The following is a 115,734-nucleotide window of genomic DNA, read 5'->3' on the forward strand; positions in this document are numbered from 1 at the left end:
CTTTTTAAACATATTTAAATTTCAAACTTTATTTGATCATTTTTTTTTTTTTTTTTTAATAGTTTTTTTGTTAGTGTTTGATAATTATCTTCCGTAAAATATCAATTTAGTTGTTTTATTTTTGGTTAAATATAATTCATTACTCGGTGAGAAGATACCCAGTTATTAGATTTTACGTATTGATTAAACACTAAATTAAAAAAAAATGGAATTCCAATGGTTAAAATACTTAGTAAGCTAACCCTCTGGAGCAAAAACAGTTTTGATGGATGCAACAAATTTCCTGACTCTTTATTACGAACTTTTTACTTTGTTGGTGGATGTGACCAATTCCCTGACTCTCTTGAATACAACCTGGTTAGTGGATGTGACAAATTTTCAGATTCTTGAACACAAGCATATTAGTAGATGTGCCAAATTTCCTCCAGAAAAAGCAAAACATCACAAAAATAACTTCAAATGAATACCTATATGAGTATTGTACAGTGTACATACATAGATTGAAACAAATTTGTCAGAATTTTATCTAGATATCGGAGCATTTCGTTGAATGAATTCTAATTGTTTCTCTCTGGCTTCCCATTTACAAGAACTTAGGGGAACCCGTAAAAGAACACCAAGTCTGCTTAGGTTAAATCTCGAGATTCTTAAAGACTCCACAAGAGACTTAAACACCTAAGTAACCAGCACTAACACTACTCGAATTGAATGTATGTACAAAGTGCTTGTAAAACATAAGCTCGTATGTATACAGCAAAGTTTCCTATAATCATTATTGAGCTTGAGGATGTAATTAAGGAAGTATGTAAATTGAAGGCACGAGGTAGTGAGATGAGTATTTATTTAAAATTAACGTGTTTAATTGGTGAGATCCTTCTTCATATAATTTTTATATGTGATAATTATATGAAATGTACTTAGTTTGATAGGGTGAATGTACCAGTAGTCGACTTTACACCAGTAGTCGATCACTCGGTCATGTTTAGTTAATTTTAAGCTATAAACGTATAAAATCCCCGATTGGCCAAAGGAAGTTTCTTCTCCGCTACAACTATACACGGTCTACTCCGGTCTCGGTGATTCAACAGAATGCACCTCCATGGCGGTCCTCCACATGGGTCTCGCCTTAATTACTTGCATAAATGTTTGCTGAGAAATAATATGACTTAATGCTTATTAATAATATCCCCGATTGGCCAAAGGAAGTTTCTTCTCCGCTACAACCATACACGGTCTACTCCGGTCTCGGTGATTCAACTCCATGGCGGTCCTCCACATGGGTCTCGCCTTAATTACTTGCATAAATGTTTGCTGAGAAATAATATGACTTAATGCTTATTAATAAACTTTATGCTAATGCCCGGTGCAACTTTGGGTTCTGTACGGTACAAACGTCGAGCTAATTATTATCATCTAGTTGCACAGATCTTGAGACTGCCAGTCGCGTACGGTTTCAAATGAGGACAGTGCCGGATATGGGGGCGGTCACATTGTTTGTTACTTTGGATTTTAGGTGGTATTTTTTGCCACAAGCCCTTATGCTCGCTAAAGACAATTGTATCAAAAGAACTTATGAAATCATACACCTTGTTGGAAGCGCCTTCTTTGAGTAGATGTCCACTCCACACTGAGAAGATCTACTTTTATTATTGGGGTTCTTTAGGTATAGGTATGCATTTGTTAAATAGTGGATGTGACCAATTTCCTGTCTCTTGATTAGAAGCATACCTATTAGTGGATGTAACAAATTTCCTCAATCTGAATTCAAGCATGTCGGTGGATGTGACAAATTCCTTGAATCTTGAATAAAAGTATCTACGTCAGTGGATATAGCAAATTTAATAAACAAAGAAAAGAAAGAATATTGTCCAATTTAGATATCCCTGACCAAGTCATGGAAGCCCGGAAATGGCAGTCAAGATACAATACCCAGTAATACCCACCCAAACTTGAATCTTCCACTGTAAAAACCCAGAAGAATGAACTGTATGCGAAGTTCCTCGAGATACCCATCAAATCTATCTGGTCGATCTTGAAAACTTATTATTAATGAGTTCGAAGCTTATTAATTGAGATCTGTTTTGAACCAAGCCATAGACCAGCGCACATGGGCGGTCACATTGTTTGTTACTTTGTATTTTAGGTGGTATTTTTTGCCACAAGCCCTTATGCTCGGTAAAGACAAGTGTATCAAAAGAACTTATGAAATCATACACATTGTTGGAAGCGAGTAGATGTCCACTCCACACTGAGAAGATATACTTTTATTTTTGGGGTTCTTTAGGTATAGGTATGCATTTTGTTAAATAGTGGATGTGACCAATTTCCTGTCTCTTGATTAGAAGCATACCTATTAGTGGATGTAACAAATTTCCTCAATCTGAATTCAAGCATGTCGGTGGATGTGACAAATTTCTTGAATCTTGAATAAAAGTATCTACGTTAGTGGATATAGCAAATTTAATAAACAAAGAAAAGAAAGAATATTTTCCAATTTAGATATCCCTGACCAAGTCATGGAAGCCCGGAAATGGCTGCCAAGATACAATACCCAGTGATACCCACCCAAACTTGAATCTTCCACTGTAAAAACCCAGAAGAATGAACTGTATGCGAAGTTCCTCGAGATACCCATCAAATCTATCCCACCAAAAACATAAATGTAAAAAATAAGGCCAAGTTCCTTTCCAAAAATTTCGGCCCTCAATCGTTCTGAGATCTTTACTTTTTTTTATTCAAATATTATGTAGGTAGGTACCTAGTGTCTTTTACTCTTTATCACATTATTTCTCATTTCCTTTACTGTGAGTTTTGTTGGAAATGGGAAGTAGAACTTTTACAGGTTGATAAGAAGCCGGAGGGAGTCAAGCATAATGCATAAAGCATATACACATGCTCAAGTGGTCAACCAAAATAAGGGAAAATGGGACACCAAGATCCTAATATTATCAAGAAACGATCAAGATCCAAAACCCGATCGAAGATACCAGAATACAATTGGATATGATCATTTTTTTTTTTTTTTTTTTTTTTTTTTTTTTTTTTTTTTTTTACTTGTAAAAAATCCGTTTTTTTTTTTTTTTTTTTTTTTTTTTTTTTTTTTTTTAATCTAACTAGTAAAGAATCGGGAAAATGATTTAGTTATGGACTGTACGAGTATGGATACAACGCCGCAGTTACCATTTCATTAGCTAATCATAATAATTATCATTTTTACTTTTTTACCTACAACATAATAAATAAATAAAGTAATAAATAGTCCAAAGATAAGCTGTAGATATTCCTACTTTACTCGCCAAAAAAGGCCACAGTAAATAAAGTTGGTGCTGAAACCTTCTCCACATCAAATAAGACAAATAATATTCTTTCATATTAGGATCGACAGTAACTCAGGTGTTATCAGGCCGTATTATCGGCTGATCTAGTTAATGATGTTTCAAATTATGCAGCAATTACTATGCATGGAAATGACCTTGAAACGAACGCATTGTGTTGAGATGCAAAGATAGTTATGATTATTAATGCACCGCATCTTGAGACTTGAAAATCGTTGCTAAGGTTTAAGATAAACCGGTCTACGCGATTGTTTAGCACGAGTTGATACTGTTGAGGTTGAGTGAGTCAGTGATTCATAGGTGTAGGTGGATAGAATACGTCAGTACGTAGCGTCAATACTGACACACTTGAAATGTTTTGTGTCAATAAGTAGTACCATATTAATTACACATTTCTCCATTGACGCTCCCTAAGAAAAACAAATGAAAAAGAGCATGACAAAAACTAAGCACAAGAGATAACACAAACTGGAGAAGAAGAAGTTGAAAGAGAGAGAAAATTATGTATATAAAAAAGAATGCCTGAAAAGCGATTTGAAATAGAAAGTAAATACGATTCGACCATCGTCAGATTTGGCGTATAGGGTCCTGAGTTATTTTGACGCTAGTCTTTCCAATGTTATATTTAATTAGTAATTAGGTATATCATTTTTTAAAAGGCTCCTATTGAAATTCACCCAATGAGAACCCTGTTAAACTATTATTCTACAGTCATAGATTATGTAGGGTAGAAGCACAATAGACCATCTTTTAGTCACATCCATACGCAACCGTTTCTCTACCCAACTCACAAATGATTAGCTTGTTAATCAACCAAACTGAATGTCAGGTGGCTATCAGGGATTTAAATGACCAAGGAGCAAGGACCAGGACAGGTACCAGAGTATCCTCTCAGTATGGATGAGGTCTAGGGAGTTCTCGTGAAGGATCATGTAGATGGCATCTTCAGGCACTAATGTCTTCACCAAACGCTTGGCTTGTCAACAAGAGATGTTTCAAGTGTTTTCCAATAATAAGTCTTTTTAATTTCAGATAAAAATCTTCTTCTTTTCCATAAAAAAAGTTCTACCCATAAAGTACTCACAAATGATTGGTTTGTTAATCAACCAAACTGAATGTCAGGTGGCTATCAGGGATCTAAATGACTAAGGACCAGCACAGGTACCAGAGTATCCTCTCAGTATGGATGAGGAATAGGGAGTCCTTGTGAAGGATCATGTAGATGGCATCTTCAGGCACTAATGTCTTCACCAAACGCTCAGCTTGTCAACAAGAGATGTTTCAAGTGTTTTCCAATAATAAGTCTTTTTAATTTCAGATAAAAATCTTCTTCTTTTCCATAAAAAAAGTGCTGCATGTTGAAATGGTTGGGTGGGCGGCTCAAGACAATGTTCGGGTTTCAAGTCTAAAGATGGTGACACTTTATCAAAATTAACCTTCGGTGATAGCACGTTCAATGTACCCATGAATCACTGAAGTTAAGCAACGATGAGTGACCATTTACGGATGGGTGACAGTTTTCACAATCAGGTGCTGCAGCTGTTGCTGGTTTTTCCTGGTTCCGGCTGGGTGAGGTTAATCTGTGTGTATGAGAGTAGACGGGCAGTGAGTCTTCGAATGGAGGTGAAAACCCCCGTCATCTTGGCAGCTATACAGTGACTGAAAAAAAAAAAAAAAAAAAAAAAAATTGTTCCCGGCTTACTTAAATAGAGTGGGACCTATGAATTCCCTATGAATCACTGCAGTTAAGCAACGATGAGTGACCATTTACAGATGGGTGACAGTTTTCGCAATCAGGTGCTGCAGCTGTTGCTGGTTTTCCCTCTGGTTCCGGCTGGGTGAGGTTAATCTGTGTGTATGAGAGTAGACGGGCAGCGAGTCTTCGAATGGAGGTGAAAACCCCCGTTATCTTGTTATACAGTGACTGAAAAAAAAAAACACTAAAAAAACTGATCTCCAGACTAGTTAGCTTGGAGGGTAGTACGTCTGCCTTGTGAGCGCTAAGTGCCGGGTTCGATTCCCACCCGGACCAGCTTTCTCCTATCCCGCCCGCCTTCTCTCTTCAACTTCGAGACGATGAGACCTCAGGAGCTACAGTTCCCTCGATCAACGCTGTTCAAAAAAATCCCATCTCACGAGCCGCTTCTTTCTCAAAGTGTTAACCAATCTGAGAAAATAAAATAATAAAGACATTACTGAAATGGTAAATAAAATTGTTAAATGTTCTCTTCGGACCATATGCCATCGAGATTGTAGTATCTGAGTCTGGAGAGCTGTAGATCCTAAAGATAGATAAACCACAAGACAAACCCCAGTCTGCACCTACAAGTTGATCCCTGATTGAGGTGACATTCTGTGATTTGTTGTACAGATAAGAACAGGGAAACGAAGGTGATTTCTAATTAATATTTTCAGGTGTCTAATGCCTTGAAGTTGTTTCTGAAGGTCCGGATATTGGATCTCGTGGGAGTACAAGACAACCAGTGTTTGAATTGAGACCGGTGTTTGTAATGGAAATGACTGCGGGTAAAATGGTCGATCTTGAAAACTTATTATTAATGAGTTCGAAGCTTATTAATTGAGATCTGTTTTGAACCAAGCCATAGACCAGCGCACAATGGTGAACCCACATGCTACCAGACGAGATTAAACATGAATATGCACAAGATATAATGAGGTAGCGAGCAAAACAAACTGATAGTACTGATATGGAAAGCTAACGTAAGTTGAGAAATGGGTTTTCGTAGCGAATAGCTTCCTTGTGAACCAAAAGACCCAAAAAAACACAACCCCGACCCTAAGTTGTGACTTTGCAGAGAAATGTTCATCCCAAAAGGGGATTTAGCTAAAAAATCTTTGGTTTCGGAGGAATGGATGGAATGACTGTTCAAGACTTCGAAGAATTTAAATAGTCGTCTGTAAAAATGTGAGACTGGGTAATTTGGTAAACACCTACTCGTAGCTCTTGGGGCGTCATTTCTGATCCCTTAAAACATACTACTTTTACGTTGCGTCATCAGCAGGAAACTGTCCATGTTCTTCCATTCCCATAGTCAGGCCTCGTTTCATTAAGGACCGCAAAGTAAAGTATGGTGGGTCTTTTTGTATACCCATTAGTTATGTGTAAGTGTAAGAGTGTTGTTTGAGCGTTTACCTACATTATAATGAAAGTACTCGTAGCTTTCATACGAACCGAGTTTTATGAGATGGTAACAATACATAATACAGGATATTATAACAAAAGTACACACCTTCAGCTCCTACTTCTAGACTTTGATTATGCTGTGATGGTACATCAGGATAATTATGACGGGTGACAGAACTTTTAATGTGCCTACCCACGTAAAAGGTAGTAACTTGAAGGGGGTCAAAAATATCTGCACCTGAAGATTCACTGAAACAGAAACACTCTCCAACTTCCAACGTACAACTTTCAGAAATGGACAATATCTATTTGACAAAATCTTTTGCCATAAATAAAAACGCACTTGAAGCACACACACACAAAAAATGAATACAAATAAAATGCAAGTACACATTATATTATGAGCATGACAAAAACTAAGCACAAGAGATAACACAAACTGGGGAGAAGAAGAAGTTGAAAGAGAGAGAAAATTATGTATATATAAAAATTGGATATAATAAAACAAAATACATACACAAAAAACATGGGAAGATGGAAGCGATAAGAGAGGATAAGATTTAGACAGGCTGGTGGTACAAATAGGGAACAATGGTACAAGAATTTCTTTTTCAACCAATGTTTCTGTCATTGTTTCCTTTTTCCTTGGGTGATGAATTTTATATTGAACATGGTGATGTGGGTACCGTCTTTCAACCTGTTGCTCGCTGTTAGGTACTCGGCTGCTTATCTGTTCGGTTTACATGTGTTTGAATGTTTGGGTACCCACTTTGATCCACTGGTTTGTTGAATGCTCAAAACGTTTTGTTTGAACTTTACACTAATCGACTCTTCACCCTTCTTTTTATCAAATATTATGTAGGTAGGTACCTAGTGTCTTTTATCTTTTTTTATTCAAATATTGAATGATTTCAGTGATGGACCTTTTTTATTCAAATATTATGTAGTGTCTTTTACTCGTTATCACATTATTTCTCATTTCCTTTACTGTAGATTTTGTTGAAAATGGGAAGTGGAACTTTTACAGTTGATATGAAGCTGGAGATCGAGCATACACATGCTCAAGTTGTCAAACAAAATAAGTGGACATGAGACACCAAATTCCTAACATTATCAAGAAGCGATCATTATCACTTTTTTTTATCTAACCAGAGCAGAGAAGAATCAGGAAAATGATTTAGTTATGGACTGTAAGGATATAACGCAGTTACCCGTTTGATTAGCTAATCATTCAATCATAATAATTATTATTTTTACTTCTTTACCTACAACATAATAAATATGTAAAATAATCCAAAGATAAGCTATAGATATTCCTACTTTACTCGCCAAAAAAGGCCACAGTAGATAAAGTTGGTGCTGAAACCTTCTCCACATCAGATAAGACAAATAATATTGTTTCATATTAGGATCGACAATAACTCAGGTGTTATCAGGCCGTATTATCGGCTGATCTAGTTAATGATGTTTCAAATTATGCAGCAATTACTATGCATGGAAATGACCTTGAAAAGAGCGCATTGTGTTGAGATGCAAAGATAGTTATGGTTATTAATGCACCGCATCTTGAGACTTGAAAATCGTTGCTAAGGTTTAAGATAAACCGGTCTACGCGATTGTTTAGCACGAGTTGATACTGTTGAGTGAGTCAGTGAGTCATAGGTGTAGGTGGTTAAAATACTTCAGTAAGTACCTAACGTCAATACTGGCACACTTGAAATGTTTTGTGTCAATAAGTAGTACCATATTAATTACACATTTCTCCATTGACGCTCCCTAAGAAAAACAAATGAAAAAATATACACATCTGTTGCTCCTGCTCAAATTGAGAAAATAAATGCTCGAGAAGATAGTTGTAATTTTATAAAAGTCCAAAATCACATAAATTCAGAACATGTGGTTAAATTTGCCCCTGCGCATCAAGCCCTCAGTTGATTAAGTACCTGATGATACTATATTCAACCAGTGCCACTAGAGCAATTTCCACTAAGATCTCAGTTGGTTGCATTATTCCGAAAGTCAACTAGAGCAGTCTCCTTAGGTCTCAGTTGGTTACATTTCCCCAGTGTCCACTAAGGTCTCAGTTGGTTGCATTGTACCAATATCCAGTATCCACTCGACCACTGTCCACTAAGTTACATTGTACGAAGAGTCCATAAATTGAGAAAATAAATGCTCGAGAAGATAGTTGTAATTTTATGAAAGTCCAAAATCACATAAATTCAGAACATGTGGTTAAATTTGCCCCTGCGCATCAAGCCCTCAATTGATTAAGTACCTGATGATACTATATTCAACCAGTGCCACTAGAGCAATTTCCACTAAGGTCTCAGTTGGTTGCATTGTACCAATATCCAGTATCCACTCGACCACTGTCCACTAAGTTACATTGTACGAAGAGTCCACAACCAACACATCAGATAAGGTTCTCCATCTTCCCACAAAGTTCCAGACGTATTCAATATCAGCGAAATCAATCATAGAAAATAAATTTGCAAGGAATCAACTGTGCAAATCATGCCTAAACACCAAACGACATTCCTATATTACTGCGTACACTGATTGTTTTTCTCTAGGTGAACATTGAATGGAAAGAGTAAACCGTTTGTTGACTTTATAGCAACATTAAGAGGAACTTGGTGAATGAAAAACGTAGCAAGACAAAAGACTAATGACATCTCGTCAGAAGATTTCTAGCTGTTTTGCCATTGAAACCTATTACCAAAGTGAATTCAGAACGTATCAAATTTATTTTGAGTCATCGAGATAAAGAATAAATAGAGGTTCATGTTAACTTTGAGTTTTTGTGCCAGGACCAATACAAAAGAAGATCGTCCAAAATGTCCCAAAATATGGTCAACATGAGACTGCAGGCCTGGCATTTGGTTAACAACTTAACAAGTACCTAGCTAGATCTTTTGGATATTCTATCATCCATATTTAACCATTAAAAGTCAGATTCAGAGTTGCAAGCTTTTTCAGGAATGTTCATTATTAGGTACATTATTTACTTTTTGCAACTCATTTTCCTATTCCTTTTTTCCCCTTCTTTTTATAGAATTAATATTTACTCCGTTGTTTATCTCTACAGAGATGCTGGGCAAGATTTTTTCATGTTAATATTGTGTAATGCAAAGTGCAGATATGTAACATTGTGTAATTAATACTAATCAAGATACTATCTGAAATTAATTTATCATTTAGAGAAAAAAATATGCTAAAAAAAGATGGAAAAGAAACATGAGATAAAGATTACGTTTTTTATTTAAAAGAAGTAATTTCGCATTTTGTTTAACGTTTTCTATTTTATCACTATAAAAGAGGTACTTAAATGAAAGGGGTACTTATAGAGGTACTTATACCATATTGAACGGGGATTATTATTGAGCTTGTATCTTAGTATATCTTTAGGACAAAAAGAAGACTAGCTACTTACAGGAAAGGGTTAGTCATACATGATATTTACCATAGAAGTGCAACGTTTTGTGTCATTTTATTGAACATTAAATCGCCGATTTGGTCAAAAAGATTCTTGCCGACACGGACTCAAATAAAATCTTTCAGACTACAACTCTCATAAATGGCTAAACACATGACTAATGGTATCATTATTCTTAATAGGTACCTACAAATGTTGCTGTTTTCTACGCACATTTCTATGCAACTTGTCACCAAACCATCAGATATGAAAAAAGCCTTTGATTCCATAGAAAACCGTTGACCACTTTGAAATGTACGTAACTTCAGACGGCTGTATCCATTGATCCTTTCAACACAATCATTCAAAATAGACCTATAATGTCCAACTCAACAGATAGAGTATAAATAATCGAGATGTTGCTGTTTTCTATGCAGTTAGTTATCATTTCTATGCAACTTGTCACCAAACCATCAGATATGAAAAAAGCCTTTGATTCTATAGAAAACCGTTGACCACTTTGAAATGTCCGTAACTCCGGACGGCTGTATCCATTGATCCTTTCAACACAATCATTCAAAATAGACCTATAATGTCCAACTCAACAGATAGAGTATAAATAATCGAGATACCTTTGAAATCTTTCAATAGGTAGGCGCGTTTAGTGCGATTTAATTTCCTCAGCCGTGTGTCCATAGTTGAAGAAAACAATTTGCAATTGTAAAAATGTTCTGGTGCATGGGTAGAGGACCAGTTCCACATCTGAGCTATCAGTTAGCATCTGGTTCGGACCAATACGTAAGCTCTACATGTTGTATATGCAAAACATGTTACAGGTCGTTGGAAAAGTTGTGCGCTGTACACAGTTGAATTTAATCGAATTTAATTCTATCTTGTTACGGTGAAGACTTGTAAATTTACTCCAAAAATGTGACATAGGCACTAAAAACTATAAGAACCCACGATTGGTCATATTCATCATCTAGGTAAATCTACTTTTTTTTTTCTTTCAAACTTCCCACATTATAAATTTAAGGAATAAGAACCTATCCAATGAAAATAGGGAATTGGCCATATCCACTAGATTAGAGTGTGGCGCTCACAACAACACTCAACACAAATAAAATCTTACATAGAAAACGCAGGTTCTCGTTTCTCCACAATTTCCATCTCTGAAGTATAAATATCACTTCCAAATTCTTGGCCAGCACCTGAGAGCTATGTCTAACTGATGAGTTCAAATAAGAACGAAACGCGTCTTAGGCTGCTCCCAGGTGTTGGCCAAATTGGTGACCCCGACGTGATCTGAACACGCAACTGACGTGATGGAAATTAGGAAACTTGAGAGCCCTCATCTGGACTTGACCGCGTCCTGGCTGCGCACTCTACGCAACCCAGCACGTTAATACACCTCTGCTCGCGGGTTCAGAGCACTTGCACAGGACTCGGCACTCCAAGTCCAGATGAGATCACGCCACACAACACTCCCTTCCCGCCCTGCCTCGCTGCACGCTGCTTAATTAGTGACTAACGCTGTCACTTGGGGGGGAGTACTGTGGCGCTCACAACAACACTCAACACAAATATAATCTTACATAGAAAACGCAGGTTCTCGTTTCTCCACAATTTCCATCTCTGAAGTATAAATAACACTTCCAAATTCTTGGCCAGCACCTGAGAGCTATGTCTAACTGATGAGTTCAAATAAGAACGAAACGCGTCTTAGGCTGCTCCCGGGTGTTGGCTAAAAGAGAATTAGTCACATCCACTAAATTAAGTAACACGAAAAGCTCATTTTGTCATCAAAGAGTACAATGAAGTATTTTAGTGGAAATTTGTCGATATAACTCGTTAAGATCCAAAAGTTACCGACGCAATCCCAGCAGATAGACCCAATACTTTTGACACATAGGTCAACTTGTATTCTAAAGTAGGAACATTTTATACTGGCAGTGTGTGTGCATAGATAGGAACATGCTACGAGAATGCAGCTGGTAGATAATATGTTCTAAGTAGGCGTATAGCATATGCATACATATTATTGGCACTTCATAAAATGCTACCGACAAACAGAAAATTCAAAACTATATCTGCCTCGATATACTGGGTAGACGAAATCTGCCGACGTTCTACCAACAACTGGGCGTGGCTTTAGAAGATCTCTAAATATTCAGGAGCCATCAGGAAGAAGATGATCCGACCCTGAATAGCCATCATATTTTAATAAATAAATTATCATATTAATTATCATCTTGTATATTCCTCAGACTTCCAGATCTTTGGCAGATCACACTTATTCCGGATTATCGTCCATTGGTCATGTTATCTTTCATAACATTCTTCGACTTTGCCAATAATTCTAGAATATTTCACAAGGAACGTTTTGGCGTCCACGAAGCTTGCAGATAAGAGTAAAGATCTTAATTATTAATCAGCTTGCAGACTTGCAATTCAAGATCTGCCACGTTAACATTTAGAAACGCTGGATGGCAGAGAATGTCTAAGGCAATCGCCAGGAGGACGTTGGTACTTTTAATCGTTGATTGAACTTTGGCCTTTGAGGAGAAAATATGATATTGCAAATGTATCTTCAGTTCAGGATATTCTTTGTTCTGGTCGAGCAGTTTCAGTTTTGACCAAACATCATCAGGAATTGCAAAAATAATGAGATTAATGTGAATACTTATCGTTTCTAGAGGAATCCTTTCCTTTGAAGATGGATTGCTTAAGTACTAAGTGATGACGTGAAATTATACACTGTACACAGATATTTCATGATTGGCTATATCATTAAAGGTTTTTATTAGGTACGTAAAGTCTTCATTTGCTTTTACTGTGGCCTTTAAAAATGTTTTTGTCAAAAATATCGTCACTCTCAAAATTATGTGGGAAGGTACCTGTTCTATTCAGATTTGAAATGCAAACACCTTAGGTAGTAAAGATTACAGTTTGGGGAGAATTTAGCCTAGCACATGCGTCTTCTAAACCCAACCTGAAAAACAAGCTCTTGATTGACATTTAAGTCCTAGCCCCTCCCGTAATCAATTCCAGATTATGATTAAACTTGACCACTAAAAACTTACCAGTTATACAGTGAGGTTAAACCTCTTGGAGTCATAAATAATATTGAATGACAAGAAACACCCGGTATGGTGTAGGGAATGAAAAGATAGGCAAAAGTCCAACACCTCAACATTGTACATATGCCAGACTAGGCGTCTTATTAGGAGATGTGTGGATCAGACCATTGTTCCTATCAAACCTCTGTAGGAATCATATCAACCTCTATGGGAATCAGAGAGTCAGTGAGGAAATAAAAGATTCAGGTTGAAACTTTTGATAGCGTAGGCAGTATTGATAGTTACAGTATTTCATAAATAGCTGATATTGTAATACGTAAAGGAGGCATACCTACTCAACTACACATGTGTAAGTACCTAAACTTATACTTATTGTTCAAAGAGTTTTTGAGAGTCAGAAGGCCCAGGAGTAACATGAAAATTTCACCATTAAAAATAATAATAATAATAATAATAATAATAATAAACCTTCTCACTAAAAAAGCTATTCTATCACTGAGGAATACTACCTTTTCTCTTTCTGAGACCAACCTTTTAGTAGTCAATCGGTTGGCTGGAAGAGTTGCCATTAAGGCTTACAAGTAAAAATAAATAAATCCTGTGGAAACCCTATGAAAATGACCACAATAAGGTTCGAATAACCTCAGAGAAAGAACATAGAAAAACTCAAGAAATGTAGATCTTTCACCGGTGAATATAGTTAAGACATCAATATTTATGAGACTGATTTCAGATCAGACCAAAATCGAATGATTTTTTTAGAATTCATGTCAAAAAATCAATATTTATCTACAATACATTTTGACCATTTTTAAAGAAAATTAAAAACCGTCCATACCATACGCCATACCAAATCCTCATTCTCTTCCGCGAGGGACCCTGAAAATCACTTGTTACCTTTTGAAAAAAAAAAAAAAAAAAAAAAATCAAAGCCTCTGGTTTATCTGAAATTTGAAATCAGCTAGAAAGGGAAACAAAAAAAAAAAATCTAAGCTCTGGTTTATCTGAATATTGAAATCAGCTAGCAAGTGAAACACAGCGAGATAGTGAAGACTATTACATATTAAAAAAAACTTCGTTCTCAGATTCACGAGTTTGATGAATATTTTTTCAAACTTTTGATTCACGAATTGATTAGGTCACGGGACGATGGGAAATACAAGGTGTATGCTTAGACTTGACAGATATATCAGACTTGAAACCTGGAGGAATCGGACTTTTGGAAACTCCCCTGGAACCGACATGACCAGGGCCGTATTCTTGTATATCCTTGGTGGCATAGAGTGGTTACTTACTTACTTTACATTACGTGTCCAGGGTCACCAAAATAAATGCCGTCATATTGAGTCCTTTGTATCTCCAATTGTATCTCTTGCGCATGTGCGGAGTTTCTCCAGGCTGGTGCTGCATACTCCCCTGCGGATGTACACAGAGCCAAGGCTGACGTTCTCAGAACATTCGGATCTGCTCCCCATTTTGTTCCTGTGAGTTTCCTGATTATGTTGTTCCTGCTCTCCAGGCTGGTGCTGCATACTCCCCTGCGGATGTACACAGAGCCAAGGCTGCCGTTCTCAGAACATTCGGATCTGCTCCCCATTTTGTTCCTGTGAGTTTCCTGATTATGTTGTTCCTGGCTGTGACCTTCTTGTTAGTAACTAAACTTTTTAAATTAAATGCTTATCGTAAAAAAAAGAACCGAAAACTTTTTTTTCTAATGATAAAAATGTGTTTTTTTTTATTATTATTTCGCCCCCAAAAACGCCTAAGTACAGATGTCCCCATTCGTGGACATTGGGGTTTTTCGCCCATGAAATTATAAATCTTACTAAAAAATCCATGTACCTAGGTACCTAATAGATTGTTTATTTTATTACTTTATGTTGTCAAATTGGGAAACATGAAACTTTATATGGTTTGTTGAACTTTTTTTTATTATTAAAAGGATATTATGGGGCGATAATTAGAAAATTACTAACAAATTAATTTCAGATAAATTCATCAATAAAATTTCCCTTAAAAAGGACGCTGAGGAATTATAAAATCTTGTTTTGGGCCTTAATTTGTCAAATTATTGATAAAGGATCAGTCATTCAAGACAGGAATCAAAATGAGATAATAAATCTGTTTGTACCAGTTGCTAGTTGGTTTAGTCAGTCTTCTAGGACGAAACCCAGAAAACTAGTCTGGGATGGAAGAGGATAATATCTCATTCCAGTGTAATAATAATTACTTAGCCGTTAAAAAATATGATAATAATATAATTTTCTTTATTTCACAAAAAAATTCGCCTAAAAGCTAAATGTTCTGGGGTGAAGACTTTTGGACTTTTTTCCCTCATAATAATGTTTTTATTTTGTTGTTTATCTTTCAAATCATTAACATGAGGACTACGAGGAGGGTTGGTTTCTTCTTTACGATTTTAAGCCCGGAAGGTTTAGATTTTTTTTAACATAACCCTCTTGGGCAAAAGTTAAAGAGAAATTTAGCTAAAAATAAATACTGGGTTGTGGAAATGTGGACTGCGCTGTTACACGTTCTGACATAAACAGCTAGGTATGTATTTTTCTTCTTCATCATCATCTTCTTTATGGTTGCCCTTGCATTTAATAGGTTTTGTTAGTACTAGGTACCCATAATCTTAACCTATAACCAATAACTACTTTGAAAAGCGTGGGCAAAACACCTTTTCACAAGCCTCTATCAAATATCCATTAAACTAACCGTAAATAGGAACTTATAGGAAGCTTTGAGTTCTTATTAACCAAAATTCCCAGATCGAATCATAAAATTTGTTTCAACGTCCTTGAAAGAGATATGAATCTACCGATTAGGTAGGTATTTTCGTTAGCAGTTGAAGATATATCAAACTTGAAACAAACTATTTCTCGTTGATTTTTTTTTTTTTTTTTTTTTTTACCTTCCTGGATATAAAAAATTGATATAAATAAAAACAATACATACACAAAACAAATGGGAGATGGAAGCGATAAGAGAGGATAGATTAGACAGGCTGGTGGTACAAATAGGGAACAATGGTACAGTAATTCTTTTCAACCAATGTTTCTGTCATTGTTTCCTTTTTCCTTGGGTGATGAATTTATATTGAACATGGTGATGTGGGTACCGTCTTTCACCTGTGCTCGCTGTTAGGTACTGGCTGCTTATCTGTTTCGTTTACATGTTGTTTGAATGTTTGGGTACCCACTTGATCCACTGTTTGTTGATGCTAAACGTTTTGTTTGAACTTTACACTAATCGACTCTTCCCCCCTTTTTTATTCAAATATTATGTAGTGTCTTTTACTCGTTATCACATTATTTCTCATTTCCTTTACTGTAGATTTTGTTGAAAATGGGAAGTGGAACTTTTACAGTTGATATGAAGCTGGAGATCGAGCATACACATGCTCAAGTTGTCAAACAAAATAAGTGGACATGAGACACCAAATTCCTAACATTATCAAGAAGCGATCATTATCACTTTTTTTTATCTAACCAGAGCAGAGAAGAATCAGGAAAATGATTTAGTTATGGACTGTAAGGATATAACGCAGTTACCCGTTTGATTAGCTAATCATTCAATCATAATAATTATTATTTTTACTTCTTTACCTACAACATAATAAATATGTAAAATAATCCAAAGATAAGCTATAGATATTCCTACTTTACTCGCCAAAAAAGGCCACAGTAGATAAAGTTGGTGCTGAAACCTTCTCCACATCAGATAAGACAAATAATATTGTTTCATATTAGGATCGACAATAACTCAGGTGTTATCAGGCCGTATTATCGGCTGATCTAGTTAATGATGTTTCAAATTATGCAGCAATTACTATGCATGGAAATGACCTTGAAAAGAGCGCATTGTGTTGAGATGCAAAGATAGTTATGGTTATTAATGCACCGCATCTTGAGACTTGAAAATCGTTGCTAAGGTTTAAGATAAACCGGTCTACGCGATTGTTTAGCACGAGTTGATAAAGTTACAGTATTTCATAAATAGCTGATATTGTAATACGTAAAGTAGGTATACAAAGAGTTTTTGAGAGTCAGAAGGCCCAGGAGTAACATGAAAATTTCACCATTAAAATAATACCTAATAATAATAATAATAAAAACCTTCTCACTAAAGCTATTCTATCAATGAGGAACACTACCGAAGTTGCTGCTGTTGTTCTGGCTGTGGGATTTCTCTGATATGCATGAGACCTTTCAACATAATCATGACCATACCTGCAATCAAAAAGAACAAAACAATAAATCAGTTAATATCCAGAATATGGCACCAAAAGTAAAATAGCACTTATAACTGTGTACAATGATAATATTGAAGAACAATGGTGACAAATCACTTATATCAATATGGGAAAAAACATAAAGACATGAATAATTAGAAACATTGTGCACAAATGTAAACACCTCAAAGATCACTGAAGATATCATGAGATACCTGTAATTAAAGGTGTTGTTACTTGACAGATCGGTATAATAGTGCCAATTTTCACACAATGCTTTTAAAAGGTGTCTTCATCAGTTCCATCATCATTGTTAAGAACTCTTTATAAATGTTTTTATTGATTACATATAAGATTAATTTTTTATATCTAGATTTGAAGGAATTGTATTTACACATGAATTTGAAGAAAAAAGTTGAATAATTGCCTGAAACTAACTTTTTTTTTAACATCGTAATTTTTCATACAACCTGGAGGTGGTAGATAATATCATCTGATACGATCGATTTGATATTGATTTATGTTAATTCTATTAATCATGCAGAGTGTTTGAGCAATATTAAGAGTGTTTCTTCAAATACCCTTCCAAAGATCAAGGAAAATTTATTGAAATTAATGTTATGTGTTATAGAGAAAGAGTAAAAGGATTAGACTTAAGAAGGAATATTAATTCTTACCTACGTCTGAAGTAAATCATAATCTTAGATGATTCAAAGATAAACCACATTAACGAGAAGTAAATTCATTTAGAGTTGGCACTTCTTGTAAAAATAAAAACATTTGAAGCGAACTACTAAGTCCACAAGCCTCTGGATCAGGTTTGGATATGTACCTGTTGCCAAGGGCACAACTCTGACGAAAGCATCAGGTTTAGGTGCAATTAAACCTTTGGCGGAATTTTCCGCCAATGAAAAAAAAGGGGGTAGCATCACGGAAGTTCCGCCTACGAAACGTGAGGAGTTAATTTGTTTCAATCTTACAAATGGCCTTCTTATGTTTCAATTTTCTATGTGACTTCTGGGATTCAAACCGTAGATCAAAAATTCATTTGTGAAAGTCCTTTTTGTAGGTACATAAATAGTCCAACCCTATCCGCCTTGAATTTTTACTAAAAAAAAAAAAAAAAAATGAAAAGGTCTTTAAGATTGTAGTTTTGACATCTCCACTAATATTATACCCGTTTGTAAATGTAACATCTCTACCAACAGAATTAAATTGTAGTAGAGGCACATCCACTAATAACACGAATAGGCGCAGCCACTTGGTCAGTCAAATATAATCAATTTTACCTAATTTGCAAAGACTGTATCTAGTGGTATCGAACACATGATACGTAATGTACAACATGTATTAAGGCTTCTTCAAGAACACAAACTGTCAGAAACCATTTCTTGGTTCTTACAAATCTCTTGATTTTAAGATTGATTCATCTCGTATTTGATTATTTTTTCATCTCGTATTTGATTGTTGTTTTAGTACATAGGTACCTACATAAATGTGAAAATGCAAAGTGCAAATTGCACAGTGTCAAACAGGTTCCTGAAATGACCCCCTCCAATCCTTTCACCACACAGTAACTTTTCCAGCATATATTTTGAGAAATATTGAGAATAAGAACTGTATAGAGAATAAAATTCTAGATATCAAGTAAATATTTTATATAGATATCTAGGTATATATTTTTCTTTAAAATTTTCTCATCTTCATTCCGTCTTTGTTTTGCTCACTGCTAGTGTCAATATCATCTTCGTCATCAACTCTCTCTCTCTCTCTCTCTCTCTCTCTCTCTCTCTCTCTCTCTCTCTGTTAACGAACACATCATGATACGTAATGTACAACATGTAAGGCTTCTTCAAGAACACAAACTGTCAGAAACCATTTCTTGGTTCTTACAAATCTCTTGATTTTAAGATTGATTCATCTCGTATTTGATTGTTTTTTTTTACCAATCAAATACATAGGTACATAAATGTGAAAATGCAAAGTGCAAATTGCACAGTGTCAAACAGGTTCCTGAAATGACCCCCTCCAATCCTGTCACCACACAGTAACTTTTCCAGCATATATTTTGAAAAATATTGAGAATAAGAACTGTATAGAGAATAAAATTCTAGATATCAAGTATAAATATTTTATATAGATCTATATATTTTTTCTTTAAATTTTTCTCATCTTCATTCTGTCTTTGTTTTGCTCACTGCTAGTGTCAATATCATCTTCGTCATCAACTCTCTCTCTCTCCCTCTCTCTCTTTCTCTCTCTCTCCCTCCTTTCCTTTCTTCTTTTCGAGATTATTTTTCGAAGTTTTTTCCGGAGAGTTTGTGACAATTGTGAGTGTTTTCTTCATCTTTTCTTTTGTATTTAACCATCGAAAACGTCACATAAACGGAGTGTTTTGTCTGGGTTCGGATTCACAATGAGTGATGCTCGCAATCTTTCATGATAGCAAGGAAGAAATCTTTTTGGAAGGTCTTCTTTCTCAAAACTTGCTGGTCACAATGTCTGAGAATATGTTGAATTATGTACTAAAAGCTTGTACTCAAAATATAACGGAGTGTTTTGTCTGGGTTCGGATTCACAATGAGTGATGCTTGCAATCTTTCATGATAGGAAGTAATCTTTTGGAAGGTCTTCTTTCTCAAAACTTGCTGGTCACAATGTCTGAGAATATGTTGAATTATGTACTAAAAGCTTGTACTCAAAATATTAGTAGAATCATGTGTATTACATGAGTGCTAACCCAAGTGATAGGTGTAACGCCAGTGGTACCCAAACCGAGAAGATGGGAGAACAATGGAAAAGTGTTCAAAGGATAATCAGGAAATAAAAACTGAGAACCTTTTCTCTCTCTCTCTCTCTCTCTCTCTCTCTCTCTCTCTCTCTCTTCTTAGAAGAAAAAAAACAGGAACTTGTTCTCGAGTAGGTACATCAAGGTTCTAAAACAATAATTCCTTAAAATAAAGAGTTGAAAGCCTATTTAGGACTCAATGAACCTAACAAAAAGTCCCACATGAAAATTATCCGAAAATTGTCCCCGTTCTGTAAATATCCCGTTCGAGATGGAAAAAATCCCATGTATGAGGAAATGAGAAAGTCGTTGGCAAACTTTATACATCAACTAGAAGAGCAACAAAGATGGGATTACATAATATAAAAAAAGGAAAGACGGAGAGAGAAAAGGGAGGGAGAGAGAGAGAAGGGACAGAGAGAGGGAGAAAAGGGAAAGGTTTTAGGTTTTCTGACCGAAATATTTGCAGATAAGACAAGAAAACACTCCTGAAAGGTAGTAGATAAGGAATTCTCGTCCCCCTTCAAGCCTCGACTTCCCCAAAGCGTACTTCTTATCCCATTGGGAAGCTGTGTGCATCTTTTAGATAACAATTTTCAATGTACAAGTTATACGTACCGTGTGTACAGGGTTTGGCAAAGGTCGCGCGTCAGGGGAGACGGTTTCTAGTCGAGAAAATAGGGGCTGGATTCCCAATTGTTTTCAAACGTAGGTAATATTTACCTACATAATAAAATAAAAGTAATTAAGATAGTTAAATGAAGTTTGAACAAAGGTAGGTTTGGTGTGATTAATATCTGTGTCCCTATACATAGTATGTATTTTACTGAATGATTTTACCCAGAAATAGTGGAGATGTCAACAAAACAGTTGAAAAGAAATTGCTCTGTCGGCTATAAGGAAGTATTATTATTTACCTACCTATGTACATAACTGTATTGTATTTGTAGTTTGTTAGTTATTATTAGTATGATTGTCTTTTCTCTTACATCCATTCTCCCAAAGCTTAAAACTTACCTAAGTCTTTGGTCTTAGGATAGTTTTGTTTAATACTTACTTGTCATCTTTCAAAGGTGAACTCTTTGAAGAGCTTGGGTGCTTAGTTCATATTCTTACCCTTTGCTTAAAGCTTTCCAAATCCCAAGTTATACCTTCGTTTGGTGTCAAATTTTAGGTCAAAATGGATGTGTGTTCGAAAGCAACTTTCAACTCAGGTGTTTGACTTTTCGAAATCCCTGAACATCGGGTGTGTTTCCCTTTTTGCATATAAATTACATTGTATTTATTAACTTTCATATACATTTCAAACATTTTTTGCCCCTCAACTTTAGTATTTTTTTGTTACTTAATACAGAATTTATTTCACTTTTTTCCTCAAAAACTGTTTATCTGCTCTATTTATTCTGTGAGCTTTGTATTTCATCTCTGATTTTATAGAGAGCTGAGGTGAACTATGGTGAGACTTTTGGATTTCTGTTTGTCAGGGGCTGACAAGGACGTGATTTTTAACTGAAGAAAAACTGAGGCCTAGGTATATGTAACTTGATGATTTTCCTTCCAGTCTGCATGATGATTGTTATCTTGAATATATTTATTTGTTACCACCTATGTATGTAGGTAATTCTCGAATGGTCAGTCCGATTTTGACCGAATCAGGTCCATTTCCTTGAATTTCACGTTGATAGTAGAAAAAGGACAAAAATTTATAAGAGAGAAGGAAGCCATGATAGGAGAAAGACAGCCGTTCCAAGTACGAACCTTGTGTTTTTAGGATGAAATGCCCTCCGGACGGAAATCGAACAGACGTACTAGCGCTTGCAAATTGTTAGAAGTGAATTTCACAAAAAATCTAGCTAGGAAATTGATAGGAACAAGTAAAACCTATAGACTTTTCAAACAAGAAACTCAGGAAGAATAAACATCACACATCAAAGACAGTACCAGCAAAGAAACTAAGAAATCCCAGCCGCATTCAACAGTCAAAACTGCACCCACACAGGGTCGCCCAAAATCCCTTCCAAATCACCCATAAAGGACAATCGGAGGGAACTTTTTGCCCAACCCTATCGATAATGTAAGAAGAAAAAATACCCGCAGATAAAAGATATCAGATACAGAAAGAGAAACAGAGAAGAAGAGAGAGAGAGAGAGAGAGAGAGAGAGAGAGAGAGAGAGAGAGAGAGGGAGAGAGAGAGAGACTCAATTCCTCAAGTAAGAAATGGAAAGAAAGAAAATTGAAGACGTATTTTCTCAGATAAGTTCAAGATTATGAAAGCGACCAAATCTCCTCTCGCCCGCTCCTCTCGAACTTCCTATTGTGTCTGTCTGAACTTCATATTATATATTTATTTAAATAATAATAAAAAAACTTAAAATATTCTAAAATGGTTGAAAATGAAGATAAAAATGTGAAATAAAATGAGAGCGAAAAAAAGGAAGAAAAATGAATGAAAAAAACGAGAGAAGATGATAGCAGAAGAGGTGGAAAAGGTTGTGATGATGAAAAATTGCTCAGCCATGTGTAAAGAGTGGAGTGCAAAAGATAGCGTCCTACATACAAAGAAAGAATTGTCACCCAGAGTCCTGATAAAGGGAATACAGGGTGGACAATCGAGTGGAACAAATGACATCTCCACTAATATTATGCCCGTTTGTAAATGTAACATCTCTACTAACAGAATTAAATTGTAGTAGAGGCACATCCACTAATAACACGAATAGGCGCAGCCACTTGGTCAGTCAAATATAATCAATTTTACCTAATTTGCAAAGACTGTATCTAGTGTTAACGAACACATCATGATACGTAATGTACAACATGTAAGGCTTCTTCAAGAACACAAACTGTCAGAAACCATTTCTTGGTTCTTACAAATCTCTTGATTTTAAGATTGATTCATCTCGTATTTGATTATTTTTTCATCTCGTATTTGATTGTTGTTTTAGTACATAGGTACCTACATAAATGTGAAAATGCAAAGTGCAAATTGCACAGTGTCAAACAGGTTCCTGAAATGACCCCCTCCAATCCTTTCACCACACAGTAACTTTTCCAGCATATATTTTGAGAAATATTGAGAATAAGAACTGTATAGAGAATAAAATTCTAGATATCAAGTAAATATTTTATATAGATATCTAGGTATATATTTTTCTTTAAAATTTTCTCATCTTCATTCCGTCTTTGTTTTGCTCACTGCTAGTGTCAATATCATCTTCGTCATCAACTCTCTCTCTCTCCCTCTCTCTCTTTCTCTCTCTCTCCCTCCTTTCCTTTCTTCTTTTCGAGATTATTTTTCGAAGTTTTTTCCGGAGAGTTTGTGACAATTGTGAGTGTTTTCTTCATCTTTTCTTTTGTATTTAACCATCGAAAACGTCACAAACGGAGTGTTTTGTCTGGGTTCGGATTCACAATGAGTGATGCTTGCAATCTTTCATGATAGGAAGTAATCTTTTGGAAGGTCTTCTTTCTCAAAACTTGCTGGTCACAATGTCTGAGAATATGTTGAATTATGTACTAAAAGCTTGTACTCAAAATATAAATGGATATTAATAATTTAAATGTAAGCTGCCTAATATGAGCTATAGTGGATAATGCCATTCTCACAGATTTTATTTTCAGAAATCGAATGCATGTAGTTACATATTATTTACTCTTTTATTTTGTTTACAATTTTAATTATTATTTTATTGTATTTTCGTTATACATTATTTTAGTTTAACATCAGTCCTTTCCAACTCCCTCCATCTTTCAATATCCCTTCTCACCTTCTTTCTTTCTCTCTCTCTCTTCTTTCTCGTATGTCTCTTTTACTTTCACCTATCTTTCTTCTCCTTTTAAAAATAATATTTTTCTTTTTTCATTGTTTAATCTTGTCATACCTATACTTTTTTCTAACTTCAGTCAGTTTACCTCCACTTTTCTTCTCTCCTGCTTCTACATCCACCTTTTCCTCTTCTACCTATTTATCCTCTCCATCTCTTCCTCCTCCTTCTTCTTCTGCTTCTTCTTCTTCATCATCTTCTCATCCTCCTTTCCTTCCTCTTTCCGCTTCCATCTACAGTTTTCTTTGCCTCTATCTTACTTTATCAATGATTTATTATATTTTTTTATCTGTCACTTTTTTTTCTTCCCGAAAATATATAAAAAAGATAGAGAAAGATTATTGAATGAAAAGAAGGTACGCAGAGCGAGGGAAAGCGGAGGGTTTAAAAGTAATGGAGATTACCTTTTTTTATAAAAAAGAAAGCATAATGATCTGCCATTAGAAAGAAAAGAATTGACTTTTATCTCTCCTTTTTTTTCCTTTTTACCTTCACTGTTATCTTTGCTTTTCTCCTTCCTCTCTTCTTTCCTGCGCTCTGCACGTATATAAACCACATAAAACTGAAATTATGACTAATTCAGCATTTGCTTTGACAAGATTTATATCCCCTACCTGTTTACTACTGATGTTAACATTACGAGCGTGTGTGACTGATTTTCAAGCAACATTTTTGATGGATGGAGACAGTATTTTTGTGATTTTGTTTCTTTATTTTGTCCTCTTGTTCTAATACTGATGGAGGTCTTTATGAACAAAATGTAATTTCAACAGGATACCTTAGATCCGGAGTAAAACTGTGCTCTTTTAATTTATTTTGTAGGCATTTATCTCATTTTAAGGGGTTTCAAAATAGGAGCATTCTTTGAAAGTTCTCACATATACGAGGTAAAATGCCATAAACGAGCTGCAACATATTGGGATACCTATGTATAGGATACCCATACCTATCCATTATACCTACCAACCTATGTATAGTTTTTTTTTAACAAAATGTTTAGCTAATTTGAAAGATAATTACAAAACTTTCAAATTTGGGAAATTTGTCACATCCACCAATTTCAGCCTCCGTTTTACTGACTTGTGTTTGCTTTATTTTGGTCTATTTTTACACGCTTTTTTAATTCGTATGGTCTCATGCAGGAATCAAATGAATTTCAACAGGATACCTTAGACCCGGAGTAAAACTGTGCTCTTTTAATTTATTTTGTAGGCATTTTTCTCATTTTAAGGGGTTTCAAAATAGGAGCATTCTTTGAAAGTTCTCACATATACGAGGGAAAATGCCATAAACGAGCTGCAACATATTGGGATACCTATGTATGTAGGTACACGTACCTATCCATTATACCTACCAACCTATATCTTAGGTTTTTTTTAACTTAATATAAATTTCCTGTTTAATTTTCACCTCATCTTGTCGCAAAGTTACATATTTTTTGTTAATGGCAGTGTGTTTTTCATCGCTGTTTGGTGGGGGATGATTTATGCAAAGTCTATTTATCATCCCGAGGGGAAAATGCGATATATGAGGGAACATTTCTGCTTGAAAAGGGGGAAATTTCACATGAGCAAATGGTGCTAGTTATCTTACTCCTAGCAGTGTGTGTGGTACCACGTAGGGGAGGTGCTAACGAGTCTTTTCGATTTTATTTAATTTTTCTCATAGATATATAATTACATACATACTAGCTATGATTTATTTATACATGAGAAAATGGTGCTAGTTATCTTACTCCTGTAGCAGTGTGTGTGGTACCATGTAGGGGAGGTGCTAACGAGTCTTTTCGATTTTATTTAATTTTTCTCATAGATATATAATTACATACATACTAGCTATGATTTATTTATATTTAGGTATTAAGTAGGTAACTCACCACGTGTACGTATGCCATAGTTCCCTTGATGTAGAAAAAAAGTTTTCTTTATAAATAGTCTCGTTTTCGTCTTCTCCATTTAAATTGTAAACTTATGGGATGACCTAACATTTGTTGGGTTGGTAATTTTTCTTCTTCTTCTTCTTCTTCTTCTTCTTCTTCTTCTTCTTCTTCTTCTTCTTCCTCTTCTTTTCTGTTTTCTCCTCCTTTTCTTTACATGAAGTAAAATACAAATCTATGATTTAACAGCCAAACTTTATGACAAGCAAAAGATGCCAACCTGAGACTGAAGATAAGGACCATGCAGACTGCAGACAGGAACATCAAAAGTGCACCCTAATAGAGCACTGGGGAGTAATTACATCTATTTATTTATTCAAGCAATAATAATTTTGATATACAGTATGATCAGCAAATTATTAAAATTATCAATGATTCTAAGGACAAAAGTGAAAATGTTCACACAAAAGATTTTAAATTTCGAAGCTTTAAACGAAAAGGAAGACCAAAAATTGAAAAACTATGGAAGTCCATAAGAGAATTTTTCGCCCAGAAGTCCAAATATTTAAATTTACAAGTTAAAACTACCTTAATTATTTCATAAAATGTAGATAAGTACCTAAAAACTATGTACATTATTCAGTCTAAATCAATGTAATACTGTCGCAAAATTGTGCTTTTTTTGCTCCATCCTGTAATTTCTTCTTTCTTTAAAGGCAAAGATAAGTTTAGTTTATTCGCCATCTGAAGATAATAAGTTTCTATTTTATGAGGTTCACATTGAGCAGATAGAGTCTTCGCTCTTCAGGTATTATACCAGTGATATGAAGTATGAAGCCTAGCTAGGAGTAAAAAATCTCACAAATCTAATAAAATAGTATACAATGTATAATATTAAATAAAATGTATTTTAAAGTTTATAATTAATTTTAGGGAAATGGAGGGAGAAAATACCTTAGGTAGCTATTTTTTGCGTTAAACCTAACCTATCAAGTCACAAGTCTTCGGTTTAGACGAAGCGAGTCTACTCGCGCATTTACCTCGCTTCCGCTCCCTCGCGTCGTGTAGATGGGTAAAATCCCCCGAGTTTCCTCTTAAGTAGGTAACTCACTACGTGTACGTATGCCATAGTTCCCTTGATGTAGAAAAAAAAAGTTTTCTTTATAAATAGTCTCGTTTTCGTCTTCTCCATTTAAATTTTAAATTGTAAACTTATGGGATGAACTAACATTTGTTGGGTTGGTAATTTTTCTTTTTCTTCTTCTTCTTCTTCCTCTTCTTTTCTGTTTTCTCCTCCCTTTCTTTACATGAAGTAAAATACAAATCTTATGATTTAACAGCCAAACTTTATGACAAGCAAAAGATGCCAACCTGAGACTGAAGATAAGGACCATACAGACTGCAGACAGGAACATCAAAAGTGCACCCTAATAGAGCACTGGGGAGTAATTACATCTATTTATTTATTCAACCAATAATAATTTTGATATACATTATGATCAGCAAATTCATAAAATTATCAATGATTCTAAGGACAAAAGTGCAAATGTTCACACAAAAGATTTTAAATTTCGAAACTTTAAACGAAAAGGAAGACCAAAAATTGGAAAACTATGGAAGTCCCTAAGAGAATTCTTCTCCCAAAAGTTCAAATATTTAAATTTACAAGTTAAAACCACCTTAATTATTTCATAAAATGTACCTAAAAACTATGTACATTATTCAGTCTAAATCAATGTAATACTGTCGCAAAATTGTACTTTTTTTTGCGCCATCCTGTAATTTCTTCTTTCTTTAAAGGCAAAGATAAGATTAGTTTATTAGTTTCTATTTTATGAGGTTCACATTGAGTAGACAGAGTCTTCGCTCTTCAGGTATTATACCAGTGATATGAAGTATGAAGCCTAGCTAGGAGTAAAAAATCTCACAAATCTAATAAAATAGTATACAATGTATAATATTAAATGAAATGTATTTTAAAGTTTATAATTAATTTTAGGGGAATGGAGGGAGAAAATACCTTGGGTAGCTATTTTTTGCGTTAAACCTAACCTATCAAGTCACAAGTCTTCGTTATATAATTCAATTCGAAAGTGCATATAGTTCATTCTGGTTTCCTTCGTTATTTCATAATACCTACCTATTTGTGACCTTACAACATTTTTCTTACCTCTACAACTCAACAGTAAGTAGGTAATACCTACTTTTTTCCTGTACCTCCTAGGTATAGAAAGAGAGAGAGAGAAACAAGGAAGAACGAATGTTAACCAACCCTTTTTTATTACTTTTTCCCTTATCAGCAAGAACACTAGGTACCTATACCTCTTTAAGATTGTAAAATACTGATAAAGAATGTTTTCCCTATCAGACCATTTGATCTTTAACTGATTTCAATCTCTTTCATGTTGTGCAAAAAAAAAAAAAGCTTTTTTATAAAAATTCTTGGAAAAAACCTCCTCTTTCTGGGTGTGCTGCTTTACTGTACCTACTTAGTTCAAAACTTTGATACTTAATAAAACGTTAGATGTATTGAAAGTTGGAACTTTGGAACTTTCGTTAAAGACATTTTGAAGTTGGATAATATATGTAATAATAAATATCAAATAATATTAGGGATTCCTTCTGCCTTCTGGCACCAGGAGCATCAAATTAGAGGAAAACTGGCAAATATTTTGGACTTACAATATCCCACAATGGCTCAGGGGCTCTATACCTACAGGCTACAAAAAAGAAATTAGGTACCAAAAAAGAAAAAAATATTATAATAAGTTTTTAGGTTGAAAAAAAAGAACAAAAAAATATTCTTGTTTAATAAATCAGGGGGAAATATTGCAAAGAACTTTTTTTCGGCTGATTTTATGATTAGTCTAACGGAGTACGTACCTATTAAGATGTTCGTAGGTATGAAGATAGGGAGTTAATTTTAAATAACATAGTAAAATGAAAAGGGGGTGTATAATTTTTAACTATCACGAAATTATAAAATAAAAATTAGCTCTTTTTTTCAGATTAAGAAATTTTAAAACAAGGGGAAGAGGCGAAATCTCAACCTAATTATAAAAAATAAAAAAAAGCCCCTTTATAAGGAAAATGTAAACATTAGGATAATAATAATAATGATGATGTTTATTTTGGTTGCTAGCTTTCGCCTCAAATATCCTTTGGGGTGTTAAAGAGACAGAGGGGCAAAAATGGACTTGTTTAAATTTCAGTTTTAAGTTTTGTAACGAAATTTTTAAAAAGACTTTTGTAAAAATTATTGTCAATAAAGCAATATCATCAAGCTATACTAAACAGTTTGATCTATCCCAAATAATAATTAATAAGTTCTCCATTGTTCCAGGCAACATCGCCTATCATTCTTTCTCCCTTTCCCCTTTTTTCGCTGCAGTCAGCTTAACAAGAACTGTCCTTAGAAGGCTAGAAAAGCCTATCCCTCATTTACCAGCAGCAGGTGATATCCTCTGCGGAAGGATCTCTGCCTAATATATTTTATCATGACCGCCACTGGTACAGGTAGAAAATAGAGGGAAAGTCCTGATGCAGGTTTCTCTAAATACGAGGTCATATTTCGTCCAAAGACCTGCCGCAGTGACCAGAATTATCTTTTTAGTAAAAGTTAGGGTGTGAGTTGAGGGTGAAAGGGATGATTTAGACTTGTGTCACTTTTCCATAAGCACTGCGATGCTAGGAGTACAAAATGAAAATACCTACATAATTAAATAGGTAATCAGTACATTTTCCAAAGGATTTCTTCAAATCTTCTCTGAAAATACTTAGCTCTCCAGGTGCTAAAAATGCTTAGTTCCTTAGCCTAGATAGCTAGATACCTCCTAGATCCTTAATACCTCCTTCATATTTTCCTAATACTTAGATAGGTTCTCCTAATACAGTACTTAGATACCTTAATTAAAGGTACACCCAGCTCCTTAATAATACGAAATCTACCACACCCGGGTATATAATTCAATTCGAAAGTGCATATACCTAGTTCATTCTGGTTTCCTTTATTATTTCATAATATCTACCTATTTGTGACCTTACAACATGTTTCTTACCTATACACCTCATCAACAGTAAGTAGGTAATACCTACTTTTCCCCTGTACCTCCTAGGTATAGAAAGAGAGAGAGAGAGAAACAACGAATGAACGAAAGTTATCCAACCCTTTTTTATTACTTTTTCCCTTATCAGCAAGTACACTAGGTACCTATAGCTCTTTAAGATTGTAAAATACTGATAAAGAATGTTTTCCCTATCAGACCATTAGATCTTTAACTGATTTCAATCTCTTTCATGTTGTGCAAAAAAAAAGCTTTTTTATAAAAATTCTTGGAAAAAACCTCCTCTTTCTGGGTGTACTGCTTTACTGTACCTACTTAGTTCAAAACTTTGATACTTAATAAAACGTTAGATGTATTGAAAGTTGGAACTTTGGAACTTTCGTTAAAGACATTTTGAAGTTGGATAAATAATATGTGTAATAATAAATATCAAATAATATTAGGGATTCCTTCTGGCACCAGGAGCATCAAATTGGGGGAAAACTGGCAAATATTTTGGACTTACAATATCCCATAATGGCTCAGGGGCTCTACACCTACAGGCTACAAAAAAGAAAAAAAATATTAGAATAAGTTTTTTGGTTGAAAAAAAAAAAACAAAAAAACAAAACAAAAAAAAAATATTCTTGTTTAATAAATCAGGGGGAAATATTGCAAAGAACTTTTTTTGGGCTGATTTCATGATTAGTCTAATGGAGTACATAACTATTAAGATGTTCGTAGGTATGAAGATAGGGAGTTAATTTTAAATAACATAGTAGAATGAAAAGGGGGTGTATAATTTTTAACTACCACGAAATTATAAAATAAAAATTAGCTCTTTTTTTTTTCAGATTAAATTTTAAAACAAGGGGAAGAGGCGAAATCTCAACCTAATTATAAAAAATAAAAAAAAGCCCCTTTATAAGGAGAATGGGGGGAGGGGCGAAATCTCAACCTAATTATAAAAAATAAAAAAAAAGCCCCTTTATAAGGAAAATGTAAACATTAGGATGATAATAATATGATGATGTTTATTTTGGTTGCTAGCTTTTGCCTCAAATATCCTTTGGGGTGTTAAAGAGACAGAGGGGCAAAAATGGACTTGTTTAAATTTCAATTTTAAGTTTTGTAACGAAATTTTTAAAAAGACTTTTGTCCAAATTATTGTCAATAAAGCAATATCATCAAGCCATACTGATCTATCCCAAATAATAATAAATAATTAATAATAATAATAATTGAGAATAATCATCGTCATATTCTTCTTTTGCAACTTTTCTCAATTTTATTTTGGTGTCGGCGTTACCTTCGTTTATCTTACCCCTCCATATCCTTCCATCTAATGCCTCCTCTTTTCTCCATATCTCGCCACCTCTATTTTCGCCTGCTCCTTTTTTCCCTGTATGACTAGTTTCTCTACTTTTCTGCCTGGGTAACTCTTGTCTCTCCTCTCTACAAGCCTCTCTATGAGTACAAACAAATAATTAACTATTATTATGATGATAATTATGATCTGCATACCTACATTAAACACTAATTCCACAATGGCCCAAATCCCCTTCCTCCCCCCTTATCACGGAATGGACTAGAGAAGAGTGAAGGGGAGGGAGGGGAGAGCGATACATCTCCTATCTTCACACATGGCGTCCGCCTAGCCTTATCACTCTGATTGTCTGGCCCAGATAAAGCTAAAAGCATTTTCTTAGATGTAAGCTGCCTAATATGAGCTTTAGTGGATAATGCCATTCTCACAGATTTTATTTTCAGAAATCGAATGTATGTAGTTACATATTATTTACCTACTCTTTTATTTTGTTTACAATTTTAATTATTATTTTATTGTATTTTCGTAATACATTATTTTAGTTTAACATCAGTCCTTTCCAACTCCCTCCATCTTTCAATACCCCTTCTTTTTTTCTCTCTTCTTTCTCGTATGTCTCTTTTACTTTCACCTATATCTTTCTTCTTCTTTTAAAAATAATATTTTTCTTTTTTCATTGTTTAATCTTGTCATACCTATACTTTTTTCTAACTTCAGTCAGTTTACCTCCACTTTCTTCTGCCCTTATCAGTTAGTTTCTTCGTTCCTTTATCAGTTCGTGTCTTCCATGGCGTCTTCGGTGCTTTTCGAAGAGCGAGAAGGTGGGAGGAAGAAGGTTGTGTTTTCCAAGACACTTTTGGAAAAAAAGGGGCTCTTAACGTATTAATTCTTAGGTAAAGATCAAGATTCTACGGCTTTAGGCAGATATGTTAATGAGTAGCTTTTTTCCAAGACTTTTGAAAGAAGGAACTGTAACTACGGAGGTCTTATCGTCCAGCAAATAGAAGAGAGAAGGAGGATGGGATAGGAGGGAGCCAGCCGTTCCGAGAACGAGCCTTATCTGAGTTATCGCCTCAGGCGAACTTTATGATAAAATTTGCCCTGGGTGGGAATCAAACCCACAATATTGTCCTTGATGACTGAAGAGGACAATGGTGATGTATCTTAATCTTATTTACCTCCCGTAGTATTTACCTTTGTAGTATCCCGAGGCATGGCCAAACTTGTGGAAAAGGCATGGCCGAACTTGTAGTTATCAAACTAAAAATATAAACGAAACTCAAATATTAGGGCTAGCTCTCCAGATGCTAAAAATGCTTAGTTCCTTAGCCTATATACATACCTCCTAGGGTCTTGACACCTCTTTCATATTTTCCTAACACTTTAGATAGGTTCTCCTAATACAGTACTTAGATACCTTAATTAAAGGTACACCCAGCTCCTTAATAATACGAAATCTACCACACCCGGGAATTTCAAGATAAGGGCCCCTCCAGCCACCTCCCGCCTCGTCAGGGCAAAATTCACCGATTGTGCGGCTCTAGGGGGGCGGGGTAGGAATTATCTGTGGAGTTAGGGAATGGAGGGGGATAAGGGTTTGGAGGGGAGGGTTTTCAACTTTCTTATAATCTCTCACCCAGGTGCTGGGGACATAGATAAGAGTCTTATCAGGACCCATCCAGGGAATTATCTGTGGAGTTATACGATAGGGAATGGAGGGGAATTGGGGTTTGGAGGGGAGGGTTTTCAACTTTCTTATAATCTCTCACCCAGGTGCTGGGGACATAGATAAGAGTCTTATCAGGACCCATCCATTCTGTACCCACCCCCCTCCAGTAATCCAACCTTGCCGTCTGACGTGTTTCCAAAAGTCTCCACAATTGTCTTGTTTTCCGTTCTCTCTATTTTGTGTTTTTCGGCTCTGTTCGATTTTCTCACAGTTCCTTCAGTGTTTTCTCGTGATATTTTTTGACCTTTCTGCATGGACCCTTATTGGTCGGCGTTACCTTCGTTTATCTTACCCCTCCATATCTTTCCATCTAATGCCTCCTCTTTCCTCCATATCTCGCCACCTCTATTTTCGCCTACTCCTTTTTTCCCTGTATGGCTAGTATCTCTACTTTTCTGCCTGTGTAACTCTTGTCTCTCCTCTCTACAAGCCTCTCTATGAGTACAAAAATAATAACAATTATTATGACAATAATTAATATCTACATACATTAAGCACTAATTCCACGATGGCCCAAATCCCCCCCTCCTCCCCCCTTATCACCGAATGGACTAGAGAAGAGGGGAGGGGAGGGGGGGAGCGATACATCTCCTATCTTCACACATGGCGTCCGCCTAGCCTTATCACTCTGATTGTCTGGCCCAGATAAAGCTAAAAGCATTTTCAGTTCGAATAAATCTTCTTTGGAGAAGATTAGGTTTCTTTTTTCTGCCCTTATCAGTTAGGTTCTTCGTTCCTTTATCAGTTCGTGTCTTCCATGGCGTCTTCGGTGCTTTTAGAGCGAGAAGGTGGGAGGAAGAAGGTTGTGTTTTCCAAGACACATTTCGAAAATGTGGCATACCTGAACACTAAAATTGAACTCTACATCAGGAAGATCGACACTTTACTATTGCACTTCAACAACCCAAATAATGGGAAGTAAGTGAAGTAACACAATATTAGAGTTCTTCCACCCTAAATTTCATAAAATTGTGGCATCCTATCACTATTAGATATTTACGATTCTTTTTTTTAGGGCTTTATTTTAAGTGGCAGGGTTCCGCGGTCTTAAGGTAGATAAGTTAATGAGTACCTTTTTTCCAAAACGTTTGATAGGGGGAACTATAACTATTGAGGTCAGAAGGAGGACAGGATAGCCAGCGGTTCTGAGAACGAACCTTTTCTGTTTAGGATAAAGTATGCCCTGGGCGGGAATCGAACCCACAGCATTGCCCTAGGTGACTGAAGAGGACAATGGTGATGTATCTTAATCTTATTTTTGTATTTTTGGATCATTTTTTTTTTTTTTTTTTTTTAGTTGCTATGGATCTACGTCATTCCATACATACATTTACCTATGTACTTAGATAAATAATATTCGATTATTCTAAACCTACGAAATTGGATATTCAAATACCTACTAAATTCAAAAGGCAAAATTAACTAAAATGTACCTATAGCTAGATAGGTAGATATTATTAATTATGAATGACTTTTAATTGCATTTCGACCACAGGCGAGTTTCACTCAACCTAAACTATACATGAACAAATTATAAATTAATATTTAATTAATTATTTAGATGGGAATAATAATAATTATGAAGAACTTTTGACTTATGAGGAATATTTGGCTTCACTGCTAAAATATGGACGGCTAAATTATTGCAAAATCCAACTTCTGGGTCAATACCTACATATATGCTGCTATTTTGGAGATCACCCAGCCGAAAAGGCCAGGTATCTGATATAACCTAAGGCAATCCACTCACTATCAGGTAGACCTGACAGCTGTAGCTATCAGTTCTACCGGATAGTGAGTTCCTGGCCTTAGCATCTAGAGTTCGAGAGGTGAAAGGGCTGCCTCGCACATGCCAAAAAAGAGTGGATCTTTTTTTTAGATAACCGATACCTACCATTCGTTCACCACCACTCTTCTGACTTCTACACTTCGCCATCTCTTATTCGACATATTTATACAAAAAACCAGCGTACCTACTAATAAATAATTAATATTTTATCAAACATATAAATGGTAAGCAAGAGTGAGTTTTCTCTCCCAGGGAAAATATTAAAAAAGTGAGTGCGAGAGCACCGGCCTCTACTCATGTGGAAAAACGATAGAGAAAAGAGAAAGCCGAGAGAGAGAGAGAGAGAGAGAGAGAGAGAGAGAGAGAGAGAGGAGAAGAATGTGTGTAAACAGTGGTGTGGGTGAGGACATTTTGAATTCTTGAGAAGGATTGGGCAATTTGAGTAAGGCGAACCAGGAGACTAAAACATACGAAAAGGGGCAAGGTCACCAAAAATTACTCTTGACTCTGGAGAACAAAGAAATTTCTTTTTGGGACCTAAAACGAACAAATAGGATGTGAAAAGTACCTAGGTATTTGGGTAAATGAGGCAAATTTGACCGAAAATTTTTGTTTGTTTCTTTGATAAGTCTTCAACGTTTAGTCCAGTTTTAATAAAATTTAGAAACCATACCTCCTACTACTACCTCGGAAGAATTGTCCAAGATATCAAAATAGCCAATATTGAATCAATGCAGGTCCATTGGATGGAAATTTAATTGAATTATAGCAGAATTAACGTCAAAATATTCAAAACGGTTGCTTAGAGGACATGATTAGAGGTTTTCGTAACAAGAGGTTTCACTACAATTCAACGGTCACTGCACTACACCACTGCATACATATGTGTAATGTACGAGGTGTAAATACGAGAGAGAGAGAGAGAGAGAGAGAGAGAGAGAGAGAGAGAGAGAGAGAGAGAGAGAGAGAGAGAGAGAGAGAGAGAGAGAGAAAGAGGGGAGAAGAATGTGTGTAAACAGTGGTGTGGGTGAGGACATTTTGAATTCTTGAGAAGGATTGGGGAATTTGAGTAAGGCAAACCAGGAGACTAAAACATACGAAAAGGGGCAAGGTCACCAAAAATTACTCTTGACTCTGGAGGACAAAAAACATTTCTTTTTGGGACCTACAACGAACAAATAGGACGTGAAAAGTACCTATGTATCTGGGTAAATCAGGCAAATTTGACCGAAAATTTTTGTTTGTTTCTTTGATAACTCATCAACGTTTAGTCCAATTTTAATAAAATTTAGAAACCATACCACCTACTACGTCGGAAGAATTGTCCAAGATATCAAAATAGCTACTATTGAATCAATGCAGGTCCATTGAATGGAAATTTAATTGAATTATAGCAGAATTAACGTCAAAATATTCAAAATGGTTGCTTAGAGGACATGATTAGAGGTTTTTGTAACAAGAGGTTTCACTACAATTCAACGGTCATTGCACTACACCACTGCATATGTGTAATGTACGAGGTGTAAATACGAGAGAGAGGCGAGAGGTAAGAGTATGTGTGTGTTAGAAAAGATAACATGTTGGAAAAGGGAAAGAGGGAGAGGGAGGGAATAAAGGGCGAGAATTCTTATAAACAATGACAGAGCTTCGGGCATCCATCACGTATTACGGGCAAAAGTCCTGTCTGAAGTCCTGGAATCTCTTCGAGATTTTGACTTAATGTATCTCCTATCTAATGTTTAGGAGGTATTTGAGGATTTTTCCATTATTTATTCAATCCGTCAACGGGTTGTATCGGCTGGACCTGACGGAATATGATAGGGGAAAAAAGGGAAAATATTGAAAAGGAAGAAGAAGGTAAAAAAGGGTTTGGGATCCAATGCACCATTTACGTCAAAACTTATCATCTAAAACCTTTAGAAAGAGCTTCATTAATTTAACCAATCTACATAATAAAAACAAAAGTGACATATCTCTATTTGCTTTCCATACAATCCAGTATGGGTTCGAACAAGACAGCTTAAAACTTAAAACAAATAAAGAGGCCTTCAACTGTTGGTGTAGAATTGAGGGTCTTTATTTTAACATTTTCGGTACATACCTACTCGGTGAACTGACTGACTTGCCAACTATCCTCACGAGGTTAGCCACGTAAATGTGATCTCCCAAACAACCACCCTTCCACATATCAACCACAGTGTTGCAACTTTTCCCTGCTGCATTCAGTCACTATAGCCTCTGGATGTGCGAGCTACAAACCCCCGATCCTCTAAACAGAAGTCAGGATACCACAATGACGGTAATGAGTCATGCAAGAAAAAAGGGGTTATTCTAATCTTTGACCAACCAACACCTTGGACCTTAGTCACCTGGGTGGTAATATTTAACTCTCTCATGTCCACTTATTTTTCCCTCGGTCACCTCCACTTATTTTTCCCTCTGTCACGTCCACTTCTATCCGTCATGTCCACTTACCTTTCCACTTATATGTCATGTCCACTTATCTCTGTCCACTGTTCACATTAGAGGATCTGCCATTCTTTTTGAATATCGATGGAGGGAGGAAATAGGAGGGAGGAAGGAAGGGGAGATCAGGAGAAGAGTGAGATGAAGGAAGAGAGGGGGGAAGATTAAACGAGGAGTAGGTGAGAAAGAGGAGTAGAGGAAATAGGAAATGAGCAGAGAGAGGGGGAAGAGAAAGCAAAGGGGGGGGGAGAAAATGAATGGACGGAGGAGAAGCAAAAAAATGGGATGGGAGAGAAGAAGGAGGAGAAGAAGAGGGGAGAAATAGGGAAAGGAGGAGTAAAAGGAGAAGCTAAAAAGGGAAATGGAAAGAAGAAGAACGGTGATCAGGAGAAATTAGAGAAGGGGTAGGAAAAAGAGGAGGATGAGGTTAAAAATAATGCGAAGGAGAAGGAGAGAAAGGCAAGGAGGGGGACGAGGGGAAGGAGAAGGAAGTGGGGAGAGGAGAGGATAATAAAAGAGGTAGGTATTTAGAGGAGATAAAGAGAGGGAGAATGATATTCACAGACAGTTGGAAAAATGTCCACCATATAAATATTGTGTACACACACGTCAGAAATATGAGGGATCAGTAATATTAAAATGACAAAGTAGATGTCAGATGTGCCCCTTCCAGTGGAGGATTCCAAAGGGTATAGGATCTTTTGTAGGTAGTTTTAATTTTACTTTTTACTTCTTTATTTTTTTATTAGTACTTTTGATATTTTTTTTCTATTTTTTTATTTAGTAGGTAACTAAAAAGGGCATTGGTGTTGTCATCTGCAATATCTTGTAAATGGTGTTATGCTCATTGTAAAAAAAAAAAAAAAAAAAAAAAAAAATTGATCCTTATCTTTTCAACAGAAAAAGTAAAAAAGGGTTTGGGATCCAATGCACCATTTACGTCAAAACTTATCATCTAAAACCTTTAGAAAGAGCTTTATTAATTTAACCAATCTACATAATAAAAACAAAAGTGACGTATCTCTATTTGCTTTCCATACAATCCAGTATGGGTTCGAACAAGACAGCTTAAAACTTCAAACAAATAAAGAGGCCTTCAACTGTTGGTGTAGAATTGAGGGTCTTTATTTTAACATTTTCGGTACATACTCAGTGAACTGACTGACTTGCCAACTATCCTCACGAGGTTAGCCACGTAAATCTGATCTCCCAAACAACCACCCTTCCACATATCAACCACAGTGTTGCAACTTTTCCCTGCTGCATTCAGTCGCTAAAGCCTCTGGATGTGCGAGCTACAAACAGAAGTCCTCTAAACAGAAGTCAGGATATTGCAGTGACGGTAATGAGTCATGCAAGAAAAAAGGGGTTATTCTAATCTTTGACCAACACCTTAGTCACCTGGGTGGTAATATTTCCCTCTCTCATGTCCACTTTTATTTTTCCCTCGGTCACCTCCACTTATTTTTCCCTCTGTCACGTCCACTTCTATCCGTCAAGTCCACTTACCTCTCTCCACTTATATGTCATGTCCACTTATCTCTGTCCACTGTTCACATTAGAGGATCTGCCATTCTTTTTGAATATCGATGGAGGGAGGAAATAGGAGGGAGGAAGGAAGGGGAGATCAAGAGAAGAGTGAGATGAAGGAAGGGAGGGGGAGAAGATTAAACGAGGAGTAGGTGAGAAAGAGGGGTAGAGGAAATAGGAAATGAGCAGAGAGAGGGGGAAGAGAAAGCAAAGGGGGGGAGAAAATGAATGGACGGAGGAGAAGCAAAAAAATGGGATGGGAAAGAAGAAGAACGGTGATGAGGAGAAATTAGAGAAGGGGTAGGAAAAAGAGGAGGATGAGATTAAAAATAATGCGAAGGAGAAGGAGAGGCAAGGAGGGGGACGAGGGGAAGGAGAAGGAAGTGAGGAGGGGAGAGGATAATAAAAGAGGTATTTAGAGGAGATAAAGAGAGGGAGAATGATATTCACAGACAGTTGGAAAAATGTCCACCATATAAATATTGTGTACACACACGCAAATACATTTATGTAGGTAGGTATGTACCTATACAAATAATATTTGATTATTCTGCACACCTAGTTACCTACCTAACTTATTTATAGGTAGGTACTTGTACTGAATTGGATTTTCAATTACCTACTAAATCCGAAAAGGATAGTTTTTGGAAATCCCAAAGCTCTGTTTCCAGTAAAATGACAAATTTACCTAAATTTTAATGTATCATTTTAATTGCATTTCAACCACAGACGAGTTGCACTCAACCTAAACGACATGAACGAATTATTAATATTTAATTAATTATTAAAATGGAAATAATAATTATCAAGAGCAGATGCGAAAATTTTGGGAATGTTTGCGATGGCTTTCACCGTTGGCCTCACTGCTAAAGTATGGACAGCTAAATTACTGCAAAACCCAACTTCTGGGCCCACACGTACTGCTATTTCGGGGACAACTCAGCCGAAAAGGCTAGGTATAAAAGTCCGATATGCCCTTAGCAGTTAGAGGGCTACCTCGCAAATGCCAAAAAAAGGCCTTGTTTGTTTGTTCTTTTCTTTTTTTTTTTTTTTTTTTTTTTTTTTTAGCCTTAAAAGACCCATCCATTCTGTACCCACCCCCCTCCAGTAATCCAACCTTGCCGTCTGACGTGTTTCCAAAAGTCTCCACAATTGTCTTGTTTTCCGTTCTCTCTGTTTTCTTGTGTTTTTCGGCTCTGTTCGATTTTCTCACAGTTCCTTCAGTGTTTTCTCGTGATATTTTTTGACCTTTCTGCATGGACCCTTATTTTGTCCAGCCCATCAGATTTCCACCGATCGATTAGATTAGATTCGAATAAAAATGTGTTAATTTGAATCTTCAAAACGGTTGCTAAATAAATACAGTTGCTCCGTAAAAGAAAAGAAAAACTTCTTCGAATTGGACTGCTTTTTTTTTCTACCGATGCGATGTACCTTTGTACCTACTTATACCTAAAAGTATTAATGATTGAAAGGAATCTTTGTGAAGCCCTAAAGACTAAAGAGTAAAAACACAATGGTAAGTACATATGAGAAACATATAGCATCACTAGATTCCTCTGTCCCGATTACACCATCACTTCCTGCGAATAAAACGGATGACACCTGCTAAAATTGTAGAAGAGCACTCGACGGAGGAGATCCAAGCCTCACATCTGTAACTGAGGAGAGAGTAAAAAAGTGACGGGAGAAGAGATAAGGAACTCCTCGGTGTGAAGAAAAGAGGAGCTGCACAATGTTCTCTCGAAATGATGGAATTGGAAAATGATCACCCATTAGATTTCACTATTTTTTATTATAATTTCATAGGGTGCATTCTTAACTGGTAGGAAAACCCTTTATCTTATCCCCAAAACTAAAATTTAATTCGGAGACCCTACAAATTTTTATACAATACCAACAATTCCCACTTTCCCATTATAAAAATATGGCGTTTTTGACAAACTATTTAATATAAAATAAAAGAGATTGATTTTAAGTTTTTTTACATTAAAATCATAAAAATAAAATACAACACAACTTGACAGATGATCCTTAAAGATACATATTTATGTACGTATCTTCTATCAGAAAATGCATAGACCCACAAAAATCACCAACTCTGGCTATCTTTGCTTCAAGTTCCAACGAAAGTGGAGAGCACAAGCAATGTTATAACGAAGGAAATGGTAATACAATACGAGGTACAATAAAAAAGTTAAAGTAGGTATAGAAAGCATAGAATGTATTGAATGGGGAAAAAATGGGCCCCGATAGGAATCAAGTGAAAAGGAAAGAATTACCAATTGAAATAAGAAACAATGGAATGAAATTCAATACAAGACAGTAACTTTCCATGGTGTAACTTTGTAAAGTACAATGTTGTATACCCATAATAATAAGAGCGTACATTTTGTACTAGAAATACATACGAGTAGGTAAGTACTTTACACTAAATGTAGAGATTCGCCGTTCAGATTGGTAGGTGTCAACCACGGTGACCCGTCCACACCCGACGTTGCTTAACTTCAGCGTTATCTCGGAAACTGGTGAATTCAACGAGGACTAACATGACCATCAAATAGCACCATTAAATTGTCTACCAAAATCCATGGCCTACCTATGATATCTTCAAATTAAATTAATCCCAAGGGTAAGGAAAACCTTGACAAATGGAGTATGCCTGAACCTGAAGGCAAGTGATGTGTTCCAAGAGTACGAAGACTTGGTGTACTAGAACCATAGGTCTATTCCCGCCACCAGGTAGGTATCCCATTTAGAGTTGGTCAAGTCCTTTTCTCGGCCTAGGTGTGACAAGCCCCGCCCATATCCATTTTAACCGCATCATCTGCATTACACTATATTTATAACATTATTAGGTATATTCACAAGTAACATTATTATAATCACCTAAATATTATAATATTTGTCTTCTATTCTCTCGAGAGTCCCTCACGAGTGATATCATATCATCCGCCCCTCAGTTGAACTGAAGCGTTATCAGTTCATTATCTTGTCAGCAGATAACGTAGTGATCACGTTTCGTCGGGACGCGCTGATGGTAATCGTTCGACAAGTTGTTCCTTATGCAGTCAGTCACATTACATTTCGAAATGTCCCGCATTTCTACGCATGAACACGGAGCAACGCATCGAAACCATCAAGTCTCACCGTCGATGTTGCAGATAACGGCCGGGAAGTGCGGGCTTTGCTGAACTCTGGTTGTCTTTCACAGAGAATGTGCTGACGAGTTGAATGGATGAGTTTTGACTTGGCCATGGGGACATATCACCCGCATGTGAGGGAAAAACTGTTCCGTGTTTGTTGAATTTTTGTAGTGGTTCGATCGATTAGATTAGATTCGAATAAAAATGTGTTAATTTGAATCTTCAAAACGGTTGCTAAATAAATACAGTTGCTCCGTAAAAGAAAAGAAAAACTTCTTCGAATTGGACTGCTTTTTTTTTCTACCGATGCGATGTACCTTTGTACCTACTTATACCTAAAAGTATTAATGATTGAAAGGAATCTTTGTGAAGCCCTAAAGACTAAAGAGTAAAAACACAATGGTAAGTACGTATGAGAAACATATAGCATCACTAGATTCCTCTGTCCCGATTACACCATCACTTCCTGCGAATAAAACGGATGACACCTGCTAAAACTGTAGAAGAGCACTCGACGGAGGAGATCCAAGCCTCACATCTGTAACTGAGGAGAGAGTAAGAAAGTGACGGGAGAAGAGATAAGGAACTCCTCGGTGTGAAGAAAAGAGGCATTGCACAATGTTCTCTCGAAATGATAAAATTGGAAAACGATCATCAATTATTTATTAATAGATTAATCATCACGGTCATCAATTTACCACTACTTGAATTCTGTTGAAATTTGTCATGGGGTGTAGATGAGCTTATAATAAAACCTATAACCCCACACCACCTAAAATTAATTCGGCCCCCTGAGTCCCAATAGGTATTTAACTAAAATTTCCACTTTTGCATTATTATTGTAAACACCTCTAGAATTACTATAACCAACCTGGAGTAGTGTTTATCGTGGTGGACTTCGAATCTGCAGGTTGGTAGTTTGAGTCCAAGTCAAGTCGAAAATTCAATGGTGTGTATTAACCAGGGGACGCGTTTCTAAACAAAGCATTCATGATTAACACGCAAAACCTTCCACCGTTCGGCCAACTTCGCTTCAAGTTTCAACGAAAGTGGAGAGCACAAGCAATGTTATAACGAAGGAAATGGTAATACAATACGAGGTACAATAAAAAGTTAAAGTAGGTATAGAAAGCATAGAATGTATTGAATGGGGAAAAATGGGCCCCGATAGGAATCAAGTGAAAAGGAAAGAATTACCAATTGAAATAAGAAACAATGGAATGAAATTCAATACAAGACAGAAGAATGGGTGGAAGGGGAAGAGAGAATAGAGAGAGGAAAATGGAAAAGTTTTATAGGAAAGCATGTATCAGTATAGGAAATTAGTTCTTAATTATTAAAATGGAAAAAAGATCAGACATTTTTAAAAACCTCATAAGGGGAAACTTTGAGAGCAGCATATTTGACAAGATAAGTAAAAAAAAGTACCCATGTACGAGTACGTAAATCTCGAACTTTTATTACTTCACATTATCTTTTCTTTCTGGGCGTCCAAGGAGTTTAAAATTTCCTTGCCTATTTCAGGGATACGGAAAGCAAAACAAGCAACAAAAATGATAAATGGACAAAAAATCTCAAAAAACGACAGTTTTTTATTCCCAGACATTAAAATTAATTTGCAGCAAAAAAATCTGGTTCTTAAAACTGTCCAACACGCCACAAATCCTCAAATCGGCTATATTTGTTAACCCAACACTCGTACAAGCCATCAAATCGGACACAAACGGTCTCCAAATGTCATAACTGTCATAAGCAACCGCATAACGATCCCGTTTATGACCCTGACAGTAGCGATTCTTATGACCCCATGCTGAGAGTCTTATGACAGTTCCAATGATAGTCGTAATAACAGTCAACACACTTCTGGTACAGGATGATTGTGGAGTTGTCACTTGTTTTCAAATTTCACAGAAAAGAGAGATGAGTTTCAGTGATTTTGGAATCGCCTGTTTTCACAGATGAGAAGAATTTCAGTGATTTTTGAATCGCCGCGCCGTGCGGAAGTTTATCTCTTTTTTTTTCAATAAGGCGCTTTAACATGTTAATGAATGTCGTTCGCGCCGGATCACGGTTATTTTATATCATGTGATATATGTAGGTCTAAGCGTTGGAGGTACAGGAATAAGGATTCTATGCCGGCGGCATCGTCCTCCAGTGAGGGTGGAGTGTCCGAAGTTTATCTTAATTTGTTGAGCGTAAAACTTTTTTTGGACAACTTTTCCAACTATCTACTTAAGGTCATTTACCTAAGACTCGTTTGGCAGCTTGCCTCTTTCTATATCCTAAAAGAGGAAAAGTGCACCCCGAAAGAGCCAACGAAATCAGCAAAATATTTATTTTTACTAGTTTTTTTGTATGTTATTTATTTAGCTCACCTTAGATGAGGCTGTATCCAATGTCCAGATAGCTTTGTTTCCTTTTCCACCATATTTTCATGCATAGAAATAAAGGAATATAAGAATTACAGGATAAGACTGATAAGGAGTCCACTCCTTCTTATTCACACTTCTTCTTCCTTTCACCCTTTTTCCTATGTCCTTCATCTTATCAAGGCGGAATGTCCAACAGAAATTATCGGGCAAAGAAAAAGGACGTTAAAAAAGGCAACTAAATTCCAAGGGAGACTATTCAGGAAGTGAAAAAGAAAAGAAGAGGAGGAGGAGAAGAAGGAGGGGGAGAAGGAAGGGGAGAAGGAGGAGGAGGTGGAAAAAAGTAGAAACTTGACACTTCTTGCATATTTTCTCAACTTGCTCACCCCCTTTCTTCTTTCACCCCCACATCTGCCTCCTCTTTCTCAAGAAGGTGTTGTTGGATAAGAGTATAAAATTTTATATCACCTAGTCAACACACTTCTGGTACAGGGTGATTGTGGAGTTGTCACTTGTTTTCAAATTTCACAGAAAAGAGAGTTGAGTTTCAGTGATTTTGGAATCGCGTGTTTTCACAGATGAGAAGAATTTCAGAGATTTTTGGATCGCCGCGCCGTGAGGAAATTTATCTTTTTTTTTTTTTTCTTTTTTTTCTAATAAGGCGCTTTAACATGTTAATGAATGTCGTTCGCGCCGGGTCACGGTTATTTTATATCATGTGGTATAGGTCTAAGCGTTGGAGGTACCTACAGGAATAAGGATTCTATGCCGGCGGCATTGTCCTCCAGTGAGGGTGGCGTGTCGGAAGTTTATCTTAATTTGTTGAGCGTATAACTTTTTTCCGACAACTTTGCCAACTATCTACTTAAGGTCATTTACCTAAGACTCGTTCGGCAGCTTGTCTTTTTCTATATCCTAAAAGAGGAAGAGTGCACCTCGAAAGAGCCAACGAAATCAGCAAAATATTTATTTTTACTAGTTTTTTTGTATGTTATTTATTTAGCTCACCTTAGATGAGGCTGTATCCAATGTCCAGATAACTTTGATTCCTTTTCAACCATATTCTTCATGCATAGAAATAAAGGAATATAAGAATTACAGGATAAGACTGACAAGGAGTCCACTTCTTCTTATTCACACTCCATTCTTTTCCTTTCACCCTTTTTCCTATGTCCTTCATCTTATCAAGGCGGAGTGTCCAACAGAAATTATCGGGCAAAGAAAAAGGACGTTAAAAAAGGCAACTAAATTCCAAGGGAGACTATTCAGGAAGTGAAAAAGAAAAGAAGAGGAGGAGGAGAAGAAGGAGGGGGAGAAGGAAGGGGAGAAGAAGGAGGAGGAGGAGGAGGAGGTGGAAAAAAGTAGAAACTTGACTCTTCTTGCATATTTTCTCAACTTTCTCACCCCCTTTCTTCTTTCACCCCCACATCTGCCTCCTCTTTCTCAAGAAGGTGTTGTTGGATAAGAGTATAAAATTTTATATCACCAATGTTATAAGTTCGACTACAGTTAGATGTTCCCGCTTTCGACCTACTTGACTCTTCCAAAGAAGCTGCTCAAAACTTGCTCTTTTTTCAATATTTCCACAGGATAAACAGCAACATTTATTTTTGGTTCAAAATATAGCCCAAGTGACCTAAGTCCTAAAAGTAAGAATGTTTCAAGTCCATATTAGACCCTATAGATAAACCCCCGGGTCACTCTTAAGGTACACACTACTATCACGTCACGTGAGCTCATGTGACGTGATAGTAGTGTGTTTCTACCTTATTGGCTTCATGTTAGCCAAATCTGGAGCGTCTTTTCAAGTACCCAAACACTTGCACAGTGGAAAACTCGAAACTGGGTTTCTTTGGGGATTTTTTAAAAGGATTTTCAGCCATTGGATCGAAAGATTTGATAATTTTGAAACAAATTCTTTTCTAAAAACTTTAACCGGAAAACGAAAGATTTGATAATTTTGCAACAAATTCTTTTCCAAAAACTTTAACCGGAAAAAGGCTGATGAACAAAACTTTAGACGTTCATATCAAAAAGAAGTCAACTTAGCCAACGTTACTGAAATTCAGCAAAATCAAAGCTCCCTTTTCCGAGAGTTCTCTCGACTTCCTCACATTTTCTACAAAAGTTTTATCTGCAAGTTTTTCAATAATAAAAAGAAAATATTCAAAATCATACTTACCTGGATATCAGAGAATTTTCTAAGTCACCTTTCGTTTTCCCTGTGACTCCAAATAGTTCTCCATGGTTCCAGGCAACATCGCCTATCATTCTTTCTCCCTTTCCCCTTTTTTCGCTGCAGTCAGCTTAACAAGAATTGTCCTTAGAAGGCTAGATAAGCCTATCCCTCATTTACCAGCAGCAGGTGATATCCTCTGCGGAAGGATCTCTGCCTAATATATTTTATCATGACCGCCACTGGTACTTGTTTGCTTTCTTTTTCTTATGTGCAATTTTTTAACAGTTTACACTGATGATGCCAGTAATGGCGAAACATGTCTGTTTGAATAAACAATAAAAAACCCCTCCCCCAACTGTGAAGAGTAAAAGTTATTTGTGTTCTTCTTTACGAGTAGGTACGTAAATCTCGAACTTTTATTACTTCATAATACCTTTTATTTCTGGGCGTCCAAGGAGATTAAAATTTCCTTGCCTATTTCAGGGATACAGAAAACGAAGCAAGCAACAAATGATAAATAGACAAAAAATCTCAAAAAACGACAGTTTTTTATTCCCAGACACTAAAATTAATTTGCAGCAAAAAAAATCTGGTTCTTAAATTGTCCAACACGCCACAAGTCCTCAATTCGGCTATATTTGTTAACCCAACACTCGTACAGGCCATCAAATCGGACACAAACGGTCTCCAAATGTCATAACTGTCATAAGCAACCGCATAACGATCCCGTTTATGACCCTGACAGTAGCGATTCTTATGACCCCATGCTGAGAGTCTTATGACAGTTCCAATGATAGTCGTAATAACAGTCAACACACTTCTGGTACAGGATGATTGTGGAGTTGTCACTTGTTTTCAAATTTCACAGAAAAGAGAGATGAGTTTCAGTGATTTTGGAATCGCCTGTTTTCACAGATGAGAAGAATTTCAGTGATTTTTGAATCGCCGCGCCGTGCGGAAGTTTATCTCTTTTTTTTTCAATAAGGCGCTTTAACATGTTAATGAATGTCGTTCGCGCCGGATCACGGTTATTTTATATCATGTGATATATGTAGGTCTAAGCGTTGGAGGTACAGGAATAAGGATTCTATGCCGGCGGCATCGTCCTCCAGTGAGGGTGGAGTGTCCGAAGTTTATCTTAATTTGTTGAGCGTAAAACTTTTTTTGGACAACTTTTCCAACTATCTACTTAAGGTCATTTACCTAAGACTCGTTTGGCAGCTTGCCTCTTTCTATATCCTAAAAGAGGAAAAGTGCACCCCGAAAGAGCCAACGAAATCAGCAAAATATTTATTTTTACTAGTTTTTTTGTATGTTATTTATTTAGCTCACCTTAGATGAGGCTGTATCCAATGTCCAGATAGCTTTGTTTCCTTTTCCACCATATTTTCATGCATAGAAATAAAGGAATATAAGAATTACAGGATAAGACTGACAAGGAGTCCACTTCTTCTTATTCACACTCCATTCTTTTCCTTTCACCCTTTTTCCTATGTCCTTCATCTTATCAAGGCGGAATGTCCAACAGAAATTATCGGGCAAAGAAAAAGGACGTTAAAAAAGGCAACTAAATTCCAAGGGAGACTATTCAGGAAGTGAAAAAGAAAAGAAGAGGAGGAGGAGAAGAAGGAGGGGGAGAAGGAAGGGGAGAAGAAGGAGGAGGAGGAGGAGGAGGTGGAAAAAAGTAGAAACTTGACTCTTCTTGCATATTTTCTCAACTTTCTCACCCCCTTTCTTCTTTCACCCCCACATCTGCCTCCTCTTTCTCAAGAAGGTGTTGTTGGATAAGAGTATAAAATTTTATATCACCAATGTTATAAGTTCGACTACAGTTAGATGTTCCCGCTTTCGACCTACTTGACTCTTCCAAAGAAGCTGCTCACGACTTGCTCTTTTTTCAATATTTCCACAGGATAAACAGCAACATTTTATTTTTGGTTCAAAATATAGCCCGAGTGACCTAAGTCCTAAAAGTAAGAATGTTTCAAGTCCATATTAGACCCTATAGATAAACCCCTGGGTCACTCTTAAGGTACACACTACTATCACGTCACGTGAGCTCATGTGACGTGATAGTATTGTGTTTCTGCCTTATTGGCTTCATGTTGGCCAAATCTGGAGCGTCTTTTCAAGTACCCAAACACTTGCACAGTGGAAAACTCGAAACTGGGTTTCTATGGGGATTTTTTAAAAGGATTTTCAGCCATTGGATCGAAAGATTTGATAATTTTGAAACAAATTCTTTTCTAAAAACTTTAACCGGAAAAAGGCTGATGAACAAAACTTTAGACGTTCATATCAAAGAAGTCAACTTAGCCAACGTTACTGAAATTCAGCAAAATCAAAGCTCCCTTCTCCGAGAGTTCTCTCGACTTCCTCACATTTTCTACAAAAGTTTTATCTGCAAGTTTTTCAATAATAAAAAGAAAATATTCAAAATCATCAGAGCGAAATAAAAATCAATCATTATCAATTTTCCAGGCATACTGGGTGAATGAAGATTGTTAGAAACAAATTTAGCTTCAGCAACTATGAATTTTTTTTTACAAAAAGATCGTCCCCTAAAATATTCTTAATTTACCCATCTCTTAGTCAAAAAGCTTACCCTGCCTTTCTCTCTCTCATTATTTTTGCCCTCATCCTTCTCTTCTTTTTCCTACCCCTCCTCTAATTCCTCCTCATAAAAGAGTACCCTGAAATGGTCATTAGATGGTCTCCTGTCCAAATACCAATCACGCATAACATTACTTAACTTCAAAGGCTCTTGGGGAACAGATCTTCTTTGACAACTAGGTATTCAAATCTATTCTAGGCATTTACTTCTGCTTTGGTAATGTCTCCTAAATGACCATTCAAATCCAATGACTGAGGAAAGATGAAGTGTCCAGCAAATATTCCAACAAGCTGGACACCCTGTATATTTTATCAGAGTTCTTTCTCATATGATTCTGCAACTTTTCCTTCACACCTTCCGGTTTCCTGCCGGTGAATCGTACACCCTGTATATTTTATCAGAGTTCTTTCTCATATGATTCTGCAACTTTTCCTTCACACCTTCCGGTTTCCTGCCGGTGAATCGTAAAATCGATTAGATTGGATTCGAATAAAAATATGTTAATTTGAATCTTCAAAACGGAACGAAAAATAAATACTGTTGCTCCGTAAAAGAAAAAAAAAAACATCTTCGAATTGGACTGTTTTTTTTTCTACCGATGCGATGTACCTTTGTACCTACTTATACCTAAAAGTATTAATGATTGAAAGGAATCTTTGTGAAGCTCTAAAAACTTTCCATGGTGTAACTTTGTAAAGTACAATGTTGTATACCCATAACCATAATAATAAGAGCGTACATTTTGTACTAGAAATACATACGAGTAGGTAGGTACTTTACACTAAATGTAGAGATTCGCCGTTCAGATTGGTAGGTATCAACCACGGTGACACGTCCACACCCGACGTTGCTTAACTTCAGCGTGATCTCGGGAACTGGTGAATTCAAAGAGGACTAACATGACCATCAAATAGCACCATTAAATTGTCTACCAAAATCAATGGCCTACCTATGATATCTTCAAATGAAATTAATCCCAAGGGTAAGGAAAACCTTGATAAATGGAGTGTGCCTGAACCTGAAGGCAAGTGATGTGTTCCGAGAGTACGAAGACTTGGAGTACTAGAACCATAGGTCTATTCCCACCACCAGGTAGGTATCCCATTTAGAGTTGGTCAAGTCCTTTTCTCATCCTAGATGTGACAAGCCCCGCCCATATCCATTTTAACCGCATCATCTGCATTACACTATATTTATAACATTATTAGGTATATTCACAAGTAACATTATTATAATCACCTAAATATTATAATATTTGTCTTCTATTCTCTCGAGAGTCCCTCACGAGTGATATCATATCATCCGCCCCTCAGTTGAACTGAAGCGTTATCAGTTCATTATCTTGTCAGCAGATAACGGCCGGGAAGTGCGGGCTTTGCTGAACTCTGGTTGTCTTTCACAGAGAATGTGCTGACGAGTTGGATGGATGAGTTTTGACTTGGCCATGGGGACATATCACCCGCATGTGAGGGAAAAACTGTTCCGTGTTTGTTGAATTTTTGTAGTGGTTGTTCAAAAAAGTTTGAAAATAATAATAAGGTTTGATAGAGCTGTAACTACTAAAAGGTCTTATCATCCCGAAAGCTACAAGAGAGAAGGAAGACAGGATAGGAGAAAGCCAGCCGTTCGGAGAACGAACCTTGTCTGTTTAGGGTGAAATCCGCCCCGGGTGGAATCCTGCAACCTAGCGCTTACAAGGCAGAGACACTACCTTTTAAGCTAAATAGAGTAACATTTTTGAGTAGTTACGCCCCAAAAGTGAAGAGAGAGGGAAGACAGGATAGGAGAAAGCCAGCCGTTCCGAGAACGAACCATGTCTGTTTAGGGTGAAATCCGCCCCGGGTGGAAATGAATCCTGCAACCTAGCGCTTACAAGGCAGAGACACTACCTTTTAAGCTAAATAGAGTAACATTTTTGAGTAGTTACGCCCCAAAAGTTGTACCCATATTAGTTTAGGAGAATCATTTGTGTTAATTATAAGTTATAAGTAAAAATTCCAAGTTTTATCAAATGGTGTTAGAGACATCTCCACCATTATTAGTGGATGTGCCACAATCACCTCTCTGTCTTGTACTCAGTAGTTGTGGGATTCCTAAAAGGGATTATAAATAAATAATTAATAAAATTGTTCTCTTTGATCCAATAAAATTAATAAGACCTTGTTTAGTAGACTGCTGGGACAAGGGACGTTTTAGTTCTTGTTTGGACTGTGGGAATATACGGACCTGTTAGTAGTATTCGAGCAGAATAAACAAGGTATATTCTATCCTGAACGAAACCATTTTTTACTCCCCGTCCCAAAACGGGGATAATCCTCACGCACTTATCTGATGAAATTTAATTTGAACTTTACGTGTGAGATTTGCACGGTGTGTCTGTAGCCTGATAGCGACAGCAGACAATAGATAGCATGCAGGGCCGTACAAAGGGGGTCCGTCCGGTCCCATTTGCCCTGGAGGGCTCCTCAAGGGCCCCGGAACCAGCAGTTGTTCCCAGAAGAAATATGAAATATGGATACCTTAGTACCTAAAACAAGCTGCGTTGGATTTCACCAATATTTTTTGAGTCCCTAGAAAGCTTGTTGACCTAACAGACTGTTAAGTTCCATTTGATTTGTATATGCTTCACTGGCTGTTAAATTAGGTTAGGTTAGGTTAGGTTAGGTTAGGTTAGGTTAGGTTAGGTTAGGTTAGGTTAGGTTAGGTTAGGTTAGGAACAAGCTGCATTGGATTTCACCATTATTTTTTCAGTCCGTAGAAAGCTTGTTAAGCTAACGGAAGTAACACCACCCGGCCTCTTTTTCCCTCGGGAGCTCATCGAAGGGCCAGCAGTTCTTCCCAAAAGAAAAATGAAATATCGGTACCTTACCTAAAACAAGCTGCGTTGGATTTCACCAATATTTTTTGAGTCCCTAGAAAGCTTGTTGTTGCGTATACGCGCCTGATTCGAACATATTACTAACAAGTAAGAAAACTATCCCAACGCGTTGTCTATCTATGCCTACCTAAATATCTAAAAAGAAATGTGATTGAATCCACCCCTAGTGTTTTTCTTTGTGAAATATTGGTTAAAGAAGGGCCCTATTGTTGAAGTTCGCCCCCGGGTCCCGGTTGAGCGGTGACGTCCCTGATAGCATACACCTCATCTACTCAAAAACGTTCATAGCAACAGTCTCCCCCCGACTCAATTTCGGGGTCTTGTGTTTGGGTTTCATATTTTTATCTAGCGCTTCACCTAATATTATATTTAGCACAACCAAAACTTTTTAACAATTTCAATTTCCCTAATTTTAAAACGCTCCATCTCCGCTATAAATTTTAAGTAATTAATACCTTTGCATACTATAATTTCATTCAAATAATTTTGCAACAATATTTTATTTTAATTATTTAAATAATAAATTAATTCCTAAAATTATTTTCATTCAAAATCATTGAGTAAACTATAACCCTCTTTTATTGTCTTGTATTTTCAAAGTTATGTGCCTTTTCCTTTTTGAGCTTGTGATAATATTTTGTAAAATCTGAGTAGCATTAATTTATTTTTTGCAGTGCTTTTGCTATTTAAAATTTTTTGAGCCTTTATTCAACTAAATTAAGCTTTAACCTTTGTCTTGCTTAACCTTTGCTTTTTTTATTTGAAAAATAAAATTTTTATTAAAAAAAAAAAAATATGTCTAATGGTAGCATTAATTTATTTTTGCAGTGCTTTGCTATTTAAATTTTCTTTGAGCCTTTATTCAACTAAATTAAGCTTTAACCTTTGTCTTGCTTAACCTTCGCTTTTTTTTATTTGAAAAATAAAATTTTTATTAAAAAAATATGTCTAATTTTATTTGAAAGCTTTGCTTTTTTCTAATAAAACCCGCGTTTCACCTATTATAAAAGTTAAATATTTCAATTTATGCTATTCAAATTTCAATTAATTAATTATTAATTAACTAATTCTTAAATCATTTGTTACACATCTTTCCTTTTATTAATTCTTTATTCTTCATTGTTTTCCATTTATTTTCGGCCTAGTTCGCCACCCCATTAAAGTTTAGTATTTTGTCTGGTTTTGGCATTTAGTTGTCGCGTCGTCGAGATCAACAAGTTAGCTGATGGCTGCAAGTGGTATCACGTTCCTACTTCGGAAAATCCTTGTGATTGTGCTTCGCGTGGACTACTTCCCCAGCAACTTGTTTCTCATCCGCTATGGTGGCATGGTCCTCAGTTTCTCTCCTCTCCTGATCATCAGTGGCCATCTGGTCAAGGTCAGAATGTCAATAAAGTACCTGAATTGAAAAAGAGTGTCAAGACTTTGGTTGTCACTGACTACGCTACCCATGAATCTTCTAATGATCTTCATGATTCATTTCAGAAGTACTCCAAGCTCTCCAAAGTTCAACGTGTTTTTGCTTACGTTCTGCGCTTCATTCACAATGTTCGCAATCGTCATGCCAAGTTGCAAGGACCTCTTCAAGTTGACGAGTTGAACTCAAGTTTGGATCTTCTCACCAAGTTGGAACAAGCATTCCATTTCAAGCAAGTCCTCACTTCTTTCAAGAATGATTCGCCGCTTAAGGACGCATCGTTACGTAAGCTTACACCTTTCATCGATGATGCGGGCCTTATCAGGGTGGGCGGTAGGCTTCATAATGCCGACTTACCCTATCACAGGAAGCATCCTCTACTTCTACCCAAAGTCAGTCATCTTGCTAACCTGTTGTGTGATCACTACCATATTCAAGCTCTTCATGCTGGTCCACGCACTACGCAAGCTCTCATTCAACAGAAGTTCTGGATAGTTTCTCTCAGAAATCTTCTTCGCCAAAGAATCTTCAAATGCTTGAAATGCTATAGATATGCATCCAAACCGCTACAGCCAATTATGGCTGATTTGCCTACCGCTCGTGTGGCAAAGGAGCGTCCTTTCCTCAATGTTGGAGTGGATTTCGGCGGTCCGTTTCTCATCAAGGAAAGCTCCCGCCGCAACGCACGCTCACAAAAGGCATACTTATGCCTGTTTATCTGCTTCACCACAAAAGCCATTCATTTGGAGCTAGTTTCGGATCTATCCTCTGCCGCATTCCTCGCCGCACTCGACCGTTTCATTGGACGTCGTGGTCTACCTCGTTGCATCTACAGCGACAACGGCACGAATTTCACCGCTAGTGCTCGAGAATTATCTGAAGTTTATACTTTACTTCAAGAGAACTGCACAGAGATATCTGATACCTTAGCTCAACGTCAAGTCAAATGGATCTTCAATCCCCCTGCAGCGTCCAACTTTGGAGGCCTCTGGGAATCAGGCATTAAGTCTGCAAAACATCACCTACGACGTGTGATTGGTGCTCAACTTCTTACGTTTGAAGAATTTACAACTCTTTTGTGTAAAATTGAAGCCATACTTAATTCTAGGCCACTCATTGACTTATCCCCAGATCCTTCCGATAACGTAGACTATTTGAGTCCAGGGCATTTCCTTATAGGAACTTCCCTCCTCTCCGCTCCTGAGGAAGATATTTCTGAGACTCCTCTCAATAGGCTTTCTCGTTGGCGTCTTCTTCAACGCGCTGCTCAATGTTTTTGGAAACTCTGGTCCACCAGTTATCTGCAATCCTTGACTCCTCGTAACAAATGGTTTAATAACTCCTCCACTCTTAAAGTTGGAGATCTTGTTTTGCTTCCGCATCTTCACCGCTTGCCTCTGCATTGGCCAATCGGCAAAATTGAATCAGTTCATCCTGGAAAGGACAATGTTGTTCGAGTTGTTTCAGTAAAAACTGGCAACTCTTTGATCGCTCGACCTATTAACAAGGTCATTCCTCTCTTGCAGTAATTTGACTATTACTCAAGTTCCATTTTGTAAATAGTTTTGAAGTTTAATATTTTATTTCCATTTTGCATTTATTCATGCTACTCAGATTCAAGTTCTCTTTTATTTTCGTATGTATTCTTACATTTTTTTTAATTTATTGCCTTTTTTACAATGTTTGCTCAATGATAATTGCTTTATATTGCTTGTTGCAAATCCTCGCGAATTTGGGTGGGCGGAATGTTGCGTATACGCGCCTGATTTGAACATATTACTAACAAGTAAGAAATCTATCCCAACGCGTTGTCTATCTATGCCTACCTAAATATTTTTGATAGGCCTCTCTCCTCTTGGTAATAGTTAGTTGTCACAAAAGTTCGTTCCAATCACCACACTTGAAGTACCTAATTTTTCTTACGTTTATAAACCTATCTTTTCATAAAATAATTGATTTAAATAACCCCTTTTCTAAACCAATCTAACCCCTACAATTACCTATCTTAAGATGTAAAATAAGTGCCAGTGCAGGATTATTCTTCTACTTCCTCATCATACAGTCCACAACTTCTTCAAGGGCCGGCCCAGGATTCCCAAGGACTTTCATCACGGTAAGCTCTTCAGGAAATCTGTGTTCCTTTTCGTTGATTAACCCGCTGCCCTGAGCCAGCCCCACCACTTGTTAACCTAACAGACTGTTAAGTTCCATTTGATTTGTATATGCTTCACTGGCTGTTAAATTATAGGTTAGGTTAGGTTAGGTTAGGTTCACCCTGAAGTTAATGTTAATTCAAATTCCGGGGTGAAAGGCTCTCATAGAAGATGTTAATAATAAAAAAAAAGGTTAGGTTAGGTTAGGAGCTAAAAAGAAATTTGATTGAATCCACCCCTAGTGTTTTTCTTTGTGAAATATTGTTTAAAGGAGGGCCCTATTGTTGGAGTTCGCCCCCGGGTCCCGGTTAAGCTGTGACATCCCTGATAGCATACACCTCATCTACTCAGAAACGTTCATAGCAACAGTCTCCCCCCGACTCAATTTCGGGGTCTTGTGTTTGTATTTCAAATTTTTATCTAGCGCTTCACCTAATATTATATTTAGCACAACCAAAACTTTTTAACAATTTCAATTTCCCTAATTTTAAAACGCTCCACAATGTTAGGGTTGTAAAAGTTACAGGGTGCCACAGATGAAAATTTGTTGACTTTTGCAAATATGAAGATGAACAGTTGAACACTAGCAAGATTGCCCATGCTTCGCCACGGAAAATTAACTCGAGATTGCTTTAGATTAGTTTAGATTTTGGGAAATCCTTTCTTATTGTAGTACGTGTACTAAATTTTAGAATGTAGAACATACCTATTAAGAATATTCCTACCAAATTTCGGCTTTCTACGTGTTGGGATTATTGTAACATTGTACCTACTGTTAAAAAATTATGAATAAATAATAGTACCTACGTATCTAAATTGTAGAACATACCTGTTAAGAATATTCCTACCAAATTTCGGCTTTCTACGTGTTGGGATTATTGTAACATTGTACCTACTGTTAAAAAATTATGAATAAATAAAGCACTATTAATACTAATACTAATAATGAAGGTTTGGAGCACAGTAAATATCGAATCGACAGCACGTTTATAGTTCTTGCAACAGGAACTCTAAAACTTAAAACAGGAACCCCAAACCTTGAAAATCCCTCGGTCTCACCCTGTCAATTCTCCTTAATATTAACACAGATAACATCAAATGATAAGGAAGACTATAAAATTCCGCCTCACATGTACCCACCTTTACGTAGAGATATCACATATACCTATGTAGAAACACGTTTATAGTTCTTGCAACAGGAACTCCAAAACTTAAAACAGGAACCCCAAAACTTGAAAATCCCTCGGTCTCACCCTGTCAATTCTCCTTAATATAAAACAGATAACATCAAATGATAAGGAAGACTATAAAATTCCGCCTCACATGTACCCACCTTTACGTAGAGATATCACATATACCTATGTAAATAAATAAATATAATAGCTATGTAAATATATACCTGTGTAAATATATAGGTCTTTGCCAACTCATGCAGTATGTAGTCCCCTCCACCAACCTCCCCTTGCCCACACTCCCATATTATCCCCCCTCCGCCTTTATCCTTCCGAAAGCTCGGCATGCATTTTAATATTAGATTTCCACTTATTAACTGCCTCTCTCGACTTGGAACTTTGTAACCCTTTCACCGTGTATCGTGACTTTGTACGAATAGTTGTATGCGCGGATATTCGCCAAATGTACCGGCAGATTCTTGTGCGACCGGAAGACAGAAAATATCAGCACATATTTTGGCGTAGAGATGGCGATGCGAGTGTCAACGAGTATGAACTTGCTACCGTCACGTATGGTGTCACTCCTTCGGCATTCCTACAAACAAATTTTGTGAACACGAAATACACGTATAGTGTTCTAAAGGGAAAATTTTCAAGGGATAGACTTGACGAAACTCTGCCGCGGAAGCGAAATTTCGCCACAGTGCTGCCGCAGATAATTTGTCTCTTGGGAATTTTGGCCACATTTAATTTCGTGTTCCTGTCTGTATCGTGACTTTGTACGAAACAAATTTTGTGAACACGAAATACACGTATAGTGTTCTAGAGGGAAAATTTTCAAGGGATAGATTTGACGAAACTCTGCCGCGGAAGCGAAATTTCGCCACAGTGCTGCCGCAGACAATTTGTCTCTTGGGAATTTTGGCCACATTTAATTTCGTTTTCTTTACACATTTCCTATGACTGTCCAATGGAGGAGTTGCAAATGGGTAAAAGTTATAAATAAATGGTCGATTTCTATGTAAAAAGTTGGGAAAAATCCAAATCTGAGGTCAAAACTACGAAAAAACAACTGTAAAAGGTCGGAGGAGTTGCAAATGGGTAAAAATTATAAATAAATGGTCGATTTCTATGTAAAAAGTTGGGAAAAATCCAAATCTGAGGTCAAAACTACGAAAAAACAACTGTAAAAGGTCGAAAATTCAATTTTTATAATGAAAAAGTTCAAAGATTTGTGACGTCAGACTTAACTCAGTTGCTAATTTTGTCCGCTAGGTAGCGCCACTATGCCAGCACGCTAGCGGCGGAGCAGAAAGAACTGCGCAGAAACGTATGCGCACAAACACATTGGATTTCATTGTGCTTGGGAAAAACGGTTTTCAGACTTTGAATTTGACTACCTCAGTTGGAGGTGCACAATGTGATGTGAATAAACGTGATTTCTTTTAGACCGAGGACGAAGAAGAACATCGGAGAAGTTAAGGAAGAACGAGGAAGAGGAGAAGAAGAAGAAGGGGGAGTGGACTGGAGGAGGGTCAAAGAGTCCATTTTAAAGATAAACACTCTACGGTAATTAAATAGAGACTGTGCATCAATTTTTCATAGGTAAGAAAAAAGAAGTCTTTCACTCCCACCAATAATCCAAAATACAACATTAGAGGTAGCTCTAAAGCTCGAGACCTCGCTACTCTCAGGTACCTACGTACGAGTAGGTAACTTACTTTATCTACTCTTAATTCGCCCAAAACAAAGAACATCCATCACCATTACTATCGCACCTCCGTCCCACCTTGCTTCTAATCTGACAGATAATGTTTCAACCTGAAATACCTAGGTAGGGAGATTGGTAGGTAATGTGGTAATATACCCAAGATAATCATTTTCCTAGCCAAGCCATGAACTTTATCTTCACAGCGTCCTGAAAACCTCATTGTTAATTCAACAAAATGACACGGTCTAATGGTGAAATTATTTTCAGCTTTATCTGTGTGAGGTTCTTTTTTTAAGTTAAATGTTATGTTATAGTCATCTTATTTAAAATACTTCGCAGTATACAGGTTACAGGATGTTCCTAAAGAAGACTACCATCTCGTACTAGCCTAATTAAGAACGTAAGGGATAAGGAACATTATTAGGAATCAGGGTATTATACGAGTTCTAGAAAAGAGAGGTAATCTATTATTGTAGAACACAACCTGGAGTGGTCAAATACTCATGATCAAGGGTCAAAAAATCAAAACAACCTTTTCTCTGAGAACTTTAGAGTACCTACTTATATCTTGTTTACTTGGACTTTGAAATATGTACTCCTAAATATTAGGACATTAAAGGACATCCAAAAGAGCAGTTGACGATTTCTCTTATAGTCAACTCACTAGATAATTATTTATTAACTTATCCAAATTCAGGGACATATTTCTTTTGTGAGCACCCTGTTCATAATACGACCCAACGAGGTTCATATACCTACACCCATATAAAAAACTTTATGGTCTACAAAAGGGTTATATCGAGAGAGTATTTAGAGTTTTCAGCAGCCTGATAAGCTTTTTGCTCCAATGTATTTCAGCTGATTTTAATCTGCAAATAAGTTTTCGTTTTATGTATTTATGGAAGTGTAGTTTACGATACCTCACATGTACCTTGACTGCATGCTAAGCACAGACTCGGGAGCATTTGCATGTAACGGGCGGATTTTATGGGTCCGTCGTTCGTTCTGGATTTCATTGTGCTTGGGAAAAACGGTTTTCAGACTTTGAATTTGACTACCTGAGTTGGAGGTGCACAATGTGATGTGAATAATCGTGATTTCTTTTAGACCGAGGACGAAGAAGAACATCGGAGAAGTTAAGGAAGAACGAGGAAGAGGAGAAGAAGAAGATGAAGAAGAAGGGGGAGCCGACTGGAGGAGGGTCAAAGAGTCCATTTTGAAGATAAACACTCTATGGTAATTAAATAGAGACTGAGCATAAATTTTTCATAGGTAAGAAAAAAGAAGTCCTTCAATTCCACCAATTAATAATCCAAAATGCAACTTTAGGTAGCTCTAAAACTCGAGACCTCGCTACTATCAGGTACCTACGTACGAGTGGGTAACTTACATTATCTTAATTCGCCCAAAACAAAGAACATTCATCACCATTACTATCGCACCTCCGTTCCACCTTGCTTCTAATCTGACAGATAATGTTTCAACCTGAAAGATAGGTACCTAATGTGGTAATGTAGGTAGACCCAAGATAATCATTTTCCTAGCCAAGCCATGAACTTTATCTTCACAGTGTCCTGAAAACCTCATTGTTAATTCAACAAAATGACACGGTCTAATGGTGAAATTATTTTCAGCTTTATCTGTGTGAGGTTCTTTTTTCCATAAATTTGCAGATAAGGAGTGTAATTTTTCATATCTATGCAAATGCACTTCAAACACTTCACTGTAGAAATGAACACTAGGTGATATAACGTATAGTTCTATTGGTAAGGTCCTTTTTGTCAGGTCGACGGAGCCCCAAAGCCCGTATAAAAGTGGTCAAAATAGTAATGGCTAAACTGTCAGTAAGTTAGTTGGCCCATGGGACGCCATCAAAATGAGAGTTGGAAATTTTGGAATCGGCCTCCCCCACTTTTTTTATGTTCAAGTTATAAGGCTGAAATCCCTTGCAATGCGATTCCCCTTCGCGTTCCATAACGTAGAACGTTACCAATAAGCTCCTGTGTAAACAAGCAGGCTCTTTGCCTGTCGACTTTGACTTCGAAAAAAAGCCACCCTAAGCGTTTTCATATCGGGAAACGTCCTATTACACCTGATAGAGTTCAGGACTGTTTGTTCGTTTGACCTTGCAGCCGGCGTCCTACATTTCTTTTTAATTAGGTTTTAATTAGAGAAATGTAATTCCTATTGGCTGGTAAGTCTTATCGCTTTTTTTTTACTGTTAGGTAAGGTACCTTTACATTTTTCTGATACCGATCTCTTATCAGGAACTTTTTATTTTCAATTCACATTCAAAGTTCACTGGTGATAACATCTCAATTCATATCAGAATCACGCACTCACCAAGTGGTCGAAACTGTTTCCCTTCTGATTTCTGATTGCCCAGATCTGAATCAGCGTTTCTCAATATGTGGCGATCAGCTCGACCACTACACCACCAAGATATTGTATAGGTACGTTCCAGCTATAGTTACAACAGTAAACGACGTCAACACCCTGGATGCCAAAGCATTCTATGGTGTTTACCCACAGTCTCCCATGTATGAAAAGTGAAAACATCTCCCTTAAATGAGAGACAGTCTTTAATTCTTGGAATTTTTACACCAAATAAATACCAAAATTTCACTCAGAGGCCTCTTTTTCAAATAACCTTTGAAAATTCATAAGCGCCCCTTGGCAGAAGTGTGGTCGCGCTATTACGCAAGGGAACTTGGAAAGGTTCCGGAAAGGAAAATACACCTTAGGTTGAAGCCCGCTCAAGTAATTGTTGCTTATCTCAGACAGGAGAAAACATTTCTCCCGTTATTATCAACTCTGACACCGAATCAACTATATAGGTAACATTAGGTAGTACTGGTTGTAGGTAGTAGGGTACCTATTGGGCAACAAATCAACTCGTTTTATTGAATTATCCCTCCCGATAGAGACTTCGAGAGATTTTCATGGGATCTAAAGCTGTTTTTTTTTTTTACACATTGTCGACGCCTTCGATCAACGTACTATACTAATGTTTTGTGTGGAAAATACCCTAAAGGTTTCTTTTGACAATTCAACCACTAATCACAATAATCCTTTCACTAGAGGCAAAATGCTCGTGAATTCCTCATGAACTTCATTTGACGTCTCTGAAACACTCAGCCTTGAGGTTTTGAAACAAAGTTTCCTAGAAGGACCATCCACTCGTAAATTTGTCTGAGAGAGCGAGGGAAAATAAATTCCAAGTTTTCTTCATGAAACGGACACCTCTGACAAATGACTCATTTGCAGCAAAAGTCTCTGGTCAGCCATTTTCACAGAACCTGATGAAATTCTCAATGGCTTCATGATTTTGACTATGATGAGGCAACAATCACTACTAATGTTTTGTGTGGAAAATACCCTAAAGGTTTCTTTTGACAATTCAACTACTAATCACAATAATACTTTCACTAGAGGCAAAATGTTCTGTGAATTCCTCATGAACTTCATTTGACGTCTCTGAAACACCCAGCCTTGAGGTTTTGAAACAAAGTTTCCTAGAAGGACCATCCATCCACTCGAAGCACACATAAATTTGTCTGAGAGAGCGAGGGAAAATAAATTCCAAGTTTTCTTCGTGAAACGGACACCTCTGACAAATGACTCATTCGCAGCAAAAGTCTCTGGTCAGCCATTTTCACAGAACCTGATGAAATTCTCAATGGCTTCATGATTTTGACTATGATGAGGCAACAATCATGCTCCATGTCCCGATAATTCTAACTGGTACAATGAACCAAACTGTCCTCTTCATACCTGAGGAATTCTTTGGTGAGACCTTTTGAAAACGGGTTATTCCTCTGAAAAGTTGGAGACGAGGGTTGTCCTTCTTATGCCAACTTGAATTTAAGAGTGAAAATTTACAAATTCGATGAGCAAGGTACTCATGGAAATTTTGAAAATTAGATTGGAGGGAAATTTAAGCAAATTTACACATCAAGAAAGTGGATTCAACGTTACTCTCCATGAAAGCTCAAGTGTCAATCAAACCAAACAGATTGAATTGTAAGTTTTACCTATAACTGTAGATAAAGGTCTTGTCCTGAAGAGGGTGCAACGGCCAATCGGGGTAGAGCAGAAAAAACAATAAAACCTGTGACTTATTACCGAGTGAAACCGATTACTAAACCAACACAAGAGCTGAAATCGTTCAGCAAACACAACTGCAAGATCTAAAACCAAAGTCTCGAGTTGTTTATTAGGCAACGATTAGTTTTTATTGAGATTTCATTGCAGATTGTAGATAATTCTAACTGGTACAATGAACCAAACTGCCCTCTTCATACCTGAGGAGTTCTTTGGTGAGACCTTTTGAAAACGGGTTATTCCTCTGAAAAGTTGGAGACGAGGGTTGTCCCTCTTATGCCAACTTGAAGTTAAGAGTGAAAATTTACAAATTCGATGAGCAAGGTACTCATGGAAATTTTGAAAATTAGATTGGAGGGAAATTTAAGCAAATTTACACATCAAGAAAGTGGATTCAACGTTACTTTCCGAATTTCTCCATGGAAGCTCAAGTGTCAATCAAACCAAACATATAAAATTGTAGGTTTTATAACTCTAGATAAAGGTCTTGTCCTGAAGAGGGTGCAACGGCCAATCGGGGTAGAGCAGAAAAAAAAAAAACAATAAAACCTGTGACTTATTACCGAGTGAAACCGATTACTAAACCAACACAAGAGCTGAAATCGTTCTGCAAACACAACTGCAAGATCTAAAACCAAAGTCTCGAGTTGTTTATTAGGCAACGATTAGTTTTTATTGAGATTTCATTGCAGATTGTCGGGAGAGATTGGTCCGTTGGTCACAAATAATAGAGAGCCAAGGCAAGGCGTGTTCACACGTTCGATCCTCGTGATCGGCATGTGTCGTAAATCTATCAGACTATCTGGCTGCACTGTGGTTACAAAAGAAAACAAAATAAACACTGAAATATTTGCTGACGAAATACCTGGATGAAAAGATGGTTGTGTCCGAGATTGACTCATGGAATATGATCGATGGCTGTTATAATTTCGATTCGTGACTGAAATAGTTGCTGACGAAATACCTGGATGAAAAGATGGTTGTGTCCGAGATTGACTCATGGAATATGATCGATGGCTGGTTATAATTTCGATTCGTGGAGGTTTAAGCCACGTTGCCATTCCACTGAAATCCAAACGAGCTCATTCCCAGAAGCTAGAAGCCTGTTAGCTAGCTTCAGGTACCGTTCTTTCGATAGCAAATGGAAAACAAGAGACAATGGACAAAATATCTAAACAAGATTGTCTACTTGTCACGTTGGTTAAAGTCAAAATTTTCTTTTCTTTTATTTTTTTAAAGTTCTGGAATGAAAAATCTCGAAGAGACATTAGTGTCAGGACGTTACGTTTACATCTTTACTTTTCTCATTTACATTATCTAATCAAAAGTTCTGGAATGAAAAATCTCGAAGAGACATTAGTGTCAGGACGTTACGTTTACATCTTTACTTTTCTCATTTACATTATCTAATCTCTTCTCTTGTTCCTCCTCATCCTCTCCCTCTTCCTTTTTATTTGGGAAAGAATATTCTCACTTTTTTCCATTCCTTTCAATTCATTAATTCGCTCATTCTTGTGCTCATTTGGAATTTCAATGTTCTTCATAATATCCTTGTTTCTGTTATGATGCTCTTCACTGTTTCTTCTTACATCATTAAATTGAATATGATTGTCATTATTGTATATTGTCATGTTGGAAATGATTTTTCTCGATATCTTTTAGTTCTCACTTTAAAGTGAATAGTATCTGCGGGAGTTGCCAACATAATGTTATTTGTTGTAACTAAACTAAGTGTAGTACTCAAGACTTGTAATGTACTAAAAGTAATTTTGACATTATACAGTACAATGTACCTGCCTCGGTGGTGTAGTGGTCTAGGCGCTCGACTGGTAAACAGGAGGGCGTGGGTTCAATCCCAGCCGAGGTATGGAATTTCAGTACAATAATATTATGAATATGTACTGACGTATCTAACAGAGCAACAAGTTCTTAGTCTTAGGTAAACAGAAAAAACTAGATACCTATCGAATTCTCCACATTTTACACTCCAACAAATCGAAAGAAATTTCACAAAATCTACATAATCCTCTGGTATCTCACAGAATACTCGTATGAGATTGTCGAATCGACAAAATAAAATCGAAGTTTACGTCCCAAAACTAACTAGGTCTGTGTCATTAACATGATTATCAAACCATTCCGCCTACAGCCATTCGGTGAACATTCTTGACGAAATATTTGGAACTTGTAATGTCACATCAAGATTCTAGAAGAGATTAAAGACAAGATAAAAGACACCGTCTCGTTTGTACTTAGGGCAGAACAAGGCCAGAGGGTCTTGAAATGTTCGAACATGACACTTCCAATGGACAAGTGGGTATCGTCAAAGACATTCCAGAAGATGGGCCCAGGCTAAAAAGTTTTGGAGTCAATGTACATGATATTTATCATTCATAGAGTATTTGATAGTAGATATTTTGTGGATATAACATAATTATAATTAATGTAATAGAAAGTCGTGTGATGTTCACACCAGATTTTTTTAAGTTACTTTGTTAGTTAGTTAAGTTAAATGTTATGTTATAGTCATCTTATTTAAGGTACAAATCTAATCAATAAAATACTAACAGTGTCTGCAATCTATAAATTCATCCTCGCCATTGCATTCCACAATGGTGTGATACTTTTTAAAATACTTCGCAGTATACAGGATGTTCCTAAAGAAGACCACCATCTCGTACTAGCCTAATTAAGGGGGTAAGGGATAAGGAACATTATTAGGAATTAGGGTATTATACGAGTTCTAGAACAGAGAGGTAATCTATTATTGTAGAACACAACTTCTTCTTCTTCCTCTTCCTCTTCTCAAACACCTTCCTCTTTTTTTTTTTTTTCTTTTTTTTTTAAGACCTTTAAAACTTAACCTCATTATTGTAACTATGTGGCACATTGTTTGTTTTAGGGTTGAATGGTAGAGATTGCCTTAGGCAATAATTTCGCCTCTTGCTTGTAATTTTTGTGCATTTTGTGTACATGTAATCATAAACAATAAAGAGTAAATAATAATAATAACAATAATAATAACACAACCTGGAGTGGTCAAATACTCATGATCAAGGGTCAAAAAATCAAAATAACCTTTTCTCTGAGAACTTTAGAGTACCTACTTACATCTTGTTTACTTGGACTTTGAAATAGGTACTCCTAAATATTAGGACATTAAAGGACATCCAAAAGGTACTCCTAAATATTAGGACATTAAAGGACATCCAAAAGAGCAGTTGACGATTTCTCTTATAGTCAACTGACTAGATAATTATTTATTAACTTATCCAAATTTAGGGACATATTTCTTTTGTGAGCACCCTGTTCATAATACGACCCAACGAGGTTCATATACCTACACCCATATAAAAAAAGTTTATAGTCTACAAAAGGGTTATATCGAGAGAGTATTTAGAGTTTTCAGCAGCCTGATAAGCTTTTTGCTCCAATGTATTTCAGCTGATTTTAATCTGCAAATAAGTTTTCGTTTTATGTATTTATGGAAGTGTAGTTTACGATACCTCACATGTACCTTGACTGCATGCTAAGCACATACTCGGGAGCATTTGCATGTAACGGGCGGATTTTATGGGTCCGTCGTTCGTTCTGGATTTCATTGTGCTTGGGAAAAACGGTTTTCAGACTTTGAATTTGACTACCTGAGTTGGAGGTGCACAATGTGATGTGAATAATCGTGATTTCTTTTAGACCGAGGACGAAGAAGAACATCGGAGAAGTTAAGGAAGAACGAGGAAGAGGAGAAGAAGAAGATGAAGAAGAAGGGGGAGCCGACTGGAGGAGGGTCAAAGAGTCCATTTTGAAGATAAACACTCTATGGTAATTAAATAGAGACTGAGCATAAATTTTTCATAGGTAAGAAAAAAGAAGTCCTTCAATTCCACCAATTAATAATCCAAAATGCAACTTTAGGTAGCTCTAAAACTCGAGACCTCGCTACTATCAGGTACCTACGTACGAGTGGGTAACTTACATTATCTTAATTCGCCCAAAACAAAGAACATTCATCACCATTACTATCGCACCTCCGTTCCACCTTGCTTCTAATCTGACAGATAATGTTTCAACCTGAAAGATAGGTACCTAATGTGGTAATGTAGGTAGACCCAAGATAATCATTTTCCTAGCCAAGCCATGAACTTTATCTTCACAGTGTCCTGAAAACCTCATTGTTAATTCAACAAAATGACACGGTCTAATGGTGAAATTATTTTCAGCTTTATCTGTGTGAGGTTCTTTTTTCCATAAATTTGCAGATAAGGAGTGTAATTTTTCATATCTATGCAAATGCACTTCGAACACTTTACTGTAGAAATGAACACTACATGAAATGCCTAGGTGTAAGATGAATGAAATTTCAAAAGCTGCTAGGCAATGATATGTTCATAATCTACCTCATATCAGCACACATGAAATGCCTAGGTGTAAGATGAATGAAATTTCAAAAGCTGCTAGGCAATGATATGTTCATAATCTACCTCATATCAGCACAATTTTCAACAAGGAATACAGCTAATGGAAGATCAACAAATATTTGGATCTTTTATTCTCCTTTATCGAAGGAACCTGCTACTGAGCTGTTGCTTCCTTATTTTTCCTCTGTTCTAAGGAAGTGGGATAGTACTTTGAGCGTGCAGAGGTTGCCCATAAATTTGGTTGGTTTTATGTTTAAAGTGTTTTTAATAGATAGTATATCTACTAGCAGGCTCAAGCTCGAGGCTAGCATAGGTAAATTTTAATGATAAAGATATAATATGGGTTCTTTATCTTGGATCTTTCTTAATGCACTCTTATCTCTTCACTACTCTTTTTATACAGGATCTGCCCGGGTGACAACTCGGATTGTCTTGAATTATTGTTCAGACGGTGAGATGTTAATCGAGATGCAAACATATGAAAAGCACTTTACAAGTCTGGGAAGATGGGTCTCGTGATTATTTTGTGCAAAATGTCCACCAATATCTTGAAGACATATGCTCAGAATGTGATGGTAAAGCACAGAACATTATAGTTTGGATTGAGTTCTGTTTGAAGAAGCATAATATTCTTTTCTCGAAATGTTTTCAAAATTCTGCATACTAATCAGAGGCAGGTTCCTGCTTTCCTAAAAATCTTTATACAATTATGTGACAATGCCTTTGAGAATCAAGGCTTCCTTCATTGATATCCCGTATATCACTTTTTACACAGAAAACTTATCGAAAATAAAACTCCCACTTTAAAATATAAACCTGATGAAATGAAAATGTGGAGGAAAAAATAACACCTGAACAGCCTGAACTAAAGCAGCTCAGTAACTTTTTATGAGAGGCGTTATTTCAAAATTGATCTACTTAACAGCAGCAAACAACCAACAATAAAAGATTATGGAGTAAGAGAAGAGAAACTTTGTGGCAGATAGGATCACAGGAAGGTACAATCTCTCTTTTGATCTTTCAGTTATTTTGGTGACCTTTCCTAGCGATAAACTCAATCTTGGTGAACAACGTTCTTCGCCAAGGCTGAACTAACCATCAACAGACAGATAATGTAGAAATATAATTACCTATGTATGCAAAAAATCAACTTCGGGTTTTTTATTTATATGACAAGCGACAACCTCGATATTTTGGGGAATTCTATAGTTCGTTTATCTAGGATCGAAACATTCGAAACCCCTTTCAGCAGAGGATCTGATCTGATTCTCAAAATGTTGGAGATAACTTTCCTATTTAGGTACGATTTTCCTCCCTTACACCATATTTATTCAATAATGAAATCCAGAACAGCTATCATATTCCCTCCTATCCTGGAGGTGGAGGACACATGCAGCTACAAACTAGAATACCATCGGGGCACGACATTCTTAATATATATCATCCATTCAATTTCATTCCCTCTCCAGTTGGATTCCCTGGACACAGGATGTTTCATTAAATATAAAACTTCGTATTTCATCTCGTGAAATACCCCCGGACGTGGTGCTTTTGGACGCTCGAAATGACCCTTTTTGCTCCTTTTTACACATCAGCACCTCGCACCTCCTCGACCTTCTCGGGGTTGACATTTTAATTATCTCGTGATTATTTTGTGCAAAATGTCCACCAATATCTTGAAGACATATACTCAGAATGTGATGGTAAAGCACAGAACATTATAGTTTGGATTGAGTTCTGTTTGAAGAAGCATAATATCTTGAGCTTTTCTTTTTTAAGCGAAATGTTTTCAAAATTCTGCATATTCATCAGAGGCAGGTTCCTGGTTTCCTAGATATAAGTGACAAAGCTTCGGAGAATCAAGGCTTCCTTCATTGATATCCCGTATATCACTTTTTACACAGAAAACTTATCGAAAATAAAACTCCCACTTTAAAATATATTTTTCGAAGTTTTATTTTTATCTCCGGCTGATTATCTATCAAAATTTATTTCAAGCTAAGCTTTAATCTGAATTGTTTATCAGTATGCTCTTTATTTAAAGATAGATGTTGGTTATTGTAGAAAATGGAATATTTATGTTTCGTTCTTTCTTTGATCCAAACTTGTTCTTTCATCCGACTTAATTGATGTTAAGACCCAATCAACCGGCAATCAACAAGCTGATGGTCAGTTTGGGTGGTTCTTGTATTTTTACAACAGTAACCTGAATATTTTTTATTTTTTCCTCTCGAAGTTTATGGATTGCTATCATGTGGCTAGTCTGGCTAGATACTTATAATGACAATATTCATCTTAGCAATGTTTGGAATGACGATCTTGATAGCTCTGGACATACCTAAGATAGGATCACCAGGAAGGTACAATCTCTCTTTTGATCTTTCAGTTATTTTGGTGACCTTTCCTAACGATAAACTCAATCTTGGTGAACAACATTCTTCGCCAAGGCTGAACTAACCATCAACAGACAGATAATGTGGAAATATAATTACCTATGTATGCAAAAAATCAACTTCGGGTTTTTTATTTATATGACAAGCGACAACCTCGATATTTTGGGGAATTCTATAGTTCGTTTATCTAGGATGGAAACATTCGAAACCCCTTTCTGCAGAGGATCTGATCTGATTCTCAAAATGTTGGAGATAACTTTCCTATTTAGGTACGATTTTCCTCCCTTACACCATATTTATTCAATCGAAACATTCGAAACCCCTTTCAGCAGAGGATCTGATCTGATTCTCAAAATGTTGGAGATAACTTTCCTATTTAGGTACGATTTTCCTCCCTTACACCATATTTATTCAATAATGAAATCCAGAACAGCTATCATATTCCCTCCTATCCTGGAGCTGGAGGACACATTCAGCTACAAACTAGATACCATCGGGGCACGACATTCTTAATATATCATCCATTCAATTTCATTCCCTCTCCAGTTGGATTCCCTGGACACAGGATGTTTCATTAAATATAAAACTTCGTATTTCATCTCGTGAAATACCCCCGGACGTGGTGCTTTTGGACGCTCGAAATGACCCTTTTTGCTCCTTTTTACACATCAGCACCTCGCACCTCCTCGACCTTCTCGGGGTTGACATTTTAATTTAAAATTTCTGAACCATTTATTTACTCCTTGTCAGATTTGATACGATCTCGGAGCATTGGCAGTCTACGGGATGGCCTGGGCTGTCAACTGTGCTACTGGTAACGGCTCATCCTAATCCTTCGATGTGAATCCTTAAGGTGTGTCCATACATAGTCGACCGCCCGTCGCGTCGTGCCAATCGACATTGATTGATGTTGACTGAACAGTCCACACTGCCTCGACAACATAGATTCACCTCGTCGATTGACGGCCAGTGGACTATGTTTTGACACACATTTAGGAAGCAATGTAAATAACAAGTTGAAACATTTTTTCACATAATTTGGATAAATATGAAATATGAGGCAATTGTTTCATCAACACCAAGGGGCTGAGGACATATTTCCATCTTTCCCCCATTTTGTATACTTTTTGAGAAAGATGGTTTGTTGAAGAATGAGGGCGTTCGCAGTCGAAGTAAGGGAAAGATTGAAAATCCTTGAAAATTTGAACTCGGACGTAAAACCATATATCCAAAAAAGAAACTTGAAAATGTCAACCAAAGGCTAAAGCCCAATGAGCTTGAACTTTGCCCATACCGTCTAGAAGTCTAGATGGGTATACTCATCCTAATCCTGCGATGTGAATCCTTAAGGTGTGTCCATACATAGTCGACCGCCTGTCGCGTCGTGCCAATCGACATTGATCGATGTTGACTCAACAGTCCACACTGCCTCGACAACATAGATTCACCTCATTCACCTCGTCGATTGACGGCCAGTGGACTATGTTTTGACACACCTTTAGGAAGCAATGTAAATAACAAGTTGAAACATTTTTTCACATAATTTGGATAAATATGAGGCAATTGTTTCATCAACACCAAGGGGCTGAGGACATATTTCCATCTTTCCCCCCATTTTATATACTTTTTGAGAAAGATGGTTTGTTGAAGAATGAGGGCGTTCGCAGTCGAAGTAAGGGAAAAATTGAAAATCCTTGAAAATTTGAACTCGAACGTAAAACCATATCCAAAAAAAGAAACTTGAAAATGTCAACCAAAGGCTAAAGCCCAATGAGCTTGAACTTTGCCCATACCGTCTAGAAGTCTAGATGCGTATATTTACCAACTGAAAAAGCTCAGAGCCCAGGGTGAGTTCCTTTTATGATTAATTCTTTAAATCCATCAGTTTTCATTTGGCTCATTTACCTGTAACAGAAGAAAAAATTGAAAATTTCAGTCAACATTTCCCGCCTTGGTTCAGATCCAAATGGTTCGAAAAGAGAAGAACCAAATTTAATTAAAATTCTCTGCACATCCCCATTTTTCACTGTGTACTTTATTTTTCTGTATTTTAAAAATAAATTATGCATATTTTTTCTGTAAGGTAACAAGTACATTAGCAGGGGAAAAATACACATTTGAACTTTCTACAAGCTGAAAAAAATACAATTTCCTTTTGTTTTTTATTTTAAACACCTATATTATTTACCATTAGTGGTACCAATACCTATAGGTACATAAATAAATCGCTGTTTTTTTTTTTTTTTTTTTTTTTTTTTTTCAAGTCGTGTTCTTTAGTTATCCTGTTCCCTGACAGTCATAAGAATTATCTACGAGGAGACAATTCGGGCCAGGCACAGGATTTCACCCTATCTCAAGATAAGATCGAAAACAACAAGGAAAAAATACGCCAAACTTGAATCGTGAGCTCCTATCAACCCTTGTTCAAATGAAAATATAACATAGAAAACGTAGATTCATATTTATAATTTGAGAAACAGGCACAATTAAAACATAGGGTACTGAGGGTAACATAGGGTCAAATACCGAAACAATTACCTTATTTACCTATTCATATTTACAACCGAGGCACATGGAAGAGATTGATTCAAAATGTCGACCTCACTTGAGTTGGAAAAGATCAAAAGACATAGTAAAATATGAAGAAGATAGCTACAATCTACAGTTGAGATCAAGATTATGGAGATTACAATCAATCGGAAAAACACAATAGGTATTGGGTTGTGATTTGCAGGACCATAATAATTTGTCAGCAAAAATACTGAAACCATCATTCCAGTTAGTGTAGATTGCCGAGACATCGAGTAGTCTATTGGACAATCAGTCTTGAAGAAGTGCCAAATTTTTGCGAAATTGATTTGAAAGCCGAATTTTGTAAATTCAATTATTGAGGCAATTTCTTTTTAGATCACACAATACTACATGTAAAAGTCTTTTCATTCCAGTTAAGAAAGGAAAGAAGCCTTTTCAACCCGGAACTCCTAAAAGCAACCCTGAAACGCTTGAACGGGGGAGGTTGGAACTTTTTAATTTATTGATAAGTGACTTTCATAATACGAAACTTATAATAAGATTCGGTGACACTGTGTTGCCTTTCCACAGAATTATTATGCTTAAGTTTTATTTGAAAGTAATCTTCAAACATCACGCAATATTCATTCTCGTACCCAACAGCTAGCAATGTTCACCAATCCCTTCTTCACCTCTTTCAATGTTTGCGCTCAAGTCATGCTTATTCAGAAATTAGTTTTGAGTTCCTCCTCAGGAGTGGAGAGCGAGGATGAAGAGAGAAGAACATGCCAACTATAGCGTGTTTGTGAATTAAAATGATTGCAGGATTATGATGAACTTGGACTAAAACTGCTGCAAATGTTGTGCATCAAAGGATTGACTAGTTACGCGATAAGTACGCAGAAAAGGAGTCAATGAAATAGAAGCAAAAATGGACATATTAAAAGGATAGGAATCCCACGTAATTGGCGGCAATGCAACGGAAGAAGATTATGTAGAAAAGAAGATAGTGATGGTGTAGAGCTAATAGAAACCGCAAACGCCCTTCAGTGAAGATACATGATGAAATTACCATTGCAAAACAAACTTGAGCACAAATCGACAGAGAATCGGGATTGGATAAAGAGACAAAGAGGAAATGGTGTTCTTGGCCGCATAAGAGGACATGAAAGGAGAAATAGACATGAAAGAAAACCTGATAAGAGCATTAGAAGAGGAAAAACGTAAGAATCAAAAATCCGAAGTGTTGACCAAACAGAAAACGTACTTATTAGAGAAATACCAACATCATGTTTATCTTGATTATGTAGAGTGGCGGCAATGGGCGCCAAAGTAATCACTCACAATTTACACTTTGTTTGCTTTAATGTTGGAAATAAATAAAAAATAAAATAAAAACATATTATTATAGCCTGCTTCGACGTTTGGTTCTAGCCCAATTTGAATGGAAAGGCCATGGGTGACCAACTTGAAAGAGACCTAAAGGCAGGTCTGTGATGTTTCATACTGGATTTATAAAACATGAAATGCATGTAAGGTAACATCTTTATCCATTTAATTTGCAACAAAAAATAAAAATATATACAGAGTGAATCAGAACTCAAAGACCTAGAAATCATTTATAATAAGCATTTAAATAACTAGACCAGAAACTTAAAGTTACCTACTGTATGTTTTTTTTTACAAATAAAAATGACCTTACCTACCCATTTTAGAACGGGGGTAATCATTATAATAATGAGATGGTGGTATAATTTCCCTTATTTTTTAAAACGACTCACAGAAGAAAGGTAGGTAAGTAGGTATAATGAGCATTATTTCAAGTATTTGTTAAGTAGGTAGGTACTTCCTTGGAGTAATTAAAATTTTGTAATGACAAATAAAACATTAAATAACAACCACAGGGACAAGGTAAATAAAGAGAGACTGGGATCTGGAGTATGTATAAGAGTTGTACAGAGACTAGAGAGTCCCATTTTTAATTAACAGTCCCATTTTCAGACCTAGTAAAACGTATCCATAAATTAAGAGAATTAAATCGAACTTATCAAACATACCTATATGAACATTAAAATATTAAAAACGCCAGTCTTGGAATGTTGCAATAGGAACAGAGTTCCACTCAATACACAATAACTCAAAAAATTGTTTGTTTTAAATACGTACCTATCCTATAAGAGACAGATATTCAAACGCTATGGACACAGATCCACTTTACCGATAACAAAAACCGGTAAGCCAACCAGTTGTGTGAAGGACAGACTACTAGTAGGTACACAGGCTGACTAGGGGCCTGTTCCTTTTTTTTTTCTACAGGTTTCATAGAGGGAACTACAGCTGCCAAGGTCTTATCGTCCCGAAATCGAAGAGAGAAGAAAGACAGGATACGAGAAAGTCAGCCTTTCCGAGAATAAACCGTTCAGGATAAAATCCGCCCTGGGCGGGAATCGAGCCCGCGGCCTAGCGCTTACGAGGCAGACGCTCTACCGACCAAGCTAACTAGGCTGACCACTCTGACCAGGGCTGCAGGGACCCGTTCCTGGAATGAATTCAACGGAGGTTTTGCTCCTGCATGATATCTGGATGGGTGACCATCTGGGCACTCACGTGCTGCAGGCTTTTCCCAGTCCCACTCAGACTGGGTGAGGTTAATGTAAGGAGGTAAGTAGTCGCCGAATGGAGTGTAAAACCCCATCAGTAAAAACCTTAGCAGTTATACAGTGACGTTTAAAGGAAAGAAAACAGAATGAGTTTTCATTGCGAATTACTTTCCAGTGACTAGTGACCCCAAAAACACAACCCCGACCCCAAGTTGTGACTTTCGTGAAAAATGAATAGCTCACTCCTAAAGGGGATTTAGCTAAAATGTTCCCTCACCTTTGTCAACTTTCTCACAATCATTTTTACCAATCAGCAATTAGGAGTTGCTAACAGATTTGATAGACGGGTCAAATTGACATCCGAACTTATTGACCCAAGTGTTCACAAGAACCTATTGGGTGACATAAGGTTATTCAAATAGAGACAGCAGGTCTATAAAACGAAATGGTCGCTTGATTAGAAAATGGTTTAACGGAGCTAACAGCTGCAGCTGCACGCTGCACCTCGGTGTGACAGTTTTAGTTGTGACAGACAGATATCTAATCAGGTAGGTAGGTAGGTAGGTACTAGGTAGGTAGCCATATGTATAGGTAGGTAGACTGGGTACTAGATATATCATGTTATGTAGTTAGAGATCTACCTGTATTGCTATATTTAATGGTGGATTCACCATTTCACGATAGAACTTTAATGTTAAGTTTTAAGTTACGCCAAATGCGATTATTATTGAGAGAGATGAAAAAAAAAAAAGGATGAAGTAAAAAAGAAAAGGTAGGTACAATGTACAACATCCATTCTTGGTTTTGACCAAAACATTTTTTCCAAAAGTTAATCTCCTTCTCGGATCATAAAGTTGGCCATTTCGGGCCTCAAAGATCCCATTTCGAAACATCCGGTCCCCCCCCCACACCATTGAACTCTGGTCAGGGCATAGAATAATATAAGTGGTAAGAAACGAGATAAATTTTCGGGGTGAATTTCCGACTAGATACGAGTGTACTCACAAGTGGGCCGAAGGCGGTGTGTCTGATCCGTTCAGATGTAAACACGGATCTATTGAACCATGTACCACTCCCCATAGCCAGTACTCCAATAGTTCATACGTATGTGATCTGGTTTTTGAGAGCCTCGATGAAAACCAATACAACTCCAATTCCATTAACCTTACCGTCTATAGGGACTATACCAATAGGAATACGAGTAAAACAAATAAATTTCGCCGGGGAAACAACTAATCTCGATATCGGACCATGTTATTTCTGAGGGTTTTTATTCGCGCGTAGCCAAACGCCTTCCTTGTTGATTAAGTTATAAATAATGGAACAGAAATGTTTATAAAGATCTCATAAATTAATAAATAATACCAAAGCACCGTAAGGTCTTGGAAATCGTTCACTAGAGAAAGCTTTACGAAATCATGATACATAAAAATGAATTTTTATGCTTTTTTTTCTTCTCGCCAATTGGATAACAAGGTGCAAAAATCACGACCGTTGATTGGAGTGGGTGAGTGTTGGAATCTGGAAGTCCTGGGTTTGATCCCCTCCGGTTAACGATTTCTGCAGTCCAGTTTTGATTTTTCTTTTCTGTTATTCTTCTAAAATGCCTACCTATTTTAAAACTTTTTTCCATAGTTTTGATTGATTGGAAATCAAAAGTTGCCTATAAGATGTGTCATTCTGACTTGAACGAAAGCTCATTGTTTCACGGAAAATTCTTTTAAACTTTTCTTCTATGGAATGATTTAGGACACTTGGATTATTCACAGTCTTTAGTTATTATTGATTTTTAGCCCCCATTGCTTTCATTTCTAGTTTTTCCTCGGGTAGACCCGCTTGAGAATACCAATAAACTCAAACCTTTATTTACCTCTTTAGATGGCATGATTTTCTAGCCTTTCCATTGGGTGCGATGGAAATAATTATAAAAATTCACAATTTTTGATTTGAAGAAAGTTCTATCCAATACTTACCTGAGGATGATGGTAATTCCCTTCTTCCTCTCTCTCTCTCTCTCTCCCACACAGGAACAACATATGAGCACAGGGATCCCCATCTCTCTCACACCCAGAGATAGGGTATGTGCCAAATTATAGCGTCCTCCCTCTCTCTCCACTGCGCCTTTGTGTGCTGTAAATTTACATAAACTTATCTCTCTCTCACCTTCTTTTTCTTCCTTCCTTTATTTCGCGTCTCAGCCATTCTTTCTTTCTCGCCTAAATTATTGCCTTATATTTATTCCTGTTGATATCCCGGTGTCTTATCTCAAATTTTGTTCATCCGTTTTTGTCTCCTCCTCCTCCTCCTCCTCTAGTGTTGAAATCAAACAAACCAAACTGGCTTTGTTTGTTTTTATGCGAAAATCACGGAAAAAGTGCAGATTTATTTGCAATATTGCAAGGTTAGGGTTAACGATTTCTGAAGTCTAGTTTTGAGTTTTCTTTTCTGTTATTCTTCTAAAATACCTACCTATTTTAAAACTTTTTCCATAGTTTTGATTGATTGGAAATCAAAAGTTGCCTAAGATGTGTCATTCTGACTTGAACGAAAGCTCATTGTTTCACGGAAAATTCTTTTAAACTTTTCTTCTGTGGAATGATTTAGGATTTTAGGACACTTGGGTTATTCACAGTCTTTAGTTATTATTGATTTTTAGCTTCCATTGCTTTCATTTCTAGTTTTTCCTCGGGTAGACCCGCTTGAGAATACCAATAAACTCAAACCTTTATTTACCTCTTTAGATGGCATCACGAGGAGGTTGGTGAGAAAATATGACAGTAAAATCAACAGAGTAATGTTCTATTGAAATGAATCTAAACTTGGACCTGAAGGTCTTATGTGTCTACATGTCCACACAGTCGACAGGCCTTCGATCGATGAACCGTCCACACTGCCTCGACAACATGGATTGACCTCGTCCATGTCGATCGACGGCCGGTGAACTATATTTAAATACACCTTAATAATTATAAACGGATAGGCCTGAAAATTTACAGTAGAAATGTTTACAGTCACGTGGTACTTTAGAGAAGAAGCTACAAAAGAAAGGCCCGATTTCATTTCAGCAAAGTTCTGCCTATGAGTAGAGGAAACCTATGTCTCTCTAATCCAGGGGTTCTTAACCTTTTAGAATTGGCGGACCACTATTGATAAACCAAAAATCTCGCGGACCACTTGAGATTATGTTATGTATATGCAATCAATTGTACATTGTACACGCTTTGTGACAATGGGTATGTATTAGAGGACCTATATCTACCTGTAGGAAAAGAGATAGAAAATGAGAAAAATTAACACCTCTCATGCCTCAGTTCTTCAGTATATATATTATATACCCACTTATTTGTTCCAACACCATATGGATATAGGCTACTACTTTTTAATTATACATATTGAAAGGTTGAACAGCGGGGTAATCAATTCGGACTTACTAATAGCAGAAGACTTTCTTGTTAAAGAAAGTAAAACCAACTCAATATACGCCGATACGTAAAAGCTAAAAAGCGTATCAAGTTGAACCCAAGTCGTGTTCTTTAGTTATCCTGTTCCCTGACAGTCATAAGAATTATCTACGAGGAGACAATTCGGGCCAGGCACAGGATTTCACCCTATCTCAAGATAAGATCGAAAACAACAATAAAACGACTCACAGAAGAAAGGTAGGTAAGTAGGTATATAATGAGCATTATTTCAAGTATTTGTTAAGTAGGTAGGTATACTTCCTTGAAGTAATTAAAATTTTGTAATGACAAATAAAACATAAAATAACAACCACAGGGACAAGGTAAATAAAGAGAGACTGGGATCTAAAGTACCTATGTATAAGAGTTGTACAGAGACTAGAGAGTCCCATTTTTAATTAACAGTCCCATTTTGAGACTTAGTAAAAACCTATCCACAAATTCAGGGACAACTAAATCGAACTTATCAAACATATGAACATTAAAATATTAAAAACGCCAGTCTTGGAATATTGCAATAGGAACAGAGTTCCACTCAATACACAATAACTCAAAAAAATCGTTTGTTTTAAATACGTATAAGAGACAGATATCCAAACGCTATGGACACAGATCCACTTTACCGATAACAAAAACCAGTAAGCCAACCAGTTGTGTGAAGGACAGACTACTAGTACTCTGGCTGACCAGGGGCCTGTTCCTTTTTTTTTCCAAGAGGTTTCATAGAGGGCACTACAACTGCCAAGGTCTTATCGTCCCGAAATCGAAGAGAGAAGAAAGACAGGATAGGAGAAAGCCAGCCTTTCCGAGAACGAACATAATCCGTTCTGGATAAAATCCGCCCTGGGCGGGAATCGAGCCCTCGGCCTAGCGCTTACGAGGCAGACGCGCTACCGACCAAGCTAACTAGGCTGACCACTCTGACCAGGGCTGCAGGGGCCTGTTCCTGGAATGAATTCAACGGAGGTTTTGCTCCTGCATGATATCTGGATGGGTGACCATCTGGGCACTCACGTGCTGCAGGCTTTTCGATACATTCTGCTACTCTATCAAGTGCTAAGAGCGAGGGTTTTACAACAGATATTCCAGAAACACAGAAAAGTATGCAAGTTTCTGGTAATTATAGGTTCTAGGACTTTCATTTGAATGATTGCAACTTACCTAAGATGAACACTTTTTAGATGGATATGTTGGGCCCCTGTACAACCCTTGTTTGAAATCCATTTCACAGGGAGGGTATTGTAAACGAAATACTTGGGATCACTCAGTACATTGCCCAATGCAATGGAAATTTCCACTATTAGAATCTAATGGAGATATGGTACCTACAATCAAACAGAAGATAAGGCGGTTTTCTTATCACCAGTTTTATCAAACGTTGGGGTTTTATTTTTTTTATTATTCACACGTGAAAACTGATAGACAATAAAAAACTAAATGTAGAAAAGTTGGTAGTGTCGTTTTAAATCCTGGGCCTGGTGTTCAATAAGATTGTCGCTGTAAAAGTTCCTAATCCCAATGGTCAAAAGATAGTTCTGTAGGAAATGGAAAATGAGAATATTGGGTAGATCCCTATAAAATCTATAAATGGTGCTTTATTTAGAGTATACCTTCGTCTCAGCTTGAGCAAAAGAGTCTGAGTGGGGTCTAAAGTTCACAGAACTACTATAGTGTAATTTTGAGGCATTTTGTCCTATATATAACATGGATTCCATAGTGTATATTGAACGAAATGACAAGCTTCTCACAAAAAGAAATTCCTGCTCACCAATGTTCGCTCACATGGCTTCAGATAGATACGAGTGTACTCACAAGTGGGCCGAAGGCGGTGTGTCTGATCCGTTCAGATGTAAACACGGATCTATTGAACCATGTACCACTCCCCATAGCCAGTACTCCAATAGTTCATACGTATGTGATCTGGTTTTTGAGAGCCTCGATGAAAACCAATACAACTCCAATTCCATTAACCTTACCGTCTATAGGGACTATACCAATAGGAATACGAGTAAAACAAATAAATTTCGCCGGGGAAACAACTAATCTCGATATCGGACCATGTTATTTCTGAGGGTTTTTATTCGCGCGTAGCCAAACGCCTTCCTTGTTGATTAAGTTATAAATAATGGAACAGAAATGTTTATAAAGATCTCATAAATTAATAAATAATACCAAAGCACCGTAAGGTCTTGGAAATCGTTCACTAGAGAAAGCTTTACGAAATCATGATACATAAAAATGAATTTTTATGCTTTTTTTTCTTCTCGCCAATTGGATAACAAGGTGCAAAAATCACGACCGTTGATTGGAGTGGGTGAGTGTTGGAATCTGGAAGTCCTGGGTTTGATCCCCTCCGGTTAACGATTTCTGCAGTCCAGTTTTGATTTTTCTTTTCTGTTATTCTTCTAAAATGCCTACCTATTTTAAAACTTTTTTCCATAGTTTTGATTGATTGGAAATCAAAAGTTGCCTATAAGATGTGTCATTCTGACTTGAACGAAAGCTCATTGTTTCACGGAAAATTCTTTTAAACTTTTCTTCTATGGAATGATTTAGGACACTTGGATTATTCACAGTCTTTAGTTATTATTGATTTTTAGCCCCCATTGCTTTCATTTCTAGTTTTTCCTCGGGTAGACCCGCTTGAGAATACCAATAAACTCAAACCTTTATTTACCTCTTTAGATGGCACATTTTTTCCCTTCTCCCAGAATTATAAAGAACCGTTGACAAGTAGTGTTGAAATCAAACAAACTTCCTCCTCCTCCTCATCCTCCTCTTCCTCCTCCTCCTCCTTCTCCTCTTCCTCCTCCTCCTCTTCCTCCTCCTCCTCTTCCTCCTTCTCTTCCATTCATCCCTATCCCCTCCATATTTGATCCTCCCGTCCACTCCTTGCCACTTCTCCTCCTTCTCCTCCTCCTTCTCTTCCTTTCCATTTCACCTATCTCCCCTTTTAATCCTTTATACTTACAGTGACCATAGTCTCTATACCTTAATACCTTTTCCCAACACCCGTGCTTTTGGTCATGCTTAACTTTGCCGTTTTCCTTTTTTCTAGCTCGTTTTTTTTTCAGTATCCGTACTTTGGCTAGAATTTTAGTTAAATTCCTAAGCTATACCTAAATTTAGCTAAATTTTAGCCAAAGGCTCTCTACATATTTCTTGAGAGACACACATTCGGGCTGACTGGAGCGATTCCCAGCCTCAACGAAAGTTTGTCACTGTCACTTTAACAGAAAAATCTTAATATTTTCAGACCCATGAGAAAGTTCTCCACCAAAGTTGGTTGAGGTCTGTTTTTTAATTTTTCACTTCCGAAGAGCAAATTCCATTTGAAATAACTTGACTATGAAGGTTGAAAATAGGTATCACATACAGCATTCTATTAGATGGCACATTTTTTCCCTTCTCCCAGAATTATAAAGAACCGTTGACAAGTGTTGAAATCAAACAAACCAAACTGGCTTTGTTTGTTTTTATGCGAAAATCACGGAAAAAGTGCAGATTTATTTGCAATATTGCAAATTTCCGACTGACTAAGTTAAACAGAGTGATGATGGATGATCATCCCTCTTCCACCCTTCTCGACTGGAGGTGAGATTACACTCCCCCTCATCCAACGGACCGTCCACTGTCCAGGGTTTTCGCTTCAATTCACATCCATGGACATGGACGGTCATTTTCATTTCCTTCGAAAACGATAACAAATCTCCGAGAAACACCTCCATGAATTTCTAAACTCAATTCCTCTCCTCCTCTTCCTCCTCCAATATTGCAATCAGAGTGATAGCTATTTGTTTCCCACTTAGCAGTCGAGATCGGTGCAAGATCTGCATTCTGCAAGGACTGCACTACACTTACTCAAAGACCACAAGGTTCTGTTATTCTTGTGTTGGTCCTGATTGTACGAATTCCTGGCTAAGTGAAATGAGTAGAATGACGTGAAAAGTAATAGTAAAATTATTACTAAATTATAGGAGGATAAGGATAACAACACCAGAAGCATTCCCTTGCAGCCTTTACCAATGCTTTAGTATTATACTTGGCGATTGTTCAAGACTTTTCTTGAGAGCCGAGTCGAAACCCATACCGGAGTTCCCAGGTTCGATTTCCGACAGAATCGAATTTTTTTCCGTTCTGATGTGCTTGGAATACAGAGTAAACTAAACTTCATGAGGACAACTGAGTAGCTTCTTTAAATGAGCACTGAATATAGCGACATTACCAGAGGAAAAGGAAAATTCACAGAGTTTTGATAGAGCTGGTAAAGGAGGCTGTTATATCCACAGGAATTGTAAGGAGGCTTTCAGATTTACTAGATATAATTCATGATTCAGTTGGGCAGTGAATTATTTAGAGCCAGCTATTATTTAGATCCAGCTCACCGTGCTTTCTTGGTCGGTGCAAGAAGGGGAAGCACACCAACTTAATAATAACTCTCAAATGGTGTGAAATACTCAATAATAATAATCATAACAGCTAATAAAAAGTTTTATAATCGGCAATCAGGAGTTACGAACAGATTTGATAGACGGGTCAAATTGACGTCCGAACTTATTGACCCAAGTGTTCACAAGAACTTATTGGGTGACGTAAGGTTATTCAAATAGAGACAGCAGGTCTATAAAACGAAATGGTCGCTTGATTAGAAAATGGTTTTACGGAGCTAACAGCTGCACCTCGGTGTGACAGTTTTAGTTGTGACTGACAGATATCTAATCAGGTAGGTAGGTAGGTAGCCATATGTATAGGTAGGTAGGTAGGTAGTTATATGTATAGGTAGGTTGTCATATGTATAGGTAGGTAGCCATATGTATAGGTAGGTAGCCATATGTATTGGTAGGTTAGCCATATGTATAGGTAGGTAGCCATATGTATCGGTAGGTAGCCATATGTATAGGTAGGTAGCCATATGTATCGGTAGGTTGTCATATGTATAGGTAGGTAGCCATATGTATAGGTATAGGTAGCCATATGTATAGGTAGGTAGCCATATGTATAGGTAGGTAGACTGGGTACTAGATATATATTATCATGTTATGTAGTTAGAGATCTACCTGTATTGCTATATTTAATGGTGGATTCACCATTTCACGATAGAACTTTAATGTTAAGTTACGCCAAATGCGATTATTATTGAGAGAGATGAAAAAAAAAAGGATGAAGTAAAAAAGAAAAGGTAGGTACAATGTACAACATCCATTCTTGGTTTTGACCAAAACATTTTTTTCAAAAGTTAATCTCCTTTTCGGATCATAAAGTTGGCCATTTCGGGGCCTCAAAGATCCCATTTCGAAACATCCGGTCCCCCCCCACACCATTGAACTCTGGTCAGGGCATAGAATAATATAAGTGGTAAGAAACGAGATAAATTTTCGGGGTGAATTTCCGACTGACTAAGTTAAACAGAGTGATGATGGATGATCATCCCTCTTCCACCCTTCTCGACTGGAGGTGAGATTACACTCCCCCTCATCCAACGGACCGTCCACTGTCCAGGGTTTTCGCTTCAATTCACATCCATGGACATGGACGGTCATTTTCATTTCCTTCGAAAACGATAACAAATCTCCGAGAAACACCTCCATGAATTTCTAAACTCAATTCCTCTCCTCCTCCTCCTCCTCCTCCTCCCCCTGCTCCTCCTCTTCTTCCATTCATTCCTATCCCCTCCATATTTTGATCCTCTTGTCCACTCCTTCCCCTCCTTCTCTTCCTTTCCATCTCACCTATCTCCCCTTTTAATCCTAACTTACAGTGACCATAGTCTCTATACCTTAATACCTTTTCCCAACCCCCGTGCTTTTGGTCATGCTTAACTTTGCAGTACTGCTTTTTTCTAGCTCGTTTTTTTTTCAGTATCCGTACTTTGGCTAGAATTTTAGTTAAATTCCTAAGCTATACCTAAATTTAGCTAAATTTGAGCCAAAGGCTCTCTACATATTTCTTGAGAAACACACATTCGGGCTGACTGGAGCGATTCCCAGCCTCAACGAAAGTTTGTCACTGTCATTTAATACTTAACAGAAAAATCTTAATATTTTCAGACCCATGAGAAAGTTCTCCACCAAAGTTGGTTGAGGTCTGGTTTTTAATTTTTCACTTCCGAAGAGCAAATTCCATTTGAAATAACTTGACTATGAAGGTTGAAAATAGGTATCACATACAGCATTCTACGCTTTCATTTGAACCTCCTTTCCCCCCCAAAAAGCAAACGCTCTTTTAAAGTGCCAAAAGAGAAATTTAATTATGAACGTGAATGAATGCCTATAACTTTTGAGGATACCTGCTAATTTTCTTCCATGTAATTATTATCATTTGCCAGTATTAAATGCTTAATTACACATACCTACCTATAATCTGCTTTGTGATTAATGATCAAAAACCCCTCTCATTATCAAAACTTATTGCTGAAACACGCTCCAATAAATATCCGAATTGGCTTTTCTTTCCGCGAAACTTATAATTGACTTATTTGCGTGCTTCTAGAGTAATCTAGAGTTTCATATGGGATGTTTGAGCTCGTATCTTATAACTCCCACTAGCACTCACATGATTTACTGGGAATACGTGATGGGAAGAGTCGAAGAGAGTTATTTCAGTGATACATAATATTCAGATAAATGGAAAGTATGGAAAACCTACAAGTCAAGTATTACGAGTATGGATCGAAGAATCGGTGAGTAATTGAGTCAGGCAATTATTATCATTTGCCAGTATTAAATGCTTAATTACACATACCTACCTGTAATCTGCTTTGTGATTAATGATCAAAAACCCCTCTCATTATCAAAACTTATTGCTGAAACACGCTCCAATAAATATCCGAATTGGCTTTTCTTTCCGCGAAACTTATAATTGACTTATATGCGTGCTTCTAGAGTTTCATATGGGATGTTTGAGCTCGTATCTTATAACTCCCACTTGCACTCACATGATTTACTGGGAATACGTGATGGGAAGAGTCGAAGAGAGTTATTTCAGTGATACATAGGTAATATTCAGATAAATGGAAAGTATGGAAAACCTACAAGTCAAGTATTACGAGTATGGATCGAAGAATCGGTGAGTAATTGAGTCAGGCTGAAGCCAGGAGATATCGAAAAGACACGAGGAGGTTGGTGAGAAAATATGACAGTAAAATCAACAGAGTAATGTTCTATTAAGATGAATCTAAACTTGGACCTGAAGGTCTTATGTGTCTACCTGTCCACACAGTCGACAGCCCTTCGATCGATGAACCGTCCAAACTGCCTCGACAACATGGATTGACCTCGTTGATATCGATCAACGGCCGGTTAACTATATTATTTAAATACACCTTAATAATATAAACAGATAGACCTGAAAATTTACAGTAGAAATGTTTACAGTCACGTGGTACTTTAGAGAAGAAGTTGCAAAAGAAAGGCCCGATTTCATTTCAGCAAAGTTCTGCCTATGAGTAGAGGAAACCTATGTCTCTCTAATCTCTCAAAATCCATCTATTTTGTCTTAGAAAAAAATGCGAAGGAGTTGAAATAACAAACGTTCGAGCGATCTGGTTTGAAATCTCTCAAAATCCATCTATTTTGTCTTAGAAAAAAATGCGAAGGAGTTGAAATAACAAACGTTCGAGCGATCTGGTTTGAAAATGAATGAAAACCAATCTAGATTAAGTGTTCAGAAATATAAGAACCCAAGATGTGTCTTTGACACTAACTTGGCTTTGTTCTCTCAGAACAATATCAATGAAACAAAAGTTGGAGACTGGAAGATGACTACTTCTGATGGAAGAGTTGAAGGACACTTTGATGAAATTTGAAAACGAGAAAATTGCAACAAATAAGACTAAAATTTACCTATTATGTATAAGAATGGTTATTAGTTTTCAAACGTGTAGGTACATTGAACAGAGTGTACTTTTCACACGAGCAAGGGAAACCTGATGACTGGAGACTGGAAGATGACTACTTCTGATGGAAGAGTTGAAGGACACTTTGATGGAATTTGAAAACGAGAAAATTGCAACAAATAAGACTAAAATTTATCTATGTATAAAAACAATTATGTATAAGAATGGTTATTAGTTTTCAAACGTGTAGGTACATTGAACAGAGTGTACTTTTCACACGAGCAAGGGAAACCTGATGAAATGAAAATGTGGAGGAAAAAATAACACCTGAACAGCCTGAACCAAAGCAGCCCAGTAACTTTTTATAAGAGGCGTTATTTCAAAATTGATCTACTTAACAGCAGCAAACAACCAACAATAAAAGATTATGGAGTAAGAGAAGAGAAACTTTGTGGGGTGAGAAAGGTTTATGTTTAGAGGGGGTTTTCAAGATGACTTCTAACAGTTCTAATACCTATGTCCCAAATGGCCTTTGAATAGAAAAGGTTGGGGGTTTGGGCTGGAAACTAGAAAGTTTAATAATTCTTTTTTCCTTTTCTAAAGAGGTTTGATAGAGGGAGCTGTAACTGCTAAGGTCTTATCGTCCCGAAAGCGAAGAAAAAAGAAAGACAGGATAAGGAGAAAGCCAGCCCTTCCGAGAAAGTTGCATTCAAAAATCTGGGTGAGATTAATGTGAGGAGGCAGGTAGCTTGTCGCCGAATTTAGTTTAAAACCGCCATCATTAAAGACCTTGGGAGTTATACAACCTTTTATCTCTACCTTCCAACCATCTAGCTACCATAGGTACTACTGAACAGGTTAAGTACCTCTGACATCTCCGTGTTACAGGTCTCCTGTACCCAAGATCTACCAAACTTCGATACCCCAGCAAAAAGGTGATCTATGACGCGAACGATGGTGAAAAAGACCCCTCAAGTCATTCTGATTTGTATGTGGAAGAAAATGGGGAAGAAAGAAGATTGATCAATTTCCAATCCTGCCAAAATTTGAAAAACTATATTTAAAATGAACGTGGGAAATGCCAGATTTGGGCCTTACCTATTCCAAGAAAAAACTGGGCCTAATTGGTTCTTAGTCATGTCCACCAATGGCCTGCGTCGCCTCTTAACCCCAAAAAAGGCGATTGCCATTTCTAGAAATTACCAAAGAATGTTTTGTTCAGAGATTTTCGATCTTGTATTAACTTCTTAATGCTTTGAACTAAAAACTGAAAAAGACCAAAGGAAACGAAGAGGAAGTTCTCCCATTTATAATTTCTCTGATGAAATAAGGTAATAATTATTAAGAGAAATATTAATGTTGTTTTAAAAAGGTGTACGGTTATGTGCTGAGAGTGACTAGGTGATGAGTTTACAAATATTTTAATTGATAATTTTGTGGACACAGGAACACTGTTGTGAAGAAAATAAAAAGTAGCAAATAAACAACACAGCCAACAACAAGAAAAACACAACAGAAGAAACGAAAAAAAACTTGTGACATGTTGGAAACGAGAAGAGATCTGCTAACAAGCTACAAGAAGAAACAAATGAAGACAAAATCAGACAAAAAGTCTACACTAGGGGACAACTAGGAGATGTTTTCGCTGCCCACTTGGTTGGCTAACTCCACATTACAAGAAGAATGAATAATTGTTACGCCCGTTGATTTATTGGAGAACTGTTCGAACAAGATTGAAGAAAAAATAAAAAGAACAAAAATATAATAAGGAGAAGATACGACGATCAAGATAGAATGATTTTAATGAATATCACATGGGAAGGAACAAATGCAGACAAATAAAAGAAATGTTAATGCACTACACGAAGCTTGTATTGGAGAACTGTCCATTGGTGATATGGAGAGGACTGTCAATTGTATGTGGAAGAAAATAGGGAAGAAAGAAGATTGATCAATTTCCAATCCTGCCAAAATTTGAAAAACTATATTTAGAATGAACGTGGGAAATGCCAGATTCGGGCCTTACCTATTCCAAGAAAAAACTGGGCCTAATTGGTTCTTAGTCATGTCCACCAATGGCCTGCGTCGCTTCTTAACCCCAGAAAAGGCGACTGCCATTTCTAGAAATTACCAAAGAATGTTTTGTTCAGAGATTTTCGATCTTGTATTAACTTCTTAATGATTTGAACTAAAAACTGAAAAAAACCAAAGGAAACGAAGAGGAAGTTCTCCCATTTATTATTTCTCTGATGAAATAAGGTAACAATTAATAAGAGAAATATTAATGTTGTTTTAAAAAGGTGTACGGTTATGTGCTGAGAGTGACTAGGTGATGAGTTTACAAATATTTTAATTGATAAAGAGCTATAGGTACCTAACATACTCCATGGGCACCTCTTATCTTATATGAATGAGAAAGGTTTATGTTTAGAGGGGGTTTTCAAGATGACTTCTAACAGTACTAATACCTATGTCCCAAATGGCCTTTGAATAGAAAAGGTTGGGGGTTTGGGCTGGAAACTAGAAAGTTTAATCATTCTTTTTTCCTTTTCTAAAGAGGTTTGATAGAGGGAGCTGTAACTGCTAAGGTCTTATCGTCCCGAAAGCGAAGAACAAAGAAAGACAGGATAAGGAGAAAGCCAGCCCTTCCGAGAAAGTTGCATTGAAAAATCTGGGTGAGTTTAATGTGAGGAGGCAGGTAGCTTGTCGCCGAATTTAGTTTAAAACCGCCATCATTATATAAAGACCTTGGGAGTTATACAACCTTTTATCTCTACCTTCCTACCATCTAGCTACCATAGGTACTACTGAACAGGTTAAGTACCTCTGACATCTCCGTGTTACAGGTCTCCTGTACCCAAGATCTACCAAGTACCCAAGATCTTTATCTCGGACGTAATCTTGTGGCTTCAATTTGTTCTGCCTGCTCAGATCCCCACGACCTCATAGTAAGATACAGGACCTCGCGAAGCCAGATACGGGTAATATCTACATTATAGCTCGCTAGATTAAATCCCAGTGTGAGAAATCCGGATTTGACCCCTATAATGGTGAGGATTTGACCCATCTAAGAACCAATATTGACTGACGACGAACGAGAGATTCAAAGGGTATTCGGTTATTCCTATTGGTATTAGAGATGACAACAAAAAGTCATCGGTTTTGGCAAATTTCATCATGGATACCAACTGTGCTCGACATTGCTTAAACCTAAGTAAAAGATCCACTCAACTGCAAAACATTATCTCAGAGAACTGCGAGATTCAAGCTGAAATTGTTTGATAGCTTTTTCGTACAAAAAAAAAAAAAATGTTTCAAAAGTTGCTGTAAAAGTCGGAGTTAAAATATTAAATGAAACTTTTTAATAAGCTGATGAGGACATGTTGCATTCAGAGCACGGACTCAACATCACATAAACAAGAAAAATGGAAACATGGAGGTGTCAATGCGACGCTGGAGGTGAAGTTAAAGTTGTGATTGAATCATTGTTCTTTAGGGTAACCATCAAAAGTCCTGTCCACAATAACTTGGAAATTTCTTCGAATTTTTTGGACAGCGTACATTAATTCAAATACTACTGATCAATAAAATGTCCTTTGTGTTTCGGACTAGCCAAAATCATCCACAGAAAGGGGCCCAGATAATATAATTATTGTTTTCAGGTGTCCAAGAGATTTGTAAACACAACACTTCTTAAAATACCTCCACCGTGAGACCAAGAATCTCCAAGACATGGAAATTGAAATGACTAACAGAAAAACTGGGACAAAATCTTCTAGTTCAAACTTAGTTAGACCTCTTTTCGTTCCCTCAAGGCTCTCGTGTCAAATTTTCGTGATGTTTCCCTTATGACAAGTTATGTTCAGCTTTCAACACTTCCGGCTTGAAGGGAAATGAAATCCAAGGAGGTTCTGCAAGTTATTCTTAACCGGGAAATTATCAACATTTATTTTATATGTGCATGCCAGATTTTTTCTCGCCCCCTCCTTAAAACCCCGAAGAAGTTTTTGTGATTGCTTTTGTTTTCCAGAGTCTGTTTTTTAGTTGACTTTTGTCGTTCCTTTGTGTGACTTTGAAAAAGATTACTAATAAACCTGAGATTGTGTTGGGTTTTTTTCTTTTACTAGCTTACAAGGTATCCAAGGATTTGTGAACAAAGTGAACATACCCAATTACCCATTTAGTACATGGCTTTTTTGATTTTCTAGCCTTTCCATTGGGTGCGATGGAAATAATTACAAAAATTCACAATTTTTGATTTGAAGAAAGTTCTATCCAATACTTACCTGAGGATGATGGTAATTCCCTTCTCCCCCCCCTCTCTCTCTCTCTCTCTCTCTCTCTCCCACACAGGAACAACATATGAACACAGGGATCCCCATCTCTCTCACACCCAGAGATAGGGTATGTGCCAAATTATCGCGTCCTCCCTCTCTCTCCACTGCGCCTTTGTGTGCTGTAAATTTACATAAACTTATCTCTCTCTCACCTTCTTTTTCTTCCTTCCTTTATTTCGCGTCTCAGCCATTCTTTCTTTCTCGCCTAAATTATTGCCTTATATTTATTCCTGTTGATATCCCGGTGTCTTATCTCAAATTTTGTTCATCCGTTTTTGTCTCCTCCTCCTCCTCCTCCTCTTCCTCCTTCTTCTTCTCCTTCTCCTCTTCCTCCTCCTTCTTCTCCTCCTCCTTCTCTTCCGCCTTTCTTCCTCTTCCATTTTCTTCCCCGCGGTGCTTTCTTTCTTACTTTTTTCCCCTTTTTTATCTTTCGTCTTCTTTTGTCGTCGTCCCCATCATTTTTTTCCAATTTGCGATAAAAAAATTTATTGAGAAATATTCATACATGGGTATCGTAGGTATTTATTCCACCTAATTTTATGTAGATGAGCTATTCATCTTCTTTTTAGCCCTCTAATACCTACCGAATGTACCTGACTACGTACAATGGCGCAGGAATTTTGATTTTGATGTAACAATAAAAACAAAAATACCTACCTACGCTCTTTTTTTTTACTTTAAAATTAATTCCTCAAGAACTTTGGCAAATAATTATCTCGGCATAAAACAGTATCGAACCCGCGAACCCCCTACTTTCCAGACCAATGTGATGATAACTAGGCTAAGGACTATCTGGTCTGCTATGATATTACATCAGGAAAATGAAAACTGCACCTTAACTTTTTCAGTGTATTAAAATTCATACAAGGTGGAACTCATATGAAGATTCTTACGAATACGAGCTAAATCCCTTTAGAGATGGTCTATTAAAATTGTGCCAAAGTCAGAAGGTTGATGGGAGTTTGGGTAGAGGTGGTGTTTTGTGGGTCCTTGGGCTCACTAGTTTTTCCTACCCCGAATAGTCCGGTCATAACAAACCTTGGCCAAAGGCACCTAAATACTCGTATGCAAAACTTACCCCCAATTTTGAGGAAGAAAGACAGTCAAAATGTGGCCAATGGATCTTACCTGAAAAATAGAAAAGAAACCAAAATTGGTGAACTATTGGAAAAAGAAAAAGACTATAAGCTTTGATAGGTAATCTAGAAATTTCTTTCATTAGGTTTACACTCTACAGTAAAACTTTGAAATTTAAGGATGCACACAATTATTATGTGAAGACTTTTTCCCAAGGCACCCTTATTTTTTAAAAAACAAATAAAATCGCACAGAAAACCAAAAGTAATAACATAATACTGTATTAAATCTAGTTCCCGAGTACGTTTAGCAGGAACATTACATACTAGAAATCCTAGAGAAATATTACATACCATTCATTTTATTATTCAAAGCATTAAATTTCATTTTATTTATTATTTTTTTACATTTCCAAAACTATAAAAAGAAATTCCTTCTCCTCTCTTCTTGTCGACGACATCTTAAATTTAAATCTTTCCTGGTTTGTCTTCGTTTTTTATATGTCTTTTTTTCCTTTTTACATGCTTTTCTTATCTTGTTTCTTTTCTTATCTTGTTTCGTACTTTGTATTATACATCTTTCCGTATTTATCTGGTGCATGGAGTGGAGACACGATTTTAATTTCTTCGTCTTGATAAACAAGAGATTTGTTGTGTGTTGTCTAGGATTTTCCTTCGGGAAAAGGTAACTGTAGACCTCTGAAGTTGTCAAGTCCAACTGCAGATACCTACTACTGTTGTGGGACTGTCTGGTTAGGGTTCGAACAGAGAGAAGACTAGCGTCTGGCTGTGGGACTATAAACAGGGAGGAGAACAGCTAACCCTAACCAGCCTAGCAAGCTGGCAGTTTTCCTTTTTACATGCTTTTCTTATCTTGTTTCGTACTTTGTATTATACATCTTTCCGTATTTATCTAGTGCATGGAGTGGAGACACGATTTTAATTTCTTCGTCTTGATAAACAAGAGATTTGTTGTGTTTGTCTAGGATTTTCCTTCGGGAAAAGGTAACTGTAGACCTCTGAAGTTGTCAAGTACAACTGCAGATACCTACTACTGTTGTGGGAAGACTGCCCGAAGACATCCTACACCGGAGCAACCGCCCTTGAAGTAGTATCTACCCACTTAGCTCATAAGTCCCAATGGAAGAGTTGCAATTGGGAAAATATTATTAATAAAAGGTCGATTCCTACGTAAAAAGTTGTGAAAAATCCAAATCTGAGGAACATTTTTGATGTGACGTCATCGTGTACGGGAGCGTATGCCGTGACGTCAAAGTTCACGATTTACCGGTATTTTTTAAATCGATTTATCTCGGACAAGTCCTCACGATGGTTGACTGCGGTTCAGGACGAGCGAGCCAATTTAACATGGCTAGAGCTAGAGACCATCACCCCGGTGTAGAGCAGATACAAAAAGACATCTTTTCTTCTTTATTCTGCTATCGCCATTCGGCGAAAGCTAAAGCCGCTACAACAACAACAACTGTTGTGCGAAGACTGCCCGAAGACATCCTACACCGGAGCAACCGCCCTTGAAGTAGTATCTACCCACTAGTTATAGATCATAAGTCCCAATTGTACAGATCTACAAAATTGTCCTACTAACTGTGATTGAGGTTTGGGCCAGTTTCCACTTAAACTGAAGCCCATGGTGAACAAACGCGGAATCCGAACAAACGCTTCTTCCTTTTCAGCCCCCGTCACAGAAAGTACGTCTTCAAATTTTCCGATCTGAATCCGGCCTTTGAGCTCACGCCATCGCAGTAGTCGGCCATCAGCGATTTGCCTGCTCGATCAGATCGCTCTCACTCTGAGCGGTCCGTTGGTATTCCGAGCCTAAAAAGAAAATTTACATTTAAAGGAGAAGAAGTAGAAGAAGAAGAGAAAAATCTGCCGATCTTGAAATGAAGAATTCAAAATTATTTCTAATGACGCTTGATCGCAAAACTCGCACTTAACCATGTTTCTATTGTACAGATCTACAAAATTGTCCTACTAACTGTGATTGAGGTTTGGGCCAGTTTCCACTTAAACTAAAGCCCATGGTGAACAAACGCGGAATCCGAACAAACGCTTCTTTCTCTTCGGAGATTCCTCTTCAATCCCCGTCACAGAAAGTACGATCTTCAAATTTTACGATCTGAATCCGGCCTTTGAGTCCACGTTATCGCAGTAGTCGGCCATCAGCGATTTGCCTGCTCGATCAGATCGCTCTCACTCTGAGCGCTCCGTTGGTATTCTGAGCCTAAAAAGAAAATTTACATTTAAATAAGAAGAGAAAAATCTGCCGATCTTGAAATGAAGAATTCAAAATTATTTCTAATGACGCTTGATCGCAAAACTCGCACTTAACCATGTACCTTCGAACTTTGATGACTTATTGGGATACCAGCCATCTGGACAGATTGGACGCCGCCTTCTGATAATAGCATCATTTGTCTGGCATCACTTTAAGATAAAACGACTTCTAAATTTAGAATCCGTTCCGAATCGAAAGGGCAATTTTAAGTAGCTTTTAACCATGTACCTTCGAACTTTGATGACTTATTGGGATACCAGCCATCTGGACAAATTGGACGTCGTCTTCTGATAAAAGCATCATTTGTCTGGCATCACTTTAAGATAAAACGACTTCTAAATTTAGAATCCGTTCCGAATCGAAAGGGCAATTTTAAGTAGCTTTAAGTAAGAACACTAACTTGGGATAAGTAATCGGTGACCGTGCTCGCTGCAGACAATCTAACTTTCTTGTAAACTGTCGCAGTTTGACATTTCGTTAACAATGAAGATAATATTTAATACCTAATAAAATATGAATCTCTTTTAAATACGAGAATGCGACCAGTTAAAATGATAATGATGAAAAAAAAAAAAAAAATAAAAAAAAAATACCTGACAGACATCAACTTGGGATAAGTAATCGGTGACCGTGCTCGCTGCAGACAATCTAACTTTCTTGTAAACTGTCGCAGTTTGACATTTTGGTAACAATGAAGAATAAAATAAAATATGAATCTCTTTTAAATACGAGAATGCGACCAGTTAAAATGATAATGATGGAAAAAAAATATCTGACATACATACATTTAACTACGTATAATGAAAATTGTCTTCATTAGGTAGTGGCAAGTTAATAGGCACCTATGTATGTTGAGAGTTTTTCATGAAATCACTTCATTTCAAAGTCTAATATTTGCAACATTTCCAATTTTACAGGTCTCCAGATCAATACATAATTGGATTTAGAGACCATCATACACGCTTACAAAGTTCATTAAATTTAATATTCTAAATAAATTGATCGATTTACACAAAAAAGCTATCTCTACTGCACCGCTGCTAAATCATAAAAGGTTGTTCAATTTTAAGTAGGATTAAATAGCATAAGAACTACTTAGTATGGTATCTATTATCTGATCAAATTTAATATTCTAAATAAATTGATTGATTTACACAAAAAAGCTATCTCCACTGCACCGCTGCTAAATCATAAAAGGTTGTTCAATTTTAAGTAGGATTAAATAGCATAAGAACTACTTAGTATGGTATCTATTATCTTATGTTGACTTTAGGTGAATATTTCTGATTTGTGACATAATAACACAATTAAACAATTCTTTTCAATGAGTTAATGCCAATCTGGAGCTGTGTCCACACATCCACACATAGTCGACCCCGTCGATCGACGTCGACTAAAACCGTACACTACCTCGACAGCATATGTGGATTCACCTCTTCACTATGTGTGGACACAGCTTAATTGGATTATTGAACCTGGGGTTGTGCATATTTAACCCACTAGTTCAACGCCAACCACACCACTGATCGCATGACTGCATTGTATTCACGGATCGATCTCAGGTATCCTCCCCTAATCCCATATTGACCGAGAAAATTAAAATCTGATAAGCATGCTCCGAAATCTTAATGGTCAAATCTGTGAAATATTCTCTTTTTAAAGATATTTATTGCTAACCTCTCCGCTGTACAATTCTGGTCGGGATCAGAGTGCTATAGTTTTTTTTTTTTTTGCCACTTGGAAATTTAATTAATTTTCTTGTGCGCTTTTGATTTAGAATTTGAGAATCAATACACGGTTGTAGGTTTTCACAGTATCTTTCTGCCATGGACCATGTCATGGTCAAGATATTTGATGTTGCTATTACCTAAAAGTTAGTAGGTATGCACGTATTTTGGTTAGTAGAATTTAGTTACCAATACCTACGTATTCAGAAATTATGAAATACCTACGTAAATGTTTGTCTTCAGTGTAAAACAATTTATGTACATACATAAGTACTTACATAAAATATGTACGTGGTAGTTCTTTGCATTCAAAAAGAAAATCTGAAAGTTCAATCTTTCTTTTCCTAGAATTTTCATTAATTTTCGCATTGTTGCTCCTTTTTCTCGAAATGTAAGTGTTTGTCTTCAGTGTGAAAAAATTTATGTACATACATAAGTACTTACATAAAATATGTACGTGGTAGTTCCTTGCATTCAAAAAGAAAATCTGAAAGTTCAATCTTTCTTTTCCTAGAATTTTCATTAATTTTCGCATTGTTGCTCCTTTTTCTCGAAAAACAATTAGAGTGGCGTGTAAGGAGGTACACATTTTGTGTGTAATGTAAAAACGAATTTCCCAAAATGGGAAAATTTCACTTGCTTTCTTTGAAACGTGCATAAGTGCTTTTGTCAGTTCCAATACACGTAAAACAAATCTACAGAATTCTTTGCACGGAATTTCACATTATTTAAATACGTATGAAAACAAAGGGATTTATAGCTAAAAATTTGATGAAAAGAACAAAAATGTGCCACATTCATTTAAAGAGGAAAGAACTACATAACATTCCATTGAAATGGAGGATTTTTCCTGTGTGCGGAGTCCAGTATGTAGACTATTGCACCCCCCAAATATGTAAGTAGGTAGGTACTACAAATAAATAGCATTAAATACACACTGTACGTATGTAATCTTACGAGTATATCCTACAAAGACCAAATGGATTAGATACCCGTAAGTCTCAATCTTCAATTAAAAATAACAAAGGAAAGAAGGAAAGTGTACGTACATATACCTGAATATCAGTAGTATCTAATGGTAGTTGTAAATGTGTTGTTATAACAGACACCTAGTGTCGGTCGTTTCTCCTTTCAGTTGCATCCCGGAAAACACCTGGTTCTCTCAGTCTAACCAGTTGTTCAATATGGGATCTCAATACCTTCTCCAGGAAATACAGTGTAAGTAGTTCCTACCATCAACATACTGAGAACTGTACCATGTACAGGAAAGAAAATACCATTATTTCCAATAATGGTTTCTTGGACGTTTCCTTTGAGAAACCGTTTGGCGTTTTTGATGATAACTTGATAACTGACTGATAGTCTTGGAAAAGGTGTGGATAAATTTATGTATGAGGTCTTCAGGTCATCGTCTCATCGGTAGCCCACTTGGATTCTATTCTATGCTATTCTATGCTATTCTATTCTAGGTATTCTATTCTATTCGTAGGTATAACCTATATTTTAGGGCTGTTTGCCCCTCCATCTAAGGCTCAATGTGGTCTTTTTGTGTACGGAGTTCAGCTTTCTGTGACCCTTAAATCTTCCTTGTACAATGTATACTTTGGAGTGTTTGCTTTAAGCTGATATGTTTGGCCCCAGCATAAAGCACATTCGATGCAACCGAGGTCTTGAGTTAGCACCTGAGTAGCCAAACAGGGAATTTATCTCGCATCAATATTGTTAGTATTGACCATAAGCAAAAGGGGGCGGGCTCTTCATACCTATAACACTTTGTAATAATCTGGAAATCACTATCAAAAACTCGGTGTGTATATGAATGTTACTTTTGCCTCGATATCGATGGTATTCAGAACATGAGGGCAGTGCTGGAGTATGCTTTAAGCTTTAAGGTGTGAATAGAATAGAATAACACCATGTTTATCCTGCCACAATGAGACTGAAAAGTCCCTTTACTCCCACAGTCTAAAAAAGGTCTTATATGTTTATTTCATAGGTCATAGGTAAAGTTTACAAAGGTAAAGTGAATACAAAGTTTTTATTTATTTATGTATTCTCTTTTTTTTTTTTTTTTTTTTTTTTTAATTTTTTTTTATTATTATTTTTTTTTTTTTTACATTCTATTAAATTCAGATAGGGTTCTTCTTTTTCTAGATAGGGTAATACAGGGGTTGGATGGAAGAGAATGCCCTAGGCATTAATCCCGCCCCTGAGTTAGGATTTTTCAATATGCTTTAAGGTGTGAATGGAATAGAATACACCATGTTTATCCTGCCACAATGAGACTGAAAAGTCCCTTTACTCCCACAGTCTAAAAAAGGTCTTATATGTATATTTCATATAGGTAAAGTTTACAAAGGTAAAGTGAACACAAAGTGGTTTCCCAATGGAAGACATCAGTTTCCATGTTCCCAATTGATCACTGAAGTTAAGGAACGTTGAGCGTGGTTAGTATCGGTCTGTCGGGATGGATGACCATCTGGGCAATCCTGGCTTTTCCCGGCTCCACCTAAACTAGGTGAGGTTTATGGAAGAGGCCCGGCCGGTAACTTGAAGCCGAACTGCCGAACGGAGGGTAAAACTGCCGTCACTAAAGACCTTCCATATCGTCTTTAGCAAGAAGTGACCTTAGGAGTGTCCCGGGTGTGGAGGAAAATTTTATATGTTGACTTTAGGTGAATATTGCTGATTTGTGACATAATAACACAATTCAACAATTCTTTTTAATGAGTTAATGCCAATCTGGAGCTGTGTCCACACATCCACACATAGTCCACCCCGTCGATCGACGCCGACTAAAACGGTACACTACCTCGACAGCATATGTAGATTCACCTCTTCACTATGTGTGGACACAGCTTAATTGGATTACTGAACCTGGGGTTGAGCATATTTAACCCACTAGTTCAACGCCAACCACACCACTGATCACATGACTGCATTGTATTCACGGATCGATCTCGGGTATCCTCCCCTAATCCCATATTGACCGAGAAAATTAAAATCTGATAAGCATGCTCCGAAATCTTAATGGTCAAATCTGTGAAATATTCTCTTTTTAAAGATATTTATTGCTAACCTCTCCGCTGTACAATTCTGGTCGGGATCAGAATTGTACAAGAAATAGGTATTTGAAGGTATAATAAATATCCAATAATTTGATTGAATATCTTGAATTGTTAGAACTGGAAATCAAGGAATGAGTAATCTCAGGAAAAACTCATAATAGGTAACAATACCTACACTCGTAGCATACTCAGCAAAGCATACTCATGCTTTGCTGAAAAAAAATTATATGGATTCTATGCCAGCCACTCATGACAGTCATAACCAGCACTCACGCTCGGACGGTCTCTGAATCTGAAGATTTTCCCACAACACACGTTTCGACTGTCTAACAGACCGGCTTAAAGCCAAGTTAGTTTTGAACGCCAAGAGCGCGCCAGCTTTGTAAGCGCTAGGTCACGGGTGCCATTCCCGCCCGGCGTGAACTTTATACTAAACAGATAAGGCTCATTTTCGGATACGCTGGCTTTAACCTATCCTACGAGCTTCTTCTCTGTTCAATTTCCGGACGATAATACTCGTACCTTAGCAGTCACAGTTCTCTCTATCAAACCTCTTTGAATAAGACCCCATCGTACGGTACTCCAAGGGGATTTTTGGGAAATCTAAGTAGTTACCCTCAAGGGAACATGATGCCCCCAGTTCACCAAACAGAAAGGTTGTGGAACCACTGCTTGGAGACACTTTTCAATGTTATGCTAATGACGTGTTTTATGCGGGCACCACAGAGCCTTATCAAAGCAGAACCATGCAAACCGTACAGCATGTATGTTGACAAACAGTGTAGCGATATAGGCAAGAATGATGGAGGCTCTGCAGGAGATACGAAAACCTGCAGGATATAGACAGGATCTATTATCTATGCATCTCGGGAATCACATAAAATGTCTATAAAGGGCACTACCAGTCAATGTTATAATGATAAAGGTGTGTACATGTGGGGAAAAATCACATAGTCGTATATTATTCCGTCGTGGATATGATATTACAAGTTTTATGATGCTCTAGACACCACCAGTGCTTCTCAAGCTACGCGGACATTTGATGAAAACTTTGCAGATAGGGCACGAGAAATGATTGTACAAGAAATAGGTGTTTGTAGGTATAATAAATATCCAATAATTTGATTGAATATATTATCTTGAAATGTTAGAACTGGAAATCAAGGAATGAGTAATCTCAGGAAAAACTCATAATAGGTAATATCTGAAGACTATACCTAATCTCGTAGCATACTCAGCAAAGTATACCTACTCATGCTTTGCTGAAAAAAAATATATGGATTCTATGCCAGCCGCTCATGACTGTCATAACCAGCACTCACGCTCGGACGGTCTCTGAATCTGAAGATTTTCCCACAACACACGTTTCGACTGTCTCACAGACCGGCTTAAAGCCAAGTTAGTTTTGAACGCCAAGAGCGCGCCAGCTTCGTAAGCGCTAGGTCACGGGTGCGATTCCCGCCCGGGGTGAACTTTATACTTAAACAGATAAGGTTCATTTTCGGATCCGCTGGCTTTAACCTAATATCCTACGAGCTTCTTCTTCAATTTCCGGACGATAATACTCGTACCTTAGCGGTCACAGTTCCCTCTATCAAACCTCTTTGAATAAGACCCCATCGTACGGTACTCCAGGGGATTTTTTAAGAAATCTAAGTAGTTACCCTCAAGGGAACATGATGTTCACCAAACAGAAAGGTTGTGGAACCACTGCTTGGAGACACTTTTCAATGTTATGCTAATGACGTGTTTTATGCGGGCACCAGAGAGCCTTATCAAAGCAGAACCATGCAAACCGTACAACATGTATGTTGACAAACAGTGTAGCGATATAGGCAAGAATGATGGAGGCTCTGCAGGAGATACGAAAACCTGCAGGATATAGACAGGACTGATACAGTTATTTGAAATTCTTCAATCAATTCTCTCATTGTGACCTGTGCGATACCTTTCAACGAAGATTCTTTAACTTATGGCAGTCTAGAAGATCTGGCAGCAAGGAACGTTATCATTGACTTTACAAGCCGAAGGAATCCATTAGAACTCATCATAACTATATCGCCGCATTTTATCTAGGTGGCATTTGTTCACTAAGGAGCTTCCTTCATAAGCGGGTACGCGCTTAAAGGTGAATTCCACTAAGTGTGAATAACTACTGAAGATTGCCTTGGTTTCGGACAATCCAGTGGTAAAATCTTACATAGATAACTTTTTAAAGTTATCTATGTAAGACTTAGATAACTTTTTAAATTGCTTAATTCAGTACCTTCCTAGTTTGTCTTTTATTTATTTATTTTGCAATTTTAACAAATTCACAGTTTACAACATGTTTACAATAACAGATTATACACATAATAATAATACCTACAGTCTGATACAGTTATTTGAAATTCTTCAATCAATTCTCTCATTGTGACCTGTGCGATACCTTTCAACGAAGATTCTTTAACTTATGGCAGTCTAGAAGATCTGGCAGCAAGGAACGTTATCATTGACTTTACAAGCCGAAGGAATCCATTAGAACTCATCATAACTATATCGCCGCATTTTATCTAGGTGGCATTTGTTCAGATACATCATGTTCGAGAACAATTTGAATGTCAAACCATCCATGTTGGAAATACTTACCAGTACGTAAGCAGTGGCGAATGAACATGAAAGGAAGGGGTGTCAGCGTCTTCCTGAAGAAATTGAAATATGTATTTGTCAAAGAAGACAATCGCTAACACCATTTTGTTGAGCCTGATTCGATTTCCATTTCTTGCTGGTGGTAGCTGGTGGTAGAACTAAAAATGGTTTATTATTTTAGTATCTTTTGCAGGCTTGTAAATGTAAATACATAGGTAGATCCAGTACTTCAATTGTGGGTTGTTTATCATCTATCTCTATCATATAGTTCAATGATTTTAGGAAAGTGGTAAAGGAACAATTTATCATAGACACGTATCTATCTAGGTACATGAACTATCTAAATCTAAAGAGTACCTCTTTCATTTCAATGTTATGAAGAATTTACATCAGCCTGTTCTTGAGGAATTAAAGAAGTACCTAACAACCTAACCACCCTACTGCACTGGACCGAACGATAATTCTGATAGTCTTGTTTTTCGCCAAGTCTTTCTTGGTTATCTGAGAGGAATATTAACTTTTTTTGTTAATGTTTCACTTATGTCCGCAGGAATGTGGCATACGTCGCGTCTTTTCGTTATCGAATTTCGTGATTCCGACACGAAATTTGAGCATTCTTTTGTAAAGTTTACACAAACAGTTTCTTCTGAAGTAGATAAGAACCAAATGAAGAAGTACAAAGACAAGGTGCTAATCTGCGAAGAGACAGCGTGAATCATGCCAATGGTATCACAGAAAATACTGACATTAAGGCCAAGAAGATTGGAGCCACAATCTTCTGAGAAAGACATTTTGAAGACACCATTACTCAGCGTCCTCAGCGCGAGGTAGAAAAATGGATGGCATTTAAAACTACCAAACCAGGAAATGTTCCTCCATTACAGTTTCCATTACACTACAGTAAAGGGACTTTTCAGTCCTATGCTGGTAGTATAAACAAACAAACAAACAAACAAACAAGGTACACTATAGATATTTGAAATTAAGCCCTACTAAACAATAACCAAGGTTTTCTAACGCCTTATAAAACAACAATCCGTTAACGGTGGGAAATTACGGCAAGATGGGCATCAGACAACGTTTAAAAAAGATAAATGAAATTAAAACGATGCTTCTGATGGAACAACCCTTCAATCGATTGATCATCTTGATAACATGTTGTATAGTTTCTAATAAAAACTCCAATTTTAATTAAAATAAGTACCAAGCTCAATTGTTTGGTTCAATTTGAGATATATTTGTTGGTAAAAAGAGGCAGCAATGTTTGAAGTTGACGAGTGAAAAATGAAAAACAACAAGAATGGGGTGTAATAGTCCTACATACTGGACTCCGCACACAGGAATTTCGTCAGAAAAGACCCCCATTTCAATGTAATGTAAATATGAATGCTTGTCACAAATGTCGTTCCCCGCTAAATGAGACTACGCTAAATTTTATGACTTGACATGGACTTGAACCACCAACCTCCATCTTTCCCTCCGAATCCTGTGACTGACTCGCTGGTAAAAATGAATGCTTGTCACAAAATGTCGTTCCCCGCTAAATGATACTACGCTAAATTTTATGACTTGACATGGACTTGAACCACCAACCTCCATCTTTCCCTCCGAATCCTGTGACTGACTCGCTGGTAAAATGGTCTGAAAAAGTGAACTCCATAAGGAACAAAGAGAGATGAAGATAACGAAGAGAGAAAAAAAGAACAAACGTTAAACGATAGATCGATCTCGAGTTAAAAAGAAATAATTCTTTTATTATAATTTACGCAATTTTTTAACAGTGTTAATCTTCAATCTCGGCCAGGGTCGAGTTTAGGAATGGGCTGACCTGTAAAAGCAATAGCTTGGCAAAGTGAGAATCCAGGAGAGATTTGGGGCCTAAATGAGTCAAATCATGAGATGGGATTCAGGATTCAGCCTATTTAACAAGTCCATTTAGTTAACATGTTAACAAGTACACTATTTGAAAGATGTTGAGAGTATAAAGTTGTTAATAATCCAGATTTCGATTTTTCCAATTAATGCATGTTTAGGTAAAGGTGGTTTCAAAGCATCTACGAGTATATGAGTAAACTGTAGATTGTAGATCTTGCTCAACAGTAGATCTTTGTTTTCAACAGAACCCATTTTCTTATGCAGAACTACCATTTTATTCAGATCTGCAAAACAAGTATTCAGAAAAATCTCGCCTGAACCTGTCCCCGGCTTGTAAAAGCAATAGCTTGGCAAAGTGAGAATCCAGGAGAGATTTGGGGCCTAAATGAGTCAAATCATGAAATGGGATTCAGGATTCAGCCTAGTTTAACAAGTCCATTTAGTTAACATGTTAACAAGTACACTATTTGAAAGATGTTGAGAGTGCAGTATAAAGTTGTTGATAATCCAGATTTCGATTTTTCCAATGAATGCATGTTTAGGTAAAGGTAGTTTCAAATCATCTACGAGTATATGAGTAAACTGTAGATTGTAGATCTTGCTCAACAGTAGATCTTTGTTTTCAATAGAACCCATTTTCTTATGCAGAACTACCATTTTATTCAGATCTGCAAAACAAGTATTCAGAAAAATCTCGCCTGAACCTGTCCCCGGCCCTGGATCTATACATTAAAGTAAACACCGAAGCTTTACAGATACCTCTCGAGATAACAGCTCCATCAGATAGGGGGGAAATACTTTCAAAAAACCATACTCCACAGCCATATCCCTCCGTATGCTCTATCAGAAATATCTCATAATCTTATAAAATCCAATTTTAATAATATCCCAGAAATCACGACTTTTTTGTATAAAAAATGCTGCGCGAGACCTAAACCTATGGACACGTTCAGAAATCTATCCCAATCTCTAATTAGATTATGATTGGGGTTTATTAGGATTTTACTGATAGGAAGCATGCAGATCCTGCTATTTTACATACCTAGGTAGGTATACATAATTACGTAGGTATGTTATTCGTAAAATTTCAGACTAGTTTTTTTCGTGGTGCGTTTGAGCTGGAGCTATACATAGAAATAATAGAAAGTACCTTTGTATTTACATTTTACATGATTAAAATTGATATAAAGATGGTCAACATCTTCATTTTGAGATGTAGGTATGTATACCTATAGGTATTTCTAAACAAGATTTCAAGAAAAGGAAATCAGAATTAAAACTCGTGTATCATGGTGATGTTTAAAGAATAAAAAATCATAATTTTTCAAGAATATTTTCTATCCTTCAAATAGCACAATATGGCACATGCCAATCCGACTAAAGAACTTGAAGGACTTGAGATAAACGGATTACAAGGTTTTGGAGAGTATGTGTGTGAGGTATAATTCCAACTTGCAATTTCAAAGTTTAAGAATTTTCAAGTTTAGGAGTATGATTCTGTGACACTTCGTACATTCGTATGTTTTTTTTTTTTATATATATAATTAAGCAAGGTCTATTGTAATAATTACGCATTGTACAATGTTAAACCCATAAAATACACGAGACCTTGTTTAGACTGCTGGGGTAAAGGGACTTTTTAGTCTCATTGGTACATAATTACGTATGTTAATCGTAAAATTTCAGACTAGTTTTTTTCGTGGTGCGTTTGAGCTAGAGCTATACATAGAAATAATAGAAAGTACCTTTGTATTTACATTTTACATGTTTAAAATTGATACAAAGATGGTCAACATCTTAATTTTGAGATGTAGGTACGTATGTATACCTATAGGTATTTAAACAAGATTTCAAGAAAAGGAAATCAGAATTAAAACTCGTGTAGTCATGGTGATGTTTATAAAATCATAATTTTTGAAGAATATTTTCTATCCTTCAGATGGCACATGCCAATCCGACTAAAGAACTTGAAGGACTTAAGATAAACGGATTACAAGATTTTGGAAAGTATTTGTGTGAGGTATAATTCCAACTTGCAATTTCCAAGTTTAAGAATTTTCAAGTTTAGGAGTATGATTCTGTGACACTTCGTAGATTCGTATAAGTTATAATTATTCTATAACTTATACTATAACCAATAATTATAACTTATAACCCATCTTTTAGGGCTGTTTGCCCCTCCATCTAAGGCTCAATGTGGTATTTTTGTGTACGGAGTTCAGCTTTCTGTGACCCTTAAATCTGCCTTGTATCCACACTTTGGAGTGTTTGGACCCAGCATAAAGCTCATTCGATGCAACCGAGGTCTTGAGTTAGCACCTGAGTAGCCAAACAGGGAATTTATCTCGCATCAATATTGTTAGTATTGACCATAAGTAGGGAGCTTCCTTCATAAGCGGGTACGCGCTTAAAGGTGAAATCCAAGTGTGAATAACTACTGAAGATTACCTTGGTTTCGGACAATCCAGTGGTAAATCCAGTGGTAAACTTTAAAAAGTTATCTATGTAAGACTTAGATAACTTTTTAAATTGCTTAATTCAGTACCTCCCTAGTTTGTCTAATACAGTTATTTGAAATTCTCAAATCAATTCTTTCATTGTGACCTGTGCGATACCTTTCAACGAAGATTCTCCGACTTATGGCAGTCTAGAAGATCTGGCAGCAAGAGACGTTATCATTGACTTTACAAGCCGAAGGAATCCATTAGAACTCATCATAACTATATCGCCGCATTTTATCTAGGTGGCATTTGTTCAGATACATCATGTTCGAGAACAATTTGAATGTCAAACCATCCATGTTGGAAATACTTACCAGTACGTAAGCAGTGGCGAATGAACATGAAAGGAAGGGGTGTCAGCGTCTTCCTGAAGAAATTGAAATATGTATTTGTCAAAGAAGACAATCGCTAACACCAGATTTTGTTGACCCTGATTCGATTTCCAAAGCTGGTGGTAGAATTAGAAATGGTTTATTATTTTAGTATCTTTTGCAGGCTTGTAAATGTACCTAAATACATAGATCCAGTACTTCAATTGGGGGTTGTTCATCATCTATCTCTATCATATAGTTCAATGATTTTAGGAAAGTGGTAAAGGAACAATTTATCATAGACACGTATCTATCTAGGTACATGAACTATCTAAATCTAAAGCGTACTTCTTTCATTTCAATGTTATGAAGAATTTACATCAGCCTGTTCTTGAGGAATTAAAGTACCTAACCACCCTACTGCACTGGACCGAACGATAATTCTGATAGTCTTGTTTTTCGCCAAGTCTTTCTTGGTTATCTGAGAGGAATATTAACTTTTTTTGTTAATGTTTCACTTATGTCCGCAGGAATGTGGCATACGTCGCGTCTTTTCGTTATCGAATTTCGTGATTCCGACACGAAATTTGAGCATTCTTTTGTAAAGTTTACACAACACAGTTTCTTCTGAAGTAGATAAGAACCAAATGAAGAAGTACCAAGACAAGGTGCTAATCTGCGAAGAAACAGCGTGAATCATGCCAATGGTATCACAGAAAATACTGACATTAAGGCCAAGAAGATTGGAGCCACAATCTTCTGAGAAAGACATTTTGAAGACACCATTACTCAGCGTCCACAGCGAGAGGTAGAAAAATGGATGGCATTTAAAACTACCAAACCAGGAAATGTTCTTCCATTACAGTTTCCATTACACAGTACACTACAGTAAAGGGACTTTTCAGTCCTATGCTGGTAGTATAAACAAACAAACAAGGTGCACTACAGATATCTGAAATTAAGCACTACTAAACAATAACCAAGGTTTTCTAACGCCTTATAAAACAACAATCCGTTAACGGTGGGAAATTACGGCAAGGTGGGCATCAGACAACGTGTAAAAAAGATAACTGAAATTAAAACGATGCTTCTGATGGAACAACCCTTCAATCGATTGATCATCTTGATAACATGTATAGTTTCTAATAAAAACTCCAATTTTAATTAAAATAAGTACCAAGCTCAATTGTTTGGTTCAATTTGAGATATATTTGGTTATAACCTATTCTCAGCAGATAATGACTTGAGGTAAGGTTCGAAAGAATCGAAAGATCTTGAAAAGAATCCCTTGGTGTGCCTTGGATATTATACGAGTCATTCTGAAACGTACATAACTACCATGACAACAATCATACCATGGCTAGCTAGGAAGTATTAGAGACATTGATCTTGAAACGTAGGAATAGGTATTATATCGATCGATAGTGATTTCATGCCGTTGGAATTCGCGACCAATCGCCTTGATCTTTGCTTTCAAGCCTGCAAAACCTGGCGCAATAATTTCGACAGTTAAGATCCAATTCACGATTAGTTTTTCCATCATTAGGTTTGATCTGTTTTTAATTATACCAAACACAGAGATGGCGCGATTATAAGTCCAAATCCAGTGTTGTTAATGGCAATTAAATCAAGAGCAATTTAGATCGACTATCTTTTCACATCAGCAAAAACTAATTAAGTCGTCCTTTTTAATATATTTATTTTGGTGCACGTACTTCTAGTTATGACGTTGATGGGTCTGGTAATGTGCTGAGAATGCTCCGGTTCGTAGTTTTTATGTGCTTTCTAACACCTGAGTGGGTAGATTCACAAGTAGTAAATCAATAGCGTTGAGAAAGAGCAATGGCAAAACCTGTAAATATGTACCTAGACATCTTGTTAACGAAGAAAATATTACCTCAATTACAACAATAAGTTTCATACCTCACATGTTATTCCTCCGTTCATATTCCCTAGACATCTTGTTAACGAAGAAAATATTACCTCAATTACAACAATAAGTTTCATACCTCACATGTTATTCCTCCGTTCATATTCTTGTGGACATCTAGACGTGCTGATCTGATTTGTGGAAGAAACTCTAGATTCTAGAGTCTAGAACGATGCGATGTCTGGAAAAGTTCCGTTCTTTTGCCCATATTAAGAGATGGAGTTAGCAAGTGGTAATTGCACGCTGAATTCACCAGATCCTAATGGATCTCTAAAGTTGAGTATGGTTGGTATCCGGATGGGTGGTTAGATCGGCAATAATCACCCATCTGGAAAAGCGTGCTCGCTTTTTCCGGCCTCACTCCAGCTACGATAGAGAACATTCCAAACATGATCACACTTACGGAAGAAATTATCGAAAATTTCACTACTTCTCCACCTGCATAGATCACCAACACAAAGAAAAAGTTAAAGATCATACAAATTCATACTGTTTCATCTTTTATCATCAATTTTAAATCTTTACATCAATCCCCTTTAGAAGGTATAATTTAGGCGAAATTCAAAATCTCCCGTGATGCCTTTCCCTTGACACAAAAATCTAAAAACGCTATGTCTTATCGTATAAGCAGAGATTTCTTTAAACCATTAAAACAGCAAAAGAAAAAAATGTAATAAGACGGAAATAAAGAAAAAAAGATGTTTACAAGAGATAAAGTCAAAAGAGAAGAGTAAAAACTAGAACTTTTTTTTCTAGATAAGCTCAGGCAAAGGCGGAAGGGTCGGGATCAGACAAGAATTATATGGAAGGTAGGAAGAGAGGGATAAACAGGATCCATCAATATAGCCAGCACTACCACCGATATCAGAGATTTCAAAGAGCTAATAAGATACTTACCTATTATTTCTCTTCATCAGAAAAGAAGTAGGTACAAGTGTGATGTAGATTTTGCATGACCATGTTCTTAAAGATCTTCAAACAAGAAGAGGGTGAGGAAAAGCTTTTGGCATGCCGATAAGGGCTGCGGGCCGCCACTACACGCTGAACACTGATAACAGAAATTCCCTTGTAAACAAGAAGAATGTTCAATGTTATTGAAATTCTCAAGATGTCTGAATCTTCACAAGACAGTGATCACTGATCAGTGATGCACACATGATTCATAATCTTGTTGAATAATAAAATATCGAAATATTATACTAAATAAATAATTATGCAGTATGATAATACAATGTGTCGGAATAATTTAACATTAGGTATCTATGTTGTAGATAGAGAGATATTGGTTGGATTTACTGAAACAACTTTAATTAATTATTACTTCCTTGTTCGGAATCTAACTAATGTCATGACAAACAGAAACCTTTCAGAGTTAGAATACGTGTATGTATTCTTCACAATACATAACATATTTATAGGTAGTGCATAAATAAACTTTATATAAAATTACAAGTATAAGTAACAGAACTTTGGTCTTTCTTATTCTAATAAACTTGGAATCATGAATCACAACCAATAACCGAAAAAAATAAAATAAAAATAAACAAGGAAAATGTCACGGTAGGTATAATTTTTTCAACATTGTGTCCAACTCAAGACTAGTATCAAAATTTTGAATAAAGTTCAAATTCTAGTACCAAAAGTACTTACACGTACATTGTATACCTACATATTATAAGTATACAAATATCTCCAAAACGGTGTCGTAGAGCGATGAAATTTGGTATACTTTCCCGGCATGATCCACGGATGCGACTGTAACAATTTGGTAAAAATCGGACAGTCATCCATCCAAATATCAACCAAAGTCAACGTTGTTTCCGACTTAAAAGAAAAATCAATTTGTTGATACTTTAAACTTTAAATGACACTTCATCACATGGGAGAAATTTTGCCGGTAGCTGCCAACCGCCAAAAAGCAACCGTTCAATTTGGCGTGAAAAATTACATAAGAATAACTTTTTGACAGCTGAAATATCTTAATAGAAACTGTTGAAGGCATTTTTAAAAACATTTTTTGTAATTCGCCGAGTATCGAACCCGTAACTCCTTAATTGTAAGTCGGACAAACTTGAGAGTTGCACCAATCGATTCCTCGTCAAAAGTTCCTGTTGAGAGAATGCTTAGAGGACCTGAAAAGTGTAGTGACTTTTAGGGGCAAAGTACCGATTTTACGGGTTAATTTCCTTTGAGGCACTTTTAGGTTAACACACTGTAGGTACTTGAACTGAAAAAAAAAAAAAAAAAAAAAAAAAAAAAAAAAAAAAGCAGCACAGCGTCTATCCTGGTCCATCGACATCAGTGGGGTAGGCACCTATAATTACGTATACGGAGGCCCCCCAAGGTTTCGCCTGGTTTGAATATAAAGCGGACACAAGCATTCAGTTTATTATTATGTTTAATATTCAACTTATCATTATGTTTTTGGTGGCTATTTGAGGTTATCATTATGTTTTTGGTGGCTATTTGTAGAGATAGACGATGCAAGATATTATTGATACTACTGTCAATAGTGTCAATACTGTCTTTGTTAGGCTCAATCCCCGAATTCGCTCAATGAGCGAAAAAATAGCTCACTCCGCGGAGTAAAAAATGAAAAATTCTCAATTCCCGAAATTCAGCAATTGAGCAACTGTAAATAGCTCAGTCCGCGGACTGGATTTATTTGAAAGCTAAATTGCCGAAATCGGCCATTGAGCACCAAGAGAAAGCAGGCTAAACTGCCAAAATGTTCAAAAATAATAATAATAAATAAATAATTGGCCTGCGGCGTGGCGCTCTACTTTCTTTTGCTCCTTAAGTGTTTAGTGTTATCTTGCGATTAGGAGAAAAATATGTAGAAGTATCAAATAATTAGGTACTTCTTAGACCTAAGAATTAGGTTAAAAATAAACACATGACAAGTTTTAGGTGCATAATTTTTTTTGTTCAATTTCGCCTGCGGCGCTGTAGATCTGAAGTTCGATAGGACTGCGTTTCTCATAGAATTCAGGTAGGAAATAACTTCTGCATTCCAACTTTTTAACTTTTAACTAGTTACTAGGCAAACAAGCTGGGCCCGTCCCTCCGGGAATTTTTTAGCCCGTAGATTATTCGATCGTGATTGAAGAAAATCAGTACCTATGTACCTACCTAATTTGTTTAATATTCAGTTTATTATTATTCTTGATTTGATTTTGCCTTCACTATCAAACGATTTCTGTTCCCGCTATCTTTAATCATGTTCATGAATTAGTAGGTATAACCAAATGGTTACCTGCTTCAGTTGGGAATATGGTACACCTCGATATGTTAAGTAGATAATTATGTTCACGGCGATTGTCTGCTATAATCAACACCTTGATGTGGTGTAATGTTTTAACTATGCTAGATGGATGGATAGATCCAGTGAGATCAAATAGAATTGTGTGTTCGTTGATTTTGGGGGGAAGAATTAAAAACAGAGAGCGTTTCTCTTTGACTCATTTGACTGAAGTTTGAGCTCCACTGAAATTTGTTGATAATATAACTTTATTTGGTGTTTGGTTGCAATATTAACAAGCTGGGCCCATCCCTCCGGGAATTTTTTAGCTCGTAGTTTATTCGATCATGGTTAAAGATTAGAGAAAATCAGTACCTATGTATACCTACCTAATTTGTTTCATATTCAGTTTATTATCATTCTTGATTTGATTTTACTTTCATGTAATGATTTAAAATCAAGACTAGAGCCCGTTATTCCCAATATAATGATTAAGTCACCCATCCATTTATTGGCCTTCCTCGGCGTAGCTTAACATAGGTAACGCTAAAACCTGTCTTAAATGATCGACTGAAGTGTTATCTAAAACTTTCTCGCTTTGAGTTCATAGGTCGTCGCGACAAATTTCAAGATCAGAGCTCAATTGTGTGAGAAAATGTGAAAAAAAAATCCCACAATTACTCAATTAACTTTAAGTCACCCATCCATTTATTGGCTTTGCTCGGCGTAGCTTAACATAGGTGACGCTAAAACCGGTCTTAAAATAACGACTGAAGTGTTATCTAAAATGGCTTTAAGGTTTTCTGGGCAAAATTTGCACCACCACTTTCGTGTTCCTGGTAAAAGGACCTTCAATTTGATATATAGGTCGACCAGGTTTGGATAAATCTTTCTATATGGGACAGACAGAGTGACAGACAGACAGACGACACCGAAGCGAATACAATAGCCCGTCCACTATACCTTTTGTTATTACTTTCCTCTGATCTATGAGCTTGAGCTCCCACAAGATGTAAGTATTCACTCATCGAATGAACTGCGCTGCAGGCAATTTTTTTTTAATATGGGTCGGTACACCTTTCAGAAACGCAGTCCCATCGAATTTCAAATCTGCAGTGGCGCAGGCGAAAAATTTCAAAAAGCATCTTCCTGAAATCTTTTGTTTTTTACTTTTGGCGCAATACTTCTACACATTTTGAACCTTTTTCCAGATGAATACTAAATAGAGCAAATTAAATTAGAGCGCCGCAGGCGAATATTTTAAAATTTGGGCTACAACCCTTCAGATATGCAGTTTGATCCAACTTCAAATTTTCAGCGCCGCAGGCGAAATTTTTCAAAACGTAGGTAGATATGTGCCTCATGCTTGTCACGAGTTAATTTTTGACGTACCTAATTCTTGGATTTTTTTTCAAACATTAATGAACCTAAGCCGCTAGCCGCAAGCCGGTTCGAAATCAAAAATTCCTCAATACTTTTCTTTGGACCTTGGTTTTTGAATTCCCAATTTGCACCAGAAACAAATTGCGGCGCAGGCGAATTTTTTCCCCATATTTAGAGTTCAAGTCACTTGATTTCATTAGATTCTTTTCCTCTGATCTATGAGCTTGAGCTCCCACAAGATGTAAGTATTCACTCATCGAATGAACTGCGCTGCAGGCAATTTTTTTTAATATGGGTCGGTACACCTTTCAGAAACGCAGTCCCATCGAATTTCAAATCTGCAGTGGCGCAGGCGAAAAATTTCAAAAAGCATCTTCCTGAAATCTTTTGTTTTTTACTTTTGGCGCAATACTTCTACACATTTTGAACCTTTTTCCAGATGAATACTAAATAGAGCAAATTAAATTAGAGCGCCGCAGGCGAATATTTTAAAATTTGGGCTACAACCCTTCAGATATGCAGTTTGATCCAACTTCAAATTTTCAGCGCCGCAGGCGAAATTTTTCAAAACGTAGGTAGATATGTGCCTCATGCTTGTCACGAGTTAATTTTTGACGTACACTTAATTCTTACAAGGTACATAGGTATTTCTTTAACCACGATCGAATAAACTACGTGCTAAAAAATTCTCGGAGGGACGGACCCAGCTTGTTTATTACTATCGTAATAATAAAGGAAGGACGGGCTAAAAAGTTGGAAAAAAAATCTCGAAGATAGGTACTTATTACAGGTATTCCACTGAGTAGAGTGATGTAGAGTTCAATGTACTAGCCAGCCAGATCCAGAATACTATACATATAATATGAGAATGAGAATATACCACGTAATACATCGTTCCAACTCGGGATTCCCGTTACTCAACTAATGATGCTAACTTGGCCTTAGCCAAATTATTCTCATAGAGAAAAATGCAAAACGTCAACAATTTCTTTTTATATGTATAGAATCTATAAGTACGAGAGGAAGAAGGAAGGGTGTCTTCTTATTCATTAAATTATCTTTACCATCAGTGGTATGCTATAACCCTGAGGTACTTCCTTTCGCCTTTTTTAATTTTCATTTCACGAACTGCACTGCGAATGGCCGAAAACGTATCTTTTATTATGTACTTGTTACGCTCTAACTTAAGTTGCCGCAACATTTTACAATGACATTTATGAAACAATATTCCTGGGGTCTATTTCTACATCTAGATTCTAGAGGATGGGGGGATTTGACTTGAGTCCCGACTGTGATATCCGAGTTGCGTCCGTCCGATTTGAGTCCCATTTCTGAAATTTATCATCTGAGTTGCGTCCCTGAGCTAGAACTATGTACTTTATATACTTATCCTAGTTTGAAGGTATAGGTACATGTAGTACAGGGTGACAAAAAAATACTGTACGCAGCATTTTTTCAGCTTTCATCATGTAGGTACCTACAGGTGATTGTTAAAATTTACCTTGTTGGAAAAGTTGTAATGATTCGTAGGGTAAATACATAGAACTGAATACAACAATACTAGGTATGTACTATGTATCTATAGCATGAAGATTTTTTCCAATCCTTCATTTGACGACAATGTAACAAGGGTACTGGCAGTACACCTTTGACGAAGAATTATCTACCTGTTCGGTACACCTTTGCCGAAATTTGAGCACTGACCAATGTTATTATAGGGTTAGGTTAAACACAAAAGACAAGTACAAAAATAATAGCAATAGCGTTCATGTTAAAAGTTTGTTCCTATAGGCCTATAGCATACAGAAGTTATAGCGTACAGTTATTTTTGGTCACCCTGTTCCTTAGATACTTATTTATTTACTTTATTATGGTCTCAAGTATATAGGTTCAATCTCAGGTACCGGGGACGCAACTCGGGATGACCTTTTTTTGAGTTGGGACCCAAATCGGATGATTTGGGATTCTCGAACTCATCTGGTATTCCTCCCTACAGGATACTAGTTGTTGGTGTTGTTGTTCTTGTTATGTAGGATTCACGGATTTCTAGAACATGGCGCAAATCGAAAACAGTGAAATATTGGACCAAATTGAAATAATAATGAAACCATAAGATTTGGGAGCAAAAAACACTCTGATTTGATGGGTCGCACTCTGATTTGATGGGTCGCAGATTTGGGAGCAAAAAACACTCTGATTTGATGGGTCGATTTGATGGGTCGCAAATAATAGCAATAGCGTTCATGTTAAAAGTTTGTTCCTATAGGCCTATAGCATACAGAAGTTATAGCGTACAGTTATTTTTGGTCACTAAAGTAAAATATTGTACACGATGGCGCAGCACTGGTAACAATAAAGTAGAGAGTTAATGCCAATGAAACACTTGGCAAAGTGATTGCGATAATCTTGAACTTGATGTAGGAATCCTAGTCAAGTTCAAATAATCTTGTCAATGTTAAATGTGATTGCCAAGGTTTTCTATGATTTGGATCAGGACACCTGCCGTTAGCACAATGTCAAGCGCGTGCCCATGTTAAGCTTGGCTCAAGTATGCATTACGTGCTTTCATGTTCATGTTCAGGGTGAATCAAAAAGTCAACTCAGGGCTGTTTCTAATCACGTTAACAAATAGGCAACGGTTTTCCAATGGTTTGAATTTCCCATCGATAAAGATTTTTGGGGATACATTTCAAGGATTTCAAAATCACATCCGATTAGTCAGATTTTCGTCCTCGGTAACATTAGCTGTATTTTTATTATTTTTCACCAAGGAGATTCCTCTTTGGACGTAATAGCGCGACCACACTTTCTGTCGCAGGCCCACTTCTGTATTTTCAACGGTTATCTGTAGGAGGAAGAAGACCTCTGAGTGAAATTTTGCTAATTTTTATGAAAAATCTGGTGTGAACATCACACGACTTTCCTTGTCCTATTGAATGATGCTTACTTGGGTGTTCTGCTATTGTATCTTTTACAATTTCTCTAACCGTTTAGTCAATATAGCTGAAAACCGCCAAAAAGCGGTCGAAAATCGCCAACTGCAGCACCTATCGTAACCAAAAGTGTTACACCCTTGTCACGTTTGTAGACTACATACCAAATTTCAAGTCTCTAGCTCACACCGTTTCCGAGATCAAAAAGCGACCAAAATACCACCAAGCGTTACAGCGATCTCGACCAAAAGTTTCATGTCGCATCCTTATCACATTTGACAGCTGCATACCAAATTTCAAGTCTCTAGCTCTTACTGTTCTCGAGATATTTTGTTTACAGACAGACAGACACACAGACAGACGGACACACACACGGACCAATGGCTGAAACTTTGGATTTAGGCTCTAGGGACCTCAAAACGTTTTTTTTTTTTTTTTTTTTTCACTAAAAATTGACCATCGAAAATTTGACCCGATTACATTACTTTTCTTCCTATAGGATAAGGAAAGTAAAAATGTCACAAAAATACTTCACTCAGGGGTTCAGTGTTTGGTTAAACTTTATTTTGATGTGGATATGTTATACCTGTCGGAGTGAATTCATCAAATAAACACTCTTGTTACTTGTGCAATAATAATACTAATAATAATAATAATAATAATGATGATGATGATGATGATGATGATGATGATGATGATGATGATGATGATGATGATGAGAGAGAGATATATGTAGATAGAGAACATTCCACACATGATCACACTTACGGAAGAAATTATCGAAAATTTCACTACTTCCCCACCTGCATAGATCACCAACACAAAGAAAAAGTTAAAGATCATACAAATTCATACTGTTTCATCTTTTATCATCAAT

The 115,734-nt window shown here is 36.8% G+C and overlaps 1 protein-coding gene and 2 long non-coding RNA genes across 3 annotated transcripts; 1 reads left to right on the forward strand and 2 right to left on the reverse strand.

Moving 5' to 3' along the window:
- Positions 1–17,106: 17,106 nt before the first annotated feature.
- On the reverse strand, positions 17,107–79,168 carry LOC113469042. The gene is made up of 3 exons (XR_003392587.1): positions 78,876–79,168; positions 70,965–71,047; positions 17,107–17,213 (listed from the first exon to the last, which is right to left on the reverse strand). It is a non-coding gene; the product is annotated as an uncharacterized LOC113469042 (long non-coding RNA).
- Positions 52,992–55,366, forward strand: LOC103513174. The gene has a single exon (XM_026826447.1). It carries the CDS (start codon positions 53,770–53,772, stop codon positions 54,718–54,720), a length of 951 nt encoding a protein of 316 aa, XP_026682248.1. The 5' UTR covers positions 52,992–53,769; the 3' UTR covers positions 54,721–55,366.
- On the reverse strand, positions 67,884–70,450 carry LOC113469043. Its single transcript, XR_003392588.1, has 2 exons — positions 69,834–70,450; positions 67,884–68,363 (listed from the first exon to the last, which is right to left on the reverse strand). It is a non-coding gene; the product is annotated as an uncharacterized LOC113469043 (long non-coding RNA).
- Positions 79,169–115,734: the final 36,566 nt, after the last annotated feature.

This window comes from Diaphorina citri, unplaced genomic scaffold (assembly GCF_000475195.1).
Source record: "Diaphorina citri unplaced genomic scaffold, Diaci psyllid genome assembly version 1.1 scaffold935, whole genome shotgun sequence".
Lineage (NCBI taxonomy): Eukaryota > Metazoa > Arthropoda > Insecta > Hemiptera > Psyllidae > Diaphorina > Diaphorina citri.

Bases quoted from the DNA above. Each gene is read 5' to 3' on its own strand.
- LOC103513174 (XM_026826447.1), top strand. From the start codon at position 53,770: ATGGCTGATTTGCCTACCGCTCGTGTGGCAAAGGAGCGTCCTTTCCTC.